Genomic DNA, 134,950 nt, shown 5'->3' on the forward strand with positions numbered 1-134,950 from the left:
GCTGGGACCAGACCAGCCAGACACAGCGAGCCAGAGGCTTTGCGGCCATTGCTGGCTTCCCCCGTGTCCAGGGTGCTATAGACTGTACACATGTGGCCATCAAGGCGCCAGCAGGTGAGCCCGGTGCCTTCGTCAACAGGAAGGGCTTCCACTCCATGAACGTGCAGATAGTGTGTGATCACAGGATGCAGATTCTACAAGTCTGTGCAAGGTACCCAGGCAGTTCCCATGATGCCTACATCCTCAGACACTCCCAGGTGCCGGGGCTCTTCAGTGCTCTGGCCCGGCTGGATGGATGGCTGTTGGGTAACAAGGGCTATCCCCTCAGAAGGTGGCTCATGACGCCTCTCCGCCATCCAAGAACAGAGGCAGAGCAGCGGTACAATAGGAGCCAGGGCACCACAAGGGCTGTGGTGGACAGAGCCACTGGTCTTCTCAAGATGTGCTTCCGATGCCTGGACCGCTCAGGGGGCGCACTCCAATACCCCCCAGATCGTGTCTCGGTGATAGTGGTTACATGCTGCACTCTCCACAATCTGGCACTGGAAACGGGAGATGCTGTGGACGATGAAGACATCAGCACAGTGTCTGCGGCTGCACACGATGGGTCCAGCAGTGAGTCCGAGGATGAGCACGCACAGGGAAATGCTGAGGGGGTAGACGCTGACCCAGGCATACTCCAGGGAGACAGAGACACCCGGGAGGCTTTAATCCAATGAACCTTCAGCTAGCACACCACAGATGGATATCAGGACAAGCCTGGGCTGTAGGCTCAATACTCGATACCTGAGTGTAAAATCTGCCAGGTTAGGAACAGTAACTAAGGGCCTTGTTAATAAAGCTGAATGTCCAACAAAACACTCATTACTGTTTTGGAAACCATCCACATGTAGAAGAAAAGAGACACCCTCAGCCATGGTGACATATCTGAATTTAATACGTCAAACAAACCAACTTATCCCCAAAAAGAGACAATAGTGTTACAAAACAAAACAAATCATAAGGACCTCATCTCGAGCCAACACAAAAGCACCAGTGAGAAACCCGTGTGTGCCTAAGGTGCCTTATGTTTATGTTTCCGGGTACCACGTCTTGGTGCTGCCCCCTCACTGGGACTGGCATCTGAGACAGCTGCTGACTCTGCTGTCCTGTTGACCTCGATGACCTTGGTGGTCGTCCTTTGGCCCGTGGAGCCTGTGCTGGCCTCGCCTGGGTGGGAGCTGCCAGTTCCACAACTGGCACCTCCCCAATCGTCGTAGCCTCACCGGATGGTACAATCTCTGGGAGAGGGAGAGGGCTGTTGCCCTCATCCGGAGCGCCCTGAGAGGAGCCCACAGAGATGCCAGGCAGCTGCTGCGCCAACGTGAGGTCACATCGGACCTCCCTGCTCACCGTAGATGGATGGGCACCGAGCTGGGAAAGTTGATGCCCAGACCATCTCCCACACTGGCACTGACCAGCTGAGGTTAATGCCAATGTGAGGTACTTGCTGGTCAGAGAGCATCCCCAGGAGGCCCTGACGGGTCTCCTGGAGCAGCCTCTCCACGAGAGTCGCCACTCTCTCCATGGAGGAAGCATGGCGCTCGGACATGAGGCTCATTGCTTCGGTGATAGTCCATGTAGACTCCTCCACCACGGAGACCAAGCCAAGCACAGCCTCATGTATCTCCCCCAGATGCTCCCACACACCCGGCCGCATTTCCTGCAGCTGCTGCATTGCAGACGACACCAGAGGAACATCATCAGGCACCGACTGAGCATGTGGCTGGTCCCCTGCAGCCCTCCGACTGCTGGCACCATGGGCACTCTCTGTCTCTGCCAGCTCTTCCAGTGAGTGTGAAGTGCCCTCACCGCTGTGCCCAGGGACACTAGCTGATGTTCGAATTCCCACCGAGGTGCTAGTATCTGCGCTGGTGCCTGCCTGGCAGAGATGGTGTGACGCTGGTGAGACTTCAGGACCCTCAGGTGTGAGAGGGGGTCTCTGCTGCTCCTCCTCCCGGCCCTGCTCTGCTGATGCTGAGAGGAAGAACAAGGTCAGTGGATCAGTTACCGTGGAGACAATGTCAAAGTGCATCCCTGTCCCCCGGATCATTATCCGCTCATCCTTCCATAACCAATGGTCAAGCCATGTTACAAAGTTAAATCATTTAACATTTAGCAGTGCCATGGCTGTTGGGAGAGCAATGCTGACCTCACTGCTGGGCATAAATACCTGCCCCTGGCACCCCAGCCTCACTGACACCAGTGGATCTGGGCACATGGCACCTCTCCAGATCCAGGGCCTCCTGTTCAAAGCGGCTGAGAATGGTGATCTGTGCCTGGCCATTGCCAGTCCTCACCCGCTCTGCCGCGTTCTGAGAATTCTTCTCCTGAAAATGAGAGAGGAGCGTTGATTCGTGCAAATTGCACACGGACTCTCTTCACACACGGCCCACCCCAAGCAGAGTGGGACATATCAGGGCTCCAGAGCCTCCTCACCCCGCAGCTGCCGAACACGCACACAAAGGTGCTAGGCTTGTTCCCCCACCCACCCCCCGGACACATGCTGCCTACATCACATTGGGCACCACACGGTCTAACCCTCCATAGCAAGGAGGCACAAGCACGTGGAGCGCAGAGGGCAGCAGATCGATCGGTGCCAACGCCACCTTGAAGCTCCCCTCCCAGCATCTCATCACCCCGACTTGGACATGTCCCGGAGTTCCAGCACTGCGCCTGGGTACAGCTCCTCCAGGTTACCCCCAAAACAGCCATGTGGGACTCAGTGTAACACATACTGAGAGGGCAAAACACATCTCCTCACCACCCTCTCAGGGTGACCTCAGCACAGGCACTATCTGCTGGCCCACCCAGCAAAGGACACATGCCGGCAATAATTCAATACAGTCCCTACACTCAGACTTGGGGGGTCGGGGGACAGCAGGGGGTAAGCTGACCTGCTGGGTTAAGTGCCCAGTGCCAACATGGTTCTCACCCTTCCCGAGCGCAACAAGTCGTTGAAGCGCTTGTGACTCTGGTCCCAGCTGCGCTGCACCACGTCGCGGGAGCTCACCACCCCCACCACCTCCTCCCAGGCACGTCTCGTCATGCGGGGGGGGCCTCCTCCTCCCATCCTGGGGCACCAGGACCTCCCACCGTGCTGCTACCTGCTCGAGGAGGGCAGCAAGGCAGTCGTCTGAAAACCGAGGGCCACACTGGCACACCCGCCCTACCCTCCGGCCTGGCCTGTCCCACTGCCCTACCCTCCGGCCTGGCCTGTCCCACTGCCCTACCCTCCGGCCTGGCCTGTCCCACTGACCCACCCTCCAGCCTGGCCTGTCCCACTGCCCTACCCTCCGGCCTGGTCTGCTCCACTGCCCTACCCTCCGGCCTGTCCCACTGCCCTACCCTCCGGCCTGGCCTGCCCTACTGCCCTACCCTCCGGCCTGGCCTGTCCCACTGCCCTAACCTCCAGCCTGTCCCACTGCCCTACCCTCCGGCCTGGCCTGTCCCACTGCCCTAACCTCCAGCCTGTCCCACTGCCCTACCCTCCGGCCTGGCCTGTCCCACTGCCCTAACCTCCAGCCTGTCCCACTATCCTACCCTCCAGCCTGGCCACTGTCCTACCTTCCGGCCTGGCCTGTCCCACTGCCCTACCCTCCAGCCTGGCCACTGTCCTACCCTCCAGCCTGGCCACTGCCCTACCCTCCGGCCTGGCCTGTCCCACTATCCTACCCTCCAGCCTGGCCACTGTCCTACCTTCCGGCCTGGCCTGTCCCACTGCCCTACCCTCCGGCCTGGCCGCTGCCCTACCCTCCGGCCTGGCCTGTCCCACTGCCCTACCCTCCGGCCTGGCCTGTCCCACTGCCCTACCCTCCGGCCTGGCCTGTCCCACTGCCCTACCCTCCGGCCTGGCCTGTCCCACTGCCCTACCCTCCGGCCTGGCCTGTCCCACTATCCTACCCTCCAGCCTGGCCACTGTCCTACCTTCCGGCCTGGCCTGTCCCACTGCCCTACCCTCCGGCCTGGCCTGTCCCACTGCCCTACCCTCCGGCCTGGCCTGTCCCACTACCCTACCCTCCAGCCTGGCCTGTCCCACTGCCCTACCCTCCGGCCTGGCCTGTCCAACTATCCTACCCTCCGGCCTGGCCTGTCCCACTGCCCCACCCTCCGGCCTGGCCTGTCCCACTACCCCACCCTCCGGCCTGGCCTGTCCCACTGCCCTACCCTCTGGCCTGGCCTGTCCCACTACCCCACCCTCCGGCCTGGCCTGTCCCACTGCCCTACCCTCCGGCCTGGCCTGTCCCACTACCCCACCCTCCGGCCTGGTCTGTCCCACTGCCCTACCCTCCGGCCTGGCCTGTCCCACTGCCCTACCCTCCAGCCTGGCCTGTCCCACTGCCCTACCCTCTGTCCCGGCCTGTCCCGCTAGCCTACCCTCCGGCCCGGCCTGCTCCACTGCCCCACCCTCCGGCCTGGCCTGTCCCACTGCCCCACCCTCCGGCCTGGCCTGTCCCACTGCCCCACCCTCCGGCCTGGCCTGTCCCACTACCCCACCCTCCGGCCTGGCCTGCTCACCAGAAGCCCTCCGGTGAGCCCTTCCACTTGCCATTGTGAGCAGCCTTACGAAGGCTGCCAGCGCTTCTGATAAACAGGCCGCCGGGTCGCCATTGGACCCAGCGGGCAGTGCACTCCCGCTGCTGCCCGCCCACTCCCGCTATCCTTGGGGGTCACGCATTACGCTGCCTTAATTGGCCTACCTGTGTAAAATGGCGGCGCAGACCGCGGGTGGCAATCGTGTCCACGCCCGCTCTCACCCGTTCCACCCCCGTGCCAACCAGGAAATTCAGCCCCATAAAAACATTTTTCTTGTCTTATTTTTTAAACCTTATTTTTAAAGTTCACCCCTTTATTTCCCAGACATAAGATGGGCAGGCCAAGCTTGTATTTTAATAACTAATAATATCAGCAATTTAAAGCCAATGTAAAGCCACGATGGGAACAACTGGTAGCCATTTTGAGTTGGCGTATGGTGATTTGGGGAGATTGTGGTATTGTCACTGGACAGAGACCCAGGGTAACGCTCTGGTTACCTGGGTTCAGTCTCACCACTGCAGATGGTGGAATTTGAATTTAATAAAAATCTGGAATTAAAAGTCTAACAATGACCATGAAACCATTGCCAATTGTCATAAAAACCCATCTGGTTCACTAATGCCCTTTAGGGAAGGAAATCTGCCATCCTTACCTGGACTGGCCTACATGTGACTCCAGACCCACAGCAATGTGACTCTTAAATGCCCTCTGAACAAGGGCAATTGGGGATGGGCAGCGACGCCCACATCCCATGAACAAATATATAAAAAAATGAGGACAATGGCTCAACATTCACCAAGGCACATAATGTGAAGGTGGCATCATAAGGACACACGCAACATGTGGACAGGTCCAAAAGGATCTTTTCTCATGGGCACTCGCCGACCTGGAAATGATTTTAAACGATATTGATGTTAACCAATGAGGATGGTCGGGTGGCCATTCGAAACCACCCAGTCTCTGATCTTCAATGCTTTGGATGTTTTCAACGTTAAAGGCGCTACATAAATGCAAGTTGCTGGTGCTTTAACAAACACTACAAAATTATCACAGGGAATTCTAATACGCCGAACACAAATCGTGAGATTCAATTATTTCATTTATTAAAGTCCTCACAATAGGCAGTATACAAAACACAATTTAATTCACATTTGCAGCATCTTTATCTCTGTTTATCTTTAATCAGATACCATTTTCCGTCAGATCAGTTTCACACAGACGTAGTTCATTGGTAAAGTTAAGTAAATTTTAAGCATGCTGACTCGGCTACTTATGTAGTCAGGGCACTTGTGCAGCACCCATGCCTGATTCATATGGACGGAATGCCCATCTTCCATTTTGTGCATAACACAGAAAGATCAACATACATTTTAACCATAAGTATTTGAAGTTAGAAAAAAAACTAAAGATAGGGATCCCTGTTCTAAAATTGCTTTATGCAAGTTGCCGTAGCTCCTCTGACATGAGCTGATCTGACTGGGACACTGTGGTTAAGTAGCAGGTTCTCCAGAATGCCTGTTGTCTACTGACAGCAACTTTCACCTTTTAATGGTGGCGAGATCGGATGGTTCCTGCTTACGGAATTCCTGAGCGCCACTAACATTAATGGGATATTCTCATCGTGTAAATCATGACAGTGTCATCATAGCCTTGTTCTACGCTGATCCAGAAATTAGTCAGTCCGATTCCAGGCACAAACTGGACGACTAAAGGCCCCAAAATGGCAGGTAGGAAGTGCGAGCTCATTCCGCCATCTTGCTGGTCACCATTTTGGGCGAGGGCAAGCAACATGAGGACAACCTTTATTCACGATTGAAGTGGGCATTAGGGCCTTTGCGCATGCTTGGGGCCCCCACTGCAAGATTGATTTGCCCTAAGGTAGTATCATCAGTTGGAAACTGGCCCCAGGAATGGCCTGCAATAAAACTGCTGTGTGGAGGCAGGTGAAGCCAGAATGACCATTCCAGAGAAAGGCAGAAAATCCCATCCAAAATGGGGCACCTCTAACACTCCCTCAGTACTACAGTGAAGGGTGTGCTTAGATTTTGTGTTCAGGTCTCTGGAGTGGGACTTGAACCCACAACATTATGAGGAAAGGTTGGACAGGTTAGGCTTGTATCCACTGGAGTTTGGAAGAGTAAGAGGCGACTTTATTGAAACCTTTAAGATCCTGAGGGGTCTGGACAGGGTGGATGTGGAGAGGATGTTTCCTCTTGTGGGAGAATCCAGAACTAGGGGGTCATTGTTCAAAAATAAAGGGTTTAAGACAGAGATGAGGAGAAATTTTTTCTCTCAAAGGGTCGTGAGTCTTTGGAACTCTCTCCCTGAAAGCAGAATCATTGAATATTTTTAAAGCAAAGCTATATAGATTCTTGATTAAAAAGGTGAAAGGTTATCGGGGGTAGGTGGGAATGTGGAGGTTGAGGTTACAATCAGATCAGCCATGATCTTATTGAATGGCGGAGCAGGCTCGAGGGGCTGAATGGCCTACTCCTGCTCCTAATTCACATGTTCGATTTCTGACCCAGAGAGAGTGCTAGTCACTGAACCAAGTTGAACATTGAAGTTTATATTAAGTAGAGCACAGCTGCTGTTGCGCTATTGTCATCGTGAAATCAGATTTTTGCAGCATGATGTGGGGATGACTAGTTATAGTAGCCAAATAACCGTTGGTAATTTTGGCTTGTGGCTGGCCCTTGATAACTCTGAGGTAATGGGAAAGTTAAATGGTGTCACTGCATTCCTGCTGATGGTTATCTTTTTAAATTTGCTTTGTCGGATTATGTAGGACATATCAATATGAGTTTGAGCCTTGCGTGCTAATATACCATTCCGTTCTCCCTCTGCTTCCAAGACTGGCTCCAAGGCAAAGCTTTTTCTAATTATTTTGCACTCTTAAAATATACTTGGAATCATACTACTTTTAGACATCAATAGTCCTGGGACTTAGTGACACAGTTAGCTGCAATAACGGTAGCAATAAATTGAACACTGCTCAAGCTAATGTTCCTAAAGTCTGCTCTCGTTACTGGCTTTAAGGGGGCTCAATGAAATGGGTTTCGACAGCCCATAGCTCATGGTAAATAGCGACCAAAGGCGTCCCCCAAACTGACACTCCCAAAGAATTGGGAATAAAAAGCTAGTCTTGGTAACGGTGTCCATGAAACTAATGAATTGTTGGAAAAACCTGCCTTTGGTTTGGGGAAGAGAATCTGCCATTCTTACCCAGTCTGTGTGAATCCAGGTGCACAATAATGTGGTTGATGCTTAACTGCCCTATATGGCCTGGCAAGCCACTTAGTTGTCTCAAAAATGCAACGAGAGAGTAAAATAAGAATAAAACTGGACTGACTGTTCTATTCCAGAACGCCAGATGGTGAAGGATAGGTACTTTTATAGTCATTCATTTAGAAACACACATTCGAAATGTGCTCTTCCTAAGCCAACAACTACACTTTTAGTCTGTGTTTATCAATAGGAGCGCAAGTGAATGTAATGTTAATATAAAAATTAACAGAATTGATATAGAATTACCATGGATCACCTGACATTGACCTAGGCACTGGACATGACAAAGACACACACAGCTCAGTCCACCTTGCCAGGCCCTTCACTAACATCTGGGAGCTTGTGCCAAAATGAGGAGAGCTGTCCCATAGACTGGTCCAACAGCAGCCTGACAGTCATACTCACAAAATCTTAAACATTCACTCCCTCCACCATCGACGCACAGTAGCAGCAGTGTGTACCATCTACAAGATGCACTGCAGCAACTCACCAAGGCTCCTTAGACAGCACCTTCCAAACCTGCAACCTCTACCATCTAGAAGGACAGGGGAAGCAGACACATGGGAATACCACCACCTGGAAGATCCCCTCCAAGTCACTCACCATCCTGACTTGCAAATATATCACTGATCCTTCACTGTCGCTGGGTCAAAATCCTGGAACTCGCTCCCTAACAGCACTGTGGGTGTACCTACACCACATGGACTGCAGCGGTTCAAGAAGGCAGCTCACCACCACCTTCTCAAGGGGCAATTAGGGATGGGCAATAAAAGCTGGCCTAGCCAGCAATGCCCACACCCCGTGATGTGAGGGAGAACTTTTTTTACACAGCAAACGGTAATGGCCTGGAACTCACTACCCACGAAGGTGATGGAAGCGGGGACAATCAATGATTTCAAAACAAAATTGGATGGGCACTTGAAGGAAATAAAGCTGTAGGGCTACGGGAATAGAGCAGACGTGGGACTGACTGGATTGCTTCAAGGGGTGGCTCCATTGGCATGGACGCAATAGGCCGAATGGCCTTCATCTGAGCCGTAAATGACTCTAGGAGTCTATGGGCCAGATTTTTGCCAATCAAAGCTCGAATTAGGAAATCTCTCAACTCAGCAGACCCGTCTCCATGGAAAAGACCGCCCACACATATGGGTTTTTCTCCGGGAGTTGTGTGGGGTTGTGGGGGGGAGCGTGAGCGAGTCAGGGCTGCCACCTATGGAGGAAGTTCTATGGCAGCCACAGGGATGGGAAAGTGCCAAGGCAGGATGGTTAGAAGACCTACCTCGGTTCTCTGAGGCTTCGGCCCAATCGTATAAAAGGCTGTTAGGCCCTCATCTCTCAACACCCTCTCCCCAATCTACCCCTCCATGCCCCCTCACGAACCCCATCATAATCCCATGCCACCTGCATGCTCTCTCATATCCCCTATACCATCTCCATGCACGCCATACTGCCCATGCCACCTCCATAGCCACTCACCCATTAGCCACTAGGGACAGACCACAGGAGCCATGTGGAGATGAAAAAAAGTTAAACTTCTAACAATCTAAGAGAGCTCTCACTCATACACACTTGATACTGAAAAAGACTCTCATTCATGAAATGCATTCAAAAATCAAAATGGGATCTCAGCCCTCCCGCTCAGATAAGTGGTTTTGGAGCTTTTGAAACTCAGCCAAGCATTCCTTATGGGCTCACCTGTAATAACAGTTTCAAGGGCTGTAGGGATGGGCAATAAATGCTGGCCTAGCCAGCAATGCCCACATCCTGTGAACGAGTAAAAAACAGTCCTCGAGAAATGTCGACAATGAAGTCTGTTGAAACTGCAGGAACAGATGGCTCATGGTTTATTCTAAGCTAGACCAGATGGCCTGTCAATGCACTCTAGCAGTGGGTGTTTGTTTTTTTACTCTAACTGACACATTTAGCCTTTTGTCTTTTATTTTCATTTTTAAAAGGGGTAGGGATTTAAATAACTTCAGATCATGACACTTATACAGACCTTGTCTGCCTTTCAAGAATGTTTACATCTCATCCATAAATTTGTGACTTTCACATACAGGTTAAGCAGCAAACATGGGGTCTGTCTGAACTCAGCACTAATTTCAAATGGCCCTGCTGAGCTCGAGTTTCCCGCCTGTACGAATCACGCCCTGCCAGCAAAAATGGGATCTGCCGAACTTCCGCATGGGGGGTCCCACCCTCCATTTTTAAAGGCCTCCAGAGTTAGCCCGACTCCACGGCAACCTGGCCCTATGACATTGACCCGGAATCTGAAGGTCCCATTTCCAATCGTCAATGCCCGGTAGGTATGGAAGGGATGGCACATACGTTTGGTGGCATGTTGGCAGGTGCGGGCAATCTAACGGTGGCATCAGTGTGGTATGTGAAAGGCTCTTTAATCCTCACAAAAATATTTCAATTGGACTGAACCATAAAATCTGCCTGGAGTAGCTGAACAGATGCTGAGATGTGCAGTGACCAGTCTAGCAGTGACAAAGGATGACCCCTGGCCTGATGTTGGGTCATTGCTCTTAAGGGAGCCTGTCATTGTTTAGCCATTGCATGTTGGATCTCTTGCCTTTTGCCCTAATTTAAAGCTTCTTTGCTGTACAGTTGCTGCTTTGGTATGATGGAACTTTATGCAGTAAATTTCTTAAAGTGCCACTCCTTCTGCCAGCCCTGCCTGTTTCTTCAAGGACATTTCATTCCCTGCTTGCAATATAGATATAAGATAGTCACTAGTAAATCCAATCGGGATTCAGGAGAAGCTCTCTAATGCAAGGAGTGGTTAGAATGTGGAACTCTCTTCCACCAGGAGTAATTGGAGTGAATAACAGAGCTGCGTTTAACAGGAGTCTAGGTAAGTACCGAAGGGTCATGAGGACTCGAAACGTCAACTTTATTCTTCTCCGCCGATGCTGCCAGACCTGCTGAGTTTTTCCAGGTAATTCTGTTTTTGACCAGTATGGACCTGTCGGGCTGAATGGCCTGTTTTGGTCCTGTAAACGCCCATGTAATTCTATCTAAAATACTTCCCCTCTGGACATGGCCCTGTGCATGCAGCTTTTGGAGAAGGATGCAGGATAGGTGAGTTTCTAGCTTTGCCCTCATGGTGAAGGACTTGGGTGTGGGGAAGTAGATGGTTCAGAGTATGGGGAATGGAGTCATAAAGTAGTGAAGTCAGGGAGGAGAACATCCCTGAGTACCTTTCTACCTGATGTTGGTGTGGGGGGAATCAAGGCCCAATCACTTGAAAGGCAGACAGTTTCTCACATGCAATCCTGGCAAATCTCCCCTCCAGCTCCTTGTTTTGTTTGGCTCTAACTGCTCCAGTCATTGAGGTTATCTCGTTGGCGCCTTGTATAAACTTAACCAGGTCGATATCTTTGTTAAGATAAGCAGCCTGAGGAATTTTGTGTGTGAACACATTTTCAAATCGCTGGGATCAGTCACTAAAATGGCCTGTTGTTAGACAGCGCTCATTTCTCATATTGCAAACTGCCCAAATTTGGCTTTTTTTTTTCTTAAAAACAAAAATCAATACTTATCGATAGAAAGTTATCAAATCAATACGGATCCAAAAAGGAACCACAGCACAATCCACGCAAAGTCTATCAAAGAGGAAATGTATTTTTAAGCTGAGAAGCTGAAGTCAAGGGACCACCGTGTTGCAGGACACACTGCGCCGGTTTGAAGAGAGGAGAGAAGACAAGCTAAGTCTGGAAGCAGTGGTTTTGGCGGCGGTAGGAGGAGCTAAAGAGTCTCCCAATCTTTGAGATTCTGGGGAAGAGCGATATCACAATTTAAGGTGGAGTTCTTAAGCAGAAGCGAGGCAAAGCAGTTGAAATTAAACCTGCAGCTGGCTACCTGAGTTTTCAAAACATTTGAATCTAAAAACAGTCCAAATGGTGCCTCCTCAGCTGCTTCTGATGCATTTAAGCCGGTTTTTGAAGTAAAACAGTTTGTTTGGAAAGTTGCTATCTGCCTCCGATCCCCGGGTGTACCGCAATTGGGAATACATTTTCTCCGCTTCACTCTTTTTTGTCCAAGGCATCTTGATTTTGGAGGCGTGGTCCACCATGACATCACTGCAGGAGCCAATATGGAGGAGGCCCAAGTTATCGATGAAGAATTCTGCAGCGGGGGAGAAGAGTCAGAGCAGTTGGTATGATGAGTGATGACCTGAATTGTTCTCTTATCCACTCTCTTAGTTTGAACGAGGTTTCTCACAGCATGGCCCTCTATTGGACCCTGAGCTTAGCGTCTATGTTCCACCCTCTGTAAACTTGAACTCATCCAAAACTCTGCTGCCCATGCCCTAAACTGTAGGATCAGAGTCCCCTCCAACTGGGAAATTTACGGAACATAATTTCAAACCCACGGACATGTTGTGACCTCATGATTGGAACTATAAATTGCAAAAAGCCAAGCTGCAGTCAGCAGTGCAGGGCTGGGCAGCAAGGGGTTAATACAGACATTTAATTTAAACAACAGTACCTCATCAAAAGGGTTTGGACATTGGCTGACTGCTCTCAGGGAACAATGGTATCAGGGAAATGCCATTACCCAATATCAACTAATGTAATAGTCTGATTACCCAATACAATGCCACAAAGGGCATATCATCAATACAATACACTCAAGGAATTATGCAACTAAGGTCTGCACCACAGACAATAGTACTGGAATAGGGTCATTCAAACTCTCATTAACTTCAGAACCAGGTGCTATTACTGTGCCACCTCATAAAGCAGGAGGATTGCACATACAATCAGAACTGATAATATTCATCTGGATACATGTGTGGTATAGGTACGTGAAGAGAAAAAGATTGTGAAGACAAACGTAGGTCCCTTACAGTCAGAAACAGGGGAATTTATAATGGGGAACAAAGAAATGGCTGACCAACTAAATACATACTTTGGTTCTGTCTTCACATAGGAGGACACAAATAAAATACCAGAAATGTTGGGAACACAGGGTTTAGTGAGAGGGAGGAACTGAAAGAAATCAATATTAGCAGGGAAATGGTGTTGGGGAAATTGATAGGATTGAAGGCCGATAAATCCCCAGGGCCTGATAATCTACATCCCAGAGTACTTAAGGAAGTGGCCCTAGAAATAGTGGATGCATTGGTGGTCATCTTCCGAGATTCTATAGACTCTGGAACAGTTCCTGCAGATTGGAGAGTAACTAATGTAACCCCACTATTTAAAAAGGGAGGTAGAGAGAAAACAGGGAATTATAGACCAGTCAGCCTGACATCGGTAGTGGGGAAAATTCCAGAGTTCATTATAAAAGATTTAATAGCTGAGCACGTGGAAAACAGTGGCAGAATCGGACAGAGTCAGCATGGATTTATGAAAGGGAAATCATGCTTGACAAATCTACTGGAATTTTTCGAGGATATAACTAGTAGAGTTGATGAGGGGGAGCCAGTGGATATGGTTTATTTGGACTTTCAGAAGGCTTTCGACAAAGTCCCACATAAGAGATTGGCGTGTAAAATTAAAGCACATGGGACTGGGGGTAGTGTATTGAGATGGATAGAAAACTGGTTGGCAGACAGGAAACAAAGAGTAGGAATAAACGGATCTTTTTCCGAATGGCAGGCAGTGACTAGTGGGGTACCGCAGGGATCGGTGCTGGGACCCCAGCTATTCACAATATATATTAATGATTTAGACGAGGGAACTAAATGTAATATCTCCAAATTTGCGGATGACACAAAGCTGGGTGGGAGGGTGAGCTGTGAGGAGGATGCAGAGATGCTTCAGTGTGATTTGGACAAGCTGAGTGAGTGGGCAAATGCATGGCAGATACAGTATAATGTGGATAAATGTGAGGTTATCCACTTTGGTAGCAAAACCAGGAAGGCAGATTATTATCTGAATGGCTATAAATTGAGAGAGGGGAATGTGCAACGAGACCTGGGTGTCCTCGCCTCAGATAAGGAGACCACACCTGGAATATTGTGTGCAGTTTTGGTCTCCTTATCTGAGGAAGGATGTACTTGCTATAGAGGGAGTGCAGCGAAGGTTTACCAGACTGATTCCTGGGATGGCGGGACTGACATATGAGGAGAGATTGAGTCGGTTAGGATTATATTTGCTGGAGTTCAGAAGAATGAGGGGGATCTCATAGAAACTTATAAAATTCTAACAGGACTAGACAGGGTAGATGCAGGAAGGATGTTCCCGATGGTGGAGGAGTCCAGAACCAGGGGTCACAGACTGAGGATATGGGATAGACCATTTAGGACTGAGATGAGGAGAAATTTCTTCACCCAGAGAGCGGTGAGCCTGTGGAATTCGTTACCACAGAAAGTAGTTGAGGCCAAAACATTGTATGTTTTCAAGAAGGAGTTAGATTTCGCTCTTGGGGCAAAAGGGATCAAAGGATATGGGGAGAAAGCGGGAGCAGGCTATTGAGTTGGATGATCAGCCATGATCATAATGAATGGCGGAGCAGGCTCGAAGGGCCAAACGACCTACTCCTCCTAGTTTCTATGTTTCTATGATACATCTTCCATGGAAAACCCCGTATTGGTTCAACCAGCAGGAGCTGATGACATTTGTCTGGACTTTGCGTGGAATCAGCTAAATGGACATTGGAACAACAGGAAATATGTTTTGACATGTCTGAGTTAAATTATTATAAAAGAAGAGCAGATCTGAGTTTCGGGGGCACAGTTGGAAGGAGGTTCAGGGCTGGTCACTTTGACTCAGGCCTACATTCTACACCGGATTGGCCAGCCGTGCTGGGGATTGTAAGTGTTTTCAGCCATATTGTGGCGATACTGGCCTGAAGGTGTTGGACTGCAGCTGGAATAAGGGTTGAGTCTGGTCACCTTGACTCAGGCCTACAGTCAACACCAGACAGACCCACCGTGTTGGTGTTTCAGCCAAATCGTAGTGATATTGGTCTGAGGGTATTTTCTTGAGGTTTCAGGTATTTTGCCTGTGTTTTTGTAAGTTTAAGTCCGAGTTGTGGTGACTTTGTGTCGGGTACTGGGAATGAGCTGTTTTACATTTTAGGGGTTTTGCACTGTGGGGTTGTGGGTGATTCAATAAAGCGATTGTGAATTATCAGAAGAAACCTATCTCGCTGGTCATTCTGTTTAAGCCATACCCTTGTGAATCTGGTGTCACAAACTTGAGTGTAGGGAGGATCTCTGAGGGAAAAGGGGAACCCCCTACACACCAAGACCCTGATCATCCATCAGTCCTGTGCTCGCTGGCCTGCATTGGCTTCTGGCTGATCAAGGCCTTGATTTTAAAATTCCCATCCTCGTTCTCAAACCCTTCCATGACCTCACCCATCTCTAGCTCTGTAATCTCCTCCAGCCCCACAAACCCTGCAAATGATCTGCGCTCCTCCAATATCAACCTCTTGAGCATTCCCGGCTTTAATCGCTCCACCATTAGTGACCGTGCCTCAAGCTCTTCAAGGCCCTATAAAAATTCCCCGAACTACTCTGTCTCTCTAACTCTCTTTCTTCCTTTACGACCCTCCTTAAAACCTACATCTTTGACCAAGCTTTTGGGCATGTGACCTAATATCTACTTAAGTAGCTCGTTGTCGTACTTTATTTTATAATGCTCCTGTGAAGCACCTTGGGGTGTTTCATTATATTAAAGGTGCTATATAAATGTAAGTTGTTGTTGAGCTTCTGACCTGACTTTCAGTTTCCCTCGGTGCCAACCTGTGAAGCCACAGCAAATGCAACACTTACCCATTCGCCTCCTTCTACACCACTGGCCCAGATGCACTTGATAACAGCAAATCACATGATTTTCTGAAATCTAATGTACAATATTCACTGCTCAAGGTGGAGTCTCCTGTACATCAGCAACGCCAAAAGCAGATCTGTCACGTTGCTGAATGTCTCGGTGAGGTCCTGTCCTCCCTGAAGCTCACCATTTTATCCTCCCCACCTGAATCCCTCCTTTCCTCTCTCCATCATTGTTCCCATCAACACAGGCTTCAGGAAGAGTATCTCATCCTTCTCCTTGGGAAGCTACATCCCTCTGGCCTGAACATTGATTTGAAGTTTTTCTTTCCAGCAGAAGGGTATGAAAAAGCACGATATAGCGCCTTTTACAACCTCACGATCTCCTGAAATGCATTAGAGTCACTCAAGTAATTTTAGAGTGTAGTTGCCATTGTAATGTAAGAGATGCAGCAGCCAATTTGTGTGTGGCAAACTCCCATAAATGCCAATATAATAATAATTAGATCATCTGTTTTAGTGATATTGGTTGAGGGATAAACATTGGCCAGGACACCGGAGAGAACCCCCCCCTGCTCTTTGAAGAAGGGCCATGGGTTCTTTTATGTCCACAAAAGAGAGCAGACAAGGCCTCTGTTTCACATTTCTTCAGAAAGACAGCACTTCCCCCTCTCAGTACTGCACTCGAACGTCAGTTTGGAATGTGTGTTTAAGTCTGTAAAGTGGGATTCGATCTTCCCACTCAGAGGCAACCCACTGAACCGCGGCTGAGAGTGTGGGTGGCTCTCTTGCTATTGAGGGGAGAGAGAGGCCTGCATGGAGGTCAGGGTAGAGAGCTTGCATCAGAACACAGCTGGGAGGCTTCTTAACCAGTGGCGTTGGCTCATATGCTGGCTGCATTTTGCCCACATTTTCTGCTTTAGTGTCAGAATTGCCGAACTGGCAACATTCTTCTCTTTCTCTTCCCCACCTCACCTTTTTTGTGTGGGTCTTTCCAGCATCTGTTGATGCTCCATTCATTGCACATTAAGCCCGTGTACTCTCTCCATGCATCTGTCCACCCTTTCCCTCTTTTATCTTCCTATTTGTTTCCGGCCTTACTAACACATCTGCTTACTGCTTATCGTGTACTGATGAAGAGGCGCGCACTCAAAATGATAACCTCCCTTTTACAGGTGCTGACAGAGCTTCTGGGCAAGCATTAGTGATTGTCCAAAGATGCCAATGAGACCCAGGGCATGATTTCAGAACGGCCCTTGTGTCTCTCTGTTTGGGCATGACCCAGCATTCACTCACCTAAGTGCCCTTGTCTTGTTATATCAGGGTCGAATCCAACTTGCTGCATCTTTTCCGTTCGGGCCATAAAGAAGTTAATTATGGCGTCTGTGACGACACAGTTAGGGAAACCTTTTACTGCGTGGTAGTATCCCTTGCGAATGGTGAGGCAGTCTCCCTCCTCTCCACCTGGTCCCACACTCAGTTTGTGCAGATACGTGGCTGAATAAGTTGTTACCTCTCTCACCGAGCCTCCAACCTGGAATGAACCAGAAAACAAGGTTGCGTGGTAGGGTAAGATGGTATTCTCTGGGGCCTAGTTGTTATCAGCGCAGCTCCACAATGGAAATAGGTGACTGAAGTGAGGATAATCTAAGCACAGGCTGTGGATCTCACCGCGGGATACATTCCCCAACCCTGGGCTCTGAACGTTGTTAGATACTAGCCCTAACAAGGTGTATTGCAGAAGTCTGGGGGGGAATAAAAGAGTTAAATCAACTTTGCTCATCCCCACTTGCCATAACAGTGGGAGTATTTATCTCAAACCATTGGTAGCGGTTAGATAAAATCTAAGCTAGACTATTTCAGAGAGCAATTAAGAGTCAACCACATTATTGTGACACTGGAGTCACATGTAACAACAGCCCGTGTTTACATGCCGCGTTTAGCGTAGTATTAGGTGCCAAGGTGCTTCAAGGATCATGAGCAAGCAACCATTGACCCCGAGCCACATAAGGAGCAATCGGGGCAGGTGGCTAAAAGCTTGGTCAAAGGGTTAGGTTCTAAGGAGCGCTTGAAAAAAAAGCTGAAGACACAGCCACCAATGGAGGAGGGAAGGAAATCAGGCTTGAGCAACAAGCCAGGGTTGGAGGAGGGCAGAGGTCTGCAGGGGTTGTTAGGGCTGGAGGAGCTTGTGGAATTAGGGAGGGGTGAAGCCATGGAAGGGTTTGAAGACAAGGATGAGAATTTGACATTTGAAATGCTACTGGTCCATGAGCCAATGTAGGTCAGTGTACACAGGACAGGTGAACAGGGCAGGGTGTGAGTTAGGATACGGGCAGCAGAGTTTTGGACAAGCCCAAGGTTACAGAAGGATGGGAGTGTGCTGGAATAATCGAGTCTATGGGGTATCAAAGGCAAAAGTGAGGGTTTCAGCAGCAGATGAGCTGAGACGGAGCCAGAGATTGGCGATGTTATGGAGATGGAAGAGAGCAGGTCAAAACGGTTAAGGATGACAGGTTTCCTTCCCTGAAATAGTTGGGAGCTGTGGGATTCAAGACCCTGAGCGCTCAGCACCCTGAGAACAAAGAGCCTTAAGAGTTCGCTAATACTGTATTTAACAGCAGGAGCATTAAAAAAGACTGAGTTCCCTTGTTGAATGAACTATTGGAGTGATTGTTGGTCTTGCCCAAGGCTGATGAGTAATGTCTATAATTGTGTGGTGATAGCCAAGAGATTCTTGAGGTTTTTTAGAATCAAATCCAAGATCCAAAGCAGTGAAACCCATCTTAACAAACAATTAAAAACAGAAGATGATAGGACTTGCATTTACATCACGCCTTTCACAACCTCAGACATCCTGCTTCACGGCCAATTAAGTACTTTTTGAAATGTAGTCATTGCTGTAATGTAGGAAACACAGCAGCCAATTTGTGCACAGCAAGATCCCACAAACAGCAATGAGATAATAACCAGATCATCCGTTTTTAGTGACGCTGATTGGAGGATAAATATTGCCCAGGACACTGGGGAGAACCCCACCCCCCTGCTCTTCTTTTACATCCACCTGAGAGGGCAGGTAGGGCCTCAGTTTAACCTTACATCCACCTGAGAGGGCAGATAGGGCCTCAGTTTAACCTTACATCCACCTGAGAGGACAGATAGGGCCTCAGTTTAACCTTACATCCACCTGAGAGGGCAGATAGGGCTTCAGTTTAATGTACCATCTAAAAGAGGGTACCTCTGACAATGCAGCACTCCTTCAGTACTGCACTGGAGCATCAGCTTGGATTCTGTGCTTCAGTGTCTGGAGTGGGATTTAGACCAGCAACCTCTGGACTTGGAGGTGGGAGTGCTACCAACTGAGCCACAGCTGACACAGAACTTTTTCTTATTATTCACCTTAGTATCAAATACTTTAGTATTTGGCTTAATGGTATTAAAATATGTTTAGACTGTTGGATTCCCACAAACATTTATCCCATGGTAGATTTTCTGCTTCAAGAAATAGCAATCCACCCCCACTCCCCCCGACCTTGATTTCCGATTAATTTGGGGTCTGTCAAAGAGGGAGCATCTTTTCCCAATACGGTTAATGTTTAACGCGAGGCATTATCAAGCTCACTAAATCCAGAGTTGTTTTCTCCAGCAGGTCCACCATTTTCTCCAGCTTGGTGTCTGCAGCAAAGATGAAGTCATCGTCGACCCACAGCAGATATTTCGTTTTGACCTGGGAGACAGCCAAGTTCCGCCCTGCAAACCAACCCTGGGGAGATAAGCAATGATTCATTGAAGCAGACTCCCACATACCAGCGGGCCAAGTTACAGCTGCGCGGCTGTTGGTGGGCAGGAGGGAAGCATGGGGAGCGTTCCAACAGTTTCCTGACACCGGGAGTGCGCCTTCGTAACCATGGGCGGGGTTTTTATGGCCCCCACCGATGTCAATGGGCTTTTGGACAGCTCACCCCATCTTCCACCCCTGCCCACCTTGCGGAAGGGCCATAAAATTCCCGCCCGATCACCCTGTATGGCTTCACTGAAGGGGCAACAGCCAACAGCAAAGTCCATTGATCATTCAACCCGTTTGCTTTCCTGTTTCCTTATTGAGGAGCTCTGGGGGGAGTGGGGGGGGTGGAAGGGCCAAATGCATCGAAAGCAAGATTCTCCAGGTTTGAGGGTCTGGGAAAGGGTGAGGTAGGCTTGAAGGTTTGTGATCACTCACAATTTCAACACAACGAGGAAGGAGGGTGGAGGGTTAAGTGGTTTTTCCACTTGAGAACCACCAGGAAGGACAGTTCCAAGGAGCACTGATCATACTGGTTCTGATAAAACAGAGGTAAATAAGGTGGTAACAAAGGGAGAGGCTTGAGCTGAACTATCAGAGAATAATTGGTTTTCAGGCTTCAAGGTTTTTTTCCTGGATTGTGTCGGGACATGGGAGAGAAGGGCTAGACAATACTCAGCAGGTCTGGGTTTAGTGATCAAGTATTGACAAGCTTTATAGAGAGTTAAAAGCTGTTTGTCTGGCACAAAAGAATAAATTAAGTAATTGGTTGTGATGTGGGAGTTCACAGAATCAAAAAATAGTTACATCAGAGAAGTTGGTCCATTGTGAATGAGCAACAGGAATTTACCTAGTCCCACACACCCACCCTTTCCCTGTAGCTCTGCATTTCTTCATTCTCTTCAGGTAATGATCCAATTCTCTTCTGAAAGCTTCAGTTGAATCTGCCTCCACCTCAGTCTCAGCCGGTGCATTCCAGATCTGAACCATTCACTCAATAAAACAGGTTTCCTCCCATGTTGCCTCAGAGAATTGTGTACAATACTGCAGTTGAGACTGAACCAGTGTTTTATCCAGGTTTAACATAACTTCCTTGCTTTTGTACTCTATGCCCCTATTTATAAAGCCCAGGATCCCACACACTTTATTAACTGAAGTCAGAGGAGATAAGAGATATGCACCCACACACTCACTCACACGTTCACACACTCGCTCACACCTCGCACGTCCACGCACTCACTCATACCTCGCACGTCCATACACTCGCTCACACCTCACACGTCCACACGCTCGCTCACACCTCGCACGTCCACACACTCACTCACACCTCGCACGTCCACGCACTCGCTCACACCTCGCACGTCCCACACTCACTCACACCTTGCACCTCCACGCACTCGCTCACACCTCGCACGTCCTCGCACTCACTCATACCTCGCACGTTCACACACTCACTCACACCTCACACGTCCACGCACTCGCTCACACATTGCACGTCCCACACTCACTCACACCTCGCACGTCCACGCACTCGCTCACACCTCGCACGTCCACGCACTCGCTCACACCTCGCACGTTCACACACTCGCTCACACCTCGCACATCCACACACTCACACCTCGCACATTCACACACTCACTCACACCTCGCACGTCCACACACTCGCTCACACCTCGCACGTCCACACACTAGCTCACACCTCACACGTCCATGCACTCGCTCACACCTCGCACATCCACACACTCGCTCACACCTCACAAGTCCACGCACTCGCTCACACCTCGCACGTCCACGCACTCGCTCACACCTCACACATCCACGCACTCGCTCACACCTCGCACGTCCACGCACTCGCTCACACCTCGCACGTCCACGCACTCGCTCACACCTCGCACGTCCACGCACTCGCTCACACCTCGCACGTTCACGCACTCGCTCACACCTCGCACGTTCACACACTCGCTCACACCTCGCACGTTCACGCACTCGCTCACACCTCGCACATCCACACACTCACTCACACCTCGCACATCCACACACTCACTCACACCTCGCACGTGCACACACTCACTCACACCTCGCACATCCACACACTCACTCACACCTCACACATCCACTCACTCACACCTCGCACGTACACACACTCACTCACACCTCACACCTCCAAACAATCGCTCACACCTCGCACGTCCACGCACTCGCTCACACCTCGCACGTCCACACACTCGCTCACATCTCGCACGTCCACACACTCGCTCACATCTCGCACGTCCACACACTCGCTCACACATCGCACATTCACGCACTCGCTCACACTTTGCACGTCCACACACTCACTCCTCGCACGTCCACACACTCACTCCTCGCACGTCCACGCACTCGCTCACACCTCGCACGTTCACACACTCACTCCTTGCACGTTCACACACTCGCTCACACCTCGCACGTCCACACACTCACACCTCGCACGTCCACGCACTCGCTCACAACCTCTCACCTCCACGCATTCGCTCACAACTCGCACGTCCACACACTGGCTCACACCTCGCACCTCCACGCACTCGCTCACACCTCGCACGTCCACACACTCACACCTCGCACGTTCACACACTTGCTCACACCTCGCACGTCCACACACACACCACGCACGTCCACACACTCGCTCACACCTCGCACAATCACACACTCGCTCACACCTCGCACGTTCACACACCCACTCACACCTCGCACGTTCACACACTCGCTCACACCTCACACACTCGCTCACACCTCACACGTTCACACACTCGCTCACACCTCGCACGTCCACACACTCACACCTCGCACGTCCACGCACTTGCTCACATGTTCACGCACTCGCTCACACCTCGCACGTCGACGCACTCGCTCACACCTCGCACGTCCACGTACTTGCTCACACCTCGCACGTCCACACACCTCGCACGTCCACGCACTCACTCACACCTCACACATCGACACACTCACTCACACCTCGCACATTCACACACTCACTCACACCTCACACATCCACACACTCACTCACACCTCACACCTCCACACGCTCACTCACACCTCACACCTCCACACACTCACTCACACCTCGCACGTCCACGCACTCGCTCACACCTTGCACGTCCACGCACTCGCTCACACCTTGCACGTCCACGCACTCACTCCTTGCACGTCCACACACTCGCTCACACCTCGCACGTTCACACACTCACTGACACCTCGCACGTCGACACACTCACTCCTCGCACGTCCACGCACTCGCTCACACCTCACACGTCCACACACTCACTCCTCGCATGTTCACACACTCGCTCACACCTCGCATGTCCACACACTCACACCTCGCACGTCCACGCACTCGCTCACAACCTCTCACCTCCACGCACTCGCTTACAACCTCTCACCTCCACGCACTCGCTCACAACTCGCACGTCCACACACTCGCTCACAACCTCTCACCTCCACGCACTCGCTCACAACTCGCACGTCCACGCACTCGCTCACACCTCGCACCTCCACGCACTCGCTCACACCTCGCACCTCCACGCACTCACACCTCGCACGTCCACGCACTCGCTCACACGTTCACGCACTCGCTCACACGTCCACGCACTCGCTCACACCTCGCACGTCCACGCACTCGCTCACACCTCGCACGTCCACGCACTCGCTCACACCTCGCACGTCCACGCACTCGCTCACACCTCGCACCTCCACGCACTCGCTCACACCTCGCACGTCCAAACACTCGCTCACATCTTGCACGTCCACACACTCGCTCACACCACGCACCTCCACGCACTCGCTCACACCTCACACGTCCACGCACTCGCTCACACCTCGCACGTCCACGCACTCGCTCACACCTCGCACGTCCACGCACTCGCTCACACCTCGCACGTCCACGCACTCGCTCACACCTCGCACGTCCACGCACTTGCTCACACCTCGCACGTCCACACACCTCGCACGTCCACGCACTCACTCACACCTCACACATCGACACACTCACTCACACCTCGCACATTCACACACTCACTCACACCTCACACATCCACACACTCACTCACACCTCCACACACTCACTCACACCTCACACCTCCACACACTTACTCACACCTCGCACGTCCACGCACTCGCTCACACCTTGCACGTCCACGCACTCGCTCGCACCTTGCACGTCCACGCACTCACTCCTTGCACGTCCACGCACTCGCTCACACCTCGCATGTTCACACACTCACTGACACCTCGCACGTCCACACACTCACTCCTCGCACGTCCACGCACTCGCTCACACCTCACACGTCCACACACTCACTCCTCGCATGTTCACACACTCGCTCACACCTCGCACGTCCATACACTCACACCTCGCACGTCCACGCACTCGCTCACACCTCGCACGTCCACGCACTCGCTCACACCTCGCACGTCCACGCACTCGCTCACACCTCGCGCGTCCACGCACTCGCTCACACCTCGCAAGTCCACGCACTCGCTCACACCTCGCACGTTCACGCACTCGCTCACACCTCGCACGTTCACACACTCGCTCACACCTCGCACGTCCACGCACTCGCTCACACCTCGCACGTCCACGCACTCGCTCACACCTCGCAAGTCCACGCACTCGCTCACACCTCGCACGTTCACGCACTCGCTCACACCTCGCACGTTCACGCACTCGCTCACACCTCGCACGTTCACTCACTCGCTCACACCTCGCACGTCCACGCACTCGCTCACACCTCGCAAGTCCACGCACTCGCTCACACCTCGCACGTTCACGCACTCGCTCACACCTCGCACGTTCACGCACTCGCTCACACCTCGCACGTTCACTCACTCGCTCACACCTCGCACGTTCACGCACTCGCTCACACCTCGCACGTCCACGCACTCGCTCACACCTCGCACGTTCACGCACTCGCTCACACCTCGCACGTTCACGCACTCGCTCACACCTCACACATCCACACACTCGCTCACACCTCGCACATCCACACACTCGCTCACACCTCGCACATCCACACACTCACGCACACCTCGCACGTTCACACACTCACTCACACCTCACACATCCACACACTCACTCACACCTCACACATCCACTCACTCACACCTCGCACATACACACACTCACTCACACCTCACACATCCACAAACTCACTCACACCTCCAAACAATCGCTCACACCTCGCACGTCCACGCACTCGCTCACACCTCGCACGTCCACACACTCGCTCACACCTCGCACGTCCACACACTCGCTCACACATCGCACGTTCACGCACTCGCTCACACTTTGCACGTCCACACACTCACTCCTTGCACGTCCACGCACTCGCTCACACCTCGCACGTTCACACACTCACTGACACCTCGCACGTCCACACACACTCCTCGCATGTCCACGCACTCGCTCACACCTCGCACGTTCACACACTCACTGACACCTCGCACGTCCACACACTCACACCTCGCACGTTCACACACTCACTCCTCGCACGTTCACACACTCGCTCACACCTCGCACGTCCACACACTCACACCTTGCACGTCCACGCACTCGCTCACAACCTCTCACCTCCACGCTTTCGCTCACAACTCGCACGTCCACACACTGGCTTTACACCTCGCACCTCCACGCACTCGCTCACACCTTGCACGTCCACGCACTCGCTCACACCTCGCACGTCCACACACTGACACCTCGCACGTCCACACACTCACTCACACCTCGCACGTCCACGCACACGCTCACACCTCACACATCGACACTCACTCACACCTCGCACATTCACACACTCACTCACACCTCACACATCCACACACTCACTCACACCTCACACATCCACACACTCACTCACACCTCCACACACTCACTCACACATCACACGTCCACGCACTCGCTCACACCTTGCACGTCCACGCACTCGCTCACACCTCGCACGTCCACACACTGACACCTCGCACGTCCACACACTCACTCACACCTCGCACGTCCACGCACACGCTCACACCTCACACATCGACACTCACTCACACCTCGCACATTCACACACTCACTCACACCTCACACATCCACACACTCACTCACACCTCACACATCCACACACTCACTCACACCTCCACACACTCACTCACACATCACACGTCCACGCACTCGCTCACACCTTGCACGTCCACGCACTCGCTCACACCTTGCACGTCCACGCACTCGCTCACACCTCGCACGTCCACGCACTCGCTCACACCTCGCACGTCCACGCACTCGCTCACACCTCGCACGTCCACACACTCGCTCACACCTCGCACGTCCACGCACTCGCTCACACCTCGCACGTCAACGCACTCGCTCACACCTCGCAAGTCCACGCACTCGCTCACACCTCGCACGTCCACGCACTCGCTCACACCTCACACATCCACGTACTCGCTCACACCTCGCACGTTCACGCACTCGCTCACACCTCGCACGTCCACGCACTCGCTCACACCTCACACGTCCACGCACTCGCTCACACCTCGCAAGTCCACGCACTCGCTCACACCTCGCACGTTCACGCACTCGCTCACACCTCGCACGTTCACACACTCGCTCACACCTCGCACGTTCACGCACTCGCTCACACCTCACACATCCACACACTCACTCACATCTCGCACATCCACACACTCACTCACACCTCGCACATCCACACACTCATGCACACCTCGCACGTTCACACACTCACTCATACCTCACACATCCACACACTCACTCACACCTCACACATCCACTCACTCACACCTCGCACGTACACACACTCACTCACACCTTACACATCCACAAACTCACTCACACCTCACACCTCCAAACAATCGCTCACACCTCGCACGTCCACGCACTCGCTCACACCTCGCACGTCCACACACTCGCTCACACCTCGCACGTCCACACTCTCGCTCACACATCGCACGTTCACGCACTCGCTCACACTTTGCACGTCCACACACTCACTCCTTGCACGTCCACGCACTCGCTCACATCTCGCACGTTCACACACTCACTCCTCGCACGTTCACACACTCGCTCACACCTCGCACGTCCACACACTCACACCTCGCACGTCCACGCATTCGCTCACAACTCGCATGTCTACACACTGGCTCACACCTCGCACCTCCACGCCCTCGCTCACACCTCGCACGTCCACGCACTCGCTCACACCTCGCACGTCCACACACTCACACCTCACACGTCCACACACTCACTCACACCTCGCACGTCCACGCACACGCTCACACCTCACACATCGACACTCACTCACACCTCGCACATTCACACACTCACTCACACCTCACACATCCACACACTCACTCACACCTCACACATCCACACACTCACTCACACCTCCACACACTCACTCACACATCACACGTCCACGCACTCGCTCACACCTTGCACGTCCACGCACTCGCTCACACCTTGCACGTCCACGCACTCACTCCTTGCACGTCCACGCACTCGCTCACACCTCGCACGTTCACACACTCACTGACACCTCGCACGTCCACACACTCACACCTCGCACGTCCACGCACTCGCTCACAACCTCTCACCTCCACGCAGTCGCTCAGAACCTCTCACCTCCACGCACTCGCTCACAACTCGCACGTCCACACACTCGCTCACACCTCGCACCTCCACGCACTCGCTCACACCTCGCACGTCCACACACTCACTCTCACGTTCACGCACTCACTCACACCTCGCACGTCCACGCACTCGCTCACACCTCGCACGTCCACGCACTCGCTCACACGTTCACGCACTCGCTCACACCTCGCACGTCCACGCACTCGCTCACACCTCGCACGTCCACGCACTCGCTCACACCTCGCACGTCCACGCACTCGCTCACACCTCGCACGTCCACGCACTCGCTCACACCTCGCACGTCCACGCACTCGCTCACACCTCGCACCTCCACGCACTCGCTCACACCTCGCACCTCCACGCACTCGCTCACACCTCGCACCTCCACGCACTCGCTCACACCTCGCACGTCCACGCACTCGCTCACACCACGCACCTCCACGCACTCGCTCACACCTCGCACGTCCACGCACTCGCTCACACCTCGCACGTCCACGCACTCGCTCACACCTCGCACGTCCACGCACTCGCTCACACCTCGCACGTCCACGCACTCGCTCACACCTCGCACGTCCACGCACTCGCTCACACCTCGCACCTCCACGCACTCGCTCACACCTCGCACGTCCACGCACTCGCTCACACCTCGCACCTCCACGCACTCGCTCACACCTCGCACGTCCACACACTCGCTCACACGTCCACGCACTCGTTCACACCTCGCACCTCCACACACTCGCTCACACCTCACACATCCACACACTCACACCTCACACATCCACATACCCACACCTCGCACGTCCACACACTCACTCACACCTCGCACATCCACACACTCACACCTCGCACATCCACACACTCACACCTCGCACATCCACACACTCACACCTCGCACATCCACACACTCACATCTCGCACGTCCACACACTCACATCTCGCACGTCCACACACACACATCTCGCACGTCCACACACTCACATCTCGCACGTCCACACACTCACTCACACCTCGCACATCCACACACTCACTCACACCACCACACACTCACTCACACCTTGCACATCCACACACTCACTCACACCTCGCACATGCACACACTCACTGACACCTCACATATCCACACACTCACTCACACCTCACACATCCACACACTCACTCACACCTCCACACACTCACTCACACCTCGCACATCCACACACTCACTCACACCTCGCACATGCGCACACTCGCTCACACCTCACACATCCACACACTCACTCACACCTTGCACATCCACACACTCACTCACACCTCGTACGTCCACACACTCACTCACACCTCGCACATCCACACACTCACTCACACCTCGCACATCCACACACTCACTCACACCTCACACATCCACACACTCACTCACACCTCGCACATGCACACACTCGCTCACACCTCACACATCCACACACTCGCTCACACCTTGCACATCCACACACTCACTCACACCTCGTACGTCCACACACTCACTCACACCTCGCACGTCCACACACTCACTCACACCTCACACATCCACACACTCACTCACACCTCGCACATCCACACACTCACCTGGGAAATGGTGGCATAGTGGTATTGTCACTGGACTGGTAATCCAGTGACCGAGGGTAATGCTCTGGGGACCTGGGCTCAAATCCCACCATGGTAGATGGTGAAATTTGAATTCAATAAAACTCTGTTGCAGGATTTTATGGTTCCCATCGAACTGAATGAAGATTTAAATGACTCACCCCATGCGCTGGGGGTGGGGCGGGTGCGGGTGTGAGACATGCTGCAGCAGGGTTGTGAAATCCTGGCTCTGGAATTAACAGTCTGATGATGACCATGAAAACATAGTCAATGGTCATAAAAACCCATCTGGTTCACTAATGTTCTTTAGGGAAGGAAATCTGCCACCCTTACCTGGTCTGGCCTACATGTGACTCCAGACCCACAGCAATGTGGTTGACTCTTAAATGCCCTCTGAACAAGGGCAATTGGGGATGGGCAATAAATGCTGGCCTAGCCAGTGATGCCCACATCCCATGGACGAATAAAAAAAACCTCATACATTCACACAACTCACTCTCAATCACATGTAGACACACACTCATACACAACACAAACTCGCTCCCAAGTTCACACCCCCTCAAGAATTACACCCACCATTGGCTTTGTGAGCCGTGATTCAGGTGATACTTCTCAGCCACCATACTAGACCCCTCTCTGCATCACTCACACGCCAAACGCAGGCATCCACCCATGGCTCCCAGCTAGTCAGTCTGAGGCCGTTTCACTGGACAAAGCACAGTTCGTGAGTGAGTAGGAGTCAGCGGTAGAGACAGAGAAGGTGATGATGTCATGTAAGCCAGAGGTCCACCCTTGCCACAGGGAGTGGGAGAGAGAGACTGGACCCGTCACCAGGTCTACTGGAGGTTACCACAACCCCAGTCTAAAAGGAGGACTGTGCGTTTTGGAGTCTGGTACGCCCAGTAGTAAGAGGAATCGACTATTCTTTTTAGACGCAAACCGTGCAATTTGGCAGCCATTTGTATTGTAATCTGAACTGCTGTCTGTGATATCACGCCCTCACAGCCCACACAATCCCTCTTGAATATTCTAGAGAAAGGCATTTGCTGGGCCTTGGCCAGTTTGCAGTGGACTGGTTGCAGAAGCAGTGATTTTCCATGTAAAAATGAGGCTGTGCTACCAGTAGCCTCCCTGTAATAGAAAAATAATATAAATATTGGTCCCCTGCCAGAATTCGTGGCATTCAGACAAGGAAGCACCTACAGAATGCAGTTCGCCCACATTTATCAGGTATTCTGGGGCGATCGGGCCAGCTGCACCAGCCCTCCTAAAACTAGCTGCAGGTTGCGCTCACAGCAAAAGTTTTGATGACTTGATTTTGCTCAAGCCTTTTGAATCTTGCCTTGTCATTATTTGTTTTGATTTTCTGCTTGCAGCTCTGGTATTCTTGCGTTGAGATTTTGGCTGTTATTGCTCAGTGCCCTAAGCTGCTGCAGGCATTTAAATAGCGCCGTGTAAAGCGGTGACCAGGGGGGCACTCCTCACCAGCTTTCAAATGTTCAGGAGGCTTTCCGACAGAGGAAAGGAGTTCATCAGGGGCTGTTAAGAGGGGGCACAGTGACACCGCAGGTGTCACTAACCTGCGAGCCATATTTATAGCTATTCCGCCAATATAAACCTGCACTTGTGAGAGGGGGCCTGTCATCACCACCTCTACTTTGTGGACCAGGCTGCCACAGGGTTGTAGCGGAACTGAGATGGCTCTTTCCGTGGAGGGTTACCACAGCGTGGAGCTTTCCCGCTAACAGGTCCTTTCAAGCTGTCCGACCAGGACAGGTACTGCATCAGGCAGTCTGCAGTGTGCACTGCGTTAGCAAGGTGAAGCACCCTCAGCCCTTTCCCTGGGGAAAGGGGGCATCAATCGGACAGGACGTGGAACTTCCACAAAGTCCCAGGCTTCCCTCCAGGACAAGATGTCGCAGACGTCATGTCAACACCATGCCTGTGTGAAGAGACCGCACTGGGGGCATAATGCCCAGGTGGCATTTGACCACAGGAACATCAGGCATCACAGTGATCGTTATCTAGCGGGGCCGTCAGGATGGCGCCAGTGCATGGCTCTCCGCATTGGCCCGCATGTTTTGGCAGCAGAAGAAATCCTGGGGGTGGCGAAACGGCTGCCAAGGAAACAAGGCAACTGTGATGACCTTCCAGCTTCAGAGGAGGCTCTTGTTCTCGAAGCTTGGGTTGTTCCACATCTGCTAGCGATCCAGCGAAAGGACCGGGGGGCAGTTTTCTCAAAATGGTGCTTTGCAGTGGGCGAGGGGGGTTCCCAATTTATGCTGGGTGCATGACAAACAGGCCCCACAGCGAGGAGCGTGCGCAGCTTTACCTTCCGTCCAGTTCCAACAAATCTCCTCTTCACTTACAACCAGGTGGCATTCGCTGCAATTGGGCCCAGCTGGCAACCTCCTGGCATCTGTGCCTGGACTGGAGGGAGGTCTTCAGTCCCAAATTGGGCCATTTATGTACATCTCCTGCAGCAGGGCCCCCAACTCTTCAACATGAAAGAAGCAGTGTTGCCCCCCCCTCTCCCTGGTTCTACCCTGTCTTTGCGATCAGTCAGTTAACTCTAATGTCCCCGCTAACGTTCCCCTTTGATTGTGATATTCTGCCCTGTAAGAAGTGCTACCTCACCAGAGTTCTCAATCCCTAGCCAAGTGCGCCATTGGGGGAAAATAAAATCTCTGGACAAGCTTTTCCTACGCTGCCAGGTTACTCAAAACAAGGAAAGGAGCTCCCATTTCCAACCGACCTTCTCATCACCATGGCGACGACTGTAACACAGGGACAGAGAGGATTTGGAAGGGATGGAGATGAAGTTGAGCCCAAATTACAATGCAAATGTCTGCCAGTTTACACTGAAATGAATCTTGTGGTGTAAAAAGAATATTTTACAATGAATCCAGTCACAGTCCCGACAATGCCCGCCTTCCACCCTCCATTAACTTCAACTCACCCGAAACTCTGCTGCCTGTGTCCTTGCTCCCACCAACTCCTTCCGCCCTCTATCACCTGCTGTGCTCACTGATCTACATTGGCCTCCTCTCTGGCAATGCCTCCATTTTAATATTCTTATCCTTGTTTTCAAATATTTCCATCTCTTTCTATCTCCTCCAGCTCCCACAATCCTCCGAGATCTCTGCTCTTTTCCAATCCTGGCCTCTTGCATCCTCAATTTACATCCACCCCACAATTAGCGGCCATATATTCGAATCTCTGAAGTTCCTTTCTGAATCCTCTCCGTCTCCCTCCACCTCTCTCTCTCTCTCCTCATTTAATTTTCACCTTAAAAACTCAGTTCTTCAACCAACCTTTGGGTCGCCTGTCCCAATTTGTCTTTGGGTGACTCAGTGTCAGCTTTTGCCTGACCATCCTGTGAAGTGAGAAGGTCTTGTGGGTGCAGTGGGAGAGTCCCTACCTCTGGGTTCAAGTCCCACTCCATGACCTGATGGCCATGGAAGGTGTGTTCATAATGTGGCCAATCAGGTTGATTACCAGCCTGCAAATCCTTCTAATACACCTGATGGCGGGCGGTAAAGAGTAGGAGAGTTTCCTGGTCAGCCATACTGTGAAAGGTAGTGGTTAACCACTTTGCCAGGAATAATCATGGACCAAAACACTCTTAGGGCACAATAACTGAAGGAGCAGGGGGGGTTCTGTGAAGCGCTTTGGGGTGTTTTATGACATTAAAGATGCTTTATAATTGCAAGTTGCTGCTGTAATCGTATGGCTCGCTTGCTGATCTTTAACATGGTCCACAGACATCTTGTCTATCAAGGGATCTGAAACAAAGATGGATCACTGGAGTTGAGGTAGAAATCAACTGTGATCTAAACGAGGCTTGAGTGGGCTGAATGACTAACGTTCCTAGTCTGAAATAAAAGCAAAATATTCCGGATGTTGGAAATTTGAAAGAAAAACAGAAAAAGCGCTGGAAAAACTCAGCAGGTCTGGCAGCATCCATGGGGAGAGAAGCGGGTAGAATTTTCCGGTCCCATTGGTGGGCATCGCTGCGGGCAGGACGGGAAAATTTGGAGAGCCGGTTTCCCATCCTGCCTGCCGACGATGCCCGCCGGCGCCAGGGCCAGAGGATTCGAGTACAGGAACAGGGATGTCTTGCTGCAATTGTACAGGGCCTTGGTGAGACCACACCTGGAATATTGTGTGCAGTTTTGGTCTCCTTATCTGAGGAAGGATGTACTTGCTATAGAGGGAGTGCAGCGAAGGTTTACCCGACTGATTCCTGGGATGGCGGGACTGACATATGAGGAGAGATTGAGCCGATTAGGATTATATTCGCTGGAGTTCAGAAGAATGAGGGGGGATCTCATAGAATCCTATAAAATTCTAACAGGACTAGACAGGGTGGATGCAGGAAGGATGTTCCCAATGGTGGGGGAGTCCAGAACCAGGGGTCACAGTCTGAGGATACGGGGTAGACCATTTAGGACTGAGATGAGGAGAAATTTCTTCACCCAGAGAGTAGTGAGCCTGTGGAATTCGTTACCACAGAAAGTAGTTGAGACCAAAACATTGTATGTTTTCAAGAAGGAGTTAGATATAGCTCTTGGGGCAAAAGGGATCAAAGGATATGGGGAGAAAGCGGGAGCAGGCTATTGAGTTGGATGATCAGCCATGATCATAATGAATGGTGGAGCAGGCTCGAAGGGCCGAATGGCCTACTCCGGCTCCTACTTCCTCTGTTTCTAAGTTTTTATCTCGCCCAACATTTCGAGGCCAACATGACTCTTCTTTGCAATGTAACTCCGTTCTGAGGAAGAGTAATATTGGTCTCGAAATGTTAACTCTGTTTCTCTCTCCACAAGATGCTGCCAGACCTGCTGAGTTTGTCCAGCAGTTGCTGATTTTATCCCGAGTTTGAAGCTCTCTATGTGGATTTATTTTGTGCTGACTAAGGTCTGTTCTGGGGAATGGAAAACTTTTCCCTTTATATCTGGAGGACTGGAATACAAGGGGGTAGAAGTCATTCTTCAGCTGCACAAAGCCCTGGTTAGTCCACACCTGGAATTACTGGGAGCAGTTCTGGACACCAGGAAGGATATATTGACCTTGGAGGGAGTGCAGTGCAGATTTACCAGAACGATAGCTGGACATCAAGGATTAAATTATGAAGAGAGATTAAACAAACTAGGATTGTATTCTTTTGAATTGAGAAGGTTAAGGGGTGACTCGATCAAAGTTTTCAATAAGGGGAACAGATAGTGTAGAGCGAGAGAAACTATTTCCATTAGTTTGAGACACCAGGACCAAAGGCTATAGTCACAACATTGGAACTAACCTCACAGGAGTGAAATAAGAAATACATGTTCATGCAAAGGGTGCTAGATGTTTGGGACTCTCTTTTGCAAATGCCAACTGATGCTAGATCAACTGTTAATTTGAAATCTGAGACTGATTGATTTTTTTTCTCTAGAGGTATCAAAGTCACAATGACATCCTGTGTGACTGTGACACAGGTAAACTTTCCCTCCTCCTCCTTCTCGACCTGTCTGCAGCCTTTGACACGGTTTGACCACACCATCCTCCTCCAACACCTCTCCACTGTCGTCCAGCTGGGTGGGACCTGCTCTCACCTGGTTCCATTCTTATCCATCTAATCGGAGCCAGAGAATCACTGGAAATGGCTTCTCTTCCTGCTCCTGCCCCGTTACCTCTGGTGTCCCCCCAAGGATCTATCCTTGGCCCCCTCCTATTTCTCATCTACATGCTGCCCCTCAGTGACACCATCCGAAAGCACAGTGTTAGTTTTCACATGTACGCTGATGACACCCAGCTCTACCTCACCCCCACCTCTCTCAACTCCTCCACTGGTGCTAAATTATCAGACTGCTTATCCGACACCCAGTACTGGATGAGCAGAAATTTCCTACAGTTAAATACTGGGAAGACTGAAGCGGTTGTTTTTGGTTCCTGCTCCAAACTCTGTTCCCTAATTATTGAATACATCCCTCTCCCTGGCAACAGTCTGAGGCTAACCCAGCCTGTTTGCAACATTGGTGTCATATTCAACTCCAAGTTGACCACACCGTCACTAAGACGGCTTATTTCCACCTCCATAACATCACTCAGCTTTGCCCCTGTCTCAGCTCATCTGCTGCTGAAACCCTCATCCATGCCTTTGTTACCTCCAGACTCGACTATTCCAACCCAATCCTGGCTGCTCTCCCACATTCTACACTCTGTAAACTTGAGGTCATCCAAACCTCTGCTGCCCGTGTCCTAACTCACACCAAGTCCCGTTCCCCTATCACCCCTGTGCTCACTGACCTACATTGGCTCCCGGTCAAGCAACATCTTTATTTTAAAATTCTCATCCTCATTTTCAATCCCTCTGTGGTCTCACCCCTCCCTATCTCTGTAATCTCCTCCAGTCCTATAACTGTTTGAGATATCTATGATCCTAAAATTCTGGCCTCTTGTGCATCCCGAATTCTAATCGCTCCACCATTGGCGGCCGTGCCTTCAGCTGCCTGGGCCCCAAGCTCTGGAATTCCCTCCCTACCCCTCTCCGCCTCTCTACCTCACTTTCCTCCTTTAAGACACTCCTTAAAACTGACCTCTTTGACCAAGCGTTTGGTCACCTGACCTAATATCTCCCTATGTGGCTCAGGGTCAAACTTTGTTTTATAATGCTCCTGGGAAGCACCTTGGGACATTTATTATAAAGGAGCTATATAAATATCAGTAAGTTATCAAAGGATATGGGATCGTAGTCGCAGATCGACTATGATCAGACTGTTTAGTGGAGCAGGCCTTAGGGGCTAACTAGTCTCCTCCTGTTCCTATGAAGCAGTTGCTGTTCATGACCAGCGTAGTTTAAATGTTGAACAAAAATAAAAATAGCTGGAAAAACTCAGCAGGTCTGACAGCATCTGCGGAGAGGAACACAGTTAACGTTTCGAGTCCGTATGACTCTTCAACAGAACTAAGGAAAAATAGAAAAGAGGTGAAATATAAGCTGGTTTAAGTGGGGGGGTGGGACAGGTAGAGCTGGATAGAGGGCCAGTGATAGGTGGAGATAACCAAAAGATGTCACAGACAAAAGGACAAAGAGGTGTTGACAGTGCTAAGAAATGTGCTAAAAATAGTTTAAATGTTGTTCAGAACTCTCGTTAAACTGTCCTTCAATGTGTCTTGACTCCAACTCCCACACAGCACCCTTCCATTACCCCAGCAGAGTTGGCAACCCTTGTGCGTGAGCACCTATTGCAGTCGGTCAGTAATCGCATGTGTTGAAGCCAGTTGGAACCATCGGCCTAAGACCCTTGGAACTATAAATAAAAGAAACTGATGACCTGTCTGTCAGTCTGGGCCCGATCGAAGCCTCAGGCAAGAAGAGGTGGCATTCTGACCTCCCCTGCAAGCCTTAATCCCACCCTCTCCCTGCCTCCTAATTTACAAAAGACATGTACCTTCTTAAATGGCATGAAGTATTGCTCAATGAACGCTCCTTCAATCTTTTGTGGTTTGTCGTTGTCATCCGCAATTACAATGGTGACATTGGGGTAATACTTCCTAACGCTCGATATCAGCTCCCTCAGCTTGTCATACCTCAGAAACGTTTTGGTTGCTATAGTTACCAAGGCACTGATGTTATAGCCTAAAACACAGAGAACAGCAAGTGACCACCTTTTGTTTTGGTACAAGAGTAACCTTTTGAGCTCATGGCACCAGCTTGTTTGACCATACTGGCTACCAGAGTCTGCCAGGATATGGTTAGAACATTTCAGCAATATTGCATCAGTCAGAGCAAGCCATGGGTTGGAAATTGAGCCCAGCTGAGAGTTTTTCAAACTGCTTATTGGGCTAGCAGCATTTTGCCAAAGCATACAATTAATAAAAAATATTAAAGTTACAGATTACAAACAGATTATTTGCAAATTTACTACAAACATACTCTTGTTTATTCCTGTAATGCTCATGACTCTCCACGTTTCCTATGTACAAAACCCCCTGACAAACTTATACCATTTAGCCCCATCTGTGAAAATTCGGCCCAAGGAGTCTGTAGAGGGATAGAGATAGGTTAGGTTAGTGGGCAAAAATTTGGCAGATGGAGTTTAATGTGGGAAAATGTGAACTCATCCACTTTGGCAGAAAGAGGAGCAGAATATTATTTAAATGGGGAAAGATTACGGAACTCTGAGGTACAGGGGGATCTGGGTGTCCTGGTACATGAATCAGGAAAAGTTAGTATGCAGGTACAACAAGTGATTAGGAAGCAAATGGAATTATGTTGTTTATTGCAAGGGGAATGGAATATAAAAGTAGGGATGTTTTACCATGGTTGGTGAGACCACACCTGGAATACTATGTGCAGTATTGGTCTCCTTATTTAAGAAAACATGTACCTGCATTAGAAGCAGTGCAGAGAAGGCTCAATCGACTGATTCCTGGGATGGGGGATTATCATACGAGGGAAGGCCGGACAGGTTAGGCCTGTGTCCATTGGAGTTTAGAAGAATGAGAGGTGATCATATTGAAACATATAAGATCCTGAGGGATCTTGACAGGGTGGATGCTGAGAGGATGTTTCTTCTTGTGGGAGAGACTAGAACTAGGGGACACAGTTTAAAAATAAGGGCTCGCCCATTTAAGACTGAGATGAGGAGAATTTGTTTCTCTCAGAGGGTCGTTAGTCTGGGGAATTCTCTTCTCCAGAGAGCAGTGGAGGCTGGGTCATTGAATGTTTTAAAGGCTGAGTTAGATACATGTATATTCTTGACTGAGAAGGGTGTCAAAGTGTATAGGGGGGTAGACAGGAAAGTAGAGGTCAAAATAAGATCAGTCATGATATTATCAAATGGTAGAGCAGGCTTGAGGGGCCAAATGGCCTACTCCTAATGCTCCTACTTTGCATGTTATATGTATGCATGCTCGTTTGGGCCTAGTCCAGGAAGATGGGATTAGACTGGATAGGTCTTCATTGGTCATCACGGACTCAATGGGCAGAATGGCTTCCTTCTGTATCATAAATATTCTATGATTTCTATGATGTGTTTCTCCAATTCCCTGTTGAAAGTTATGATTGAATCTGTTTCCACCACCCTTGGATATGCTTTTATCATGCTGTAACCCACAGGGCTACAGACCAAGAGCTGGAAAGTGAGATTCGGCTGGATGGTTCTTTGACATCTGGAGCAGACGCAGGGGGTTAAATGGCCTCTTCCTGTGCCGCAAAGTTGCCGTGCTTCAACGTGAGGTGCCAATCAAGTACTGCTGCTCTGGGGACTGTATACCAAACTGGCCAGCGCTTCAGAAGAGATGGGGAGAAACTGCTTAAAAAGAGAGAGAGAGAAAGAACAAAATCCACTCGTGTTTTTGCAGCATCTGTTCTGGAAAAATAAGGTTTGTAGCACATTGCAGACTGAGTCATGCAGGGTTTAAAGGTCACAGGGAGTTATTTCACAATTTTCACCGAGATAGGAATTTTGCGCTTTTGTAGTATCTATTGCAGATGTATTCAGGCTGATGTACTTTATACCCACGCTAATCAATGGGCAAGCTTTGCTAAGCGGCTCAGGTTGTGGGTGGTCATGGTGGCCCAGGGAATGCCAGGGAAGATGGTATCGATCACCATCCTGTGCCAGTGCCTGGTGGGCTTCAGTTATACCACCATAAGGAAAGAGCTTGCATTGACTTAGCGCCCTGTTGCTCCCCCAGGAAGTCACAAGGTGCAAGAGATCCAATGGATTACCTTTGAAGTGCAGTCACAGTTGTTGTGTAGGCAAATGCAGCAGCCAATTTGCACACAGCAAGCTCCCAAAAAGGCACCAAGTGAATAGAACGGCCAGTCAATCTGTTTCTCGTGATGTTGCTCGAGGGGTGAATATTGGCCCAGGGCACTCCCTGTTCACTCGCATTCAACAGGGAGAGGAACAATTTCCTGCTAGTGGTAGGCATATAAAAGATAGGTAGGTCAATGGGGGTTGGTGCCAATCACCAAGTTCTCTTGCGGTGAATCAGAGAGGCGGATTGCAGTGTTTCAGCTGTATCATGTCAGGATGGGTGGGGATGTGATGGACCTGCTGGTCCTTTCTTGGATTTTTATATCTCCATATTTGAGTTAACAAATGGAGAAGCATTAGCCCTGGAGGCATTAGCCCCCAGAGGCACTAGGCCACACCCTGGACGTGTCAGGAGAAGCCTGTCTTCACCACTTTACAGGGCAGGTCCACACCGGGTCATCCCATCTGACCTGCAAACATCTGGAACAGCCCGGCCCCAGAGTGGTGATTACCACAGCAGCTAGCTTTCCAGCTCACGTCTGGAGACGTCCCACACAGTCTGCGGTGCACCAGGTGCCAGAGAAGCGACGACCGTGATGCTTGAAAGGCGCTACACCTCAGTTGTTTCTTAGCTCTTTATTTCAGCCCACGGCATTCATGAAGAGAAAGGGTCGGCACTTTAATCTTCCGGTGATACCTGACCTCAGAAACAGCATCTTCCAGGAAGAGCCAATGATATTTTTCTGCATTATTTGAAGGTGAGTGGTTGTTATGAGAATAGAGTTATTCTCTGCACCCATGGCCGCTGCCTCCACTGAAGAATCCCTAACAGCTGAGAAGCCTTTGCCCTAGGCCTTGATAGCCCTAGCCCAATGTTTGCTGTTTCCTGGCTGCTTTGACCTTGAAGAAGAGTTCAGAAACAATAAAAGAGTATGTATGGAAGAGAATAGTCCTGTTCAAATGGTATTTTATGGAGGATGAGGCATTTCCGATCTTAGGTCTGTGCCTTGCTTGACAAGCCCCCGTATGAAATGCATGATTAGCTCCTGATGCCAACTGGGTGATCATATTGACTCAGAGCGGGTGAACCTCCTCCATTTAGGTGGTATCTTTGGGGCAGCCCTTACAGCAGGAACTCCAACTATTCAGCATCAAGGGTTGGGTGTGTGTGTGTGTGTGTGAGTGGGCAGTGTTGCCCACCTAAGTCCATTGCACCATTATGGCAACTTTTCCTGCTACTGCGCAGCTTCCCCTTTACCACTGGTTAGCGGCAACCCTTCAAAGCGTTGCAGCATCGCCCTATTTTGCACTCCCAACCCAACTGTGCTGCAGGCTGAGCCCTGCGGCCAAACCGTCCCCGCACCTGTAGCTTACTCAAAAGGGTTTGCAGGGCTTATATTTCAAAACTCGACAAGGCCTACCCGCTCTACGGGAGCTGGAGGGCGCGGGTTGGCACAGATCCAATTTTGACACGCTCAAACAACAGGTTCCACATTGGGTCCACGATAGTCCGCAGGAGGAGCTGGGCCCAAATGGAGTTCAGGTCAGAGTCAGGGCTTTTATTCACTGCCCCTGTTCCCTGTAAGCGCAGCTTACCAGTGCTAGTATGGGCTTGTGAACCTAGCCTGATAGCCAGTAAGAGCTGGTGACATTTCAGTCGCAAATTACTTCTACATCAGTGCTTCCCAAATGTATTCCTGGTGTGACCCTCTTTTAGACTTTGTGACCCTCCACAGTGAACATCTGGGGGTTACAAGAGCTGTTGGCGATAGACAGCGTATTATTAATACAATAGGAACTGTGTAATTAATGTATAATCTATCATAATGATAATAGATTATTATCCTGATTATTAATGTAATAGGACACTAATTATTTATACAATAAGATCCTGATTGTAGATGCAATAGGCACCAGGCTATTAATGTAATGGGATCCTGATTATTAATGTATTGGTATTCTGAATATTAAAGTAATAGAGCTCTGATTACAAATCTAACAGGACTCAGCACATCGATGTAATAGGACCCTCATTATTGATGCAATAGGATTCTGGTTATTAATGGAATAGACTTATGGTTATTGTTATTAATGCATTATTATCCTGATCATTGATGCAAGACGGTCACGACTATTGAAGAAATAGGCTTTCTATAAAAAGAAATTAACACCTACCTTTTCACAGGCCTTTTTTTGCAGCAGCAGTCAGGCCTCAGAGAGCAGTCCATCAGGCCACGCCCGCCAACAAAAAAAGGAAGGATTTAAAGGAGCCGCGCAGCTGTCCGAAGTCAGTCCGAGCTCCATGGCAGCCATTGCTGCCTCAAAGCTCATGACCCTAAAATCTCGCCTAGGAGGGGCGCGACCTACAGTTTGGGAAGCCCTGCTCTTTGCGAAAAATGATAACAAGCATGAACCATGCCCAATTCCCTTCAACTGTTAATGAGCTGTGATTTGAACCCAGTCATCACTAACCTCAAGCAAGCTGTCACTGACCTGACTGGTTCTTAACATTATAAAGCCTCGGTATGACAGGATGTCGAATCTTAATGGTAAATTCAGCCTGATGTCCCTCCGTCTCGAACAACACTGGAAAAATGGAGAATGACAATTAACCGACCCATCAGTGCAGCACATTCCATCCAGACAAGTCACATCAGTCCAATATGGGTTTGGAGTCACACAGAGAGCATTCAAAATAGGGAAGCAAAAAACAACCATTTGAAAGGCTGAGGGGGTGACCCATTACAAATGGAAGGAAGGCTTGCTTTTCTACAGCACTGTTCACAACCACCAAATGTCTCAAAGCACTTTACAGCCAATGAAGTACTTTTGGTGTGTCGTCACATGCAATGCAGGAAACGCAGCAGCCAATGTGCGCACAGCAAGATCCCACAAACAGCAACGTGATAATGACCATATTTTTGTCACGTTGAGTGAAGGGGAAAACATCGGCCAGGGCATCAGATAACTCCGCTGCTCTTCTTTGAAATCAGGATCCCTTTTCCATCCACCACAGAAGGTCAGGCTTAAAATCTCTTCTAAAACAGCACATCCAACAGTGCAGCACGCCCTCAGCACTGCACTGGGAGCATCAAACCTTGATGTTTGCACTCAAGTCCTGGCATGGGACTTCAGACATAGGAGCAGAAATTAGGCCATTCGGCCCATCAAGTCTGCCCCGCCATTCAATCATGGCTGATAAGTTTCTCAACCCCATTCTCCTGCCTTCTCCCCGTAACCTTTGATCCCCTTACCAATCAAGAACCTATCTATCTCGGTCTTAAATACACTCAATGACCTGGCCTCCACAGCCTTCTGTGGCAATGAATTCCATAGATTCACCACTCTCTGGCTAAAGAAGTTTCTCCTCATCTCTGTTCTAAAAGGTCTTCCCTTTACTCTGAGGCTGTACCCTTGGGTCCTAGTCTCTCCTACTAATGGAAACATCTTCCCCACGTCCACTCTATCCAGGCCTTTCAGTATTCTGTAAGTTTCAATCAGATCCCTCCTCATCCTTCTAAACTCCATCGAGTATAGACCCCGAGTCCTCAAACGTTCCTCATATGTTAAGCCTTTCATTCCTGGGATCGTTCTCGTGAACCTCCTCTGGACCCTCTCCAGGGCCAGCACATCCTTCCTGAGATACGGGGCCCAAAATTGCTCACAATATTCTAAATGTGGTCTGACTTGAACCTAGAACTCTGTGACTTAGAGGCAAGAGTGGTGCTGACTAGGCCACAGCTGACACTACTTAAGATTGTGAAATGCTTTGATAGTGTAAGCATAGAGATGATGTTTCCACTTGTAGGGGCCCAAAACTAGGGATCAGAAATATCAGCTAGTCACTAATAAATCCAGTCGAGAATTCAGGAGAAACCTCTTTACCCAGAGAGTGAGGAGAATGTGGAACTTGCTATTACATTGTTGAGGTGAATAGTATAGATGCATTTAAGGGGAATCTAGTTAAACAGATGAGAGAGAAAGGAATAGAAGGTTATGCTGATAAGAGTGAGCTGAAGTAAGATGGGAGGAGGTTTGAGTGGAGCAGAAATACTGGCAGAGTCCAGTTGGGCTTAAAAGCCTGTTTCTGTGTTGCACATCCTACATAATTTTCTTTTTCCTAAGGTATTGGGAGCAGCATCTGGTGCAGGGGGAACTCAACATCAGGATGGTATCCTCAGGTAACGCTCCTTTTGACAAGAGTGACCACTGGTTCAGGAATGGTATCCCTGTCTCTGAAGGGTCGGTCAGTTTTGAGAGCCCCAATCAGCAGAGCTGGCTTTGGACACCGGACGTCCTAATGGGGGACATGCATCTGATGGATGTGTGGGTGTAAAGGGCAAGTGGGACTCCATACCCTTGGCTGAAGCCCACCTAGCGGAAGGTACTCTGAAGGTAAAAACCATGAGGAAGGCAACGGGAAACCATCTCAGCTATCTTTCTTGTAATAAATGTGTGTAAGAATTGAATTAGGGCCTGTCTTAGGGCAGGAGAGGTGGATTACTCCTGTTCAAGCACATTCTCTGCTCCTCTGTGCAATGAGCCTTTGTCATCTCTGCTCACTTCCTGGGTGAATGGAAAGCTTGTGAAAGAAAAGAAAGACTTGCATTTATATAGCCCCTTTCAAGACCTCAGGATGTCCCAAAAGCTCTTTACTGCCAATGAAGCACTTTTGAAGTGTAATGGAGGAGGCCCCGCAGCCAATTTATGCACAGCAAGCTCCCACCAAGACCAATATAGTAAAGATCAGATAATGTGTTTTTTGTAATGTTGACTGAGGGATAATATATTGGCCAGGCCACTGGGGAGAACCCCATTGCTCTTCTTCAAGAGGGTGCCATGGGATATTTGCCCCCACTTCAGTGCTGCACTGGAGCGCTAGCCTGCATTTCTGTGCTTATGTCTCTGGAGTGGGACTTGAACACACGACCTCCTGTCACAGCCAATAGTACTGCTATTGAGCCACAGCTGATACTGTGGCATGAGGCAGTCACAGTCAGCTCCCACTCCCCAGGGCAGAAGCTTAAAGGCAACAATCAAGGAAGGATTCAAAGGTCTCACAGAGGCCCACACTTTGGCCCTTTAGAGTTGATGGCCTCCAGCAGTGATCTATATGAAGAAGTACCAATGCCTCACCCAACAACCAGCCCCCAGTGCTACACCCTCAGTTAGTTGACCACGTTTCTTTGGACAACGCATTGCTAAGTTCAAGAAATCCAGACAGGTCACCATTGGGTTCATGCTGTCCAGGGTGCACAAGTCCTCCCCCAAGGGGCATACACTATTTATCTAAGCCCAGAGACTGTAGGCACAGCTTCAAAGGTACCTAGACTCAGGGCCCGAGAGTAATCACTGCTGGAGCTTAACTATCTAGAACTCTGCTCTGTTGGTTAACACTCCCATAATACTGATGCGGTTGAAGTAAGGACTGTGGGAGTGCTGCCCAGTTGGGGGTACTGTCTTTTGGATAATGTGTTAAACTGAGGCCCCATCTGGCCTCTTAGGTGGAGCGTATCAATTAAACAGAAGGTCAAATTAACAAATTATCAAAGTAATTTAAAGTAATAGCCCCTAAGGGGCACTGTAGCTAAAGAAGGAATTGAAAAGGATTTTACCAAATCAGATTAAAATGTTATTTCGGGGGCCAACGAGGAGCTCCGGCCCCCGTGGTGCCCACCAGTCGTGGAAGGCCTCAAACGTGCCAGTGGGCACCACGTGCTCCCTCGCCAAGGACACCCGGCCACAAATGTAGCTGTGGAAGAGGGGCAGACAGTCAGGCCAGATGACCCCCTCGACCGCCCCTCCCCAGTCTGGACCTGTTAAAGGCCAGCTTGGCCAGGCTCGGGAGCAGGCTTACAAGGAAGTCCTCCTCCCTGTCCACCACCACCCCACCACCAACCTCCCCCTGCCCCACCCCCGCACTGGGTGAGACCTCTTAGGTGGATGGGAGCGATCCCATTTCAAAGCTGATTGGAGAACTCTGACATGGCGTGAACAACGGTTTCAAAGCTGTAAGATCCTGCTCCCTGCTTTCCCTCCAGCTCAGTTTCTCCATCGTGGCCTGCTTGTTACAGAGCTCGCCAATGCTCAGTCCACAGCTGCCTGCTTAGTTACCATAGGAGTTTCTGTGGCCTTGTACTCAGTCAGGCTGGTTAATTAGTAACACCGAGGACAGAGAAGATGACCAAATCTGCATGCTAACAAATGAGCAAGGTGGCAAGAGTTGCTTCCTCCACAGTGGGAGCCCATCACTAGCTGGGGGCAGCCAGGGGTGTCCCAAGTGTGTTGCGCAGTTCGATAGGTCAAAAGTCGTTTGGTCTCAGCTCTTGTTTGGTGTTGCTTTGGAAGGCTGTGGGGTGGACAGATTTTTGGTCTCTCAGGGAATCAGGACATACAACAGAGCTGAACTCCCGTGGTGAGGTGAGAGTGACTGCCCTTGTCATCAAGGCAGCACTTGACCGAGTGTGGCATCAAGGAGTCCTAGCAAAACTGAAGTCAATGGGAATCAGGGGGAAAACTCTCCGCTGGTCGGAGTCATACCTAGCACAAAGGAAGATGGAGGATGTGGTTCTTGGAGGTCAGTAATCTCAGTCCCAGGACATCACTGCAGGAGTCCCTCAGGGTTGTGTCCTAGGCCCAACCATCTTCAGCTGCTTCATCAATGACCCTCCCTCCATCACAAGGTCAGAAGTGGGGGTTTTCGCTGATGATTGCACAATGTTCAACACCATTCATGACTCCTCAGTTACTGAAGCAGTCCATGTCCAAATGCAGCAAGACCTGGACAATATCCAGGCTTGGGCTGACAAGTGGCAAGTAAAATTTGTGCCACACAAGTGCCAGGCAATGACCATCTCCAACAAGAGAGAATCTAACCATCGCCCTTTGACATTCAGTGGCATTACCATCGCTGAGTTCCCCACTATCAACATCCTGGAGGTTACCATTGACCAGAAACTGAACTGGACTAGCCATAGAAATACTGTGGCTAAAGGAGCAGGTCAGAGGCTGGGAATCCTGCAGTGAGTAACTCACCTCCTGACTCCCCAAAGCCTGTCCACCATCAACAAGGCACAAGTCAGGAGTGCGATGGAATACTCCCCACTTGCCTGAATGAGTGCAGCTCCCACAAGACTCAAGAAGCTTGACACTATCCAGGACAAAGCAGCCCCGCTTGATTGGCGCCACATCCACAAACATTCACTCCGTCCACCGCCGACACACAGTGGCAGCAGTGTGTACCATCTACAAGGTGCACTGCAGCAACTCACCAAGACTTCTTAGGCAGCACCTTCCAAACCCACAACCAATACCATTTAGAAGGCCAAGGGCAGCAGGCACATGGGAACACCACCACCTGGAAGTTCCCCTCCAAGTCACTCACCATCCTGACTTGGAAATATATCGCCGTTCCTTCACTGTCGCTGGGTCAAAACCCTGGAACTCCCTCCCTAACAGCACTGTGGGTGTACCTATACCACATGGACTGCAGCGGTTCAAGAAGGCAGCTCACCACCACCTTCTCAAGGGGCAATTAGGGATGGGCAATAAATGCTGGCCCAGCCAGCAACGCCCACATCCCATGAATGGATAAAAAAAGAAATTAATAAAAAAAGAGCTGCCTCAGGGAGCTGAAGATCTCAAAAGCATTAAATATACTTTTAAAAATCAGGACAGAAATCTGCAAGAATCACAGTCACCTGAACATAGACATGATAAACCCCCTCCCACAGCACCTTCCCATGCAACCACAGAAGGTGCAACACCTGCCCCTTTACTTCCTCTCTCCTCACCGTCCAAGGGCCCAAACACTCCTTTCAAGTGAAGCAGCATTTCACTTGCACTTCCCTCAATTTAGTCTACTGCATTCGCTGCTCCCAATGCGGTTTCCTCTACATTGGAGAGACCAAACACAGACTGGGTGACCGCTTCGCGGAACACCTTCGGTCTGTCCGCAAGCATGACCCAAACCTCCCTGTCGCTTGCCATTTCAACACTCCACCCTGCTCTCATGCCCACATGTCCGTCCTTGGCTTGCTGCACTGTTCCAGTGAAGCTCAACGCAAACTGGAGGAACAGCACCTCATCTTCCGATTAGGCACTTTACAGCCTTCCGGACTGAATATTGAGTTCAAAAACTTCAGATCGTGAACTCTCTCCTCCATCCCCGCCCCCTTTCCGATCCCCCTTTTTCCAATAATTTATAATTGAAAAAATATATATTTTTCTTTTCCCACCTATTTTAAAATTTATTTCCATCTATTGTTTTATCTCCACCTTTTAGCCCATTTCGATCCCTTCCCCCCACCCCACCCCCACTAGGGCCATCTGCCACTAGCTTGTCCTGCTTGCTACCCTTAATGTCCCCATTAGCACATTCCTTAGATAATATCACCACCGTCAACACCCCTTTGTCCTTTTGTCTATGACATCTTTGGCAATCTCTTCTTTGCCTCCACCTATCACTGGCCCCCTATCGAGCTCCTCCTGTCCCACCCCCTTCTACCAGCTTATATTTCATCTCATTTCTCTATTTCCTTAGTTCTGATGAAGGGTCATATGGACTCGAAACGTTAACTGTGTTCCTCTCCGCAGATGCTGTCAGACCTGCTGAGTTTTTCCAGCTATTTTTATTTTTGTTTTTGTTTCTTTATTCCCCCCACCCACCTCCCCACTAACCCCCCAACCCTGCCCCTTAGTTAACCCTTTGCCCTGGGTATGTACCTGTATCAGCCGTGTTCGGGTTGAAGACAGTGTTGGTGTAAGTGACAAACTGGAGCTGACGGTTCAGGTTGTCCACTTGAGAGCTCGAGAGAGACAGGTGCATCTCCCCTTCACCTTTGACCTTGACCCCATCGACCTCTGCCGCCACATCGAAGGTTCCCAGAGTTGCTGTGAGGTTCACCTGTAAATTATAGGCTTCATTCTTTAAAAATCTCTCCCTTCCTTCCACACTTGGGGAATATACATTTTTCAGCCAGTCTGTATGTGAAGAACTTACTGATTCTTTTTGGTGATTTACTCGAATGAAAATGTCATGTAAAAATGGAAGAAAATAGTCAAAGTATTGAATGCTTGCACCAAGGATGCTTCATTTCATAGCTATCAACAAAAGATCAATGACATATGTGCTCCGTGAATGGTGCTGAAGTCTTTAAGGGTGAAGTGGAAACAGGCCTAGTGGTCTTAGTGGACTCAATGGTAAACATATCGAACCAATACATTTAACAAAACCAACAGGATGTTGGCCTGCAAGACTAAAGCAGTGGAATATAATATCAACTTATACTTATATAGCACATTTAACATATTGAAACATCCAAGGCACCTCAAAGGAGCGATTATAAAATAAAGTTTGACCCCGAGCCACATAAGGAGATATTAGGTCAGGTGGCCAAACGCTTGGTCAAAGAGGTCAGTTTTAAGGAGTGTCTTAAAGGAGGAAAGTGAGGTGGAGAGGCGGAGAGGGGTAGGGAGGGAATTCCAGAGCTTGGGGTCCAGGCAGCTGAAGGCACGGCCGCCAATGGTGGGAAGATTATGATTGGGGATGCACCAGAGGCCAGAATTAGAGTAATTCATGAGCAAACTGAACAGCGCTCAGGTCAGACTGCACATTGAATACTACCTCTGGTTCTGGTCAAACCACACCTTGAGCACTGTGTCCAGTTCTGTTTCAGTCTCACCTTGAACACTGTGTCCAGTTCTGTTTCAGACCCACCTTGAGCACTGTGTCCAGTTCTGTTTCAGTCTCACCTTGAACACTGTATCCAGTTCTGTTTCAATCCCACCTTGAGCACTGTGTCCAGTTCTGTTTCATTCCCACCTTGAGCACTGTGTCCAGTTCTGTTTCAGTCTCACCTTGAGCACTGTGTCCAGTTCTGTTTCAGTCCCACCTTGAGCACTGTGTCCAGTTCTGTTTCAATCCCACCTTGAGCACTGTGTCTGGTTCTGTTTCAGTCCCACCTTGAGCACTGTGTCTGGTTCTGTTTCAGTCCCACCTTTAACACTGTGTCCAGTTCTGTTTCAGTCCCACCTTGAGCACTGTGTCCAGTTCTGTTTCAGACCCACCTTGAGCACTGTGTCCAGTTCTGTTTCAGACCCACCTTGAGCACTGTGTCCAGTTCTGTTTCAGTCCCACCTTGAGCACTGTGTCCAGTTCTGTTTCAGTCCCACCTTGAGCACTGTGTCCAGTTCTGTTTCAATCCCACCTTGAGCACTGTGTCTGGTTCTGTTTCAGTCCCACCTTGAGCACTGTGTCTGGTTCTGTTTCAGTCCCACCTTTAACACTGTGTCCAGTTCTGTTTCAGTCCCACCTTGAGCACTGTGTCCAGTTCTGTTTCAGACCCACCTTGAGCACTGTGTCCAGTTCTGTTTCAGACCCACCTTGAGCACTGTGTCCAGTTCTGTTTCAGTCCCACCTTGAGCACTGTGTCCAGTTCTGTTTCAGACCCACCTTGAGCACTGTGTCCAGTTCTGTTTCAGTCCCACCTTGAGCACTGTGTCCAGTTCTGTTTCAGTCCCACCTTGAGCACTGTGTCCAGTTCTGTTTCGGTCCCACAAAGAACAAAGAAAAGTACAGAACAGGAACAGGCCCTTCGGCCCTCCAAGCCTGCGCCGATCATATTACCTGTCAACTAAAACATTTTGCACTTCCGGGGTCCGTATCCCTCTATTCCCATCCTATTCATGTATTTGTCAAGCTGCCTCTTAAACACCACTATCGTACCTGCTTCCACCACCTCTTCTGGCAGCGAGTTCCAGACACTCACTACCCTCTGCGTAAAAAACTTGCCCCGCACATCTCCTCTATAGTTTTCTCCTCTCACCTTAAATCTATGTCCCCTAGTAATTGACTCTTCCACCCTGGGAAAAAGCTTCTGACTACCTACTCTGTCCATGCCACTCATCATTTTGTAAACTTCTATCAAGTCGCCCCTCAATCTCCGTCGCTCTAGTGAGAACAATCCGAGTTTCTCCAACCTCTCCTCATAGCTAATAACCTCCAGACCAGGCAGCATCCTGGTAAACCTCCTCTGCACCCTCTCCAACGCCTCCATATCCTTCTGGTAATGTGCTGACCAGAATTGCACGCAATATTCCAAGTGTGGCCTAACCAAGGTTCTATACAGCTGCAGCATGACTTCCCAGCTTTTATACTCAATACCCCTGCCAATGAAGGCAAGCATGCCATATGCCTTCCTGACTACCTTATCCACCTGCGTTGCCACTTTCAGTGACCTGTGGACCTGTACACCCAGATCCCTCTGCCCGTCAATGCACTTAAGGGTTCTGCCATTTACTGTATAATTCCTGCCTGTATTAAACCTTCCAAAATGCATTACCTCGCATTTGTCCGGATTAAACTCCATCTGACATTTCTCCGCCCAAGTCTCCAACCGATCTATATCCCGTTGTATCCTTTGACAATCCTCTTCACTATCTGCAACTCCTCCAACCTTAGTGTCATCTGCAAACTTACTAAGTAGCCCAGTTACATTTTCCTCCAAATCATTTATGTATACTACAAACAGCAAAGGTCCCAGCACTGATCCCTGCGGAACACCACTAGTCACAGCTCTCCATTTAGAAAAGCACCCTTCCACTGCTACCCTCTGTCTTCTATGACCAAGCCAATTCTGTATCCATCTTGCCAGCTCACCTCTGATCCCGTGTGACTTTACCTTCTGTACCAGTCTGCCATGAGGGACCTTGTCAAAGGCCTTACTGAAATCCATGTAGATAACATCCACTGCCCTTCCATCGTCGATCATCTTTGTCACTTCCTCGAAAAACTCGATGAAGTTAGTGAGACACGACCTCCTCTTCACAAAACCATGCTGCCTCTCACTAATACGCCCATTTGCTTCCAAATGGTAGTAAATCCTGTCACGAATAATCTTCTCCAATAATTTCCCTACCACTTACGTAAGGCTCACCGGCCTGTAATTTCCTGGATTATCCCTGCTACCCTTCTTAAACAATGGAACGGCATTGGCCATTCTCCAGTCCTCTGGGACCTCACCCATAGCCAGTGGGGATACAAAGATTTCGGTCAAGGCCCCAGCCATCTCCTCCCTTGCCTCCTTCAGTACTCTGGGGTAGATCCCATCTGGCCCTGGGGACTTATCCACCTTAATATTCTTCAAGACGCCTAACACCTCCTCTTTTTTGATCTCAACATGATCCAGGCTATCTACACACTCTTCCCTAGACAAATCGACCGCTAAGTCCTTCTCTTTGGTGAATACTGGTGAGAAGCATTCATTTAGTATCTCTCCCATTTCTTCTGGCTCCACACACAGATTCCCACCTCTGTCCCTGAGTGGGCCTACCCTTTCCCTGGCTACCCTCTTGCTTTTTACATATGTATAAAAGGCCTTGGGATTTTCCTTAATCCTGGTTGCCAGTGACTTTTCATGACCCCTTTTAGCCCTCCTGACTCCTTGCTTAAGTTTCTTCCTACTTTCCTTGTATTCTCCACGGGCTTCATCTGTTCCCAGCCTTCTAGCCCTTACGAATGCTTCCCTTATCTTTTTGACTAATCTCACAATATCCTTCGTTATCCAAGGTTCCTGAAACTTGCTATGCTTATCCTTCATCCTAGCAGGAACATGCCGGTCCTGAATCTTATCAACTGACGTTTGAAAGCCCCCCCACATGTCAGTTGTTGATTTGCCCTCAAACATCCGCCTCCAGTCTAGATTCCTCAGTTCCTGCCTAATATTGTTATAATTAGCCTTCCCCCAATTAAGCACCTTAACCCGAGGACTCCTATTATCCTTATCCACCAGTACCTTGAAACTTACTGAATTATGGTCACTTTTCCCGAAATGCTCTCCTACTGAAACTTCGACCACCTGGCTGGGTTCATTCCCTAATACCAGGTCCAGTATTGCCCCTTCCCTAGTTGGACTATCTACATATTGTCTCAGGAAGCCCTCCTAGATGCACCTTACAAATTCTGCACCACCCAAACCCCTAGCACTAAGTGATTCCCAGTCAATATAGGGAAAGTTAAAATCACCCACCACAACAACCCTATTGCTTTTACATCTTTCCAAAATCTGCCTACATAACTGTTCCCCAATCTCCCGCTGGCAATTGGGAGGCCTATAGTAAACCCCCAACATTGTGACTGCACCCTTCCTATTCCGGAGCTCTACCCATATTGCCTCGCTGCATGAGCCCACCGAGGTGTCCTCCTGTCGTACAGATGTGATATTCCCCTTAACCAGCAGTGCAACTCCCCCACCTCTTCTACATCCCTCTCTATCCTGCCTGAAACATCTAAATCCTGGAACGTTTATCTGCCAATCCTGTCCATCCTTCAACCAAGTCTCTGTAATAGCAATAACATCATAGTCCCAAGTACTAATCCAAGCTCTAAGCTCATCTGCCTTGCCTGTTATACTTCTCGCATTGAAACAAATGCATTTCCATTTATTTCACCTGCTGACCTATTGCTCTGGTTCCCACCCCGCTGCCATACTAGTTTAAACCCTCCCGAGTGACACTATCAAACCTCACAGCCAGGATATTGGTGCCCCTCCAGTTTAGATGCAACCCGTCCTTCTTGTACAGGTCCCACCTGCCCCGGAAGAGATCCCACTGATCCAGATATCGGAAACCCTCCCTCCTACACCATCTGTCCAGCCACGTGCACTATCTTCCTATTTCTAGCCTCACTGGCACGTGGCACAGGGAGTAATCCTGAGATTACAACCCTAGAGGTCCTGTTTTTTAACTTTCTGCCTAACTCCCTGAACTCCCACTGCAGGACCTCGTCACTCTTCCTGTCTATGTCGTTAGTACCAATGTGTACCACGACCTCTGGCTGTTCTCCCTCCCCCTTCAGAATGTCCCGTACCTGATCAGAGACATCCTGGACCCTGGCACCAGGGAGGCAACATACAATCCTGGTGTCTCACGACCACAGAAGCGCCTATCTGAGCCCCTGACTATAGAGTCCCCTATGACAATTGCTCTTCTGTGCTTTGACCCCACCTGCTGAACAACAGAGACAGCCGTGGTGCCACTGCTTTGGCTACTGCTGTTGGTTTCCCCTGATAGGCCATCCCCCCAACAGTATCCAAAATGGTATACCTGTTAGAGAGGGGGACAGCCACGGGGGATTTCTGCACTGACTGCCTGCCCCTTCTAGCGGTCACCCATCTATCTGTCTGTACCTTGGGTGTGACCAGGTCTCCAAACTCCTGTCAATAACGCTTTCCGCCACCTGAATGCTCCTAAGTGCATCCAACTGCTACTCCAAGCGATGGACACCTTGAGCACTGTGTCCAGTTCTGTTTCAGTCCCACCTTGAACACTGCGTCCAGTTCTGTTTCAGTCCCACCTCGAGCACTGTCCAGTTCTGTTTCAATCCCACCTTGAGCACTGTGTCCAGTTCTGTTTCAGTCCCACCTTGAGCACTGTGTCCAGTTCTGTTTTAGTCCCACCTTGAGCACTGTGTCCAGTTCTGTTTCAATCCCACCTTGAGCACTGTGTCCAGTTCTGTTTCAGTCCCACCTTGAGCACTGTGTCCAGTTCTGTTTTAGTCCCACCTTGAGCACTGTGTCCAGTTCTGTTTCAGTCCCACCTTGAGCACTGTGTCCAGTTCTGTTTCAGTCCCACCTTGAGCACTGTGTCCAGTTCTGTTTCAGTCCCACCTTGAGCACTGTGTCCAGTTCTGTTTCAGACCCACCTTGAGCACTGTGTCCAGTTCTGTTTCAGTCCCACCTTGAACACTGTGTCCAGTTCTGTTTCAGTCCCACCTTGAGCACTGTGTCCAGTTCTGTTTCAGTCCCACCTTGAGCACTGTGTCCAGTTCTGTTTCAGACCCACCTTGAGCACTGTGTCCAGTTCTGTTTCAGACCCACCTTGAGCACTGTGTCCAGTTCTGTTTCAGTCCCACCTTGAGCACTGTGTCCAGTTCTGCTTCAGACCCACCTTGAGCACTGTGTCCAGTTCTGTTTCAGACCCACCTTGAGCACTGTGTCCAGTTCTGGTCAGATACTTTGAGCACTGTGTCCAGTTCTGTTTCAGTCCCACCTTGAGCACAGTGTCCAGTTCTGGTCAGATACTTTAAGCACTGTGTCCAGTTTTGTTTCAGTCCCACCTTGAGCACTGTGTCCAGTTCTGGTCAGATACTTTGAGCACTGTGTCCAGTTCTGGTCAGTTACTTTGAGCACTGTGCCACAGTATGAGTTATGAGAAGAGACTGGAGAAACTTCGGCTTTTCAGGCAGGATAGGAGGTGACTGAGAGGTGATCTTATTGAATCATAGAGGATAGTTAAGGGCACCAGCAAAGTTAAGCTGAAATAGTACTTTAACTTGAACAGTGGATGTAGAACAAGCGACCTTACTACAAACCAGGAAATTCTACTTCACACACAGAGTAAACAATGTTTGGAATAACCTTGTGAAACAAAACTCTGCAGTAATTTAAGAGACAATTAGCTGTAGGAATGGGCAGAATTTTGGATCTGCCTGAGTAGGTGAATCAGCCCTGTCAATATTTCCCATTATAAGTTCCAATGTTTGCATTTATAATAGAAACTGCCTCTGTAAACTTGTTAGACAGTTAAGTGCACGTCCTCCCCAGTGGCACTGCAGTGTAATAAGCTTATATAGGCATTTATAACTTTGAACATAGGGATTTGTAATAGAATTATCGAAATCAGGGCAGAATGCACAATTCCAAAACAGGGACTGCATTGGAGATGTTCCCCTGGTCCAATTATGTCTCTCTCCATCTAACCTCACTTTACCCCAAGACTTCACTTACTCTTGCCGTGTGCAATACCACAAAAGATTGTCCATTATTACACATTCTAATATATTGTCTATAAATAGCAAAACGACTACAGTGAGTTCTGCAAGCCACCAGCACAGTACCGCAATTGCTATGCGATGTTTCTAGGAAGTGTGTAAAGAGGAGGTTAGTCTGGCTAAGTCAGTAGCACTCTTGTCTTCACATCAGAGAGTTGGAGGTTCAGGTATTGCTCCAAGGCTTGTGTCACACTCCCTGTCACTCTCTCTGTCACACTGCCTGTCAAACTCCCTGTCACACTCCCTGTCACTCTCTCTGTCATACTCCCCCCACCTGTCAAACTCCCTGTCACTCTCTCTGTCATACTCCCTGCCTGTCCCATTCCCCATCACTCTCTGTGTCATACTCCCCACCCGGTCACATTCCCTGTCACACTCCCCGTCACTCTCTCTGTCATACTCCCCCAACCTGTCAAACTCCCTGTCACACTCCCTGTCACACTCCCCGTCACTCTCTCTGTCATACTCCCCCAACCTGTCAAACTCCCTGTCACACTCCCCGTCACTCTCTCTGTCATACTCCCCCCACCTGTCAAACTCCCTGTCACACTCCCTGTCACACTCCCTGCCTGTCCCATTCCCCGTCACTCTCTGTCATACTCTCCCCACCTGTCAAACTCCCTGTCACACTCCCTGTCACACTCCCTGCCTGTCCCATTCCCCGTCACTCTCTCTGTCATACTCCCCCCACCTGTCAAACTCCCTGTCAAACTCCCTGTCACACTCCCTGTCACACTCCCTGTCACACTCCCTGTCACACTCCCTGCCTGTCCCATTCCCCGTCACTCTCTCTGTCATACTCTCCCCACCTGTCAAACTCCCTGTCACACTCCCTGTCACACTCCCTGTCACACTCCCTGTCACACTCCCTGCCTGTCCCATTCCCCGTCACTCTCTCTGTCATACTCTCCCCACCTGTCAAACTCCCTGTCACACTCCCTGTCACACTCCCTGTCACACTCCCTGCCTGTCCCATTCCCCGTCACTCTCTCTGTCATACTCTCCCCACCTGTCAAACTCCCTGTCACACTCCCTGTCACACTCCCTGTCACACTCCCTGCCTGTCCCATTCCCCGTCACTCTCTCTGTCATACTCCCCCCACCTGTCAAACTCCCTGTCACACTCCCTGTCACACTCCCTGTCACACTCCCTGCCTGTCCCATTCCCCGTCACTCTCTCTGTCATACTCCCCCCACCTGTCAAACTCCCTGTCACACTCCCTGTCACACTCTCTGTCACACTCCCTGCCTGTCCCATTCCCCGTCACTCTCTCTGTCATACTCCCCCCACCTGTCAAACTCCCTGTCACACTCCCTGTCACACTCCCCCCACCTGTCAAACTCCCTGTCACACTCCCTGTCACACTCCCCCCACCTGTCAAACTCCCTGTCACACTCCCCGCCTGCTACGCACCCTGTCATGCTCCCTGCCTGGTCACACTCCCTGTCACACTCCCTACCTGTCCCATTCCCCGTCAGACACGTTCCCTGTCAGTCATACTTCCCGCCTGCCATGCCCTCCGCCTGCCACATACCCCATCTGTAAAACAACCTGCTTGTCACATTCCCTGCCCACCAGACACCCCCAGGCCAGACTCCTCCCTGCCAGACTCCTCTGCCGCCTGTTACACTCTCCACGTGGTCACACTCCCGCCTGCCACGCTCCCCGCCTGTCACATTCCCGCCTGTCACATTCCCACCTGTCACAATCCCCACCTGTCTCGCTCCCCGCCTGCCACAGTCCCTGCCTGTCACATTTGCTGCCTGTCACATTTGACGCCTGTCACTCATGCCTGTCACTCACATGCCGCCTGTCACTCATGCCACTTGTCACTCAAGCTACCTGTCACTCTCGCCGCCTGTCACACATGCTACCTGTCATTCTCGCCATCTGTCACTCTCCCCACCACACTCCCTGGACAATTTTCAATTTGCCGAGGCTGAAAAATTACTCTGATCAAAGTTTATTAAGGACAATGAAAATCGATGGTCATGGAGTTAACCATAACTCCATTGGATGATCAAAAGCATAGAACTGACTGATTAATTCCTTCTCCCTACCATCAACGGTCCCTTTAACATCTGGCTGTATATCAAGGACTGTTTTCTAAGTTATTGAAGCTGAATTGACGGTCAAAGTCTTACCTGAAAAAGATTCTGCGATTTAGCTTGCAGCTTTAAACCTATTTTTTAAAAAAAAACAGACAAGACAGATTAAAACAGGGCACAGAGCCTGGTTCAGTCAATACAAGTCCAGCAATTGGCACCATTGACAAATATAGGATTGCATGTGAAGAATAGCCACTGAGACGAATTAGTTTGCAGGTGGAACCATATCCCAGCAAGATTCAGCACTGTCATAAGAGGGGGCAATACTGGAAAATGAACAAATAAAGGATTTAACAACCCTCGAACATTTATGGGCAATCAAATCTCTTCCTGTAGCCAGTCAACCACAAACTACACCACCCAGCAGAACTTGTTATGCTTCTGGGTTGGCAGCGCAGATAATTTTCATGGGTTTAGCATCTCGGACCGCTCGTGCAGACAGGTCCTATTATTCCTGATGGACTGGAATGTGCCTCCCATGCAGGTGATTTACACCAGTCCCAGAGGTCGGACACAAAATAGCGGATGGGGAAATGCATTGGGTTTGGTGCACATGAACACTCAGGACGTCTTTTCCAAAGTACCACACAGGATTTATATTTAATGTTAGTTAAGTATTCAATTTAATTTGAGTGTGTTTTATTTGTTTGTTCCATGTAGTTCTCTCTGTTGCTTGTGGACGTTTCTTAATACTAGGTGAGGAAGACCGCACTTGGAGTGCTAGGCATAGTTCTAGTCTTCATATCATAAAAAGGATATAAAAACATTGGAGAAAAATGCAAAAAAGATTTACAAGGATGGTGTCAAAACTGAGAGGATATAATTACTGCTAGACCCTGCACAGGCTGAGGTACTTTCTCTTGAAAAGAATAGGCTGAGATGACATCATAGAGGTCTTCAAACTTACAAAGGGATTTGATCAGGTAGATGCAGAGAAGCTTTGTGGAGAAGTCCACATATATAAGATAGATATTCATAACTCCAGTGGGGCATTCAGGAGAAGCTTCTCTCCCCAGAGAGTGGGGAGAATGTGGAACTCGCTCCCACAGGGAGTGGTTGAGGTGAATAGTGTAGACGCATTTAAGGGGAGGCTAGATAAACCCATGAGGGAGAATGGATTGGAATAATTGATGGGATTGGATGAGGGGGTAGGGTGGGAGGAGGCTTGTGTAGAGCATAAACACCAAGGCCAACCAGTTGGGCCAAATGGCCTGTTCCTGTGCTGTAAGTTCTATGTAATTCTAGCTTGGTCTTGCTGAGGAAGAAGCATACACAGGAGTCTGTTGAGGGAAGTCAGACTGTGAAGAGTTGGGGGTAGGGTAGAAAATTGACTTCAAGGCTGGTTAGAAAGTGTGGAAGAAAGAGGAGTTCAGGGCAATCCCCCAGAGTGGCTAAAAATGGTCTCTATTCTGGAACCATTTCTGTTTACTGCGTATAATAGTGATTTGGAGGTAGTGCTGCAAGGGAAGGGTGTCCAAATGTACAAACAACGCTCAAATAGGAGACACAGGAAATCATTTTGAGGACTGAAGACAACTGCAAGAAATGACGGAACGGACAACAAGTGAGAGATGGAATACAGTGGCAGGGAAGGTGAGGGGGTAATAGCTGCATATTGAAAGGGGGAAAGCTGGGTGATGTGGAAGAGAGCAGAGAGATTCGCATTCACAAGAGATTAGAAACAGCACCTAAATTGGATAAAGTCATACAAAAGCTAATGGGATAATGGTTTTTGCCAAGAGATTGATGCAGGTTGAAGAGCTAAAGAGGGTTTTCTTAAGATGCAACATTGGTTTGGCACTCATTTCAAACAAGGCACCATCTTGTGATAAATGTTGAAGCTAGCGTTGGTAACAGCTACCCGGAGGACTCCGCTCTCAATAATGAGGCTCCATGGCATTTTTCTGGTGCTTCTTCTAATGACCTTTCCTAACAGCAACCAGCTGAACAGCAGTAAACAAGACATCGCTTAAAACTTTGAGTGCTACACAACCAGTGCATCACCTTGTACTTCACTAAGATCCGATCAACATTGATTCTGGAAATTTTCTAAGGGCTTCACCCAAAAAGAGTTAGTGCTGTGCCACATCATCATATAGGAACAAACAAACCACTCTGCAAAAATTACACCTCATCAGCGCTTGCACGCCACAACTGGGTGTGTTTGGTTAGCACTTCCAGGCATGTTCAAATGATGGTGGTCAGTAATTAGGAACAAAATTGCATCCTTAAACCAGACTTTCAAACAAGCATGTCTTATTAGCACAGCAGCCATTTGACATCTGCTTTCACCTCACCTAAAATAACCCCCCCATAGAATGTAAAAGGCAAGATGGAATGGTGAATCTTAGTAAGACAGTTGGAGCATTGTGTGCAGTTTTGGGCTGCTCCACATCATAGGGATGATTGTTGAGGCAATTGAGAGGATTCAGCACAGATTCACTAGGTTAGTATAAGGAAAATACACAGACAAATAAAGGCTTGAAAGACTGGGGCTGTTGAAATCAAAGCAGAGGAGGTTACTTGACGATTGATAGAAGAGCTTAAAATTAGGAAGGAATAGGTCGGGGCAACTAGAAACAGGCTGCTTTGATAGAAAATCAAACATAATTTGTTTTGTTTATTCTTTCATGGGATCTGAGCATCGCTGGCAAGGCCAGCATTGGTTGCCCATTCCGAAATGCCCTTTAGGACAGAGAGCAGAGCTCTTTTATTTCACTCAAAGCTGTGTGAGGCTGTGGATTGAAGGAGGGGCTGTGGATGGAATTTCCTTGGAGCTGCTCCTGAGCTTTACTGGAGGGCTGGAAGAAATCCCATTTGCCTGGCCCAGCAAGATTCCTGCTGTACTTCCGGTGAAGGTACACCAGTGGAGCAGGAGCCAAGGTGGAAATGAGCCTATTGGCAGGTGATTCAACAGTTGCTTTCAAAGGGGAATTGGGCAAATACTTGAAGGGGGAAAGATTTCTAGGGTTATGGGGAAAGAACAGGGGGAGTAAGACTAATTGGCTAGCTCATACAAAGACCCAGCACAGGTATGATGGGCCAAATGGCCTCCTGTGTTGTATCATTCTATGACTTAAGAATATGGTAGGTAGGTGGGTGAAGGAAAGGGGGGCTGTGAGTTATGGGATTAGGACAGGCACATGGCATTATGGTGAAATAGAATTGTTCACATGGGCTAGCTTATAACAGTCTCCTTACTGTGGTTTCAGATACTGGTTATATCATGTGGCCTCGCGTAGAATAAACAGTGATAGACTGTGAGAGCATGTCTGCTGCATTCAATGGGGTGAGAGCTATCTTGGCCTTGCAGTGCCGCACTGATCTGCACAGTCCTCCAGTGCAGTGACAACAGTGAGACACAAATGGACCACGAGAGGGACAATGGTGAAAGGGGACTTGGTTCAAAGCGCTTTCAATTCGGTAGGCAATGATAGAGGAGAGCTTTGCAGTTCCACAAGGGCATATGAGTCCATGAGAAATGTAATGTTTCTGTTGTGTACAAGAGAAACACCGACATGGGTTGGCTTCTGCTGTTTATAATGTCTGTGTAAATATATTTGAGCCCTTTGTTAATATGATTCCAGATGCCAGATGCGACCTCAACTTCAGAAGGCGGTGGAATAAATAGTGCACTAGAATTATAGAGTGCAGCTCCTTAAAACAGCGATCTCTTCAGCCCCACTCCCCTCCTCATTTCTCCATCACGTTAAATGTCCGGGAGACCTCCCTCTAGGCAGTACGACTGGCACATCTGGATGGCTTGCTGCCTGCCACAGGCAGGCATCTACCCCTCCTGTTTTCCAAATTATCCAGGAAAGTGGGGGGGTCTTCCTGTGAAAAATCCCCAGCCCTCTGGAGAAATGCTTCCCTGTCATGGTGCGCTGTGGGCACAGTCGGCAATTGACTGCTCACGGTGTTGTAGGGTGTTGGATACCGTTTGGTAGGTTTTAATGAAGTCTTTGTAGTCTTAAATAGGTTAACTGTTTGTATTTATTAACTCTAAGAACTATGTACATATACACTGTAAAGAGATCAAGTTAGGAGCTGTCTCCGTGCTTGCTTTTACACACGGCTCTGTCCAACACTAGACTGACCCATTAGGTGTGGGTCATTTGCTCTCTTACATCACCGTGTGGGCGGTACTGTGTTCAGTCCCACATTAACCCTATATATGCCAGACCCTTATACTACACCTCCCCCGAATCTTTATCCAATGCATTTCAAGTTATTCTAGTTTACCCCTTGTATTTACATCACTATTACTGCCCCATCTCCCCCCCCCCGCCCCCTTTCAAATCCTGGATTCATAGGTTCAGGTGGTCTGGAAGCTTTATAACCCTTCATACCTCATTCGCATTACTGTCGGAGGAATGTAGCCTGTCTCGTTGCAGGTAAACTCTGTTGATTTGGAGGTCGTTCTGCCATCTGGGTATCTTTTCACCCTCTTTTTCCATTCCTTGGTATTGAACCGCTCTCTGTCAATTCGGTTGCTGTGGTGATAGGTGGTTGTTGCTCCATCCCATTTCTTGTGGGCGGATGACCCAGTCTTCGTCTCCATGTCATTTTTCCTCTTCTTCCTTCATCATGTGGGTCATTGTGATGTCCTCTTGTGATGGAAGATGGCCTATCCTGTTACGAGGATGTGTTTTTTTTAATAAGCTCACCTTTGCATTTGGCTGTGTGTTGCCCTGTCAGCAATGGACTGCTGCTGCTTGGTTCCAGCATTGTCTGCGGTACTGTCTTGCTGGCCGGGAGTTGCAGTGTTTGCCCTCTGGTCACAGTGTTGACCTCATCAACAGTCATCAGAGCCGGAGGTTGAGACTCTTCTGGTTGTTGGTCACTCCCGGTCTACTCTCCACTGGAAGCATCATGGCAACCATCTGTATGGTTGGCTGGTCTGACCAATGAGGCCTTTCCAGCACCTGCAACCAAAATGGACAAACCTGCTCTGCAAAGAGAGCCAGTTCAGAGCTGAAGTCCCAGTTAGGATACTCTTTCTTGTTTGAGCTCTGGGGAACTTGCAGTGCTGTTTAATTTATGAAACAAAAACAGAAAATGCTGGAAAAACTCAGCAGGTCTGGCAGCATCTGTGGAGAGAGAAGCAGAGTTAATGTTTCGAGTCCGTATGACTCTTCTTCAGAGCTGAAGAGAAGTGGAAATGTGATGAAATTTACACTGTTTAAGGGGGGGTGGGGCAGGGGGAGTTGGATAGAAGACCAGCGATAGGTGGGGACAAAGGAGAGATTGACAAAGCGGTCATGAACTAAAGGACAAAGGGAGTGTTAATGGTAGTGGTTAGTGCTAAAGGAGGTGCTGATAGTGGCATAAAGGTAAGAAAGCAGAATGTGATAACAGCAGAACAAGGGTAAGCACTCTGTGAAAGAACCCCACCACCAAACACATCTTCCCCTCACCCCCTGTCAGCATTCCGTAGGGACCGTTACCTCTGGGACACCCTGGTCCACTCCTCCATCACCCCCAATGCCTCACCCCCTTCCCGCAGCACCTTGTCATGCAATCGCAGAAGATGCAACACCTTCCCCTTTACCTCCTCCCTCCTCACCGTCCAAGGGCCCAAACACTCCTTTCAAGTGAAGCAGCATTTCACTTGCACCTCCTTTGATTTAGTCTACCGCATTCGCTGCTCCCAATACGGTTTCCTCTACATTGGAGAGACCAAACGCAGACTGGGTGACCGCTTTGCAGAGCACCTTCAGTCTGTCTGCAAGTATCACCCAGACCCCCCTGACGCTTACCATTTCAACACTCCACCCTGCTCTCATGCCCACATGTCCGTCCTTGGCTTGCTGCAATGTTCCAGTGAAGCTCAACGCAAACTGCAGGAACAGCACCTCATCTTCCGACTAGGCACTTTACAGCCTTCCGGACTGAATATTGAGTTCAACAACTTTAGATCATGAGCTCTGTCCTCTATCTACACCCCCTTTTTAAATCCCTTTTGTCAACATGCAGTTTCATTTTTTATCCAATTATTTTTATTTATTTTTATTCTTATTTATTCATTATTTTATCCCCTTTTTAATCCTCTTATTTCCCCCCCCTTTTATCCCTTTTACTATCTTTTTGTCCCCACCGCAGTCTCCTCCCCCCACCCCACCCCCACCCAGGCCATCTATTACTTGTTCCCTCTTGTCCTTTTCAGAGTGTTTACTCTTGTTCTGCTATTATCACATTCTGCTTTCTTACCTTTATGCCACTACCAGCACCTCCTTTAGCCCTTACCACTACCATTAACACTCCCTTTGTCCTTTTGTCTATGATATCTTTGTCAATCTCTCCTTTACCCCCACCTATCGCTGGCCTTCTATCCAGTTTCACCTGCCCCACCCCCCCTTAAACAGTATAAATTTCATCGCATTTCCACTTCTCTTCAGCTCTGAAGAAGAGTCATACAGACTCGAAACATCAACTCTGTTTCTCCCTCCACAGATGATGCCAGACCTGCTGAGTTTTTACAGAATTTTCTGGGGTTTTTTTTCAGATTTCCAGCAAATGCAGTATTTTGCTTTTATAATATACGACAGTGGTTGTCTTGACATCTTCCACCATTTTGAGGAAATTCAGGGCTACACAGAAGTCTCTGCTCAAGAGAGAAAGAGACTAGCTACGGATGACATACATCAGCTCGAAGATTTGTTTGCCGTGGTTCTAGATTCTAACCTATGACTTGGAGTCCGATTCCTCCGGGCCCATAGAGCGGTGGGTCTGTTGTTCGAAACCAGAGATCTCCCGGCCATGGTTCTTTGTCTGATAGGAGCGTAACACTGGCTCCTGCGCCCAATTTAAAGTTTGTGAGATGGCTGTTAACCGAAATGTCTGCACTCCAATCCAAAATTCTTGGGCCTTTGACCTCAGCCAAGAAGCATGGCTGTGCCTTCTCTCGGGGTGCTGTCTCGACTGGGTGAATCGTTTTTGGGTCTTCTGTGTGTTTAGGCGTTTTAGCCTTGCACAATTTACCGAAGTGTTGTATTCAGTTACATTGAAAGCATTGGGCTGAAGTTGCAGGACATTGATCTCGCCTGTGGGGGCGCTTTGCTCCACAGTCCTGGCATGGTCACTCTAGTGGTTGGTTAGGGTATTGCTTCCCTTGGCCTGGAGTGTCCCAGTTTCTGTGCTGTTTCACTAACTGGGCAGTGGGGTTTCCTTTGTACCATGGTTTACTTTCTCCTCTTAAAATGGACCTATGCTGCACACGGGGTTCAGACTGCCTATCGATCTGGATAGCTCTCTCAAGTGTTAGATCTTCCTTCTCTTGCTGCATGTCTGAGAATGCACCATCTGCTACTCCTACAACTATTCTATCCCTGGTAAGTTCAGATTTTTGGTCTCTGTATTCACAGCCTTCAGCCATTCTGTACAGCTCATCAATGAATGAGTCGACAGGTTCTCCTGGCTGCTGGACACATATATTCAATTTAGCCCTTTTGAGTATTTTATTGCTTCTTAGGTTAAAATAAACATCAACTTATTTTAGTACTTCTTCAAATTTAGCAGATGGTTCACTGATTCCTTGTCTAGCAATAACGCCATCCGCTATTGGACCTACCGAATAAAGCAGAGTGTTAACCTGTTCAGCTTCTGTCTTTTTTTCCAGGCCTGAGGCAATCATGTAGCTCAGGAATCCTTTTTCTCCAAAGCCCCCAGTTATGTGATTGATCTGGGCGTTGGATAAGCCCAAATTGATCTGGAAGAGCGGATTTCTGATCCATGGTTTAAATAAAAATTCAAGTGTGTCGGTTTGGCTTTAAGAAGCTGCTGAAATTCAAGATGGCGCCACCATTCGTTTGAAGACAAAGGGGTTTACCCACGCTTGCTGGTTTTGGCGGGCTCCCGCTCGCACTCAGCCTTGAAAACATTTTAAACAAGTTAGCTGCTTGGATCGACTAGCTGCAGACTTCTACGTTTCATTGTTATGCTTTAGGGTCACAAAAGCGCGGACCCCGGACTTTTCTGGTCTTTAAAGCTGATTCTTTAGTCATGATTCTTCCGAATGAATGAATGAATTATTATTTTCCTTTTCAGAGCAAACTCAGATGGCATGATCAGCTGCCTTTACAGGAATCTGGTTTTTCTGACCGATGGATTTTTTAAATGGAAGTTTCTGACCGCTGAACGATTTAAAAGTTTCTCAGGACTTGCGGTATCCTGAAATTTAAACGTTTTAGCTCACCCCTGCTAGGTCTGAAGACTCTGCGCTCTGGGAATTTCCAAGAGATCCTATGGAGTCTCCTGCTGCAGTGAGGAATTTTAAATTTACACCTTCAGATTCCAAGCCTTTCTTTGGAGCTTTTCCCTGGTGATTTTCATTTGTGCATCTGCTTTTCAAGTTTTCTTCGGGTCAGAGTGCTGCTTCAAAATTTTCTTTAGCCTTGCAGGATATTAGTTTTTTTCTGCATTTTTTTGATAGGCTTTGGGTTTTCTGTTCACTGTCGCCATGTTGTAGGGTGTTGGACACCGTTCAGTAGGTCTGGATGAAGTCTTTGTAGTCTTAAGCAAGTTAACTGAATGTATTTATTAACTACAAGAGCTATGTACATGTAGACAGTAAAGGGTTCAAGTTAGGAGCTATCTCCGTGCTTGCTTGTACACACAGCTCTGTCCAACACTAGACTGACCCCTTGGTGTGGGTCATGTGTTCTCTTACATCACTGTGTGGGCAGTACTGTACTCAGTCCCACGTTAACCCTACATCACAGAATCACAGAATCACATAGTGCAGAAGAGGCCCTTCGGCCCATCGAGTCTGCGCCGTCTGACCCTTCCCATGCACATTTTCAAAGGCATTTCAGGTACGGGTGAGAGTTGCCTCCTTGCATGAAACGCTGTGCCCAGCTGCTAGAATGAAGGCTGAAGTCTTTACTGAGGCTGCAGCACCTTCTACACTGAATTTTCTTGGCTGAAGTTGCTCACCGTGCTTTGAGAACGCAGTTACACCAGAACTCTCACAACTTCATATGTAAAGGAGTTTACCCAGGAATCTCGCATGCGACTCCTTCTGCTGGTTGTTATGACCAGGCGAGGAGAATGGCTCCCCTCTTTTCCCTCTCCTGGTTTGACTGCCACAGCTTTTTTGTTTGAAAAATATACTTCCTGATTCAGTGAGTACTTAAATGTTTATAAATAGTCATTTGGTAGTACAGAACTTGGGTATTGGTGAAGAAAGAGACATGGTATCAAAGTTTAAACAAAAATCCCTGGAAAAACTCAGCAGGTCTGGCAGCATCTGCGGAGAGGAACACAGTTAACATTTCGAGTCCGAATGACCCTTCAACAGAACTAAGTAAAAATAGAAGAGAGGTGAAATATAAACTGGTTTAAGGGGGGGGTGGGACAAGTAGAGCTGGATAGAGGGCCAGTGATAGGTGGAGATCTCTATACAGCTCTACTTGTCCCACCTCCCACTTAAACCAGCTTATATTTCACCTCTCTTCTATTTGTACTTAGTTCTGTTGAAGGGTCATTCGGACTCGAAACGTTAACTGTGTTCCTCTCCGCAGATGCTGCCAGACCTGCTGAGTTTTTCCAGGTATTTTAGTTTTTGTTTTGGATTTCCAGCATCCGCAGTTTTTTGCTTTTATCTATGGTATCAAAGCTTAACCAATCGGCACTCTCTTCTCATGCAGTATAAATTATTGTTTCCCCCATTACAGTTGGTCATTTCTTGCGAAATATCCTTATGAGTGCAAGAGGCAAAGCTTTAATAGCATGTCTCTTTTCTCCACAATACTTAACTGTTTACATGCTGTGATCATAAAAGAACCAATAGGACAGGTTTTCTTGAGTTTAACAAAGAAAGGGGTTAGCTTAATTATACGTAAACCAATCTAAGTAAATTAATAAGATATGCACCGACTTTTACATACACACATTCGAAAGTTCACACAGATTGCAGAGTGGAGAAGGATAGGTTGGCCATATAGAGTCTATAGAAAATGTAAAAGAGCATACAGTGTGCAGTTTGGTGACTCAGTTGGCTTCAGGCTGAATTCAATGGTCTCGATGCTTCCAATTTATAGATGTAGACGACTGAGTTGATTGTTCTTTGGGAGACAGTAGTGTTGGGTTGAATCCTTTTCAGAAATCTCTGTCTGCAGCAGGACATCCCTGGACGATTACAGTCAGCAAACAGGGCTCAAAGATTACAGGTGGGTTGGGAAAATAAAAGGCAGGAGGGACCTGACTCAGGTCTTCTCCCTAAGCTACTTGCTCTCAGTTCTGCTGAAAAGACATGTGCTAAAAACATACAAAGGGTTGGCTTGTCATGTGATCTTACTTCTTAAAAAAACGATATTCCCCAATGTGTATTTCAAAGATGACTTGATTAGCTCATGGCTGGAATCTAACCATTGTCCAAGCGATTAGTCTTGATGACCCGTCTCCAACAGTTGAATACCTCAGGTGATTGCCGTAGATGCCTTGAATATGAGGCAGGAGATAGAGGCCTTCACATTCCCCTGAAGTCATTGTTTTTGATGGGTTGTTTGGACAGGCTGACTCCACTCCAGTTAATTGGAATGTATAACGTATAGGAATGCAAATTGGGGTTAGCCATCTTGGGCTGTGAGATCAAGTCACTTTTAGTCTCTGGATTTTAAAAAAGTTTTTTTTTAAGTTCAATTCAGGTTTCCAGCCAATGGATTTAAAAAAATATCAGCATTTGGCATAAAGCACATATTCATGACATGATGAATGGATAACTTTCCAGCATATTAATGCACAGAGAACATTGAGGAAATTCAGAGCCTACATGTTAAATTCAGAGTCTATGGGCAGAAATTTTCACTCGGTGGGCACGCGCCTGACCCGCTCCAGCATGAAATGATGCGTGTTAACATCGGCCGAGCGTGCCAACGTCGACTTGCAGTCGTGCGATATTTCGGTCAGCGGGCACGTGCCAAAGCTGACAATGTGCCCGCCGACAATTAAAAGGCCTGTAAAGGCCATTAAGTAACCAATTCAATCAAAATTTTCGCCTGTCCGTCCAACCTTGCGGTTGGCGGGTGGGCGAAAAGGCCAAGCGGCCTTTGCAATTTTTGGGAAACCTCATCCACGGGCGGGATGAGGTTTCCAACAGCGAATTAACCGAAAATAAAAACTTTAATTCTTCATTATTTACATGCCCCTGCTTATGAGGGGACATGTTTCATAACATTTTTATTATTATTACTTTTTTATATCTTTTCATCTCCCCGAGGCACCTCCATGAAGCACTCACTCGCGCACAGGCAGCCTGAATCGGCCCACCAGTGTGAAATTGCAGTGCGGTGCCAATCGTAGGAGGCAGTTGGCCTCCTGAGCACCCCCGCCAAGAGCAAAATTCTTCCCTATATGTTAAAAACAGGACCTTCTCTCTCAGGTGGATGCAAAAGAGCTACAGTACAACTGGAACAAGAGCAGGGGAGTTCTCTCTGGTCCCCTGGACAATATTTAATCCATCAAACAACATCACTAAAAACAGATTATCTGATTATTAAAAACATTAACTGTCTGTGGAATCTTGCTGTGCACAAATTGCCTGCTGCATTTGCCTACATGACAACAGTGACTGCACTTCAGAAAATACCTCATTAGTTATGAGTGTGACAAAAGTACAATAATTTTAATAATATTTTTTGAGTTTATTGTGAAGCATGTTTATGGGTGTGAGTATAGATGGTTCTGTCTGTGTAACTTAATTACATTTGGAGTCAGGTAGACTGCAAGCTTGAAATCATCAAAAGAAGCTAGGTGTAGAAAGGTGCTTTAGATGTTAATGAGTAAACATGGATGCTGGCTTAGCATGTAAGGTGTGAAGGGAATTTGCATTTTTAGATAAATTAAGGGATTGTTGGATTTCAAAGGGATGTTAGTCTGTTTACAATTAACCAGATAAGCAAGGCTAAGGAGTGGGTTTATTTTTCCCAAAGGTTACTAACAATATTGACAACATGAAAGTTTTTATATTATAAGGAAGATACAGTTTCAAAGACATGTTGAACTATAGAATTTACATATTAAATAGAGAGAGAGAACCACATATAAAAGAGAATGAAAGGCTATGTGAGGAAAGAGCCACATAAGATCTAACATGTGTAGAACAGCCTTGAAGAAGCCTCCAGCCATTTGTGCATAAGTCTGTTATGTAAAGTAACTGAAGTTGTGGAAAAGCCATTTGGAATTCCACTGTCAAGTGGGTATTGTGTTAATTTTCTATTTTTTTTAATCTAAAATCTATTTTGGACTGTTGCCTTAAAGGGGTTGCACAACTGGGAGTCAGGCCAATTAGGAACTTTAGGATTTGTTATAGTAGTGAGTAATTGTAGTCCTTTGTATGTGTTTGAAATCTTTTATTTTGGTAATAAAAATTCTAATTAAATTTTTTAATCTATCAAGATCTTGGTGGACTCATTACTTCTGAATTCAGTGCACATATCTTCTCATAATAAATACAGATTGCGAAACCATTGTTATAGAATTGCCAAGTTTCCCTTGTGGATTTTGTCCACCTGGCACACATCAGCTGTCACATCATAACAGTGAAGCACTTTAATACAACCAGAGGGAAGGATAATGTGCTTTCTAAATGCAGTACAAGAGAAGACAAGTCTGTCACCTTTCTTTACTGCTCTTGCTTCCCTCTTTGCCCACAACTAGATTTATTAAAACATTAGACAGAACGAAAAATAGGGCCCCGGCAGACAGGGGAGACAAATCTGTTTAATCACACCGGGAGCAGGAAGCCCATTGGCATATTGACTACGATTTCTGATAATTCCCTTTGATCGTTATAAATGATTTGAACCTTGGAATATGAAGTAAAATTTCAAAATTTGCCAAGGGTGTGAGGGTCCTTGAGAGGGTGCAGAGGAGATTTACCAGAATGGTTCCAGGGATGGGGGATGTTAGCTACAAGGTTAGGCTGGAGAAGCTGGGATTGTTTTCCTTGGAACAGAGGAGATTGAGGGGAGATTTGATAGAGGTGTACAAGATTATGACAGGTTTAGATATTGATAGGATAGATAAAGAAAAGCGGATTCCATTAGGTACATGAACAGGGACACAGATTTAAGATTTTGAGCAAGAGATACAGGGGGGAATGTGAGGAAGAATTTCTTTTTACACAGCGAGTGGTAGTGACCTGGAACTTGCTGCCTGTGAGGGGAGTGGAAGCAGAGACGATGAATGATTTCAGAAGGAAATTGGATGGGCACTTGAGGGAAATAAAGCTGCAGGGTTATGGGGAAAAGAGTGAGGGAGTGGAACTGCCTGGATTGCTCTACAGAGAGCCAGCATGGATTTGATGGGCCAAATGGCCTCTTGTGTGTGTATGCCTTCCTCCTGCCAGTGCATATTTGGAGAATTAGCCCCATGTATACTTATACAACCAATGATATGGGAAAAGGGTTGACAGTAACAATTCTAGGCTCTGGGCACAATCGGCCTGGACCACACAGTGCATGGCATCGGTTTGGCCGAAGTGAAGTTATGTTCAGATCTCCATGCAAATGCATTAACATAAGCCCGAACGCAAAATGTTGTGGAGATCCTGACACAAAGTACCAGGAGTTACGGGCGCGCTTGTGTGTGAAACTCTGCAATCTTTAATCTTTATTCGATTTCGCCGCGATTCCGCTGATATCTGAGCTAAATGTCGTGTGGGACCTCCTGGCCCTGGTGTTGGTTATATGTGGGGTTGGCCATGGTTTGGTTCCATTCATTTTCAGAGCTCTACCCATAGGGAAACTCTGATATATCATTGATGTTGCCAACTTTGCAGTGAGCTTATGTAGCACCCGAACCAATGATAGGACAACGTTCATGACCTTGTCACAAGGGGCTTTTGTTGCTTCATTACAACAGTGACTACACTCCATAGGAAACGTACTTCAGTGCTTTGCGACATTCTGGGGCCGTGAAAGGCACGACATAAACACGCACGCCTTTCTTTTCTCTGACCTGGTATTAAGATGGTCTTCATGGGCCGCACTTCAACACCTTGAATTGGGTACTCCAAGGGAGAGTTCGCTTTGGCAAAAAGCAACTTGTCGGCAGACAACCTCGTCCTAGAGGAACATCAAAAAAACAGAGAGGCCATGAATGAAAGAGAAAAAACAGAAGTTAAATGCTGCAAATGCTCAATAGGTTGTGCTGAAGCTGTGGAGAGAGAAGCAGAGTTAACGCTTCAGGTCAAGGACCGAGCTGTTGAACTGCAGGAGGAGAAGACATACTAGGTCCGATTTGCTGAACATACAACTGTGGTTGGAGGGCCTCAGTGTCAGGGACTAATCTAGAAACCACAGGTGCTTGACAGAAGGTCCTGGACATGCCTTATATGCATATTTCCCCACCATTAGTCTGTACTAAGAAAACCATCACTGTTAAAAAAAAATGAAGATAGCTCCATCTAAGTGCAGATCTCTTTTTGTAACCTACATGAATTCGTGATTCACCTGATATCTCACCGCTGAAACGACCAGAAGGGACAGCATGATTGGAAATACATGCAAGTACGTCTTTCTTACCAAATACCAAAGCATGTGTGTTAGTTCTGCAGTCTCTAGCATGAGCTGGCATCAGTTTGGTAACCGGAAACTGGCAGGGGATGGCAACGCGCGTTTACCCCACGTCCATTTGTCCTGCTGCAGCCAGCATGCAAACTTCAGGCTGTCTACTCATTCACGTGATTGCAGTGTGCAGCTGGCATTACATGCGCTGGCGACTGACTGCAGGCCAGGGCAGAGGGAGCCAAACTGTGCAAAGCAAGTATGAGTTCGAGCTAGCCTGTACATCTTAAAGGAGGGGCTGAAGGGGGCGGGGGGTGGGTGGGTGGGGTGGTGGTGCAAGTGGATTTTGGTTGGAATTCATTGTGTGAGTGACCTTGGCCTGGGAAAGACAGGAATAAAACCACATGGTGGAGAGTGGGTTCTGAGGCTCTTTGACGTAGCACAAGAGGAATCGGTGCAGAAGGGGGACTGAGAGGCTCTCCAGATCAACTCGGAGAAGGCAATAGAAGCAGGAAACCAGGTGGGTTTTCCACCACCCCCCAACCCCGCCCTCATCTCACAATCTCTTTCTGATTTACAAGCTAGGGATGGGGTAAGTGTGCATCCCTTGTTTCCCCACCCCCTCCCCTCCCCATAACCCTGCCCTCTGTCTTTACGTTTTTTTGGGTACCCCAGAACTGCCTCCCGGACAGTTCGTGGTGTGAGAAGTTGAAGGACGAGAGGAAGAAGAGGCTGACGATGAAGAAATACCGTCACTCCCTCGCGCTGACAGGCGCCAACTCAGAGACTTGACGCTGTGTGTAATTTAGAGGCTGGCATAGAGGGGATCCGCGTGTGGTGAGGTACCAGGGGAAGGTGGCAACGATTGCCATGGATACCAGTTCCCTGGAGGGTGAGGTCACACATGGTCACTTGCTGCAGAGGATTCAGGCGGGGACTTTGATGGGGCAGCGTATAGGAAAAAGATGGGCATGTACCCAGAAATGCCCAGTGCATTGGCAGGCCTGTCAGAAAGCCTGTGGTCACCGTGCGAAGGGGATCCAGCTCCAACCAGGCACAGGGCCTTGTACAAAGCTTAGAGCCCATCCTTTTTGGTATGGCAGCATTGGCCAACTCCGTGAGGGCACTTGCGGGCCCAACCAGGGCGCAGTGCCCGATAGTCCATGTCTCAACTTCCACTGTAGCACAAACAGGAGCCAGGCACCACCTGAGTGCTGCCATGCCAGCTCAGACTGCTGCCATCGTGGCTGGAGATACCAGTGCCCAAAGGGGTTTCCAGGCTCTTACAGCAGGTCAACGATCTGTTCCCCAACAGATCATTAGCATTGCTGGGGTATCGGCCGCATGGGAGTGGCAGGGGCTTCATGGTGCTGCCCTCTCTCAAGGTGGCAGCACTCGTGCTCCCACCACTGCCACAGTCACCCGCTGTCTCTCATGCTGCCCACATGCAGTTGGGTCGTGAAGCAGGGTGATGAGCGAGGTGGTTGAGTGCAAAACCCTTGGCGCAGCCATTTACGGGGCGGCTCATGGCAAAGCACACTGGCACGGAAAGAAAGCATCCTGACTGCTGCCAAGATAGCAGGGCATTGACCAGCATGGTGTGCTGAGGCTGCAAGGGCACACACAAACTGCACACTCAGGGAGAGGAGCCCCTTCGAGTTGCGGTACACCTCTGCATTTAGATGCGACGCCTGCAAAGCCATGTGCATGCAATGGATGGAACCCTGCCATGGGAAAGCCTGCTACCCATGGGCTTGTTCAGCCTTGTTTCTCTCTGGAAAGAGACAATGCAATGTATTCCCCTCTCCTGGCATACAGAGGGTCAGTGACTTCCTTTATACAGCAGTGCGTGATGAACTGAAAGATGCCGGAGATGTCACCTATCCCAGCCCAGAAGGATCCCAATGTGAAGGAGTTCGTGGCACACTTACGGCTATTGGTAGTGCTGTCCCGGCCCTGCCTAGAAGCTGCAGCTCTGCAGATTTCATTGTGCACATTCTTTATAAAATGGAGATATCGCACACACTGCTCCTGGCTTAGGCTGAAGTAAGCAAATGAGGACCTTGTACGGACGTGTCCTCCTGCTGAGAGCACTTTCCCTCCTCTGCCCTCTTCAAGCAGCTTGTCCTTTCCTGGGTCACCGCCACTCATTCTCCTTGACATTCTGCAGGCCAAGAGGATGGAAGCTACAGCACCCATGACTGGGAACAAGTGACCTGAGCAGAACCTTTGAAGTAAGAGTCAAGGCCTTCACCATATACACCACCACTTCCTGTTGACTTTTGCAACTTTAACAAGCATACAAACTACATTCACTAAATGAGCAACAGCCAGTACAAATCAACCAGCAATTCACCTGACAGTGGCTGACATCCCTTTCGATAGCACTGGTAGGGGTGCTTCATGCTGCTGAACACATGTTCAGCTGTGCGAGGTTAAGAGGACATTAGCTGGAGTGTTGAGATGAGCAGAAATTTCTTCACCCAGGGAGTGGTGAGCCTGTGGAATTCGTTACCACAGAAAGTAGTTGAGGCCAAAACATTGCATGTTTTCAAGAAGGAGTTAGATATAGCTCTTGGGGCGAAAGGGATCAAAGGGTATGGGGAGAAAGCGGGAGCAGGCTATTGAGCTGGATGATCAGCCATGATCATAATGAATGGCGGAGCAGGCTCGAAGGGCCGAATGGCCTACTCCTAGTTTCTATGTTTCTGTGTTGAGGGAAAGAATGGCACCACTAAAGTCAAATCAGCATTACACGCTGACTGACATTACAATCTGCCTACTCTGAACACTTCTGGCATAGGCGCCTAATGCCTGGGCTAACACCTTCACCAAAATAGTGCCCAGCATTGCCCACACCATAAGTGTGCATGTGCAACGCAGGTACCATTGTGCGCCCAAAGTAGTTTACCATGATGTTTAAAAGACGAGTGCTAAGGAGACAAATTTTGCAGCCAGTGAATCCTTGTAAACTAGATTATCTAGGATAATCTCTCTTAGCGGCATTCCTTCATCTGTAAGATGATGGACATGCATCAAATCAAATTTTTTGGGATGGGGTAGCTTCATATGATGCACTGTTGCTGATGGCTGAGAAGAACAGTCCATGAAAAGGCAGGTTCTGCCACAAGTGCTGCAGATAAAGTGGTGATCAGGCGTCTTTACGCACTGTTGTTTCTGTTGTAACATGTCTTTAAGGAATGGAAGCATGACATCACTAGAAGGGAAGTGTGCCGTGCAATCCATATTTAGTTTCAGCTTTGCCTTTGAGCAGAGCACAGCACACACAGCTCCACTGCTGCCTTCAAGCTTTCTACCTTAAGAACATTTATACAAGTGTGCCTGGTCTTAATAAATGAACCCGCACCGTGTTTACCCTTATAAGTGATCGGTGCCTTTATATCATTATAACAACAGGACAGGCTTGGGTGTTGGTGTCCGTTGCCAAGCCACTGACCGTCATGGTGGTGCTTGCCCGCCCACCGGTGATGTCCCCATTTTCCTCCATTACAGCTAGTGTCTCCCAAATGCGAGAATCGATGTTTATGGCCTTCACGTCACACTTGCAAACATCCCTGAAGCGGAGCTTTAGGCGTCCTATTGATCATCTGGCTCCGACTCCCTTCCCATACAGAAAGTCTTTGGGTATGCAATCGTCTTCCATCCAGCGAACATGCCCGAGCAAGGAAAATTGCCTGTGTTTGACGAGTGCCAGCACGCTTGGGAGATTTGTCTTTGATGGGACTTCTGTATTCGCCATTTTGTCCTCCCATGAGATGCCCAGAATGCACCGCAAACAACGAAGACAATGGTTTTTGAGCTTTCTTTCTTGATCGCTGTAGGCTGTCCATGTTTCATGGCCATACAACAAAATGCTGAGAATATAGGCCTCTTAGTGCTGAGAGTCAGCTTGATGTTACCCCATGCACATTTCGTCAGTTTGCCAAAGATGGTAACTGCTTTCCCTATGCGTGCATCGAGATCTGTATCAAGAGACAGATTATCTGTCATCCTGGACCCAAGGTATTGAATTGACTAACCACTAGCGTGACCAAGGGTGGAGATGTGACACCCTGTCCCATAACAATGATTTTCTTGATGCTTATATTAAAGTAGAACAAGTTACAGGCGTGGGAGAGACAATTCATGAGTCTTTGTATCTGAGTTTCCATGTGAGTGACGGACGCAGCATCATCAGCTTAGAGGAGCTCTCTGATCGAGATGTGCTGCATTTTTGTCTTTGCTTTCAGTCTGGACAGATTGTAGAGCTTGCTGTCTGACCTAGCATGCAGGTAAACTCCCTCCATATCTGCAGGGAAGGCAAAGGTCAGGGACATGAAGAAGAAAATAGCAAACAAGTGGAGGCTGGGACACAGCCCTGTTTCACTCCATTCTTCACCCAGAAACTGTCGGAAGTGGTGCTACCAAAACTGTACAGATGGTAGGAGCACACTTCAACAACGAAACCTCTCAGTAAATCCCTCACCTTAACAATTTTAAACCCACAATAGGTCCCCACCACAGGGCTAAATCTCCCAATAAACCGCCAAACTCAGCTCCAAACCATCCTCAATAAAGCCCGCACCCCAACACTATCCCCCAATAAAGCCCCCACCCCAACACTATCCCTCAATAAAAACCCCACCACAATACTATCCCTCAATAAAATCCCCACGCCAACACTATCCCTCAATAAAAACCCCACCACAACATTATCCCTCAATACACTATCCCTCAATAAAACCCCCAATCCAATACTATCCCTCAATAAAACCCCCACCACAACACTATCCCTAATTAAAACCCCCAACCCAACACTATCCCTCAATAAAACCCCCACCCCAACACTATCCCTCAATAAAACCCCCACCCCAACACTATCCCTCAATAAAGCCCCCACCCCAACACTATCCCTCAATAAAAACCCCACCACAATACTATCCCTCAATAAAACCCCCACCCCAACACTATCCCTCAATAAAAACCCCACCACAACACTATCCCTCAATACACTATCCATCAATAAAACCCCCAATCCAATACTATCCCTCAATAAAACCCCCACCACAACACTATCCCTAATTAAAACCCCCAACCCAACACTATCCCTCAATAAAACCCCCACCCCAACACTATCCCTCAATAAAACCTCCACCGCAACACTATCCCTCAATAAAAACCCACACCAACACTATCCCTCAATAAAACCCCCACCCCAACACTATCCCTCAATAAAACCCCCATTCCAACACTATCCCTCAATAAAAACTCCACCCAAACACTATCCATCAATAAAGCCCCCACCCCAACACTATCCCTCAATAAAACCCCCACCACAACACTATCCCTCAATAAAACCCCCCACCCCAACACGATCCCTCAATAAAAACTCCACCCCAACACTATCCCTCAATAAAATCCCCACCCCAACACTATCCCTCAATAAAACCCCCACCACAACACTATCCCTCAATCAAAACCCACCACAACACTATCCCTCAATAAAACTCCCACCCCAACACTATCCCTCAATAAAACCCCCACCTCAACACTATCCCTCAATAAAAACCCACCACAACACTATCCCTCAATAAAACTCCCACCCCAACACTATCCCTCAATAAAACCCCCACCACAACACTATCCCTCAATAAAACCCCCACCCCAACACTATCCCTCAATAAAACTCCCACCCCAACACTATCCCTCAATAAAACCCCCACCCTAACACTATCCCTCAATAAAACCCCCACCCCAACACTATTATTCAATAAAACCCGCACCCCATCCCTATCCCTCAATAAAACCCGCACCCCAATACTATTCCTCAATAAAACACCCACCCCAACACTATCCCTCAATAAAACGCGCAACCCATCACTATCCCTCAATAAAACCCGCACCCCAACACTATCCCTCAATAACACCCGCACCCCATCACTATCCCTCAATAAAACCCCCACCACAACACTATCCCTCAATAAAACCCCCAACCCAACACTATCCCTCAATAAAACAAGCACCTCAACACCATCACTCAATAAAACCCCCACCCCAAAACTATCCCTCAATAAAACCCCCACCCCAACACTATCCCTAACTAAAACCCCCAACCCAACACTATCCCTCAATAAAGCCCCCACCCCAACACTATCCCTCAATGAAACCCCCACCCCAACACTATCCCTCAATAAAACCCCCACCACAACACTATCCCTAACTAAAACCCCTAACCCAACACTATCCCTCAATAATACCCCCACCCCAACACTATCCCTAACTAAAACCCCCAACCCAACACTATCCCGCAATAAAACCCCCACTCCAACACTATCCCTCAATAAAACCCCCAACTCAACACTATCCCTCAATAAAAACCCACCCCAACACTATCCCTCAATAAAACCCCCAACCCAACACTATCCCTCAATAAAAACCCCACCCCAACACTATCCCTCAATAAAACCCCCACCCCAACACTATCCCTCAATAAAGCTCCCCACCCCAACACTATCCCTCAATAAAACCCCCACCCCAACACTATCCCTCAATAAAAACCCCCACCCCAACACTATCCCTCAATAAAACCCCCACCCCAACACTATCCCTCAATAAAAACCCCCACCCCAACACTATCCCTCAATAAAACCCCCCACCCCAACACTATCCCTCAATAAAAACCCCCACCCCAACACTATCCCTCAATAAAACCCCCACCCCAACACTATCCCTCAATAAAACCCCCCAACTCAACACTATCCCTCAATAAAAACCCCACCTCAACACTATCCCTCAATTAAAACCCCACCCCAACACTATCCCTCAATAAAAACTCCACCTCAACACTATCCCTCAATAAAACCCCCAACCCAACACTATCCCTCAATAAAACGCCCCACCCCAACACTATCCTTCAATAAAACCCCCACCCCAACACTATCCCTCAATAAAACCCCCATCCCAACACTATCCCTCAATAAAAACCCCCACCCCAACACTATCCCTCAATAAAACCCCCACCCCAACACTATCCCTCAATAAAACCCCCCACCCCAACACTATCCCTCAATAAAACCCCCACCCCAACACTATCCCTCAATAAAACCCCCCAACTCAACACTATCCCTCAATAAAAACCCCACCTCAACACTATCCCTCAATCAAAACCCCACCTCAACACTATCCCTCAATCAAAACCCCACCCCAACACTATCCCTCAATAAAAACTCCACCTCAACACTATCCCTCAATAAAACCCCCACCGCAACACTATCCCTCAATTAAACCCCCACCCCAACACTATTGCTCAATAAAACCCCCACTTCAACACTATCCCTCAACAAAAACCCCACCTCAACACTATCCCTCAATAAATACCCCCACCCCAACACTACCCCTCAATAAAAAACCCCACCTCAACACTATCCCTCAATAAAAACACCCACCCCAACACTACCCCTCAATAAAAAACCCCACCTCAACACTATCCCTCAATAAAACACCCACCCCAACACTATCCCTCAATAAAACCCCCACTCCAATACTATCCCTCAATAAAACTCCCACTCCAACACTATCCCTCAATAAAACCCCCACCTCAAAATTAAAGCCCCCTTAATAAAACCACCACTTGAGCACTAAACTCCCTTCAATAACACCCCTACCTCAGCATCAAAGCCCCTACATAAAACCCCCCACGTCAACAATGTGAGGGACTAAGCCCTCGCACTGTATATTCTAATAAAATATAAATAGGCATGCTGATGGCTCCTTCTGAATTTTTAAAAACTGAGCAAAGACAATTAAAATGACTGAAACTATGTCTGGCTGTGACCTTGGAACCAAAGACTTGGCAGTCTTTAGAAAACTCACACCTCTTTATCTCTGAAGAGGCACTAACAACACCCTGTGGGCCTGTGCAGCCCAACCTCAAAGAGAGCTATACAAACGCCCTCTGCATTTAATAACCCAGGCCTTCCAGAAGGAGATGGATCATCTGACAACAGCCCTGCAACCTTCCTTTCAATTCCTAATGGCCACGCTTGGAATCTGGATGATGAATACATGTCCTTTGTCAAAGATGATGGAGAGGTGGGAGTCATCTGTCATGGACCTTAGGCTAATGGAACAAGTAATATTGCCTTGCTGAATTGCATAGCTCAGTCTATAGTTTACCATCTGATTAGCAACCTCACAGACAAGGATCTCCAACCAGGTTGAACACTGGCCCCATCTATACTGCTTCTTGCTGGAAGTTCTGTACTGTCGCTTACAAGACTGATTCATCTCTGCATGCCTATCTCATCATGTGAAGTCAACGCCACCGGGAAAGTGAATTATCCAGCATTGGTTTTGAACCAACCGACTCCCATCAGGGCGTTGCTCATTGGACTTCGATTCTGGGCTCCGATTGAGCCAAAATTTATTTTCGGAGGTCTCTGTACTGTCAAACCTTTTTTTCCCTATCCCTCTCTTTATTTTCGGGGCGTGGAGGCATCTCTGTGACCCTCCTTTCATGGTTTGAATGTGTGTAACAAGCTAACCCCTTTATAGTTCATCCCATCCCAAATTTGCTCTGGGGTTATTGATAGAAAATTCAATAACACAAAAACCAAGGGGTCAGGAAATACACCACCGCTTATTAAAAAAGGAAACAACTCAAAACACCTTTCTGTTTACAGATGGGCATTGAGAGGAGAAATTATTGCAGTTTAAATTAACCCCTCCCTCCTGCCCATAACCATTAAACTCCCTCAATAAAGCCTCCTCCTCAGCACCAAACCAAAACACTTGTACTCGGATGTTCCCCACACTGCAACTTGTCCCTCCCTCCCCTGGCTCCCTGCCTTCTCCACAGCCCGATCCATGCTAGGCTGCCAGCCTTTAGCACCCCCAACCCCGTTCTCCCACTTCCTAGAAACCAGGCCTCGATCCACCACCAGCTGAAGCAGGCCTACTGCAGCTCAACTCTCCTGTGAAGCCTGAAAATTCAGCGCATCTTTTTGGGAAGCAGAATTCAAAGTCGCAGCAATCCTAATGAGAACGGAAACCAAAGAGCAAAATTAAATTAGCAATCTTGGCAAGTGGATTTTGGAACCAGTTAGGGCTATTTTGTTCAGGATAAAATTCAATACCCATTTTCACCGAGGTAATTTCCTTTAGCTTCATCTTTCTCAATGACATATTTTCAATTCTATTACATATAAACTCTGGCATCTCACTCATCAATACTTGAAACATTTTGCTGTTCTCTGCACTGTCTCTGTTTTTTTTTCCATACAGAGTCAAATGGAATCCACTGTCTTACGTAATCTGTAACATGCATAGTTTTGTTAACTGTACCTATGGAAATGTGTGGCTTTACGTGCCAAAGTTTTTAACTGGGCTGTGTTTGCTGCCGACACGTCCATCCAATGACGTCGTTGGCATTTTGTCGGCAAGGTGTCGGCGGCCATCTTGAGCGGCCATCTTGCATTGGCAGGAGACGGTGGGCAGAATTGTCGCGCATCTGCACAAAGTGCGGTAGCGGGCGGGAGAAACAATGTTTTACTCACCGGCCGCAATGGCGGCTTTTCACACCGTATCGTCCCAAATCCTGCTGCTTTAATCATGTATTCCCGGGAAGCACGCCACTTCCATGGCGGGCCAGTTACGATTCACTGGTCACCTCGCTGCTTCACCACGCTGGACGCCACACTTAAACCACAGCCGCGCGCACACCTCTCAGCGCTTCCAGCCCTGGACTGCTGCAAATAAGACACGGCCCCGAAATGCAAGAAGAATGCAGCCCCCAGGTTTAGTGATGTGCCCCTCGAGCGCCTTTTGGACGCCGTGGAGGCCCACCATGATGTCCCCTACCCTACTCTCTCTGCAGGAGGGGCAGCAACATCACCACTCCGGCTTGGGAGGAGGTGGCAGAGGTGGTCAGTGCCAACACTGCACAGAAGAGGTTGGCCATCCAGTGCAGATAGAGGATGAATGATCTCATCCGTGCCGCCAGGGTAAGGTAACCATCTCATCGCTCTAAACTCACACACTCACAAGCCCATCACACACTCACTGGCATCTCACTCACTGCCAGCTCAAGGGACATCACCACGCACTCTCTCTCACACACACCCTCACATCTCCATCTGCCCTCATCCCCTCTGGAGGCTGCCTCCTCAGCCCTCACCATCCTGAGGCCACTCGTACAGATCAACATGTGTCCCCCACACACACCCTGGGATACCCCCCTTCCCCAGTACAGCCCTCACCCTGCAGCCTCTTCCCCTGCCTGAGGCCACTTCTCCCCCTTCCCCAAGCGAGCCCTAGCCCTGCAGCCATTGAAAAGCCACCCCCGCCTTACGGCTGGTCTGGTAGGTAGAGACCTGCCCGTGTGCACCCCCCTAAAAGTGATGTGGTGCTGCCTGTGAAGCCTGGCGCTGATGACTGCGAGTGCTGCCCGAAGCAAGGTAGGCAAACAAACCTCGAAGTCCCGAGTGAAGTGCAGCTCACCAGGTGCACGTCGCCTATGTACAGTTGTGAAACACGTCGGCGTGATAGGCGGGCGGACGATCCAATGTGGAGGGATGAGTCTGGCGGGCTAGACTTATACTGACACGCGGATGTGTTGCACTGAGTTTCCCGACGTCTGATGGCAGGAAACACTGCCTCCATCGACAGGCTGAGCAGACAATCGCCAACAATGCCGTGAATCCAATTTCTGGCCATCTCACCTTATTGCCCGCTCACGCCACTGAACACACCAGGCACCAACGGGCACGGAAAATTCCACTCACAGTGATTATCGTTATGCACCCTCAGGATCTGGACATTGTTGGCGAGGCCATTGACTTGAATGGAAATAAATAAGGGGAGATTTACTCGAGGAATAAGCAGCTCATTTTTTGACTTGGCACCCTTTAGCCTTCCGGACTCAACACCCTGCCACCGGCTTAAAAACGCTTACGTTTCTGTCTTTCTTCAGTTCTGATGAAAGGTCATTGACCTGAAACTTTCACTCTGTTTTTCTCTCTCCACAGACGCTGCCAGACCTGCTGAGGATTTCCAGCATTCTCTGTTTTTATTTCAGATTTCCAGCATCCGCAGTATTTTGCTCTTGTACAATGGCAAACTCTAATTTTAAGATTACGTTCCCTGGTTCCCTGCTGCTCGAGGGAATAGATTCTCTCTATCTGAGACCTGTTTGTTTACAGCCATGGCCAAAGTCCACACCAACAGCTATCACCTGAGTTGCACTAATGGGGGTAATTTTGATCCGGAACATGTGCACTGCCTTAGTTTGGCCTGGTCACCCATGCTTTTATGCTTCTGGCCCTTTGCTGAGCTGCCTCCTCTCTTCGGCAAAACAGCAGCAGCCTCCAACATGGCTGTCACCTCCCTTTGCTACTGACGCCAGTCAGGCAGCTCCCGCTTCCTAGAGGCACTCGCTGACACTAATTGGATACCCAGCTTGCCTCCTGCCCAATTAAGGTATTTAGCATTCAAAAATAGCATTGCATAAGCGACGCAGTTGAGGTGTGGGGGTCGGGTAGTATTCACCCCAACCCCGCTTTGGTAATCCAGCCTGAACAGCCTGGGGGGGAGGGGGTGCAGCTTCCCATTGTGGGCTGTTAATGAACAGTTCGGGAGTATCATGGAAGCGCAGGATGGTTACAGCACAGAAGGAGGCCATTCTGCCCACCCAGCCCATGCCAACTCTCTGCAGGGGCAATTCAGCTGGCAGTTTTGACTGAACCCATCCAGGGGGAAGCGAGCAGCTTCAGGTCCCATGCCAGGTTTCAGCTTCCTCCAGCCGAAGCCAATGGAGCGTGGCATAAAACGGGTGTGCAATATGTGCCCCCTGGGCAGGTTAGGTTCAAACTACCATCCACATGGTGTAGGAATTGAAAGCCTCCTTTCCGATTCCTGGAGAGGCTCAGTCCCTTCAAAAGCCTCAGATCCCCCAAAGCTTTCCGTCTAATTGGAAGTCTCGCAAATAATATCGGGTGCAGCCTTATTCCTGGCAAGAGTGAAAAGCAAGATGTTCGTAGGATGTGGGTTACCGCCCAGCCCTGGGTGCCCTTGAGAAGTTGGTAGTGCACCTTCTTCTAGAAGGGCTGCAGCCTAGGCGCTGCCACAGTTCAGGGAGGTAGGACGTGGCAGGGTTTTGGTCCTAGTCCAAGTCAGGATGGGGCGAGACTTGGAGGCGGCCCTTGGCGTCATGGCTCTCGAGATGGTGGAGCTTAAAGGGTTTTCTGAGCTAGATTCATAGGCCAGGAGTTTTAGGATGGTGGGTTTCCCTTCCCACCATCCGAAGAGTCGGCGGAGGACACATCCCCGCCGACACTGCCTGCCCGGCCGCCATTTCACGCTCCAAAGAGTGTGAATAGGCTGGTGGCGGGACTTCCACCCCCCTCACAGTCTGATTGGCCAACAGCTCCCTCGTCCCAGCACCACCAGAAGCTGCACACTCTTTAGGATTGGGCCATTTAGCGCTCACAGCACATCCCTGTAAATCGAAATCACTGCAACCACAGTGCACTTGTGGTAATGATCATTAGGTGCTGGAATGACTCAGTTGAAGTTCCCCAAATATTGGTCACGTCACAATATACGTGGAGAAGACGGTTTGCAGAATCCCAGAGATTGGTGCCTACCTCGAAGGGAAAAACAGTCAAAACTGGGAAATAAGAATATTGGTCTGAACTGGTCTTGTATACCTTAAAATGGAACACCAGTAAAACTGGGAAATAAGAATACTGGTCTGAACTGGTCTTGTAAACCTTAAAATGGGACACCAGTAAAACCTGGGAAATAAGAATACTGGTCCGAACTGGTCTTGTATACCTTAAAATGGAACACCAGTAAAACTGGGGAAATAAGAATACTGGTCTGAACTGGTCTTGTATACATTAAAATGGAACACCAGTAAAACTGGGGAAATAAGAATACTGGCCTGAACTGGTCTTGTATACCTTAAAATGGAACACCAGTAAAACTGGGAAATAAGAATACTCAGGCCAGAGCAGCAGCCGAGTGGGAGAATTAAACCTGCATCTCCTCCTCTTTGTAGCGTCATGTGCTCACTCTCCAATATGGACACAGACACACCATTGAAGTTTAGGCTAAGGGTGAAAAGAACCGAAGACAATGGGGAGCAGTGGTTAAAGGATACCAAGCTTAATATTAAGATTGAAGACTACAGGATCCAGAGCAGAATGAAGGAGGTTAGGTTACAGCTGGAGGTGGTCCAAAAGAATGAGTTAGAGAAGGAGACAATGTGATTAGTTTTGATTTCAGGATACAGAGAGAAATGTGGATGGGGTGTTTGAAGTTTAGGAGGAAGAAAAGAGGTAAGTTCAGAGGGAAATAGGCCAAAGTAGGTAAAATAAAATTAAGGGAGCTAAGGAAGGCTGTCAAAGGCAGAGGTTGGAGGCCAAAGTTCAAAGGTTGTACCAGTTGATTGAACTTGAAAGAGAAGTAAAGAAACTGTAGGGGAGAAATTGGACCTTGCTTTGCCCAAGTTTTGGGCGCAAAATAGGTCCATAACCTGACAATTTTCATTGCCTATCATACATGACTGAAGCAGACAGGAAGTGGGGAGATCACCATATTGGCTTGGGTGCCCCGTAGTTGTCCTGGAACCAGCCTGAAACGAGTTTTAGGTCCATTGCCAAGGTAAATATAGGGCTTAAAAGGTACTTTATTTCCTTTGTTGAATTGGACTGTGCCTGACCGCAGCATGTCAAACTTCTGGCAGTGATAAGGAAGAGTGTGAGAGGAAAGGATTAGCACTTAGGTGAAACGACAGTGAGCCCTCCACAGAAAAGAGGACTTTCAGTTGGCAGAACGAGTCACTGGGCAATTGCCAGGCTTGGAGGAAACACAGAGGAAACACAGCTCATTCCATTTTAATGTTGGGGACACGCTTCTGCTGCACTGGTTCTTGTAAGGACAAAGGTCAAATTGGCTTTTGAAATATACATGTCGACATGTGTTTAGGCTCATGATATTTCGGGCTAACAATAGGAAGGTTTTGCATGTCATCCTCCCAACCTCACAGTTTTTGAAGTTGCAAACGTTTGTGAATGGATCAAACTGTACCTTTGTAGAAAATGTTGATACTCCTTTTCTCTCCTTTGCTTCACCTCTTGGAGTTCTGCTGCGTCAAAGGCCAGCTCCAACTTGGTAACAGATGCTTGACTGATGAAGTTGCTTAATGAATTCCCCTCTTCTTCACAACTGCAGTCATTTCTTGTGAGCTGCCTACAGGAAAAAAAAACGATGAGAGGAGATAAACACAGTCACCCTCGATACAATCCAGGTGCTGGGAGACCTCCCCCAGGCATTGCTCACAGATAGCCCTGAACCCAGGGCACGGGTTCAGATGCAGTACTGGCCAAGATGACGGGACTTATGGCGGATGACCTTATCATGTTACTTTCTCGCAATTTCCATGCAGCCATTATTTTGAGGGCCGGAACTTCTTGTACTCATTCCTGTCAGCCGTAGAAATGCGTAGAATTTACAGCACAAAAACAGACCATTCGGTCCAACTAGACTGTATTTACCATCCATGAGAGTGTTATGAAAGTATAATAATTTTCATAATATTTTTCTGGTTTGTTGTAATGTAGGTTTATGGGTGTGAGTGTAGATAGTTCTGTCTGTGTGATTTAATTACATTTGGAGTCAGGTAGATTGCAAGCTTGGAATTATCAAAAGAAGCTAGGTGTAGAAATGTACTTGAAATGCTAATGAGTAAACATGGATGCTGGCTTAGCATGTAAGGTGTGAAGGAAATTAGCATTTTTAGATAAGTGAAGGGATTGTTTGGATTTCAAAGGGATGTTAGTCTGTTTACAACTAGCCAGATAAGCAAGGCTAAGGAGCATGTTTATTTTTTCCCAAAGGTTACTAACAATATTGACAACATGAAAGTTTTTATATTATGGGAAAGGTACAGTTCCAAAGACATATGGAACAATGGAGTTTACATATTAAAGACAGAGAAACACATGTAAAGGAGAATGAAAGGCTATGTGAGGAGAGAGCCACGTACAATATAACAGGAGTGTTTGGTACAGCCTTGAAAAGACCTCCAGCTATTTGTGCATAAGTCTGCTATGTAAAGTAACTGAAATTGGAGAAAACCATTTGGAATTCCACTGTCAAGTGGGTACGGTCTTAGCTTGCTGTTTTTTAAAAATCTAAAATCTATTTTGGACTGTTGCCTTAAAGGGCGGGGGGTGTAACAGGGAGTCAGGTTAATTAGGAATTTTAAGAGTTGTTATAGTATTAAGTAATTGTAGTCTTATGTATGTGCTTAAAATCTTTTATTTTGTTCATAAATATTTTAAATTAATTTTTAAAATCTTTTAAGGTCCTGGTGGACTCATTACTTCTGAATTCAGTGCACAATTCTCGTAATAAATACAAATTGCAAAACCGTTGTGATCGTGTCGCCAAGTTCCCCTTGTGGATTTGATCTGCCATGTCACAAGAGTAAATAATGTAATTCACATTTATATACCCTGGTCTCATAATCCTTCATCTCTTTAGCCTTTGGTGGGCATAATTGAGGGTGCAGAATACTAGACTTTTCTACTTGCCCATTCCAAGTCCTAACCTCCACTGCCCCCGTTCCACCCTTATCCACCCCGACTCTGCCATTGGAAATCCAACATTCTTCCACAATAAAGATTGTAGTTTTTCTAGCTTTTATAGAAGAAATAAAATATAGATTGCAGCCAGAGCAGGTAAGAGTACTGGTCTGAACTGGTCTTTTATACCTTAAAATGGAACACCAGTAAAAACTGGGAAATAAGAGTACTGGTCTGAACTGGTCTTGTATACCTTAAAATGGAACACCAGTAAAAAACTGGGAAATAAGAATACTGGTCCGAACTGGTCTTGTATACCTTAAAATGGAACACCAGTAAAAACTGGGAAATAAGAATACTGGTCTGAACTGGTCTTGTATACCTTAAAATGGGACACCAGTAAAACTGGGAAATAAGAATACTGGTCTGAACTGGTCTTGTAAACCTTAAAATGGGACACCAGTAAAACTGGGAAATAAGAATACTGGTCTGAACTGGTCTTGTATACCTTAAAATGGGACACCAGTAAAACTGGGAAATAAGAATACTGGTCCGAACTGGTCTTGTAAACCTTAAAATGGAACACCAGCAAAACTGGGAAATAAGAGTACTGGTCCGAACTGGTCTTGTATACCTTAAAATGGGACACCAGTAAAACTGGGAAATAAGAATACTGGTCTGAACTGGTCTTGTATACCTTAAAATGGAACACCAGTAAAACTGGGAAATAAGAATACTGGTCCGAACTGGTCTTGTAAACCTTAAAATGGAACACCAGCAAAACTGGGAAATAAGAATACTGGTCTGAACTGTTTTTCCCTTCTGGGCAGCATTAAAACCTCAGGTTAGGAAACCTCCATATATCTGGGACGTGCAGGCTGTTAGATTTGTACATTTTCATCGAAGGTTCATGGTTTTTCATGATAGCCAAAGGGTGCATTTTGCTTCCCAATTTGTCCCTTGTTGTAAATAGTACATTGCTCTCCCATGATAATATTCACCTTTATCTTTCTTCTATTATTAACACCCGCGCCATGTGCTCTAACTCAGAGGTGGAAACCATATTCCCAGACCAGTACCAATATTGCTGGCATGGACTGCAGCGGTTCAAGAAGGCAGCTCACCACCACCTTCTCAAGGGCAACTAGGGATGGGCAGTAAATGCTGGCCCAGCCAGCGAAGCCCACATCCCCTCAGTCTTCTCTTTCTCGAGAGAAAAGAGACCTAGCCAGTTCCTGAAAGATCTTTCTTGATGTTATGACTTCATGTAATCTGTGTACATCCTTTTTTTTTCACCCTGTCTAGATCTTCCAAGTCTTTTTTGTGATATAGAGACCAGAACCATGCACAATATCTTTGATGTTCCACCAATTTAAACCGCTGCAGTCCATGTGGTGTAGGTACACCCACAGTGCTGTTAGGGAGGGAGTTCCAGGATTTTGACCCAGCGACACTGAAGGAACGGTGATATATTTCCAAGTCAGGATGGTGATTGACTTGGAGGGGAACTTCCAGGTGGTAGTGTTCCATGTGTTTGTTGCCCTTGTCATGGTAGCAGTCACGGGTTTGGAAGGTGCTGTCTAAGGAGCCTTGGTGAGTTCCTGCAGTGCATCTTGTAGATGGTACACACTGCTGCTACTGTGCGTCGGTGGTGGAGGGAGTGAATGTTTGTGGATGGGGTGCCAATCAAGCGGGGCTGCTTTATCCTGGACAGTGTTGAGCTTCTTGAGTGTTGTGGGAGCTGCACTCATCCAGGCAAGTGGAGAGTATTCCATCACACTCCTGACTTGTGCCTTGTAGATGGTGGACAGGCTTTGGGGAGTCAGGAGGTGAGTTACTGGCTGCAGGATTCCCAGCCTCTGACCTGCTCTGGCAGTTCAGGCCAGTGGGTGACCTTATGTTCCAAGTTGACTGCAGCTACCCTTCCTGCAGATGGCAAAGCTCTGTAACAAACGCCCTGCTGATCCAAAAGAAGCTAATGCAGTTGCCCTCGGTCAAAGGCAGTCATGCCAAATTGTGCCAATTACGCTCTGCAGACATTCTTTGATCCCGGTTGGTCTCCCTCGCATGGCTTCATCCACCTTGTTCCACTCGACATGATGCATTTTAAAAATAAACTTACAGTGAGGAGCCTTGTAACTGTAATATTAATATCAGGTCTAAAAGTCACAATGCATGAGCTGGAAACTTATAACGCCCTGCAATACGGCAATTTTTCGGAGTCTGCCACCTTGGTGTTCTGAGGGACCCTTTCCCTCAAAAAGTCAACCCTTGACCCCACCATCGTTGCAAACTACTGTCCCATCTCCAACCTCCCTTCCCTCTCCAAAGTCCTTGAACATGTTGTCACCTCCCAAATCCATTCCCATCTTTCCCGGAACTCCATGTTTGAATCCCTCCAATCAGGTTTCTGCCCCTGATACTGAAACAGTCTCTTATCAAAGTCACAAATGACATCCTGTGTGACTGTGACACAGGTAACCTTTCTCTCCTCGTCCTTCTCGACCTGTCTGCAGCCTTTGACACGGTTTGACCACACCATCCTCCTCCAACACCTCTCCACTGTCGTCCAGCTGGGTGGGACCTGCTCTCACCTGGTTCCATTCTTATCCATCTAATCGGAGCCAGAGAATCACTGGAAATGGCTTCTCTTCCTGCTCCTGAACCGTTACCTCTGGTGTCCCCCCCAAGGATCTATCCTTGACCCCCTCCTATTTCTCATCTACATGCTGCCCCTCAGTGACACCATCCGAAAGCACAGTGTTAGTTTTCACATGTACGTTGATGACACCCAGCTCTACCTCACCCCCACCTCTCTCAACTCCCCCACTGGTGCTAAATTATCAGACTGCTTATCCGACACCCAGTACTGGCTGAGCAGAAATTTCCTCCAGTTAAATATTGAGAAGACTGGCACCATTGTTTTCAGTCCCTATTCCAAACTCATCTGCCTAACCACCAACTCCAGCCTTCTCTCTGGCAACCGTTTGAGATTAAAACAGCCTGTTCACAACTGTGGTGTAATATTTCATCCATAGATTAACTTTTTAATGATCCCCATAAAGAACAATAACTTTTAAAAAGAAATGTGAACTTCCAGTGAATGACTGAAAGGATCACACAACAAGATTTCAAGTTTTAAGACTTTTACTTTAATGCACAAATTAAAAGCAACATTGACTGAACACTGTTTCAGTAGGCAACTTATTCTTTCTCTCTCTCTCTGGAAAATTGGCCTTCTCTGTGAGGTTCAGTGATATATTTAGGGAAAGCTGTAAACTAATCCTAAAATGGCTTCCTATGGACTCATTCCCTCCCAAGCGCCATCTCCATGGCAATGTGAATCACATGGTATCCCTTATATCCAGGTAGAAATGCTAATTCGCTGCCCTCTGGACATTCCACCAACTCCATTCTATCTTGGAATTAAATAGGCAGTTTAAAGTATAACTGCTTATAAATCCTGACATTCCTAACATCACCCTGGGACCTGGGGACGAACAGTCTATCCAGTGTCAGCATAGCTGCCCTGGTCATTGTTTACAGGTGTGAATAGCTTTCACCTTCTTCCCAGTAAAACAACCTGCATCCCACTCCCCCCTTTAACAATCAGGCCGCCCAGGCTTGTTGTCAGCAGAATTCAGAGCAGGTCACATGACCCCTTCATTCCTCTATTTTACCCTAATTAAAGAGACAGTCCCAAAACATAATGATCTTACAAACGTCATATTTGTAACAACCTCATACCACATATTCGCACCATCACCAAGGCTGTCTATTTCCACCTCTTTAAAATCACTCGACTCTACCCCTACCTCGGCTTATCCACTGCTGAAACCCTCATCCATGCCTTCATTGCTTCTCAACTCAACTATTCCAACACACTCCTGGCTGCTTTCCCGCATTCTACCCTCTGTAAACTTGAAGTCACCCAAACTTCTGCTGCCCGTGTCCTTATTCACACTGAGACCCATTCAACCCTCGCTAACTCGCTGACCTACATTGATTCCCGGTCAACTAAGACCTCGATGTTAAAATTCCCATCCTTGTTTTAAAAATCCCTCTATGGTATCAGCCCTCCCTATTTTCTGTAATCTCCTCCAGGCCCACAGCCCTCTGAGATATCTGCACTCATCCAATTCTGGCTTCTTGAGTGTTCGTGATTTTAATCGCTGCAATTGTATAGGGCTATGGTAAGACCACAGCTGGAGTACTGTTTGGTATGCTTGACTAAGGAACAATATACTTGCTTTGGACGTGGTACAGTGAAGGCTCACTAGATTGGTTCAGGATGAAAGGGTTGTCCTACAATGAGAGTATGAGTAAATTGAGCCGATATTCTCTGACTTTTGAACATGAGAAACATAACAATATAAGAAATAGGAGCAAGAGGAGGCCATTCCCCTTGAAGTGTCTTTGTACCCCCTGCGATGGGGCTAAGACCTCACACAATATTTTAATAAAATATATATATAGATATGTATCCTCATAGCTAATTTTTAAAATGTTAAATACTGGACAAAGACCTTATTTAAATTGGCTGAGGCTATGTCTGCATGGAATCTTGAACAAAAGGAGCTATTTGGCAGTATCCATGAAATTTGCCCCTCGTTATCCCCGAAGAGGCGCTAACGACCCCTGTGGACTGCAGAGACCAAATTTAAAGGGAACCAGACAAAGGCTACCTGCATTTCAGAACTCAGGCTGTCAAACCAGAGTCTACTAGGCTGCTAAGACAAAGGACCCTGTAACCTTCCTGTAAGACTTAATGGTTGGAGCATTCACAATCTCAGCCACCCAGACAAAGGGATTCACACCCTTTGTCAAAGCTGAAGTGGAGAGGTGGGCATCATGTGACATGACACCCCCCCCCCACCGCCCCTCCACTCAGCTGACGGGACCAGTCATATTGCCTTGTGGAGCTGCAAAGCTCAGTCTGCCATTTTTCCATCTACTAAGCAGCAGCATAGAAAGGGAGCTCTGTCCAGGTTTGAACCCCGTCTCCAATGTTTCTGCTGGAACTCCTGAACTTCTGTACCACTGCCTACAAGACTAATTCATTTTTAAGGCAAGGGTGATGAGAATTTTAACATCGAGGCCTTACTTGACCGGGAGTCAATGTAGGTCAGCGAGTTAGCGAGGGTTGAATGGGTCTCAGTGTGGATAAGGACATGGGCAGAGTTTTGGATGACTTCAAGTTTACAGGTGGTAGAATGTGGGAGAGCAGCCAGTGGTGGGTTGTAATAGCTGAGTCGAGAGGTAATAAAGGTATGAATGAGGGTTTCCACAGTGGATAAGCCAAAGCAGGGGTAGAGTTGAGGGATTTTAAGGAGGTGGAAACAGACAACCTTGGTGATGGTTATTAATAGAAATTGGATTACACCAAAACTAAGGGGTTGGGAAATACACCACTGCTTATAAAGGGGGAAAGCGAAATCAAAATTTCTGTTGATGGACGGGTAGTGAGACAAGAAATCAGGGCTATTTAAATTAACGTTCCCCCCCCACCCCGGCCACTTCCTGTCTGTAACACTCCTCAAAATTCATACTTCATCGTGTGTCATCTGAAAACTTTGGAAATATTACACAGAAGAATCAGAGGTAATCTTGAAACCTACACGATTCTGAAGGGGTTTGACAGGGTAGATACTGAGAGGTTGTTTCCCCTGGCCGGGGAAATCTAGAACACGGGGGCACAGTGTCAGGATAAGGGGCCGATCATTTAGGACTGAGATGAGGAGAAATTTCTTCACTCACAGGGTTGGGAATCTTTAGATTTCTCGACCCCAGAGGGTTGTGGATGTTCTCTTGTCAAGTCTATTCAAGGTTGGGATAAATAGATTTTTGGGGATCAAGGGATATGGGGCGGGGGTGGGAATGTGGAGTTGAAGCCCAAGGTCAGACATAATCGTAATGAATGGTGGATCAGGCCCAAGGGGCCGTATGGTCTACTCCTCCTATTTCTTATGTTCTAAATGCTCCACCATTCTTAGCTGTACCTTCAGCTACCAAGGCTCGAACTCTGGAGTCCCCTTCCTAAACCTCTCCGCCCCTCTTCTCTCTCTCCTCCTTAAAACCTATCTCTTTGACCAAGCTATTGGTCACCTGCCTTGATATCACCGTACATCAAATCTTGCTTTATAATGCCTCTGCGAAGCACCTTGGGACATTTTTATTATGTTAGAGGCCCTATATAAATACAAGTTGTTGTTGGGGCCTTCCTCATCTACATGGCTCAGCTAATCATTAGATAGACCATGAAATCATTGGGAGAATGTTGAGCAGCCTAAGGGTTAGATGGACTTTGCCTTTGAGATTCACTCTTGTCGACCTGTTCTTGAGCACAAACATCAAGGCAGATGCTCCAGTGAAGCACTGAGGGAATGTTGTACTGTTGGAGATGCTGTCTTTGGCTTGTAGATGCAAAAGATCCTGGCCAGGATTTCCCGGTTGGCGAGAGGGTGGTGGGGCCCGCTCGCTGACGCGTAAAATGACGCGGGATGACATCAGACAGAGCTCCCGACCTCACCGCGCCCCATTTCAATTTTCAGGTTGGCGGGGGCCCAGCCAAATCAGCTGTGCGCCCGCCGACCTGTCATAGGCCAATTGAGGCCATTGACAAAGTAATTAAAGTAAATAGTGGACCTGCCCGTTCAACCTTAAGGTTGGCGGGCAGGCTGGGAGTCCTGGCGGGCATTGGAAAAAGCATCAAACCTCACCCACGGGCGAGATGAGGTTTCATGTAGGTTTATAAATTTTTAATAAAAGTGAAACTGAAAGTGATGGACATGTCCCAACTCACGTGACAGTGTCACATGAGGGGACCCTGTCAGGGGAATTTTTTTTTTCTCTCTGTTTCCAATATTTTTTAGTGTGCAGCTGATCTCCCTGAGGCTGCACTTAGCCTCGGGGAGATGAGTGCGTTCTATCGCACGCATGCGCGAAAGAGCGCCCTCCCGGCTCAGGGAATCCCCTCTGCCCGCACATCATCTTCCTTGCAGACGTCACGCTGGGCGGGCCTCAATTGGCCCGCCCACGTAAAATGGCGGCACGTCTCCGATCGGGGGCGCCGCCAATTGGAGGCGCGCCTCCACGCGTCCACTCTTGAACTTCCCCCCACCCCGACGGGGAGAAAATTCTTCCCCCTATTTTGACAAAGAGCATGGGTGGTATCCCCAGAGTCCTGTCCAGTATTTCTCTCTCAACCATCATCACTAAGACAGATAATCTGGTCATTATCACACTGCTGTTTGTGGGATCTTGCTGTGTGCAAGTAGCAATTACTTCGTTACATCAACGAATACATTTCAAAATTGTACTTCACCGACTGAGAAGTGCTTTGGACATTCTGTGATCACACAAGGTGTTATATAAATCCAAGACTTTCTTTTTCTCTTACTCCCAAATATACATAGGGCACTGAAGAATGAAGAGCTTGTTTTTAAATTTGCATCTTCTGATCGATTTGCATGTCACTTTTGTATTTAGTTCTTTATCGTCTCATTAGAAAAGAGAGACTCACCCGACAATAGTCTCTTTCCTTTTATATGGTATATGGGAGTATTGCTCTCCAGGCTTCCTGAACACATACTCAAGTTGGTTGCTTGGAGTACTCAGTGATTTGTAGCCAATGTCCACAGCACATTCAAATTGCCTGTAATACAGGATGAGTATTCCAAGGAGCAGACACACCAGGATCAGACAGCATTGACTCTTCTTGACTTGGCGCATCCTGCAAATGTAAAAGGGGAAAGGTGAAATGGTCTCATTTCTCCCAAGAAACATTTGCAAAACATTCAAGCCCCAACAATTTGCACTTTATGTAGCATATTTAACGTTGAGAGGCACTTCACAGAGATGTAATCAAACCAGAATGGATTCCAAGCCAAAGGAGGTGTAAGGTGGAGCGGCTAAGAAGATATGAGTTTTAAGGACTAGCTTAAAGGAGTAGAAACACTTGGAAAGACAGAGGGATGGAAGGAAGTAATTTCAGAGGTGAGGGCCTTCCCCAGAGTGCAGTGGAGGCAGGGTCATTGAATATTTTTAAGGCGGAGTTAGATTGGTTCTTGATTGACAAGGGAGTCAAAGGTTATCGGGGCTCAGAGGAATGTGGAGCTGAGGCCACAATCAGATCAGCCACGATCTTATTGAATGGCGGAGCATCTCGAGGGGCCGAATGGCCTACTTCTCTTCCTAATTCGTGTGTTAGACAATTGAAGACACTGGTCGGGCACTGGAGGTGGGGGCCGCATGAGGGAATAGAGCTGAGGACGTGTAAGCTTGAGGGTGGGGAGGCCTTGCAAGAGATAGGGAGGGATAAGACCATGAATTTGAGCGCAGATGAGAATTTTAAATTTCAACCACTGGTAACCAATGTCGGTCCACAAAGGCTAATGTGAAGGGGGTTTGGTACAGGACACAGACAGCAGAGGTTTGGGTGAGCTGGCGTTTACGAAAGGTGGAGGATGGGGTGCCAACCTGGAGAGTGTTGGAATAGTCAAATCTTAAGGTGATATAGGCACAGATGAGAGTTTCAGCCAGAGACGTACTGAGGCCCTGCTCCTGCAGAACCAACTCCGATGGACGGGCCATTGCATCTGGATGCCCGAAAACCACCTCCCTCGGCGAGTTCTCTTCTCACAGCTCTCTATTGGCCGGGCCTCAAAGGGCAACCCAAAGGAAAAGGTATAAGGATACGCTCAAGGTCGCCCTAAAGCACGGAGGCATTAACACCGCTGACTGGGAGGAGAATGCTGCCAATCGCTCAGCATGGCACCACCTGGCCCAACAAGGCGCCAAGCCACTCCGAGGCCCAGCGACCCGACAGCGAGGCAGCGCCAGAGGAAGGAGGAGGAAACCAACCCGGGGCTGCGAGTTCCACTCCCCTGTGCAACAATCTGCCCCTCCCCCCACAGCGGAAGAAGATGTGGATCCAAAATTGGCCTCCTCAAGACACCTGAAGTCTCAGCAAGCCTGACGGGCATCACCCTCGATTCTGAGGGACCGCCGTTGACGGTTGGGGGTAGAGTGCAGGCAGGCAATGTTGCAGAGGCAGAGGTAAGTGGTCTTTGTCATAGAGAGGATATGGGGGTTGGGCACTCAGCTTGGCATTAAATAGGACGCTGAGACCACAACCAGTTGGCTTTAGCCTGAGATAATGCTGGAAAGGGAGGACTGGGCAAGATTGGAAAGGTAAGGGGCAATAGAAATGAGGGCAGTTCCACTGAGCTGGACAATGCAGGCAACATTGGAGGGAGGTGCGTGTGGTTGACCTAGTCGAAGGCTGAGAGAAATTAGGAAGGATGAGCAGGGATAGTGCATGAAACAGTCACATTGTACGCTAAGCGTTTACTTTGGGCTGGTTCGCTGTTACGGCAGGTTTAAACAAGGAGCTGAGAGAAAGAGGGGTCCAGATCTGGGAGGGGACAAAACATTCAAGAGCTTTGTAGAAAAATGGTAAGGGGAGGGACCAGTGTATTCCAAATTGGATAGACAGAGGGGTCAATATTTTTTTTGAGGAAGGGAGTAGTCATGGCAACTTTAAAGGGAAGGGAACAGCAGCTGAAGAAAGAGAACTCATAATAACATCAGCTAACATAGGGATCAAGAGGGGAAGCTGGGCGGTCAATAATTTAGCTGGAAAGGAGTCGAGGGACCAGGGGGTGGGTCTCATGGACAAGATGAGTTCATGAGGGCATGAGAAGAGATAAGAGAGCAACTAGAGGAGGATGCAATTTCAGGGCTAGGACAGGGAGGAGTTTTAAAGGAGTGATTAGCCTGGTGGGCTGGTGGAGGCGTTAGGAGCAGTGTATATCTTTAAGTTTAATTTATATTTTGTATTTTGGTGTTAAGAAAGGTAAAACCTGGTGTTAGTTTCATTTAAAGGTTTTTGTGGGGAAGATGCCAGGAAGCCTGGGGCCCTGTTTGTATACCTGCATTTTTAATGAGGTTTTACAACTCTTCAAGTGAAGAGATGGGGGTTAGTAGTTTAGTAAAGTTAAAAAGCATAAATGAGAAAAAACTGTGCTGTTGCCTAGCAACAGGGGTTCAGAGACGCACAGAGAGACAGGGAAACACTGAAGGGTGGTCAGTTAATGTGTTTATACCACAGAGTGCAGGCAGAAGGTCTAATCCCTCTAATGAGAAATCCTGCAAGCCTGCTGGGGAACTGAGTTTAGGGAACTCGTGTTTTGCTCTGAAGTTGAAGTAATAGTGAGTTTAAACTGTGGTCTTTGGGTGTCTCAGGGAGAGATACTTGCTGAAGAAAAGCATCTAGTAAATGCTCAGCAACCTGTTGGAAGAAAACAGTTTGAAACTGAGCTAATCAACAAACCTTGGTGTTGAGACAGTGGTAAATCTTCAATGGGCTTTTGTGTTTGTAAGGGTTGCTGGGATAAAAGGACTAGTGTGAGTTTGAATAATTTTCTGATTTGTGTACTGAAATCTTTCCAACCTTTATGTCTAGTGTAGTATAGTTCATTTTATCTTCTTTAATATGTGTTTTTTGTTCTTTGTGTTAACAGTATGCTGGCAGACTCTTGTGAATGTGTTCAATAACTGGCCTCCACGGTTTCTTAAAAAAAAAACAAAGTTAGGATCTACCAAGCCAGGTCTCACTCTAGGATCTGACTTGTCCAGGATTAACATCAGCTGGGATCTTAGAAACATAGAAACTAGGAGCAGGAATAGGCCATTCGGCCCTTCAAGCCTGCTCCGCCATTCATTATGATCATGGCTGATCATCCGACTCAATAGCCTGCTCCTGCTTTCTCCCCATACCCTTTGATCCCTTTCACCCCAAGAGCTATATCTAACTCCTTCTTGAAAACATACAATGTTTTGGTCTCAACTACTTTCTGTGGTAACGAATTCCACAGGCTCACTACTCTCTGGGTGAAGAAATTTCTCCTCATCTCAGTCCTAAATGGTCTACCCCATATCATCAGACTGTGACCCCTGGTTCTGGACTCCCCCACCATCAGGAACATCATTCCTGCATCTACCCTGTCTAGTCCTGTTAGAATTTTATAGGTTTCTATGAGATCCCCCCTCATTCTTCTGAACTCCAGCGAATATAATCCTAATCGATTCAATCTCTCCTTATATGTCAGTCCCACCATCCAAGGAATCAGTCTGGTAAACCTTTGCTGCATTCCCTATATAGCAAGTACATCCTTCCTCAGATAAGGAGACCAAAACTGCACACAATATTCCAGGTGCGGTCTCACCAAGGCCCTGTACAATTGCAGCAAGACATCCCTGCTCCTGTACATACAGAAGGGAGGGATATGGCAGAGGCATGCGATGGTCTCAATCTTAGTGACAAAGAAGTCCATGAGCTCCCTCTTGGGTAAAGTTGAGATTGGATGGAGCAGGGGAGAGGGATTTTAAGGAAATAGTTGGTCATGGAGAAGGGAAACAGCAGGGTTATCTTTCCCACAATGATAATCTTGCAGTGGTGAGTGGCTTTTGGCAAAGGAGAGTGAGACCCAATAGCACAATGTGGTTAAACAAGTTGTGCACCAGATATGCTCAAGTCTGCCTCCTTTGGATTTGAAGGGATGAAACTGGAGGGACAAGCAAGAGAGGAAGAAGGCAGAGAGTGAAGGTTTTGCTGGGGACAAGTGCACAAAAGGTGGACATTGTTGGGTTCCTACAATATGAAAAAGAAATCCATAACTATGTTCAAAGCTTTATTCTTATTGCTTTTTTTTTTAATGGATTTTCTGCTGAACCGAAAAAGATGGCTGCTATAAGTCACATGACCACATGGTTGGCTCTGGGATCTACCACCTGGAGCTACAAGAACAAAAGAATTCCTCTCTCAGTCTGTGGAATCTCACACCTCATTGTCCAAACCTCTTGTAATCAATGAAAGCAGAGGAAGTGCACATGAACTGGGTCCCCATCTGGAACTATCTCAAAAGAGAAAGATCAATATTCATTATACTGGAAGAAATACCAAGAACCACCTCATCTCTCTCCTAAGGAGGAACAATGAAATTCTGGCCAGAAGCACAGAAACTGATTATTGAGCTGAAATTATCCATTAATGTGACATGTCACAAGACCCAAGCCTCTGGCCTTTTTGGACAGTAATAACATTACATCTTTAGCCTCACAAGGAGTCTGCTGTTTAACATCCAACTGGTGAATACCAAGAAGCAAATCTCCAGGCAGACCAACAGCCTGCTCCTCAAGCCCGTCTCTACTTGAAGATCTCCTACCATTGCCTGCAGAACTGATCCAGTCTCTGTGTACCTACTTCATCTTGCGGTATCATCACCAACTGTAAAGTGAGTTCTACAACTCCAGTCCTGGACCAGCTGAACTCCAAAATCCTACGTGAAAGAATTTCTCATTGGACTCGGAGTCTGGACTCAAGAAATCATGTGAACGAATGTTTGTTTCTGTGGCTCTTGTACTGTTACCATCCATAGTTGTGAAACTCTTGTTTTCTATGCCCCCTTTACTGTGTGTGTGTGTGTGCATGAAGTGGAGTGGGATGTTGTGAACACTACTCCCCCGGGTTTTGAATGTAAAATAAACTAACCTTCTGAGTTAATCAAAACTTTAGTTTGCTGTAGGTTATTAGTAAATTGGATCACACAAACCGAGGGTTTGGGAAAACACACCACCACATACTTTAAAAATAATTCAAAATACCTTCTGCTTACGGACAGGTGGTGAGAGGAAATAAGTGTTGTTTGTCTGTCTCTCTCCTGTCTGTAACAACATAAAGAAGTACTTAAGGAGGTCAACAATTGCAGAAGTATTATGGCCAAAAGCTAGATGGCTGGGAGTTTAAAAGTGTAATTCTAAGTGCCAGATGCGTAGGCCTTACGTTCCAACGATTGGCTGATTGAATAAGACAGCATGTTCCTTGGGTTTAGCATAATAGGTAGAGTATAGATCACACAAAACATCTACTACTAGATGTTGGGCAGCACTTGCTGAACAATCCCGACTGCACTAATAGCTACACTAACAACAAATTTAAGATAATCAGTCAAGCTCATAACATGGCTCATTTACACTGGCTAGAAGCAACATACATTCATATACAGAGACCCATTCTCTGCAGACAAAATGAATATGTTCAAGCCTTGCACCTTTTTTGAATTGTCCGGGAGCTTGGGAACCCTTTAGTTTCCTGTTGCTTTCTCCATGGCAACACCTCGGCCAGAGTTGACTTGCTAACCAATCAGCACCCTTTTCTCCTGTAGTATAAATTGTTGTGATTGTTTGAAATTTGGCATTCTTGTGTTTGTCCTGATGAGTGCAAGATAAAAAGCTTCAACAACAATGGCCTACTCCTGCTTCTAATTTGCTGTCTCTCTTTTCAGCACAATTCCACGTGAGTTGGGTAGAGCTTCTTTTCCAGGGACGAACACAGCAGGAAATGCGATTAGAAGGAGATGGGGAAATTGGATAAAAACAACAACAACTTATATTTATATGGCACCTTTAACATAATGAAACATCCCAAGGTGCTCCACAGGAGCATCATCAAACAAAGTATGACCCTGAGCCACATAAGGAGATATTAGGTCAGGTGACCAAACGCTTGGTCAAAGAGGTTGGTTTTAAGGAGTGTCTTAAAGGAGGAAAGTGAGGTAGAGAGGCGGAGAGGGGTAGGGAGGGAATTCCAGAGCTTGGGGTCCAGGCAGCTGAAGGCACAGCCGCCAATGGCGGAGCAATGGAAATCGGGAATGCACAAGAGGCCAGAATTAGAGGAGCGCAGAGATCTCAGAGGGTTTGGGGCTGGAGGAGATTACAGAGATAGGGAGGGGTGAGGACATGGAGGGATTTGGAAACAAGGATGAGAATTTTAAAATCAAGATGTTGCTTGACCGGGAGCCAATGTAGGTCAGTGAGCACAGGGGTGATAGGGGAACGGGACTTGGTGTGAGTTAGGACACGGGCAGCAGAGCTTTGGATGGCCTCAAGTTAATAGAGGGTAGAATGTGGGAGAGCAGCCAGGAGAAAATTAGAATAGCTAAGTCTAGAGGTAACAAAGACATGGATGAGGGTTTCAGCAGCTGAGACAGGTCAGTGTCGAGCAATGTTGCAACCTCAGGACTTCCCAATGTGCTTTCCAGCCAATGAAGTACTTTTTGGAAGTCTAGTCACTGTGGTGATTTAGAAAATATAGCACCCAGTTGGTACACAGCAAGATCCCACAAACAACAATGTGATAATCGCTCACTAATCAGTTTTGGTGATGTTGATTGAGTGATAAATATTGGCCAGGGCATCAGGAAGAACTCCCCTGCTCTTCTTTAAGATAATGCCTTGGCACCTTTTATGCTCACTCAAGTGGGAACTTCGGTTTAATGTCTAATCTGAAAAACAGCACATCCAACAGGGTAGCACTCCCATGGATTATGCATTCAAGTCTCTGGGATGGGAGTTGAACCCACAACCTCCTGCCTCAGAGAGGTGAATACGAACATATGAATTAGGAGCAGGCCACTTGGGCCCTCAGCCTGATCCACCATTCAATAAGATCATGGCTGATCTGATCATAACCTCAACTCCACATTCCCATCTACCCCCGATAACCTTTCACCCCCTTGTTTATCAAGAATCTATCTACCTCTGCCTTAAAAATATTCAAAGACTCTGTTTCCACCGCCTTTTGAGGAAGACAGTTCCAAAGACTCACAACCCTCTGAAAGAATTTCACCTCATCTCTGCTTTAAATGGGTGACCCCTTATTTTTAAACAGTGACCCCTAGTTCTAGATTCTCCCATAAGAGGAAACATTCTCTCCACATCCACCCTGTCAAGTCCCCTCAGGATCTTAAAGGTTTCAATCAAGTCGTCTCTTACTCTTCTAAACTCCAGCGGGTACAAGCTTAGTCTGTCCAACCTTTCCTCATAAGACAACCCTCCCATTCCAGGTATTAGTCTGGTAAACCTTCTCTGAACTGCTTCCAACTCATTTACATCCTTCCTTAAATAAGGTGACCAACACTGTATACAGTGTCCACTGAGCCACAGCTATAACACAGGGTAGTGACGGGTACAGGGAAATGATCAGTGATAGAGAAAATCATCTTTCAATTTTGGCAGCAGCAATTGGCCCTGAGTTTCTCCATTACATGTTAACAGACTTGAACCTTTAGTTCCACAATAACTGTGCCAGCCATTTCTCTTAACCAAACAGCTTTTGAAATGGCTACCAATATTTCAGTCCCCATATGTAACATATACCCGCATCTATGGAATTCATTGCCACAGAAGGCTGTGGAGGTCAGGTCATTGAGTGTATTTAAGACCGAGATAGATAAGTTCTTGATTGGTAAGGGGATCAAAGGTTACGGGGAGAAGGCGGGAGAATGGGGTTGAGAAACTTATCAGCCATGATTGAATAGCCATGATAGGCCGAATGGCCTAATTTCTGCTCCTATGTCTTATGGTCTTATGGCCTTTGAGGTTTCCCATTACCACTTTAAAAGCTGGTTATATCTTATTCTCTCCACTCCTGGGGAAAGCTTTTAGTGCCATGCCTAGGATGATTTAGACCTTCCTCATGCTAGAAACACACATTAATGATTAAGCCAGTAGTAATGAAGGATTGCACAAAGTCCAATCAGAGAGAGATAACAGAATTTATTCCTCTCTCGATGACTGAGCATTATATATAGATCTCTATCTATTTATAGCCTCTTACTCTTCAATCTATTTATCCAGCTCTTAGTTGAGCAAGTTAAATATTCCATCACCCAGCTACTTATATTCCCCAATAAAGATAACATCGTTTGAAAAGAGAAGTTTTTACATGAATTTATAGCCCAGAGTCAGGCCATTTGACCCAACTGCTCTGTGCTCCACACTCGACACAACCCTCCTCCCGCCCCACTTCACCTCACCCTATCATATCCTCCTCTTCCTTTCTCCCTCACTTGTTTATTTAGCTTCCCCTTAAATTCATCTATATTAGAATCATAGAATGGTTACAGTAGGAAAGGAGGCTTTTCGGCCCATCGAGTCCATGCTGGCTCTCTGCAGGAGCAATTCAGCTAAATGCACTCCCCTGCCCCACCCCCATAACCCTGAAACTTTTTTTTATATCTCCCAGCATGTATCCAGTTTCCCTTTTTGAAAGCCACCATACTCTCAGGCCGTGCTTTCCAGATCTGAGCCGCTCGCTGTGCAATCGCTTTCCCTCAAGTCACCATTGCTTCTTTTGCGAATTGCTTCAAATCTGTGCCCTCTGGTCCTCGATCCTTCCACCAACGACAACAGATTCTCCCTCGCTCCCCTGTCCCCTCGCGACTTTGAACAACTCGGCCAAATCTGGCCTCATACTTCACTTTTCAAAAGCTTCTCCAATCTACCCTTGTATCTGAAGTCCCTCATCCCTGGGATCACTCTCGCAAATCTTTTCTGCGCTCTCTCTAACGCTTTCATATCCTTCCTAAAATACAGTGCCCAGAATTGGACACACCACTCCAGTTGAGGCTAAACCAGTGTGTCCTAAAGGCAAACATAGAAACATGGAAAATTCCATTTGCCTGTTAAATTATTTTCTGTGCCCGATTTAATGCCAATTGGTTTCCCTGATGCTCTTTAACCCTGCTGTTCACTCAATGGCACTACCCTTTCCTATAACACCAACCAAGAATCTACAACATAAGCTGTGTGTTTTTTTTCTTAACCTCAGGAGAGGGGCCTCTGTCCAAAAAGCGTGTTAATAAATATGCTGCGTTTCAAGACAAAAACAGGAACAAGAATAAAACCGATCTCCACACGACGCCTCGTTTCTGTGATTATTTTAGAAACCTAATGAATTGACATTGAAAAATTTTAAAAATATAAAGTCATGAAATTATTTACGTCATTATGAGGATTTCCTTCCTCAAGGGAAATTTGCGAACCAGTTGGGTGAGAATGGTGTGTTGCTAACTCTATCTATCCACTTTACAACTGACACCAGTGCTCCACACCCCCACCCTCATCCCTACGCTACCCACCCACCCCTGAGCAATTTGAACCCTTCCTTCCCCCACCCTGTATTCTCATTCTTAATCACAATGGAGCACTGCTTCAACCCTCCATCTCATTCCAATCGCACGCTCACCATGGCTACTGATCGGCTCAAAACGTTCTGCTTTAGCCTGACAACTGTTAAGTATTAGTCCTCTGCTGATTGCTTTCATTTTTCTTGCACCTCATTACCCTTCCCTCCAGCTCAGGGCTCGCTTGCTTCTCTCTCTCTCTCTCTCTCGCTCTCTCTGAGTATTCACAATATGAGGCTGCCTCACACTTCTGAACAATCACACGCCAACTCCCTCCATGGGCAGAATTTCCCCAGATTTGCGCTAAGTGCGGTAGCGGGTGAGTAAAAACGATGTTTTACCCACCAGCCTCTTGTCTCAAAGCCGCCGCGTTATCTACGCATTCCCGGGGAACACGGTGTTTCCATGGTGGGCGGGCTCGCATTCGCCCGCCACGCCATCACCTCGCCGCTTCACCACGCCGGCCGCCATGTTTAAAGTCCACCACGTGTACACACCTCTCAGTGCTTCCAGCCCATAACTGCTGCAAAAAAAACATGGTCCCAAAAGCCAAAAGGACTGCAGCTCCCAGCTTCAATGACACATCCCTCCAGCGCCTTTTGGATGCAGTTGAGTCCGGCTGTGATGTCCTCTACCCCCACTCTGGCCGCAGGATGGGCAGCAACATCACCAATCCGGCTTGGGAGGAGGTGCCAACGGTGGTCAGTGCCAACGCCCTTCAGAAGAGGACAGCCACCCCAGTGCCACAAGAGGATGAATGATCTCCTCCGTTCTGCCAGGGTAAGTCACTCTTCACATCACCCTCAACCCGCACACTCACACACTCACAAACCCATCACACACCCACAGGGATCTCACTCACTGTCAGTGTGAGGGACATCACCATTCACTCTCTCACACTCACCGTCATTGTCCTCATCCTGTCCATGGGACCACTCACCACCCACACAGGCCAGGTATACTTATCATCTGGCCTGGCAGGCATCCTGATACACTTTCTCCATCTCTATCCATGCAGGACAAGTTGGAACACAGTAGAGAGAGGTCACAGACCGGTGACGGAATGCCCAAAATCAAAATCCTCACGGACTTTGAAAACAGAGCCATCCAGCTGGCCGGCGATGACCGGGACTGGTCCTGTGCTGACGGTGAGGTCGGCGCTGCTCTACCAAGTGAGGATCCAGCAGTGTAACATCCATCAGATAACCATGCTGTGAGTGATGTGTCCTGTTTCACAGGCCACTGTCATGCACTGATTATCTCCCCTTGCTTTCACAGGCACATCTGGGAAACAGCCGACAGAGACCATGACCCAGGGTCTCCAATCAAACCCCGGAGAAACCTCTGAAGAGGAATCTGAAGGCACCCTCCCTGAAGTCCCATCACAGCCTCACCCACACTCTCCACCAGCGCAGAGACACACACCTCGGTGGGACCGAGCTTTAGAGTAGCCTCAGGGTCACAATCTGGTGAGCACATCGCACTGTCTGATCTACAGCAGGCAGAGGCAGGGACTTCCCACACTCACTGGACACATTACTGATGCCTGCACCTCGATGGTGCTGGTCATTGCTGCCAGAATGTAGTGGGCAGGTGTCACAGAGTTCCCTCATTCTCTCTGTGTGGCTCTCAGCACTTTTAAGGTGGGGCTGGTCCCCATCTCTTCAGCATCTGTGACCAGTGACGCTGTGCACCAGCTCCTGAAGGGCTGAGGTGGTGAAGGCAGACACAGCATCAGATGCTTCTAAAGTTTCATGGCTGCGTCTCTGAGATGGCCCTGATCACAGAGCACAAGTGAGCTGCCCTCGGCCAGACAGGAGTCAGACATTCACAGAGACTGTGTGAAGATCTATGGAGTGTCCTCACTGTATGTCATCATCATCCTCCTGGAATCGAGTGACTATTAGGGCCTCCACTGCGTCTCCGTGACAGGAGCATTCTCACATAGGGTATTAGCGCTGCCATAAGCCAGACTGGAGTCAGACATTCACAACTGCAATGTGAGGATCTACGGGGATACCTCACTGCATCTCGTCATCATCCTCCACAAATCTGGCAGCTATGAGGACCTCCCTTGTCTGGCCAGTGCGAGGGCCTCATTGCCGTCATCGTCACCTCCAAGGACCCCCTCACCCTCATCCCCGTCGGCGTCCTCCTCATCCGGGGAGACCTCCAGCTCCTCCATCTCCTCCTCAGCCAGCTCCTCTCTCCATTGCAGCACCAGGTTGTAAAGGGTGCAGCAGACGGTGATGATGTGTGACACCCTCTGTGGGCTGTATTGCAGGGCTCCACCAGACCGGTCCAGGCACCGGAACCACATCTTCAGCATCCCGATGGTTTGCTCCACCAAGTTGCGAGTTGCAGCTTGAGCCTCGTTATACCTTCACTCTGCTGCAGTCTGAGGCCGCTGCACGGGTGTTATCAGCCACGGCCTCTGTGGGTAGCCCTTATCCCCGAGGAGCCAACCCTGCAGCCTCTGTGGACCCTGGAAGATGTCAGGGATCTGCGAGTGACTGAGGATGTAGGAGTCATGGACAGACCTGCAGGATGTGTTTGTGGTGGTCACACATCAGCTGCATATTCAGCGAGTGGAAGCCCTTTGCAGTTGACCGTGTGTTGCGATAGAGATCTGAGCGCCATGTGAGTGCAGTCGATGGCACCCTGCACCCGTGGAAAACCTGAGATCTGGGCAAATCCAATCGCTCTCGCTTCCTGGCTCTCCTGGTCCCAGGCACAAAGTTGTATGCCCTCACAAAGATGGCATCTGTGACCTCATGGATACATTTGTGGGTGGCAGGTTGTGAAATCCCACAGAGGTCACGGGTAGAGCCCTGAACGGAGCCACTGGCATTGAAACTGAGCACCACGGTCACTTTCACAGCCGCTGGCAGTGGATGCCCTCCATGGCACCAAGTCATGCAGTAGGTGGCAGATGTGAGTCACCAGTTCCCTAGACATGCGCAGCCTTCAGTGACACTGGTTCTCAGTCATCTGCAGGAATGAAAGGCAGCGTCTATAGACCCTGGGTCTAGCTAGACACTGACCAGTGATCGCTCGCTGTGGCTCTTGGGTAGCGTGTGTGGTAGCCCCAGCCACCCCTTCTTCCTCAGGGTTCTGCACCTCCCTCTGCCCAGCCAGGAGCCTCCGTCACTCTCTCCTCCATCGTCTCTGCTCTCTGTAAGCCACGAGGCATACAGCTAGCTCACCAGGCTCCATGCTCCTGTACTCCTCCAGTAGGATGAAAAAGAGAGAGATGTGTATTAGCATGGGTGTACTAAGAACCTCTCTTGGTTAACTGTGAAGGCCCCCCCAAAAGAGTGCTGGCCACCACATGGATGGCCAGAGTTTAGTACGCTGCATGGCTACCTGAAACCCCACCCACCTCCGCCCCACTCCATCTGACAGATTGGCAGCAGCTTTGCCCGTTGCCTGTTCCATAAGGACCATAAGACATAGGAGCAGAAATTAGGCCATTCAGCCCATCGAGTCTGCTCCGCCATTCAATCATGGCTGATAAGTTTCTTAACCCCATTCTCCCACCTTCTCCTCGTAACCTTTGATCCCCTTACCAATCAAGAACCTATCTATCTCGGTCTTAAATACACTCAATGACCTGGCCTCCACAGCCTTCTGTGGCAATGAATTCCATAGATTCACCACTCTCTGGCTAAAGAAGTTTCTCCTCATCCCTGTTCTAAAAGGTCTTCCTTTTACTTTGAGGCTGTGCCCTCGGGTCCTAGTTTCTCCAATAATGGAAACATCTTCCCCACGTCCATATAACCATGATAGGGTCTCCCTTTTCACCCCACCAGCCTTCACATTCAAAGGATCATCCTCCGCCATTTCCGTCAACTCTAGCATGATGCCACCACCAACGCATCTTTCCCTCACCTTCCCTGTCAGCATTCCGTAGGGACTGTTCCCTCTCTGGCATCCTGGTCCACTCCTCCATCAACCCCAACGCCTCATCCCCTTCCCACGGCACATTCCCATGCAATCGCAGAAGGTGCAACACCTGCCCCTTTACCTCCTCACCGCCCAAGGGCCCGGATACTCCTTTCAGGTGAAGCTGCATTTCACTTGCACTTCCCTCAATTTAGTCTACTGCATTCGCCGCTCCCAATGCGGTTTCCTCTACATTGGAGAGACCAAACGCAGACTGGGTGACCGCTTTGCAGAACACCTTCGGTCTGTCCGCAAGCATTACCCAAACCTCCCTGTCGCTTGCCATTTCAACACTCCACCCTGCTCTCATGCCCACATGTCCGTCCTTGGCCTGCTGCATTGTTCCAGTGAAGCTCAACGCAAACTGGAGGAACAGCACCTCATCTTCCGACTAGGCACTTTACAGCCGTCTGGGCTCAATGCGGAGTTCAACAACTTCAGACCATGAACTCTCTTCTCCATCTTCATCCATTCTTTAAAATTTATTTTATTTGTTCATTTTTAAATTTTTTTTAATCCTTTTCCCCCAACACCCCCTCCCCCCACAGGGCCATCTGTCACTTGTTCTATGTTTTACTTTCACAGGGCGCTGACCATCGTTCTGCTATTAACACACTCTGCTATTTTATCTTTATGCCACTATCAGCATCTTCTTTAGTCTTTAACACTACCATTAACACTCCCTTTGTCCCGTGTCCTTGACATGCTTGTCAATCTCTCCTGAGCTCCCACCTATCCCTGACCTATTTTGCCCCACCCACTCTTAAACAGTATAAAATCCATCACATTTCTACATCTCTTTAGCTCTGAAGAGTCATATGGACTCAAAACGTTAACTCTGTTTCTCTCTCCACAGATGCTGCCAGACCTGCTGAGTTTTTCCAACAATTTCTGTTTTTATTTCAGATTTCCAGCATCCGCAGTATTTTGCTTCTATCTTAGCTGCAATACAATCGGTCTCTTCATCTCGAGTAATTAACGTAGATTGTAAATAGCTGAGACCCCAGCACTGTGCCTTGTGGCACTCCACCAGTTAGTCTGCCAATCTGAAAATGATGGATCATTTATCCTGATTCCATTTCCTGTTAGTTCCTACCAATCAGGCTCCAGCTACCTTAGCTCCCGATCTTTCACAATTTTGCAGACTTTGGGGACTAGATTTTTTCCTCTGATTTGTACTAATTTATTTGTTTCTCTTTTTCCTAGCTGAATACAAGAACGTTTGCAACAAATAAATTTATTTGATGACTTTGGTTCATTAACCTCAGTTTCTTGCGATTCTGGGCAAGTAAATTCATTGTGAACTGTTCTATTTTAATAGATTAGTTAAATGCCAACTTAATCCTTCTTGTGTTTGTGCAAATTTGCCTTTTCTGTTTACTTTTATTTACTTATTGGTAACTCCCCTTGTTCTTTGTAAACCCACCTTTAATATGTAAAACTATGCTGATTGATGGATTAATTGCCAGCTTCGTCATTCCACTCCATTTACTTCATCCAACCAACTTATTGTTCAACTCTTTACTAGTTTGGTTCTTTCAATGTCTTAAACATTGAATTCATTGACTTAGATTTTTGTACTTCAGTTCTGCTATTTTAAGGCAGGACCATCTTAAATTACTACAATCTATAGATATGAATGACTAATTCCCCGACTTCCATACCTCAGTTTAGTACATTTCTTTCAATCCATAGTTTGTTAAATCAAATTAACGCAAAGTTTACAGAATTGTATATATAAGCCATATGAAGGCCACCCTTGCTTCTTTCACACAATGGGTGGTTTTGGGATTTAAACCTCAACACATTGCTACAAATTCTGTATCCTCGCAACAGACACAGAACTTCCAGTGTTTGGTAGCATAAATCAGTGGCTGTATTAGTACATTGAACATTACAACAGTAACATCTGTGCAGTTCTTCTCACTCACCATGAGCCACATAAGAAGTTTACCACATTGAGTAAAAATTCTGTGGAAAACTCAGCAGTCAATGCACTTGCATGATACAACCCAAATAGTACTGATGTATTATGTACGCTATCATATTCCTGTACACCGAGGTCAAGCTAAATCCCCAATGAGGGGATGAGAATTATTTTCAGCACGGGCAGCAGGAGTAAGTGCCAACTTGTTTTTTCAGACCATCATGAGTGTAATAAGCAATGAGAAGCTACACCAATGATCAAATGGTTAGGCTGAAACATTGGTCAACAGTAGAAGTGAGTTATGTGTAAGCACATACTTGGAAACATGTGAAGTAAAGAAGATTTTAAAATACTGGCAAAGAACTTCATTATGGAAACCCTAAAAACCATTGCTTAATGGTTCCAGCCTACTAATTTCAGTCAAAGCATTTGGGAGTAGAGACCAACAGGAAACAAGGCGCTGAATGTGAAATGAATCTCAAGTGAAGATTGACTCTCTCACATTTCAGCAGCTTGCCATCCAATATTCCTTCACCATTCTCTATTGCATAGCATTTCATGCTTCACAATCTCAGTATAAAGACATTTACCCTCACTCTGTTAATACTTAATTGATAAATCAACTCACTGTCACTCTGTTGGGGGGGTCTTGGGGACTCGGGGAGTCAACTTTGCTCTTCTCCGCCGATGCTGCTGGACCTGCTGAGTTTTTCCAGGTATTTCTGTTTCTGTTTTTGTCACTGCCATGCCCCTTGGCTCTGTCCCAAACTCTCTGTCATCTAATCTGTCTTCCACCTGATCATACATCTGTCCTTTTGATCTTTTTCCACCCCAACCCCATTTGACCGACTTAACGTCTATTACATTTCTAACTTTTCCCAGTTCTGATGATAGGTCATCAACCTTAACTTTTCTTCTCTCTCTCTCACTGTTTTTATAACTTCTTACTCATCCCATGAAAACGGTTTACACTCTTAATAACTATTAAATCTCCTCTTAGGCATCTCTGCTCAAGTGGAAGTAATTCCGGTATCTAAAATCTTTCCCCCACAGCACTATCTTAGGAATCAATGGTTTTAACGTCTTGCAATGAAGGGCCACTATTCCATGCACCAGGTCCCTGTGCACCACCCTTGTCCGATAATTTGCACAAATTGTCACTGCTTGGCTCAATCTCCAAACCCAATTCATAAAACTCAAGTTACTCTTACAAAAGCAGATCCTGGAAATCTGAAATAAAAACAGAAAATGCTGGGAAAACTCAGCAGGTCAGACAGCATCTTGTGGGGGGGGAGGGAGAGGGAGAGAGAGAAAGAAACAGGGTTAAGCTTGATGACCTGTCATGGGAAAAGTTAGAAATGTAATAGATGTTGAGTAGGTCAAATGGGGGAGGGGTGGAAAAAGATGTGTGATCGGGTGGAAGGGAGATTAAATGACAGAGTTTGGTGGGACAGAGCCAAAGGGAATGGTAACGAGACAAGAAAAATTGTGTCCAGAGAAGGTGTGAATGGCAGAGTAATGAACGGCTGTTGTCCAAAAGCAAAAACAAAGAGAGAAATAAAATTAAGATTAAACACGCAAAGGAAACTAAATGATCTGAAATTGTTGAACTCAATGTTGAGTCCATAAGGCTGTGAAGTGCCTAATCGAAAGATAAGGTGTTCCTCAAGCTTACTTGCGTTTCACTGAAACAGTGTAGGTGGTCAAGGACAGAGAGGTCAGCAAGAGATCAGGGTGATGAATTAAAATGGGAGGCTAATAGACGCTCAGGGTCATGCGTGCGGACTGAATGGAGGTGTTGACCAACGTGGTCACCCAATCTTCATTGGCCACATTGTGAGCAGCCAATACAATATATTAAATTGAAAGTACTGCCAGGAAATCGCCGATTCGCCTGGGAGGAGTGTTTGGAGCCTTGGACGTTAAGTGGAGAGGAGGCAAAGGGGCAGGTGTTGCATCTCCTGTGCTTACAAGGTGAGATGCCGCGGAAAGGGGACGGGGGAAACGAGCCTTTCAAAACGCTGAAAGGGGAGGAGTGGAAGATGTTTGGTGGTGGCATCACACTGAAAGTGGCAGAAATGATAGAGGATGATCCATTGCATTCGGAGGCTGCGGGGGTGGAAAGTGGTTTTGGTGGGGCGGGGGGGGGATGGGGGAAGAAAGCGGGGAGCAGAAGTGTGGGACCATGGCCAGCTTTAGCGAGGAGTTTGTAAACGTGCCCAGTCGTCCAACTGTTCTGCAGTCCACTAAAGCGCTCATGACTTTGCAGTCTGTGCCCGAGGGGTGAAAAGCTCTGGGACACTTGGAGGCACTATGAACAAAATGATATTATTTTAAATTGGGGACAGAAGAGAAACATTGGGGGGGATGGTGGTGTATGGACACAAATCTTTGAAGGCAACTAATCCCACTATGGTGCCAGGAAGCCAGCTGGATCAGGCAGCCCTGGGGCAGCCTGGCCCTGGCAGGCCACAGCTGCTGGTGGGGTCCTACCCTGAGCGATAGCAGGCTTTCGTTAGCCAGCCCCATGCGGCCTTTCACCATCCACGGTCAAGCTATTGTCAGCCCTGGCTCAGTGAGTGGCATTCTTGCCTCTGAGACCGAGGGCTCTAAGTTCAAGTCCCGCTCCAGGACTTAAGCACAAAATCAACGCTCACACTCCAGCGCTAGTACTGAGGGAATGCTGCACTGATGAAGGTGCTGCCCTTCAGGTAAGATGTTCTGCTCCCTCAGTGGTGTATAAAAGATCCTGTAGCTCTACTTTAAAGAAACTTGCAACATGTATCCCACAACCAACTTCACAGAAACTAGTTGCTGCTTCCGGGAGCTTATTGTATGCAAATTCCTACATTACAAGAGTGACCACACTTCAAAAACAAATAGCTCAATGTTTGTAAAGTGCTTTGAGCCATCAGATTCATGAAAATGGTTCCAGGGATGAAGAACGTCAGATATGAAGATAGATTGGAGCAGCTGGGACTGTTCCCCTTGGAGAATAGAAGGTAAAGAGGAGAATTGATAGAGGTGTTCAAAATCAGGAGGGGTCCGGACAGAGTAGATAGGGAGAGACTGTTCCCATTGGTGGAAGGATCGAGAACGAGAGGGCACACATTTAAAGTAACTGGCAAAAGAAGCAAAAGCAACATGAGGAAAAATGTTTTCACGCGGCGAGTGGTGAGGGTCTGGAATGCACTGGCTGAGAGTGTGGTGGAGGCAGATTGAATTAAAGCATCCAAAAGGGAATTAGACTGTTATCTGAAAAGGAAGAATGTGCAGGGTTACAGGGAGAAGGCGGGGGTGTGGTACTAGGTGAATTGCTCATTCAGAGAGCTGGTGCAGACCCGATGGGCCAAATGGCCTCCTTCTGTGCCTTAACAATTGTGTGTGATTCAGTGGTCAGTAAAGGCACTATATAAATGCAAGTATATCCTTTCCTTTTTTACTGGATGAGCACCTCGTAGATCAGCAAAGAGATCACATAATGTTTTACCCAATTCCCCATGACCATCTCCCAGTGATACCAAACTCCAAGACTATTCCACAATTATAGCAGAGTTACGGAATTGGAACTGGAGCAGCTCCAAGGAGCCTTCCTACCAAGCTCTACAAATTTCTCTTGCCTTTTTTATATAGAAGGTTTTAAAATTTTGTCTTTAACTTCCAGACAGCTGTATTCCATTGAAAAGAATTGGTATGTTTATGTTTAGTACTGCATCCCGCAATCTATTATAAAAAGCTATCAGCCAAAGTGATTGCCAATGTTACAGCAATGTCTATACTTCAGAGGTACTTCATCAGCTGCAAAGTGCTTTGGGATGTTTGGAGACTGTAAACAATGCAAGAGAAATGCAAGTCCTTCCAAGCTAATTAAATGAAATGTGTTAGATTGTCTCTTCCAACTGGGAGCTGAATTGACTACAGGCAAACTGAGCAAAATGCTCACAAACCTATTGCCCCAATAAAGACAAGACTAAAGGAATGCTGGAAAGTCAGATACTCCTTCTCAAGCACTTAAGATAAAACAAATGTCATCACTTGAAAGACTAGAAAGAAGAGGCTTGGTTTCAGATTCAAATTATGTTTTAGCTAGATAAGGTTTATGTAGTATTTATGGTTTTATTTAGTGTGTAATGTACCTTTAAGAATAACACTATTAGGAAAGATCACATGATCTGCAGTAACCAATAGGAGAGTAGCGTGGGCTACCTCAGCAGCCAGTGTAGCGATAGAGTTGGAGTTCAAAGCACACGTGTAGTTGCTGCTGAGTATATTGTAAATAAACCTAATGTTTCCACCTAAGAAGTGTCTGCAGATCAACTCTATTACTAACAGTACAACTCTTACGATGAATTGGTGACGAGGATAAAACAGAATTCAACAGAAGAAATCAAGTTAGAAAGAAATCGGCACTACATTGCCCAGTGATTGTAAGTAGCGAGCTCAGTTAGAATTGAAGAAGTTATCCCCTCTCAAAGTGCCACAATTTTGGAGAATTGATACCATTTGAACCAGCCTCTGGCGATTGGTCTCAATAGACCACCTCACGATCTTTTTTCAAGCAATCGAGATTACGGGGGGAAGAGAAGAGGCGAGCGATCCTCTTGAGAACTTGTGGGAGCAAAGCCTATGGTTTGATTCAAGTTTGACAGCACCCAGTGCCCCAAATTCAAAGAATTCTGATGAATTAGTGGAGCCCGCGAAGAGTCACTTTCAACCCAAGCCCTCAGTCACGATGCAGAGGTTCAGGTTTAATTCGCGAAATAGAGCCCCCAGGTAAGACAATTGCATGCTATGTGGAAGATTTGAAGCAGCTAATGGAACATTGTGAGTTCGATATGCTCAGAGATTGTTTAGTGTGTGGTGTAAAGGAGGACACTATTCAGAAAAGATTATTGTCCAAAGTGAATCTGGATTTCAAGAAGGTGCTAGAGATAGCGCCGGCCACGGAAAGCGCAGTAAGAGATTCAGAAGCAATACAGGGTGTGCAAAATGGCGCCGTCCTCCAGATCAGGTGGGAAACCTTAAGCGAAAGCGGCGCGAGAAAGTGAGAGTCTGCCAAGAAGCGGGAAACAACCCCCGCTAGCCAAACAATAAAGAAAAATAACTTTGCAGTGAGATTGAAGAATAATTTTAATAGGAGGTGGAAACAAGCAGCCTTTTAGCGATTGGCAGTTTAAAAAGAATCGAATGCTACTATTGTCACAGAAATGGACATATGATGAGTCAGTGCAAGGAAAGATTCAAGCAGGTTTGTAAACTAAAGAAGAAGCCCAATGAAATCTACAATGTAGAAGAGCCGGAAACAACAAATTCAGACATTTACTCGTTGCTTAATCTGAAAGTTGGGAAGACAGAACCAATATTTGTCACAGCGAAAGTAAATGGCAGACCTGTTAGAATGGAACTGGACACAGGAACTTCCCCTACAGTAATTGGGGAACAGACCTTCAGATATTTGAATAACGGGGAACATCAATTAAATTTAGAAGAAACAACTGCCCAATTAAAAACATACACGGGTGAAAACATTCCTGTCAGAGGTATAAGTAAAGTAACTGTTCATTATGGAAGTCAATTGGCAAAGCTACCATTGTTGGTATTGAGAGGCAGAGGACCCAGCCTCCTAGAGTGAAATTGACTAAGGGAAATCAACCTTGATCAACCACTGGGATTCCAAAAGGAAGCTGGAAGCATTCCTGTTTTGAAAAAGGAGCGTGTAAGGACTCAATGACCTGGAAAAGTGTGAAGAGAAACAGAAAGAATTCAGCACCTCTCTGAACAAAATGAAGGATGAGTTGGCAGAGAAGACACAACAATACTTAATTTTCCAGGAGACAGTAAACAAATACAAAAAAGAGACGGAAGAGCTGAAGAATCAGCTAAATGAAGCCAAAGAGGCTTTGGAAGCAAAAGTCACAGAATTTCCCAAGAAACAGACAGATGATGAAATTTTGGGAGACTCAGCCACTGAGCTCAGACAAGCCAGGTTTCCATCTGAGAGAAGTCTGGCCAATAGTGAAGTCAGAAAGAAAGCTGAGATTAAAGTCTGTGCTAGAAATAAGAAGACACGTAGAAAGGAGATACAGAAACACAAATAGGGCTTTAATTCTGGCAGCATACGAATACACTTTCACACATAGGCCTGGTAATCAAATCGCACACACCGATGGACTTAGTCGTTTGCCTTTACAAGAAAATGATGTTGAAATCCCAGTTCCACAGGAACTTGTTTTACTGTTAAATTTCTTAGGTTCCTCGCCGGTATGTGCTGAACAGATCGGAGACTGGACAAGTCGGGACCCAGTCCTATCTCAGGTACGGGAATAAGTGCTACAAGGTTGGTCACAGGAGCCCATATCTGATGAAATGAAACTGTACTTCAACAGAAGACATGAAATAACCAGCCAGGATGGCATCTTATTGTGGGGAGCACGAGTGATGGTTCCTCCAAAGGGAAGGGAGCTACTTTTAATTGGACTACACAGTGCCCATCCAGGAATTTCCCGAATGAAGACCATAGCACACAGCTATCTATGGTGGCCTGGGATGGATGGTGAAATAGAGAGTGTGGTAAAGCTCTGTGTGCAATCTCAGCAACTGCAAAAGTTGCCAGTGACAGCTCCATTACACCCATGGGAGTGGCCGGGTAGACCCTGGGTGCGGTTACACATTGACTATGTGGGACCTTTCCTGGGAACAATGTTTCTGCTCATTGTCGATGTCCATTCAAAATGGTTGGACGTATATGAGGTGAAGTCACCAACGTCGGCCGCTACAATTGAGAAACTACGTCAGAGTTTTGCCATTCGTGGACTACCAGAAGTAGTTGTTTCTGATAATGGCACAGCATTTACCAGTGCTGAGTTTCAACAGTTTATCAGCCACAATGGTATCACCCATGTGAAAACTGCACCGTACCACCCTTCCTCAAACAGACTGGCCGATAGGGTGGTTCAGACATTCAAGACAGGCATGAAAAATCTAACTGGAGATTCCTTGGCAACCAAGCTAGCTCACTTTCTTTTCCATTACAGGGCTGCCCCTCACACAACAACAGGTGTCACACCTGCGGAGTTAGTGTTGAAACGCTGTCTCAGGAGGAGATTGAGCTTAATAATGCTGAATTTAGAGAGGAAGGTGGAAAGGAGTCAGGGAAGCCAGAAAACTAGACACGACTGACATAGTCGCAAGAGGAAATTTACCGTGGGAGAGCCGGTATACGTGAAAAACTTCAGGGAAGGACCAAAGTGGTTACCGGGTGAAATGCAGTGACTGGACCTCTATCTTACCATGTGGAGGTGGAAGGCCGGATCATCCATAAACATGTGGACCATTTAAGAAAGAGAGAGACAAATCATCAAGATTTGGTTCCACCAGTGATCATGACCAGGTCTGCGTTTCCTGTTGAGGATAATCAACCCAGGACTGACATGTCTGATGTTCCTGTAAGAGTTGAGGATACAGAACTGCGAGTGCCCACTGAAGCACCTGATGTTCAGGCAACTCCGGAGGGGAGGTTCCTGACAAAGAATCTGAAGTTGTGGAGCTGCGACATTCCACACGTACCAGAAAACCACCTGAAAGACTGAACTTGTAAATTCCTCACCCAGTGTAAATATTATGTTGTCTTGAAAAATATACACTTGTAAATATAATATGTATAGCCGAGTTAAAGGGGGAGGAATGTAGTAATTATGGATTTATTTAGTGTGTAATGTACCTTTAAGAATAATATTATTAGGAAAGATCACATGATCTGTAGTAACCAATAGGAGAGTAGCAAGGGCTACCTCAGCAGACACTGTAGAGACAGAGATGGAGTTGAAAGCACACATGTAGTTGCTGCTGAGTATATTGTAAATAAACTTAATGTTTCCACTTAAGAAGTGTCTGCAGTTCAACTCTATCATTAATACAATAACTCAGCCACCCTACAACAGTTTCCAAATCAGGTTGTTACATATTTAGAGCCGAAGCAGGAATTCTCTTCTGTGGTCTCTCCTAAAACCGGTCGAGAATTTTGAACAATTCAGCACAGACGGAGGCCCTTTGGCCCATCGCGCCTGTCTTAGCTCTTTTGAAGAGCTATTCTGTTAATCCCATTCTCCCCACCCTTTTCCTCCTGCCCTGCAAATGTTTCCTTTTCGAGTATTTATCCAATTCCCTTTTGAAAGTTATTATTGAATCTGCTTCCGCCGCCCTTTCAGGCAGCACATTTCTGACCTTAACAATTTGATCGGCAAATTTTTTATCCCCCATCTCGCCTCTGGTTCTGTTCCAATCACCTTGAATCTGTGTCCCTTGGTTACCGACCCTTCTACTACCTGAAACAGTGTCCCCTTATTTCCGCTTTCAAAACCATTATGATTTTGTGCACCTCCATTAAATCTCCTCCGAACCTTCTCTGTGCTAAAGAGAACAATCCCAGCTTCTCCAGTCTCTCTGCATTAACTGAAGCTCCTCATTCCCCAGTACCATTCTAACAAATCCCCTCAACACCCTCTCCGGGGCCTTGTCATCCATCCCAAAGTGTGGGGTCCAGAATTGAACACAATACTTCAGGTAAGACTGAACCAATCATTTCTAAAGCTTTAGAATAACTGTCTTTTGTATATATATGAATATAGAAAGTCCGGCCTATGCCTCTATTTATAAAACCAAGGCCTTTTCAACAGCCTTCACAACATGTCTGCCGCCTTCAAAGATTTGTGCCCATACACCTCCAAGTCTCTCTTCTGCCCCCAATTTAAAATAATATTTCGTTCATATTGCCTCTCCTCTTGGCAATATCAGAATGTTGGAAAGTTTACCCAGCGTCACAACCCATGACTGGAATTTCCCTTCTTCAGGCTCTACCTGCTAGAAATGTTGCTGGTCACCCCTTCCCCACCTGTGGTGGCAGGGTTGGGCGGCGTCTAAGGCACCCAGTGGAATACCCTTCTCTCCAAGCCTTCTGCCCACCGTCCCCAGTTGGCGCTGCTTCCTGGCGCTGCCATGTGTACGATGGCTGAGGGCCCTTGGGGAAGTGGCTGCAAGGGCCCAAAGTTCTGACCAATCGAAGGAGACAACATTGCAGTGTCCTTGCGCCCTCGCCTGCTCCAGGCCTTGGTCTCAGCCGACGCCTTCCTACTTATCTTTGAGGCACTTCCGCCCCTTTAAAGGTCCCCTGTCACCTTTGTGAAGCAGCATCCCCACCGTAAGGTCCTCGCCTGTGGGCCTCCTCGCCCTCGGCAACAGGAATCCCGCCCGGAGCCTGCCATGGATATGGAACGAGCCCCGCACCAGGAAAATCGGACTTGTCTGGCAGTCCACTTCAAACAGGAGAGTTCCGCCCTCCCATATCTCCTCCGTGTGCAACAATACAATTGGTTTGTAATAAGAGTTGAGTGAAAGGCGTTTTCCATGGGGGTAGAATTTCGGAGAAAATTGAACACCTGGCAAAGAAAGCTCCGAAAGTATATGGGAAAGGAGGAACATAGGTGGCAAGTGGGCAACTCTGACAGAGAGCTAGCACAGACGGGCATGATGGGTCAAACAGCCTCCCATAGCGAAACTTCAATAAATGGGATATTAGAGATCATCGTACCAATGCTTATATATGAAATCCCACTGTTTGGTGTCTTAACCAAAAGAATGAGCAACTCCTATAAATCTTCCGGGCAAAGGAACTAGTAGACTTGTCCGGGGGTTTCCTCGAAGCTGCTCCTGCTCCAACACCATAACTTGACTTGACTTTCACCGTGGTGGAAACTCCCATTTACGGGATTTCCATAGCATTTCAGACAAAGCAGGAGCAACTCCAAGGAAACTCCCGGCCTTTTGTTCCAGGCCCCTGCCAGAAATGGAATCAGGTTTGTCATGTTTCAGCGAAACCAACGTTTTGGATCTGGGGAATTGGTGGCGAATAACATTTATTGTCATATGATACACACAGATCTCCCCGGCACTACTCACGGATAATCTCGGGTCGGGAACACGATTGTGCGGGTAAATCTGGGGCTGGCACATTCAGGTTTCTGGTCTATATAGGCAAACTCCAGTAACTGCCACTACTGCAGATCTGAAGAGTAACACCCATGTGAGGAGCTTTTGAAACATTATTTATTCTCCTATGCTATAGCACACAGTGAGTTAAGACCAAGGCCCTGATTTTTGCCCTTTGGTGCAGGTCAGGTGACCTTTGCAATTTTTAAAAGCATGCATAAATGTGCATAATAAGCGCATAAACTCAATTAACTGTCAAGCTCATTGGAACTATCAACAGACCTATCAAAATCAACTGTCAAAACTGCCAGAAGAACCTGTCAAGAGGAGCTGTCAAAGGGACCTGTCAAAAGGTGCTATCAAGGCATTTAAAAGTCCTACCTTTTAAATCTTTGAAAAAAAAACTCCTGGGGTATTTAAAAAAAATGCTTGCTTGCTATTTCACTCTGTCTGTTGACATAACCCTGAGCGTTTCTATTACTCGATTAGTGCTACATGACTGATTTCACAACCATCCATTATCACAGTAGGGTGCCTGCCATTTCACAGTTTGATTGACAGCTACAAGTGGTTATAGACTCTTCAAAGTGGGACTATGAATTCCAATGCGTGCTGTTATAACAGATTTTGGACTTGAATGAAATATTTGTTGTTATAAGGCTTTATTTAGTTGAAGGAATGTAAATGAAGTAAGTGGTTGTTTATGAATGAGAGTGTTTCTTTCAATATGGTGAAGTCTACATTAGGCACTTAGAACTTTATTTTATAGAGCTTTATTTTATCTCACCTCGACATGGGTCCTGAGGTCTGCCCATGGTGGATACTAGGTGAGTTAGCATAGTAGGTGTAAGGGCAAAGGGTGATGGGGGGGTGGTGGGGGGGGTCATTGGCTGGCATGAATTGGCACTAAGTTACGATAGGGGCTATAAAGGGGCATGGGGGTGGGTGAGGGGCATAGGTTGGCATGCAGGCTATGAGGGGCCATGGGGTGGGTACACCTTGGCATGGCAGCCCATAGGTGTTGTTTAAGGTGCATGCCTTGGCATAGGACATGAGATGACATGGGTCGGCATGAATGGGGCATGGGGAATGTTTGGGATGGCGAGGGTGGGGGGGGAGGGCTGAAGGGATGATTCATGCTTTATTCTTTACTTTTAAACTTTGGATACGGTGCCAGAGCCCCAAGACAGGCCTTCTACCCAGCCTGCCTCTGCACCCAGCAGCCTCCTCAGTTCTTCTGGGGTGACCTGCCCCAACTTCTAATCCAGCATGTGCCCCTCCCAGACCGAAAATCGGACATCCGGGCAGCCCTTTTCAAAGGTCAGTATCGCAGAGTCATAACTCCAACTCCACCCGGGAGCCAAAATTTGGGCCCAAGTGCAGTCTTCAGGTGACATGGGGTTAAAGGTTAGGGGTTAAGTGGTAACTAGAGCCCGGGTGTATTTGCATGCACATTAAAACTAATTTGGGAAGCAGAGCTGCTCAGAGAAAGGAGATTTTCTACAGTACAGGCTGAGGAGAAAGGAAACCACAAAGTGAGGCACTACAGCACCATCACTGGAGGAAGAGTGTTATTGCAGCATGACACGTTTACATACCCAGTCTCCATTATAAATGTGGACAGGAATTTATCATAGAAAACTCTGGCACAAAAAGTGAGACAAAAATACAATGCAGGCTTTATTGTCGGAGAATATGCTGTTTAAGAACAATAAGTGTGTTTTTCTTTTAACAAATGCCATTTTTGTTCCTATTTTCATTGATATCTTGGGGGTTCAATTCCAGGATTTTTCACTTCTCAGACAAGATTCTGAAGGGGCTTGACAGGGGAAAACACTGACAGGTTGTTTCCCCTGTCTGGAGAATCAAGGATGCAGGGGCACAGAAACCCAAGACCAGTCATGATCGCACTGAATGGCAAAGCAGGCTCAAGGGGCCAAGTGACCAACTCCTGCTCCTATTTCTTATCTTATTTCATTACCTTAATTCCTCATATTTGCAAGTGGCCTCTATTTGGTATATTTTCCAGTACTATGCAATTCATTTTGATCCCTTACCTTTTCAATGCTGTGCGTACACGGTAAAAAAAAAAGTGTGCAAAATGATCCAGGTTGGAGATGGGGTAGCTGGCGCTTAGCAGTATTGAAGAGGAGGTGATAAGAATCACAATGTTTCTCAACGATAGTGGGTGTTGATTGAGCTTGGCGTCACTGGAGCGGGAGTTACCAAGGTTGTCGTGGAGATTCCTGTCATGAAGGAGGAGATATGGGCGGGGTGTTGGAGGAATGTGGAGGTTGACTTGCTGGTGGACTCCTGAGGTATGTCAGCTGTGGAAGGGTGGGGGGTGGTGAGGAGCCAAGTGTCTGACAGCCATGGGGGGAGGCGGGGGGGGTGGTGGGGCGAAGGTGAGGGGGGTAAGTTGGAGGCGACCCTGGTTTGCACATTTCCATTCGATCTTTGCCAACATTGAATTCAATCCAATCACACCGAGTGGTGACTGGTACCTCGAGAAATATGTTCCTTAAATAAGTGCCACAGTGACATAAACACATATAGTTTCCGCTCTGTGTCAATGCCTTTCTGGAACTGCAGATATACTCAATAAATTATCTTTCAACCAGCAACATTCAGTCAGAAATGTTTTGATCTCTCGAGGAGAGGGTCTGGGTCGGCAACTCACCAGACAGCCTGTTAGCCCTAACCCCACCCCACCCCACTTACCTGAAATGATCTCGGGGAACAAAATGGTCTGTGTTGTTGTCAGGTTAATGTATGTGATGCTTGCCCAGCGAACAATTAGCATTTTGCTCAGCTATAGCAACTGCACAAACAAATATTATGTAAATAATGATTAACTGTAAGCGACAGGATAGTACACGACCATATTCTCTCTCTCTCTCTCTCTGCGTTTGGCATGCTTTCTAAAGTAAAATATGAAGTTAATAACTTTCACTGAAAAGCTTTATCGAAAATTTTACTTGGACTCATTGGTCGATTTGTATTCAAAGGATTTTTAAAATGACTCATTGGTCGCTTTGTATTCAAAGGATTTTTAAAATGTATAAACTGAAATGCTTTAATGAAGAGAGACTATTTTTCTTTTCCACAAAGACTGTTTGAAATTCAAAACTGAACAAAAACTACAAACTACACTATTTGAAGTCTCTCACTGCTCTCCCACTTTCACACTCACACGCACTTTTTCTCCAATAGTAAAACCCAATGCAAACATAACTTAAATAAAGCTTTACAAGCCTACTTCTTTACTGCTCTTAAATAATCCTGAATGAAACCATTCAGGCAACGTGGACGGCGGACATGAAACCCCATTTCTGTAGAGTTAAAACACTACTGACGCGCCCTGGGGAATTATAGACATTAGTGGCTCCAAGGTGGCAGATTCCACTAGCAGTCAGGGCAAAAGTATTGAGGAGGGGCCAAAGCCAATTAAGCTCTTGTGGATCCAAGAGAGACAAATCAGAGATAAAAATAAAATACTGCGGATGCTGGAAATCTGAAACAAAAACAGAAGACGCTGGAAAAACTCAGCAGGTCTGGCAGCGTCTGTGGAGAGAGAAACTGTTGACGTTTCGAGTCCTCATGACTTTTCTTCAGAGCTGAAGAGAAGTGGGAATGTGATGAAATTTATACTGTTTAAGGGGGGTGAAGCTGGATAGAAGGCCAGCGATAGGTGGGGACAAAGGAGGGATTGACAAAGATGCCATGAACAAAAGGACAAAGGGAGTGTTAATGGTAGTGGTTAGTGCTAAAGGAGAGGCTGATAGTGGCATAAAGGTAAGAAAGCAGAATGTGATAATAGCAAAACACTCTGAAAAGGACAAGAGGGAACAAGTAATAGATGGCCCTTGTGGGGGTGGGGGGAGGGGTCAGTGGTGGGGGTAAAAAGGGGAAAGAAGGGGAGATAAAAAAAGGGAATAAAACCATGGATAAATGAATAAAAAATAAAAATAAATGGATAAAAAATAAAAATGAATGTAGAAAAAAGGGGATTAAAAAAATGGGGTGAGGATGGAGGAGAGAGTTCATGATCTGAAGTTGTTGAACTCAATATTCAGCCCAGAAGGCTGTAAAGTGCCTAGTCGGAAGATGAGGTGCTGTTCCTCCAGTTTGCGTTGAGCTTCACTGGAACAATGCAGCAAGCCCAGGACGGACATGTGGGCATGAGAGCAGGGTGGAGTGTTAAAATGGCAAGCGACAGGGAGGTTTGGGTCTTTCTTGCGGACAGACCGCAGGTGTTCTGCAAAGCGGTCACCCAGTCTGCGTTTGGTCTCTCCAATGTAGAGGAGACCGCACTGGGAGCAGTGGACAAATCAGAGCATTTACTAAATGGTGAGAAACTGGCTTCTTTGGGAAAACATAGATATTTGGGTGTCCAAGTACTTAAATCACTAGAAGCTAGTGAATGTGTAGAAAAGGTAATCAATAGGTGAATAGAATGCTGGCCTTTATCTCAAAGGGGCTGGAATGCAATGGAAGGGAATTATGTTTTAGTTGTCCACTCTGTGCTTCCTCGACCCTATTCCCACTAAACTGCTGACCACTCAACTTCCCCTCCTGGTCCCCGTGTTAGCCGATATTGTAAACTGTTCTCTCTCTCCAGGTGTTGTCCCTCTCTCCTTTAAATCTGCTGTCATCACCCCTCTCCTCAAAAAAACCAACCTTTGACCCCACCATCCTTGCAAACTACCATCTGATCTCCAAACTCCCTTTCCTCTCCAAAGTCCAAATCCATTCCCATCTTTCCCGGAACTCCATGTTTGAATCCCTCCAATCAGGTTTCTGCCCCTGATACTGAAACAGTCTCTTATCAAAGTCACAAATGACATCCTGTGTGACTGTGACACAGGTAAACTTTCCCTCCTCGTCCTTCTCGACCTGTCTGCAGCCTTTGACACGGTTTGACCACACCATCCTCCTCCAACACCTCTCCACTGTCGTCCAGCTGGGTGGGACCTGCTCTCACCTGGTTCCATTCTTATCCATCTAATCGGAGCCAGAGAATCACTGGAAATGGCTTCTCTTCCTGCTCCTGCACCGTTACCTCTGGTGTCCCCCCCAAGGATCTATCCTTGGCCCCCTCCTATTTCTCATCTACATGCTGCCCCTCAGTGACACCATCCGAAAGCACAGTGTTAGTTTTCACATGTACACTGATGACACCCAGCTCTACCTCACCCCCACCTCTCTCAACTCCTCCACTGGTGCTAAATTATCAGACTGCTTATCCGACATCCAGTCCTGGATGAGCAGAAATTTCCTCCAGTTAAATACTGGGAAAACTAAAGCCATTGTTTTCGACCCCCACTCCAAACCCGCTTTCCTAGTTACCAACTGCATCCCTCTCCTTGGCAACAGTCTGAGATTTAGTTTGAAGTTTGCAACCTTAGTGTTACATTTGGTCCTGAGATGAACTACAACTTCATAATTGTACCATCCATCACTTGGCTTCACCCTGTCTCAGCTCATCTGCTGCTGAAACCCTCATCCATGCCTTTGTTACCTCTAGACTGGACTATTCTAACACACTCCTGGCTGCTCTCCCACATTCTACCCTTCACAAACCTGAGGTCATCCAAAACTCTGCTGTCCGTGTCCTAACTCACACCAAGTCCCGTCCCCCTATCATCCCTGTGCTCGCTGACCTACATTGGCTCCCGGTCAAGCAACATCTTGGTTTTAAATTCTCATCCTTGTTTTCAAATCCCTCCATGACCTCGCCCCTCCCTATCTCTGTAATCTCCTCCAGCCCCACAACCCTCCGAGATCTCTGCGCTCCTCTAATTCCGGCCTCTTGAGCATCCCCGATTTTAATCACTCCACCATTGGTGGCCGTGCCTTCAGCTGCCTGGGCCCCAAGCTCTGGAATTCCCTCCCTACCCCTCTCCGCCTCTCTACCCCTCTCCGCCTCTCTACCTCACTTTCCTCCTTTAAGACACTCCTTAAAACTGACCTCTTTAAGCAAGCGTTTGGTCACCTGACCTAATATCTCCTTATGTGGCTCGATATCACATTATAACACCAATGCTCCTGTGAAGTGCCTTGGGGCGTTTTATTCTGTTAAGGGTGCTATATAAATATAAGCTGTTGTTATTGTTAAAAGCAAAATACTGCAGATGCTGGAAATCTGAAATAAAAACAGAAAATGCTGGAAAAACTCAGCAGGTCTAACAGCATCGACAGACAGAGAAACAGAGCTAACGTTTCGAGTCTGTATGACTCTTAGAGTCATAGAGTTACACAGCACAGAAACAGGCCCTTCAGCCCATCATGTCCATGCTGGCCATCATTTGTTCTAATCCCATTTTCCAGCACTTGGCCCATAGCCCTGTATGCTATGGCGTTTCAAGTGCTCATCTAAATATTCCTTAAATGTGGTGAGGGTTTCTGCCTCTACCACCCCCTCAGTCAGTGTGCTCCAGATTCCAACCACCCTCTGGGTGAAAAAATCTTTCTTCAAATCCCCTCGAAACCTCCTTTTCTTTTCCGTGAAGAATGTTTCAAATTCTCCTTAGGCAAGGGAATCGAAGGTTATCGGGGGGTAGATGGGAATGTGGAACCCGGAACAGAAACGGATCAGCCATGATCTTATTGAATGGCGGAGCAGGCTAGAGGGGCCGAATGGCCTACTCCTATTTTGTATGTTCGTATGTACTCACGCTTTTATTCCATGGGCTTCAACTTTGCTGACTAGCCAATTATGTGGCTCTTTATCAAACACTTGTGTAGAAAGTTGACAGGAGATTTAATGGAAGTGTTCAAAAATTATGAGAGATCAGGACAGAGTAGGGCGAGAGAAATGTGCCCATTAGCGGAAGGGCTGGCAACCTGAGGGCACAGAGTTAAGGTGATTGGCAAACTGATGCCCGGCTTTGTTTGCTTGCCCAGCCAACTGAGTTGCCCAATTAGGCTCTTCCATTTCAGAAGCCACTGTTATCTTCCTGGGAGGCCCTACAATGACTAATTGCAATGGGATTGATGTTCTTTAAGTAGGATTGCTGGTGTAAAAGGGCATGTGATCCACTTTGCCTGATTTCCAATCCAATGTACTTAAACACACCAGAAGTCTGACTTCCAATTTTAAACTCCGTTCTGAGCCCATTAATGACAACTGTTTCAAATTCGCTACTACCACCTCACAAAAAAAAAATCATCTACATGCATCATAAAGATACCTGCAAGTTGGCCTCCAAGGTGCCAATAAAACATTGCCGGGTCTGCTTCCAACTGAAGACAGCACAGCTTTAACAAAGCTGACCTCACTGAGAAATACCAAACTCTGGAGGCGCTATTTAAACCACACACGCATTTATTTAGCTTCCAGAAAGGCCCTTCTACGCTTGGCGCCTCTTTCGATGGACAGAGAAAGACTTCCCCCTGACGTTGGTTTCCCTGCAGAAAGGCAGCTTTAATATCAATGGGCTTACACTCCCAAGTATGTGTAGCTAATAGAACTAAAAAGATCTTCAGGATAACTTTTCCTGCCATAGGTGAATCTACTCTTATATCCCGGTCACCCAATTTTTCCTCAAACCCTTGTGCCACTAGCCTGGCTTTAGCTTTGTAAGTCCCATCAGGAAGCACCTTTTCTGTGCATGTGCATCTCTGACAGAGCTGGTTGTCCCCCATCTGGCACCTCTGTGTATACCCCAAATCCTTCCCAACTATCTAGTTCTTGCTGTTGGACATGCTTTATTCATTTACAAGATCTACAAGGCTTCTCAATCACATGGGCCTCTGCTGCTTGTAGCATTACCAATCTGTGCCACATACCTTGACCTGGTTAAGCTATGCCCTCTATCATGCCCCAGACTGTTACTGTTTGATCTGCCTCTCCCATTTATAGATGTTCTTCCAACAGTTTGCAATCTCTTCCTAGAGAGGCATGTTCACTCCCAGACCCATTGGCTGAACTGATATTGTGTTTCCGTGCCTTCCATTTTTGAACTTCATGTTCCCAATCCATAGGCCTAACCTGCTGTCCTTTATCTCGTACATTTAACCAGTTTTAATCATTCCCAGTGGCTTTCCCTGCTCTACCTACAGTCGTCACATCCCGCCATTGACTGGCCCCTTCTGGCAAGTAGGTAACTTTAGTGCCAGCTTTTGCTTCATTTTCTTTGTCCGAATTACTGTCTCCATCTTCAGATACCCTGTCAACTTCAGCTACCTGGTCCTCACAATCATGCAACATATGGGTATGAGAAGTATATGGTCCCTCGTCCCTTCCTACAACACTCCGTACCTGCGAGTTTGTAGTCTGCACCAACTAACCTTGATGAGTGGACCCGAATAGTCTGATGTAAAATGACTGTTTTACCATCTTTACCTAAAATCTTTCCCAGGCCTTTCCTCTTGTTAAGTCCTTCTCTTTTATAGTATTCCATGTCTCCCTGATTGAAAATAGTTTCCGATGGTCGTACAGTGTGTCTTAGAGTTCGCCGAATTCTTTCTGAAACTTCGGCTTTAAGGAACGCTCTTCTGCTTGTGTGTAGTGTGTTTAAATGCTCAGGAAAGGTAGAGCTAATTGTAGTTCCCTGCCAAGCTGGGGGATGATCACTCAGGACTGAAGGAATTTTTGGGTTCCTTAAAAAAACCAACTGATATGGGCTGTAGCCCCAACCATCTGCAGTGAATTCTTGGCATGGACAGCCCCTGCTAGAGCTGATGTTAATTGACAGCTTGATCCATCTGCCAATATTTTAGGAAGCATCTCATCTATAACCGCGCGATTCCTTTCACACACGCTGTTAATAAAGGGGCTTTCAGCTGTGGTATTCATTGCTATTATATTCATGTTTCGTACATATCCGGGAACTTGTCATTCGCAAACTCCCCCCCCGTTATCAGTGAGGAATTTCGCTGGTGGTCCTAATCCAGTCCCTGTCCACTTTTCCATTACCTGATCCACAGTTATTTTCTTTACTGTATATGATTGTCAGCTGGCTAAACCTTGTTGTCAAATCTACAAAATGCAAAATAAAAAAGGTCTTTTCTTTATCCCGCACCTTTGAATCCATCGCCACAACTTCATTGAAATTCCTCGCTAAGGGTAGACTTACTATTGGCCAAGACTACATACAGAGGAGATGAGCAACAGATGTGATATAAGTTTAGCATACTCTCCATCCCTTATTCTTACATCCTTTAGCAACATTTTTAATCTTTGCGAAGAAGGGCAGGCAAACTGCTGATGCAATTTTAACACAATTTGCTTTTTGTCTTCCAAATGCCTATCCCCGACACTAATAACACTTCATTAATCTCCCTAGGCAGGATGAGGTTTCCTGTCCGCTTTTAAAAACTTCAATAAAGTTTATGTGCTTCTTATCAACATGTCCCATCTCGTGTGACATTGTCACATTGAGGGGGACATGTTAATAATTTAAATATTTTTCTATTTTTGGAGTTTTTTTTTACCTGTCACTAATCTCCCTGAGACAGCACTTAGCCTCAGGGAGCAGTGCGCACTTTGACAGCTGGGGATTCCCTCCTTGTACAGGAAGCGCATAGCACTTCCCGTCGGGCAGGCCGCTGGGCGGGGCCTCAATTGGCCCGCCCACTCAAAATGGCGGCCGGCCCCGTTTCGGCGGCGGAGTTCGGCTGCCCACACGCCACCGAGCCAGTGGGGCCCGATCGCCCACCAAGGGCAAAATTCTGGCACCTATGGCTCCGGAGACATTTTTTTTTGGTGAACTTAACACACAGGCTTATGTTCCAGGAGAATTAAATGTTAGCATGTTGTTTCTGCCTGGAGGGAAGATTTTCTGTCCATTTTACTCCCATTCCCTTTCTGTAACAGCCGTTGGTTGGGACGTATTCCCCTGTCGGTTAAGAGTGCAGCCTAGTATTTATCTCACAGCCTCAGGCCTAAGCCTGGGAGACAGGAGAAAGCAGAGGGGAAAGTGACAGCCTGGATGCAAAGTTGGCGAAGCGACAGGAAACAGGCAGTAGGACATTAGGAGGCTTTCTGAGTATTTATGAGACTCTCTGTTCCTACCACCCTCTCAGGCTGAGAGTTCCAGATCCCTACCACCCTCTGGGTGAAAGATATTCCCCTTGAATCCCCTCTAAACTTCCTATCCCTTACCCTAAATCAATGCCCCCTGATTATGGACACCTCAACCAAGGTGAATAACTCCTTCCTATCCACTCTACCTAGACCCCTCATATTTTATACACTTCAGTGAGGTCTCCCCTCAGCCTCCTCTGTTCCAAAGAAAACAACCCCAGCCGATCCAATCCTTCCTCATAATTAAAACTCTCCAGCCCAGGCAACATCCTGGAAAATCTGGTGAGCAGTTATTTTTCAGAATGAACGATGGTATATAATGGGATTCCTCAGGGATTGGCGTTGGGACCACTGCTTTTGTTGATCTATATTAATGACTTAGACATCGATGTGCAGGGAAAAATTTCAAAATTTGCAGATGACACAGAAGTATTGTGAGTGTGTGTGTGTGAGAGTGAGTGTGAGAGATTGTGTGTGTGAATGGTAGTGACAGACATAGTGTGTGTGTGTGGGAGTGAAAGAGATACTGTGTGTTTGTGTGTGTGCAGGACATCCTAAAGGAGGAGGGTGATAAGGCAGAGGTCTTGGTACATGTTGGTACCAATGACATAGGTAGAAAGAAGGATGAGGTCTTGCATCAAGAATTCAGGGAGTTAGGCAGTAGACTAAAAGCAAGACCTCTCAGGTTGTAATCTCTGGATTACTCCCAGTTCCACGTGCTCGTGAGCTCAGAAATAGGAGAATAGCGCAGATGAATACGTGTCTTATGAGTTGGTGCAGGAGGGAGGGTTTTAGATTCCTGGATCACTGGGACTGTTTCTGGGGAAGGTGGGACCTGTAAAAGCGGGACAGTCTACATCTGAACCAGAGCAGGACTAACATCCTTGAGGGCGAGCTTGCTAGTGCTGTTGGGAGGAGTTTAAACTAATTCGGCAGGGGGAGGGGGACACAGAATGTTAGCAGAATAGGGACACATCATAATACAGTAAAACAATCAAGTCAGAGGGAGTACAGGTGCATTAAGTTTCAAGGGAGTAAGGCAAGGCTGGATGGCCTCTACTTTAATGCCAGGAGTATTACAGGTAAAAAGGATGAGTTAAGGGTGAGGATTGACACGTGGAATTGTGATATAGTAGCCATCACTGAGACATGGTTGAGGGAGGGGCAGGATTGGCAGCTCAACATTCCAGGATATAGAATCTTCAGGCGAGACAGGGGAGGGGGTAAAAGAGGAGGAAGCATTGCATTATTAGTTAAGGAGTCAGTTACTGCAGTAAGGAGAGATGATATCTTGGAGGGGGCATCGAATGAAGCTTTGTGGGTAGAGCTTAGGAATAAAAAAGGGGCAGCCACATTGTTAGGTCTTTATTATAGACCCCCAGATAGTCAGCGGGAAATTCAGGAGCAAATATGTGCACAATTTGTGGAGTTGTGTAAAAACAATAACAATAGTTATATTAGGTGATTTCAACTTTCCCAACATTAATTGAGATAAACATAGTGTTAAGGGCTTGGATGGAGTGGATTTCTTGAAATGTGTACAGGAGAACTTTTTAGGTCAGAAGACCTAAACAAGGGACGGCGCAGTGCTGGACCTAATTCTGGGGAATGAAGCCGGACAGGTGGCTGAGGTGGTGGTGGATGAGCATTTTAGTGATAGTGACCACAACATGGTACAATTTAAGCTTGTTATGGACAAAGAAAAAGACAAGTTGCAAAAAGATGTTTTGGATTGGGGGAGAATGGATTTTAGTAAAATAAGGCAGGATCTGGCCAAGGTAGACTGGGAACAGCTACTTGTGGGGAAATCTACAGAGGAGCAGTGGGGGCATTCAAAAAGGAAATGGGGAGGGCACAAGCTCAACATGTTCCCTCTAGGGTGATAGGAAGGAGTAACAAGCCCAGAGAACCATGGATGACCAGAGGTATTCAGGATACGATGAGAAGGAAAAGAGAGGCTTTTAGCAGGTACAAGGGGAGCAAATCAGCAGAGGCATTAGTGGAGTACAGAAAGTGCAGGGTGGAGCTTAAGAAAGCAATTAGGAGAGCAAAGAGGGGATATGAGAAAGCTCTGGCTGGTAAAAATCCCAAGATATTCTATAAGTATATCAGTGGGAAGAGGATAACCAGGGAACGAGTAGGGCCCATAAGGGACCAAAGGGGCAATCTATGGGTGGAGCCAGAGGACATCGGTAGATTGTTGAACGAATACTTCACATCCGTCTTCACCCAAGAGAATCAGGATGAAGGTATCAAACTCAGGGAGAGAGACTGTGAGGTTCTTGAGCAAATTGATATAGGGGGTGACAAGGTATTGGAGGTGTTGGCAGGCTTAAAAGTGGACAAATCTCCAGGTCTGGATGATTTGTGTCCCAGACTGCTGAGGGAGGCAAGGGAGAGGATCACAGGGGCTCTGACCCAAATTTTTAATTCCTCTCTGGACACGGGGAAGGTGCCAGAGGACTGGAGAACAGCTAATGTGGTTCCCCTATTTAAGAAGGGTTGTAGAGATAAGCCAGGGAACTGCAGGCCAGTGAGTCTCATGTTAGTGGTAGGGAAACCATTGGAGAAAATTCTGAAGGAGAGAATCTATCTCCACTTGGAGAGGCAAGATATGATCAGGGATAGTCAGCATGGCTTTGTCAGAGGGAGGTCATGCCTAACAAATTTCATTGAATTTTTTGAGGAGGTGACCAGATGTGTAGATGAGCGTAGTGTAGTTGATGTAGTTTATATGGATTTCAGCAAAGCCTTTGACAAGGTCCCACATGGGAGACTTATAAAGAAGGCAAATGCACATGGGATACAGGGTAATTTAATAAGGTGGATTCAGAATTGGCTTAGTTGTAGGGTGATGACAGAAGGATGCTTCAGTGACTGGAAGCCAGTGTCCAGTGGCGTACCACAGAGGTCTGTGCTGGGTCCCCTATTATTTGTCATTTATATAAACGACATAGATGACTATGACGGGGGTAGGTTAGTAAGTTTGCGGATGACACAAAGATTGGCCGGGTGGTTAACAGTGAGGTTGAGTGTCTTTGGCTACAGGAAGATATAGACGGGATGGTCAAATGGGCAGATAAGTGACAGATGGAATTTAACCCTGAAAAGTGTGAGGTGATACACTTTGGAAGGAGTAATTTGACAAGGAAGTATTCAATGAATGGCATGACACTAGGAAGTTCTGAGGAACAAAGGGACCTTGACGTGTGTGTCCATAGATCTCTGAAGGCGGAGGGGCATATTAGTCAGATGGTGAAAAAGGTACATGGGACACTTGCCTTTATCAATTGAGGCATAGATTACAAAAGTAGGGAGGTCATATTGGAGTTGTATAGAACCTTGGTGAGGCCACAGCTAGAGTACTGTGTACAGTTCTAGTCGCCACATTATAGGAAGGATGTGATTACACTGTGTGAGTGTGTGTGTGTCTGTGAGAGCGAGTGACTGAGTGTGTGTGTGTGTCTGTGAGAGCGAGTGACTGAGTATGTGTGTGAGTGCGAGTGACTGTGTGGGTGTGTGACTGTGAGAGCAAGTGACTGAGTGTGTGTGTGTGTCTGAGAGCGAGTGACTGAGTGTGTGTGTGAGTGCGAGTGACTGTGTGTGTGTGTGTGAGAGTGAGTGACTGTGTGTGTGTGTGTGTGTGAGTAATTGTGTGTGTGTGTGTGTGAGTGCGAGTTACTGTGTGTATGTGTGACTGTGAGAGCGAGTGACTGTGTCTGTTTGTGACTGTGAGAGCGAGTGACTCTGTGTGTGTGATTGTGAGAGCGAGTGACTGTGTGTGTGTGTGTGTGTGTGTGTGAGAGCGAGTGACTGAGTGTGTGTGATTGTGAGAGCGAGTGACTGTGTGTGTGTGTGTGTGTGTGAGAGCGAGTGACTGAGTGTGTGTGTGTGAGTGCAAGTGACTGTGAGAGCGAGTGACTGTGTGTGTATGTATGTCTGTGAGAGCGACTGACTGACTGAGTGTGTGTGTGTGTATGTGTGTCTGTGAGAGCGAGTAACTGAGTGTGTGTGTGTGTGTGTGTGTGTGAGAGAGTGCAAGTGACTGTGTGTGTGTGTCTGTGAGAGCGAGTGACTGACTGTGTGTGTGTGTGTGTGTGTGTGTGTGTGTGTGAGTGCGAGTGACTGTGTGTGTGTGTGTGAGTGCGAGTGACTGTGTGTGTGTGTCTGTGAGAGCGAGTGAATGAGTGTGTGTGTCTGTGAGAGCGAGTGACTGTGTGTGTGTGATTGTGAGAGCGAGTGACTGTGTGTGTGTGTGTGTGAGAGCGAGTGACTGAGTGTGTGTGATTGTGAGAGCGAGTGACTGTGTGTGTGTGTGTGAGAGCGAGTGACTGAGTGTGTGTGTGTGAGTGCAAGTGACTGTGAGAGCGAGTGACTGTGTGTGTATGTGTGTCTGTGAGAGCGACTGACTGTATATGTGATTGTGAGAGCGAGTGACTGTGTGTGTGTGTGAGAGCGAGTGACTGAGTGTGTGTGTGTGAGTGCAAGTGACTGTGAGAGCGAGTGACTGTGTGTGTATGTGTGTCTGTGAGAGCGACTAACTGACTGAGTGTGTGTGTGTGTGTGTGTGTGTATGTGTGTCTGTGAGAGCGAGTGAGTGTGTGTGTGTGAGAGAGTGCGAGTGACTGTGTGTGTGTGTCTGTGAGAGCGACTGACTGACTGAGTGTGTGTGTGTGTGTATGTGTGTCTGTGAGAGCGAGTAACTGAGTGTGTGTGTGTGTGTGAGAGAGTGCGAGTGACTGTGTGTGTGTGTGTGTGAGAGCGAGTAACTGAGTGTGTGTGTGTGTGTGTGAGAGTGCGAGTGACTGTGTGTGTGTGTGTCTGTGAGACCGAGTGACTGACTGTGTGTGTGTGTGTGTGTGTGTGTGTGTGAGTGCGAGTGACTGTGTGTGTGTGTCTGTGAGAGCGAGTGACTGTGTGTGTGACTGTAAGAGCGAGTGACTGTGTGTGTGACTGTAAGAGCGAGTGACTGTGTGTGTGACTGTGAGAGCAAGTGACTGTGTGTGTGTGTGTGTCTGTGAGAGCAAGTGACTGAGTGTGTGTGTGTTTATGTGTGTGTGTGTGAGTATGAGTGACTGTGTGTGTGAGTGCGAGTGACTGAGAGCAAGTGACTGAGTGTGTGTGTCTGTGAGAGTGAGTGACTGAGTGTGTGGGTGTTTGTGTGTATGTGAGTGTAAGTGAGTGTGTGTGTGAGTGCGAGTGACTGTGAGAACAAGTGACTGAGTGTGTGTGTGTCTGTGAGAGTGAGTGACTGAGTATGTGTGTGTCTGTGAGAGTGCGTGACTGAGTGTGTGTGTGTGTGTGTGTGTGTCTGTGAGAGCGAGTGACTGAGTGTGTGTGTGTCTGTGAGAGTGAGTGACTGAGTGTGTGTGTGTGTGTGTGAGTGTGTGTGTGTCTGTGAGAGCGAGTGACTGAGTGGGTGTGTCTGTGAGAGTGAGTGACTGAGTGTGTGTGTGTCTGTGAGTGTGAGTGACTTATTGTGTGTGTATGTGTGTGTGTGTGTGTGAGTGTGTGTATGTCTGTGAGAGTGAGTGACTGAGTGTGTGTGTATGCGTATGTATGAGAGTGGGAGTGAGAAAGATAGTGTGTGTTTGTGTGTGTGTGTGAGTGGGAGTGAGAGATAT

The 134,950-nt window shown here is 47.7% G+C and overlaps 1 protein-coding gene across 2 annotated transcripts; it reads right to left on the reverse strand.

Annotated features, from left to right (window-relative positions):
* Window positions 1–10,828: 10,828 nt before the first annotated feature.
* Window positions 10,829–99,136, reverse strand: LOC144672740 (beta-1,4 N-acetylgalactosaminyltransferase 1-like). 2 transcript variants are annotated; one of them, XM_078534705.1, is made up of 11 exons: window positions 99,080–99,136; window positions 93,936–94,145; window positions 84,915–85,076; window positions 70,279–70,385; window positions 56,356–56,393; window positions 47,106–47,286; window positions 40,875–40,967; window positions 36,066–36,253; window positions 19,215–19,355; window positions 16,892–17,129; window positions 10,829–11,997 (listed from the first exon to the last, which is right to left on the reverse strand). In XM_078534705.1, exons 2-11 carry the CDS (start codon window positions 94,142–94,144, stop codon window positions 11,780–11,782), a joined length of 1,575 nt encoding a protein of 524 aa, XP_078390831.1. In that variant the 5' UTR covers window position 94,145; window positions 99,080–99,136; the 3' UTR covers window positions 10,829–11,779. The 2 variants fall into 2 exon arrangements, with proteins under 2 accessions (XP_078390831.1, XP_078390832.1); XM_078534706.1 differs by lacking the exon at window positions 40,875–40,967.
* Between the last annotated feature and the right edge of the window lie 35,814 nt (window positions 99,137–134,950).

Source organism: Cetorhinus maximus, chromosome X (assembly GCF_964194155.1).
Source record: "Cetorhinus maximus chromosome X, sCetMax3.hap1.1, whole genome shotgun sequence".
Lineage (NCBI taxonomy): Eukaryota > Metazoa > Chordata > Chondrichthyes > Lamniformes > Cetorhinidae > Cetorhinus > Cetorhinus maximus.

Bases quoted from the DNA above. Each gene is read 5' to 3' on its own strand.
- LOC144672740 (XM_078534705.1), bottom strand. From the start codon at position 94,144: ATGCGCCAAGTCAAGAAGAGTCAATGCTGTCTGATCCTGGTGTGTCTG. The intron at 40,968-47,105 runs GTACATACCCAG...CCATTTTTCCAG, and splicing joins CCCGAACACGGCTGATACAG to TGTTGTTCGAGACGGAGGGA. The intron at 19,356-36,065 runs GTACATGTCTTT...TTATCTCCCCAG, and splicing joins ACTTCATGCCATTTAAGAAG to GGTTGGTTTGCAGGGCGGAA.